This window comes from Sorghum bicolor, chromosome 5 (assembly GCF_000003195.3).
Source record: "Sorghum bicolor cultivar BTx623 chromosome 5, Sorghum_bicolor_NCBIv3, whole genome shotgun sequence".
NCBI classification, from domain to species: Eukaryota; Viridiplantae; Streptophyta; class Magnoliopsida; order Poales; family Poaceae; genus Sorghum; species Sorghum bicolor.
In genome coordinates, this window is record NC_012874.2 from 3188402 (window position 1) to 3331909 (window position 143508).

At 44.8% G+C, this 143508-nt stretch overlaps 12 protein-coding genes and 1 non-coding gene across 14 annotated transcripts; 8 read left to right on the forward strand and 5 right to left on the reverse strand.

Moving 5' to 3' along the window:
• On the reverse strand, window positions 1219-4099 carry LOC110435282. Its single transcript, XM_021460706.1, has 5 exons — window positions 3774-4099; window positions 2757-2858; window positions 2642-2675; window positions 2293-2361; window positions 1219-1458 (listed from the first exon to the last, which is right to left on the reverse strand). The coding sequence occupies exons 1-5, from the start codon at window positions 4005-4007 to the stop codon at window positions 1376-1378; spliced, it is 522 nt and encodes a 173-aa protein (XP_021316381.1). The 5' UTR covers window positions 4008-4099; the 3' UTR covers window positions 1219-1375.
• Window positions 15455-27765, reverse strand: LOC110435818. The gene is made up of 7 exons (XM_021461871.1): window positions 27624-27765; window positions 20378-20520; window positions 19971-20123; window positions 16997-17098; window positions 16860-16893; window positions 16482-16550; window positions 15455-15740 (listed from the first exon to the last, which is right to left on the reverse strand). The coding sequence occupies exons 2-7, from the start codon at window positions 20441-20443 to the stop codon at window positions 15658-15660; spliced, it is 507 nt and encodes a 168-aa protein (XP_021317546.1). The 5' UTR covers window positions 20444-20520; window positions 27624-27765; the 3' UTR covers window positions 15455-15657.
• Window positions 39955-41163, forward strand: LOC110435636 (uncharacterized mitochondrial protein AtMg00810-like; the record flags this gene model as incomplete). Its single annotated transcript, XM_021461403.1, has 1 exon — window positions 39955-41163. A coding segment is annotated over one exon (1209 nt), but the record flags the coding sequence as incomplete, so codon positions are not given.
• On the forward strand, window positions 41657-42541 carry LOC8069319. The gene has a single exon (XM_002448947.1). The coding sequence runs from the start codon at window positions 41657-41659 to the stop codon at window positions 42539-42541; it is 885 nt and encodes a 294-aa protein (XP_002448992.1).
• On the forward strand, window positions 72715-73350 carry LOC110435637 (E3 ubiquitin-protein ligase ZNRF3-like). Its single transcript, XM_021461404.1, has one exon. The coding sequence runs from the start codon at window positions 72715-72717 to the stop codon at window positions 73348-73350; it is 636 nt and encodes a 211-aa protein (XP_021317079.1).
• LOC8069322 (PAN domain-containing protein At5g03700) lies at window positions 76611-78507 on the forward strand. Its single transcript, XM_002448950.2, has one exon. The coding sequence runs from the start codon at window positions 76649-76651 to the stop codon at window positions 78182-78184; it is 1536 nt and encodes a 511-aa protein (XP_002448995.1). The 5' UTR covers window positions 76611-76648; the 3' UTR covers window positions 78185-78507.
• On the reverse strand, window positions 84295-85566 carry LOC8069323 (proline-rich protein 2). Its single transcript, XM_002450228.2, has 2 exons — window positions 85189-85566; window positions 84295-85088 (listed from the first exon to the last, which is right to left on the reverse strand). The coding sequence occupies exons 1-2, from the start codon at window positions 85394-85396 to the stop codon at window positions 84436-84438; spliced, it is 861 nt and encodes a 286-aa protein (XP_002450273.1). The 5' UTR covers window positions 85397-85566; the 3' UTR covers window positions 84295-84435.
• On the forward strand, window positions 88415-91167 carry LOC8058534 (2-carboxy-D-arabinitol-1-phosphatase). The gene is made up of 8 exons (XM_002448951.2): window positions 88415-88896; window positions 89084-89300; window positions 89388-89506; window positions 89779-89877; window positions 90074-90127; window positions 90204-90302; window positions 90400-90507; window positions 90670-91167. The coding sequence occupies exons 1-8, from the start codon at window positions 88459-88461 to the stop codon at window positions 91033-91035; spliced, it is 1500 nt and encodes a 499-aa protein (XP_002448996.1). The 5' UTR covers window positions 88415-88458; the 3' UTR covers window positions 91036-91167.
• LOC8069324 (seipin-1) lies at window positions 90903-93002 on the forward strand. 2 transcript variants are annotated; one of them, XM_002448952.2, is made up of 3 exons: window positions 90903-91039; window positions 91528-92070; window positions 92170-93002. In XM_002448952.2, exons 1-3 carry the CDS (start codon window positions 91022-91024, stop codon window positions 92839-92841), a joined length of 1233 nt encoding a protein of 410 aa, XP_002448997.2. In that variant the 5' UTR covers window positions 90903-91021; the 3' UTR covers window positions 92842-93002. The 2 variants fall into 2 exon arrangements, with proteins under 2 accessions (XP_002448997.2, XP_021317312.1); XM_021461637.1 differs by lacking the exon at window positions 90903-91039 and adding an exon at window positions 91177-91355.
• LOC8070394 lies at window positions 110557-112447 on the forward strand. The gene has a single exon (XM_021460966.1). It carries the CDS (start codon window positions 110938-110940, stop codon window positions 111925-111927), a length of 990 nt encoding a protein of 329 aa, XP_021316641.1. The 5' UTR covers window positions 110557-110937; the 3' UTR covers window positions 111928-112447.
• Window positions 117049-120256, reverse strand: LOC8070627 (RING-H2 finger protein ATL8). The gene is made up of 2 exons (XM_002450229.2): window positions 119498-120256; window positions 117049-117832 (listed from the first exon to the last, which is right to left on the reverse strand). Exons 1-2 carry the CDS (start codon window positions 119797-119799, stop codon window positions 117403-117405), a joined length of 732 nt encoding a protein of 243 aa, XP_002450274.2. The 5' UTR covers window positions 119800-120256; the 3' UTR covers window positions 117049-117402.
• TRNAA-AGC lies at window positions 122332-122404 on the reverse strand. The gene has a single exon. It is a non-coding gene; the product is annotated as a tRNA-Ala (tRNA).
• LOC8058535 (serine/threonine-protein kinase D6PKL2) lies at window positions 126622-131582 on the forward strand. The gene is made up of 2 exons (XM_002448954.2): window positions 126622-127417; window positions 130130-131582. Exons 1-2 carry the CDS (start codon window positions 126762-126764, stop codon window positions 131034-131036), a joined length of 1563 nt encoding a protein of 520 aa, XP_002448999.1. The 5' UTR covers window positions 126622-126761; the 3' UTR covers window positions 131037-131582.

Consider the following 143508-nt stretch of genomic DNA (forward strand, 5'->3'; position numbering starts at 1 on the left):
ATTTTTGTTTTATTGACAATAGTGTCTAATTATAGACTAATCAGGTTGAAAAGATTCGTCTGGCAAATTACATGCAAACTGTATAATCAGTTAATTTTTATCTAAATTGCTCTATACATTCGTTCAAAGATTTGATATGATGTGATGAAAAGAAAAATTTTGGAAACTAAATAGGGCCTAATGACCTGTGGTGGTGGGATCATGGATGATGTGGCTTCACGAAATCGTAGGAAAAAAAGGCTAGTGGGATTATCCTATTTAGGTATAGTAGATATCTCATTTGTATTGATGGCTCTAAAAAAATATCATAACCATGTTTTCTTTCCATAGAAACACAATGGTATATAGTGGGCTGACTTTGAACAAAGCCTTACGCAATGCCCCCTCTAGCATGGCTCGCCCTAAGAGTCGTAACTGCCCTCGCCACCACCGCTGGTCCCCCTCCTTTCCCCTCTAATATCTTGCCGGAGCCTGAAAGGAGTGGGGATCCATCGTTTTTATTAAGTTTTCTAGTAGATCGAGTCCTTAGGGCTTGGATCTCTCCATGCAAAATTTCTGGGTACTAGGGATTTATCTCCTCTCCGGCGACACCAAAGTGGAAGGGTGGAATTGTTTTCCCCATGATAGCTCTGCTAAAGATGAGGGCGACAACTACATGTCAGCAACTTCAGCAACCCGACTGTGTTTGTCCCATTAACACAAAGAAAAAAGTCTACTTAACCCCTTAGCTATTAGAGATTATCTGCTTCAGCCCCTCTTTAAAAAACTAAAAACGACTAAACTAACCCCTTTTGGCGATTTTGAAGCCTATTTCACTAACATGGCATATTACGTGGGTGCTGACATGGTATAGTGAGTCAACAAATAGTAGAAAAAAGTATCTACACATAACTCCCTTAACTATAAAACTCGATAATATAACCTTAAAACATATAATAATACTCAAATGATGCCCAGATGCTTTTTGACACCATATCCCAACCACGGGCTTGAGTGCCCAAGAATGCATTGCATGCGAGCCCATCTATTTCCTCCCGCCTCTCCTTACTCTTTCTAGTCTACCCATTGACAATCAGCACATGACCTCTTGTCTCTTGCACTATCTGCCACATGTCGTAGCTAGTTGTACATCACAACAAGCTAAGCAAGAATAAAATTTGCCATAGAAGCTCCACCCATTAACATATAAATAACCAAAGATTTAACTTCGTTGTCAAGGAAAGCAATCCTTTTATTATTAATTGCATGCATAGAGCATACCAGAAGGAGATAAAACTAGTACTTGAAGCATTCTCACCAGCACAAAGAGTTACATGCCATCTGATTATTTGTGCCCTGAATAGAACAAGTTACCAAATGTATCTTCCATCTAGGATTACAAAAAGCCAGGCGGACCGTCCTCATTTGAATAACGGAAAATTCCACCAACATTGGTTCTTCTTAAATAATCTGCATATGCTGTAAGTGGATTGAATCAGAGAGAATGCTACTGGAAAAGCGTATCATATTATTTATAAGAAGGAAAATTTGTGAATAAGGTTCATTTAAAACTCGAGAACGCCGAAAGATTCCAACTGGAATCTATAGAACTATGGACACTTAACCACTAGTAGAACTTTTATGCTCAAATGGGATTGGTGTAAGAAGACGAAATACCAACAACAGTTCGGTTAAATTTTTTTGATTTCTTCCAGTAAAATATGTATATATTATAGATATTATTAATCATATACAAATTAGTGGTGGAAAACATGGGCAATAAATAGATTTCTGACAACCTTTGGTTTGCTCATCTTTCCGCATGAAGCTATCCTCAAATATTCAATGTGACATTTACGAAATACATACCATTTTGATATTAGGTTCGGCCTATCTAATCTTCATATACTGCTGGGGTTCACAAGAGAAAGAATGGTTTGCTTCCTCCATATGCCAAAATCTTTCAGGCACAATCCCAAAGGGTATGGTGATTTGAGGGCTTCCTCAAGACAGATAAAATCTGGTCTCAGACGTTTGGTGGATATCTGAGGGAGAAAATAGGCCTATCGCTTTACTGCTAGTCTGGTACATTAAGGCAGTCAGCTTATTTGCTGTTATCTTGGTGCACTTTATATTTACTACTGTTTGAACGAGACAGAGTGCCGAGGCATCGTCCGCTCGCTTGCGCACTTGTAAATCTTTCGTAACTACTTACACGCTTAATAAAGATATCAATCAATGTTACTAAAAAAAGGAATGTAATTTGAGGCAGATTGTTAACATGAAGCTAAAGACTATTTGTTAGAAATAAACCTGTTGGCCTTTTAGGAGGATCATTGTTTGCAGGCTGTAACATGGTTCTTTTGGTTGAACGCCTTGAACCTGCACATGATGAAATGATGATTCACTGGCATCTTTTCTGCTATATTAACAAGTTCAAATAATACTTAATAATGCGATGTAAAGTTTAACTCAACCTTGGCATTATTGACTTTACTGCTATGCTCCTCTAAAAAAAGACTTTACTGCTATATGCTATATATAAAAGATTGAAACTAGTTCAAATTAATGTAGTACGCCCACCCCACCCATACACATTCCACCCAGGCTAGTGTAATAACAATGGACACAAAATGTTCAGTAACAACTGTTTCAAAATTACCTGAACTCTGTCCACTAGGATCATCATCCAACTTCTGCAGGAAATGAGAACATAAATTGATTACATAAAGATCAAGATATCAATATACTGGGTTTACAAATGTGGATATAGACACCTTCTGCAGAAGCCCTTTCCCTTTAACTTCTCCAGTGTCTAGAATGTGTTGAACTTCCTTTTTGGAGCGGAAGGTATGTGTGTAATCCCTGTGAGTGTAATACTGGATAGAGGAAAAGTTAATCCATTTAGAAAAACTCAATTTAACATATGTATATCAAGCGCAACATGTATATGAGAACATATCAATTATTGTGACCCTTAAAAGGGCGACTGCACTAGTAGGTCACTTAAATAAAAAAATTATTGGCACATGAATCATGAATGTTACCATTAAAGTACTATATAACTAAACAAAACATGAAGGTAAAGTAACATTTAGTCACACCAGCAATGAATAAATAATTCTTTATGAGCACAGCATAACATTGTAGTATAGAATCCCAATGAAAGCACCCCCTTAACCATTTACCTAAATGAAGCAATACTAGGTAACCGAAGAGAAGGGAACAATTGTGGAGTAGATGATCGATAACTCATAAGAACAGAGGTTTCATAAATAACTGAAAATCATCACCCTTATACATATGATAGATTGATTTCATTGTGGTTTTAATACTAAAATGCAGGAGAATTTTTAGTTGTATATTATTATTTATTACCTATTTCTATATTGTTCATATACCCACTAACTATAGTTACTTCCTCTAAAGCACATCTCAGAGACCTCCATGTCACTACAATTTCTCACTCGTCTGATCCCCTTTTTGCCATTAAAGGAAACTTCTTGAGAACAGCATGACACCCATGTGCACACCTAGAAAGCTTCACAAAGTTCATACCACTCCAATCATAGGCATACACAACATCATGGACTGAAATGTCACTATATATTATCCTATTGTGAAAACGAAAAATCTCAAGTCGGTCAAATCTACCTTAATACCAAGCAAATAAGCACCAAATAAGTGTTCCATTTTGCATGTAGTAGTCAATCTGAGCGGTCTTTGACAGAAAAAAGGGGATCTGGAGGTATCAATTGAAACCCTAGGGGATGACGGGCAGGGAGTAATCTTGCCTGGGATTCGGAGATCTGCTGGCTCGCACTATGGTCGGCGGAGTCGCATGAGTCAACGCCATCTTCCTGCACCGTTTGGCTCCTCAATTTCTGGTCAACACTCGGGTCCCTAGCGGGTGGAGAACGCGGCGGCGACTCCGTCTCAGAGACGTAGGGGTACCCTGTGCCTCCATTGAGACATCGAAGAGACCGGCGCAAGGTGTTGGAGCTATCGGTAGGAGCTTGGTTGGCCATCGGAGTGGGCACGGTGGAACAACAGCACGGCGACCACGGAGGAGAGGGCGGCAGACGAGAGGGAGACGAATGGTGGTGAGAGAGGTGAGGGAATGGTCTGGTGTCGGCGCAAAGTACTGGTAAGTAGTACGGGTGAGGGTGGTAAGCTTACCGATGCAGGAAAAACGGTGATGGCACCCAATGATTTGCAATCAACCAAACATATGCTTGTAGGCTTATCGGGCTCAGCTATGCAAGCCGGCCAAACACGATCTCGCCCAGGCCATCCTAACCAGCCCACTCAACCAAATAAGGGCATGTTGGCCTGTTGGAACCAGGCTTGAGCTGCCTAGGCTAGGATTGCTGGCTGGGCTCCACGAGCCCAACAAACAAATAGACTCTACATCTATAATTCAACAAAACTAATTTGATGATATAGATGCATTTTATATGGAAAGTTGGGCCAAAATTGTAGCGGTTAGGCTTATTTGTACCAAAGAAGTGAAGGGGGTATAATATTGAGGCAGCCAACTTCTGCAATTCGATTGAAGTGGAGATGTGAAAAAAATGGGTGTGGCTAGCGCATAGATGTCCAGACGGAGGCGCGCATCCGGACGCCAGTGCAGCCCACCTTTGTCCACCTCGCACGTGCACCCCGCCCTCGATGTTGTGCCCGCTGATGGCGGCGCAGCCTATCCCCGTCCGCCTTGCCCCCGTGTTCATCAAGAAGCAGAACATGATCTCCTAATATTGTGACTAGGCCAATCAATAAGGGGGTGTTTATTTGTATTTTATCTTAAAAAATTCTGAGTTTTGGTCCATCATTTTGCATAATAGAATTAAACACTATACAATTTTTTTTGGTAAAATAGTTGTTATTCTCCATTTTAGATTTTGGCCTTAAGAGGCCAAAAAACCAAAAGAGCCTCAAGAGGCCATAATGAGAGCAATAGATTCTACATTTTGGTTGAAACTAAATATAACTTTGAAAATTTTAACATTTTGTCCTTCATCATTTTAAAGTAGTTGACATTTTATATTTTGCATTCCCCATGAAGAACTGAACAAGCCGCACCTTCTCTGAAGTTTGGATTCTCTCGCTCAAGGTCGTTGGGCTGCTATACAACCCATTGTCTGATTGCACGAAAAAAAAAATAATTAAAGCTCCTCTTTTTCTCGCACGCTAAACGAGTCCGAATGCATGCAATATTCGCACACTCGACTCTCTAGTCTCTACCTGGGCCCGGACCGTCGCCCGCCGGGCACAGGGCAGCAGGATATATAACAATCCAACGCCTCCATCCATGCATGAATATTAATCCATCCGTCCGTCTGTCCTAGGGTTCTGGCTGTTCTCCACCGGCGCTGCTGGCCGCTCACGAAGCCATGGAGCGCTCCTGACCTTCACCATCGACACTGGCATGACGCAGTGCGCAGATGGCTCTTAATTTGCTCTGGAATCTTCAGCCTCCATCCCCATCCGGGCAGCGCCACATGCAAGAACAGGCAGAAGAAGTACAAGAAGCAGAGTTTCTCGACGACGACCTAAGGCCCTTATTTAGTTCACCCCGAAATCTAAAAACTTTTTAAGATTCCTCATCACATCGAATCTTAGGACATATGCATGAAGCATTATATATAGATGAAAACAAAAACTAATTACCAGTTTGTCTGTAAATCGCGAGATGAATCTTTTAAGCCTAGTTAGTCTATGATTGGATAATATTTGCCACAAACAAACGAAAGTGCTACAGTACCGAATTCCGAAATCTTTTCAGAACTAAACAAACAAGGCCTAAGCATAGGCGGCGAGGAGATCTCTCCTCAGAGCAAGATTTGTTTTTGTTATTAGCTGGTGTCCGACGAGGAGCGCATAGCGGCGGTGGCGCGAGGAAGGCACCGTCTTCGTCCCCGCGACCGGCGCGCGTGGCGGTCTCCGGCCTGGAGAAGCAAGCCTTTCACGCAGTGTTTTAAATAGGGGATTAAGGTGTTTAACGGTATATGTTTAAAATAGTTAATAGCGGAGCTAAATCAGACTATAGCAAGATATAACGACTAAATTATATATAAACACAAATAACGACATCATGCCTCGAAAGGCTATAGCGGGCTATATAACGACAGAACAGATTTAAAACTAACACGCCATGGCGCGCGGAAGGGTGTGCGGCGGCGTCACAGGCCGGGTGCGCAATCTGCTTGGAAAACTTCGAGGACAGCGAGCAGGTCACCGTCATGCCGTCCTGCCGCGGGCACGAGTTCCATCCGGACTGCACCACAAAGTGGTTGGGGAAGAGCAATACGTGCCGTCTCTCTCTCTGCCGCCACGCTTTGCCACAGACGACGTCATGGACGATAATGGCCTGTAAATCCTTATCCAAGGCGGCTTTGCATTATTCATTTCGTGCTCATATTATTTTAACTTGAGAATAAATTGATTGTTTAAGGCTCAAAATAAATTCAAATGAAAAAGTTATCAACTACAAATTTTTATAATTTTTCAAGATCTACAAATTTTATTTTGGCAATTTCTCCATCCGAGGTCGTTTACAAAATTTAAATTTCAATTTTGAGAAATTTTATTGTAGTTTCCTTAACAAGCTGATTTCAAATTAAAAAGTTTTCTACTGCAAAGTTACATAACTTTTTGAGATCTACAACTTTCGTTTTTGCTTTTTCTCCATCCTAGGCCATTGAAAAATTTCAAATTTCAAAATTTTAAAAATTCAAACATAGTTTTAGTATATAAGACGATTTTAAATGAAAAGGTTGTCTTTTACAAAGTTTCATACTCTTTGAGATTTACAACTTTCATTTTAGTAGTTTCTCCATCCGAGGTCGTTTATAAAATTTAAGTTTAAAATTTGAAAAATTCAAAGATAGTTTCCCTTGACAAGATGATTTCAAATGAAAAAGTTATCAACTGTAAAACTTTCCAAGATCTACAAATTTTTATTTTGGTCATTTATTCATCATCCGACATGGTGGTAGTAACATAACCAGAGAGATGACCAAAACTAAAGTTGTAGATTTTGATGAGTTCTACAACTTTATGGTTCATGACTTTTTCAGCTAAAATCATTTAGTATTCCAAAATAATATTTAAATTTATTATTTTTTGAAATTCAAATATATAAAACAAAGTCACATGAAAAGATGGATAAAATAATAGCTGTAAGAACACAACAATCTGATAGAGAATAATTTTTGAAGTTTTTAGAAAAAAAATAATTAAATCTGAAGTTAGCACGAGGGAGAAAAACAAGTTACAAGTTTTAGTGATATATTAAAAAAGAAATCAGAGTTCTTCAATAATTTCAAATTTTAATTTTAAATAGTATTTTTAAGCAGTATATGATTTCAAATCAAAAAAGTTGTAAACATTAAAGTTTCATATTTTTTCGAGATCTATAACTTTTATTTTGATTATTATTCCATCCATGGTCATTTAGAAAAAATCTGATTATAGTGCCTAACTTTTATTATTCGATATCTATTTGTAGGGGCCGCTGGATATCGAGTCATTCCTACAAATTAAGCCATTTGCAGAGATGATTGGTAACACCAGCAGCCCTACAAATAGATTTGTAGCGGCAGCTGGTTTGATCATAATTTGTATAGTAGGGGCGCCGCCTCTAAAAAGAGAGGGCGTTGCTAAAAAATCCTTTTTGTATTAGTGGAAGTACTGAGATAGCAATAATTATTTTTTAATAAAGTGGAGAAGTTTCTGGAATACCCAAATCATTTTTTACTAGTTTTGGTCAGTTGCTACGGGTTCTCAAATTCACACCATCCTATATTTTCCTAGCTAATACATATATGAAAGAAATGTCTTATGTGCACTATGTTTTCAATCCGAGTACATGCAAAAGTAATCAGAACACTTTGTATGGTCAAACGTCTTGCAAGAATAGCTTGTAGTTTACTTCAATGATTGTCCACCATCAATCCTTAAGTTGTGTTTAGTTTGCGGTGGAGACATGATCGATATGACCTTTGTGAATTGCAACACCTTTTAGATCCTCATCAAACTAATATAATACAATATATGGGGCAATCACTACACCACAACCCTTAATAGCTATTGAACCTAGCATTTTCAAACTTTAGAGAGAGCCATTGGGCGCACGCACCTGACGTGTCTGGTGTGGCATCTGGTGCACCTGTAGTCAGCCACCTTGTGCATAACAGTTGTATTCTTTGGTTGATCTATAAATAGACCTTGTGTAGCGCTTGTTTGCTTGCTTGTGTAGCTAGTAGATTAGCTTTGTGTAACTAGTTGTAATTAGTTTTCTTGCTTGCTCTCTAGTCTAGAATTAGTTGCCAGATTGTTTGTTTGTGTGGAGGAAGCTTGCTTGTGGTGCTTTGGAGCTAGAGCAATACTTGCTAACCATCGTCTTATTTGCTAATTAATTTTGCTCTAGTGCCCTTGCAAGAAATTTTTATAGGCTATTCACCACCCTCTAGCCAGTTAGATATATCCTATCACTTGCCCAAAATTGTTGAAGCTGATTTTCATGAGCTTTCTGGTGGTTGATTTGTTTTGTGATATCAGCGCTGAGCTCCTTTAGTATGGAAATGGGACTTTTAATGTGTCAATGGAGATATACATAAAGAGACAAGTATCACATAACATGTACTGTTCAATACCAACTTCTTAGTAGTTAAATTAAACATTGGGTACAATTGCCCCCAGATGTTTTTTAATTTCATCTTTGGTATGATCATCACATATTGTTTGTTTTTATGGTTTATTATAATCTAGTAGGAGGCCAATAACTATATAGCATATTCTTGCATGTTAGTTCTGCCCCTGCACGTCTTTAATTTGCAGATCTATTGCTAAAACAGTCCACAAGATTTTTCATGTATCATTATAAATGCTAGGGTTATACAGATGACCATCTGTTTCGTGCTATTTCCATCAGAATGCTGTTGGCGCCGGGTGCCGGAATGGCTGCCCCGATGGCAATCTATGATGGCCGGCGATCTCTCACAACTCGCTCTGCGCACGACGTCGCCCATGAACACACACACAACGAGAGAGATGTTTTCACCGCTCGCGGCCCCTTACGAGTTTCTTTCTGGCTAATATTCGTTGCACACGGTCTACTATCCGAGATCCCCGCCATGCCCGCCAACGCTGCGCCGTGCCCGCCTTATGCACGGGAACGTTCCTTTTTGTATGGCGTGGCGAGATGACCGCTAAGCCGCACCGTGAACGCAGCAAGGTTCTGGCGTTTACAACTGAACATAATGCATGCAGCAAACAAATAGCTAAGCTAAACAACTTGCTAAACATGGAATGTAAACATGATGTGCAGCTATGCCTATTCACTACCGGAATCTAGCTCTTTGCCGAGTGTGTAGTAGTTTGCCGAGTGTTTTTTTTGGGCACTCGGCAAAGAGCTTCTTTGCCGAGTGCTAAAAATAAAACACTCGGCAAAGAAAAACACTCGGCAAAGAGGGTTCTTTGCCGAGTGTTTTTTTGACACTCGGCAAATAACCCTCTTTGCCGAGTGTTTTTTTGACACTCGGCAAAGACCATCTTTGTCGAGTGACAAAAAAAAACACGTGGCAAAGAAAATTTTAAATCAAAATTTGAAGCCTTAAACAAATTCAAATCAAAAAGTTTTGAACTACAAAGTGGTATAACTTCTCAAGATCTACAATCTTTATTTTGGCCATTTCTTCATTTGGCAAAGTGAAAATAAATTTGTTCACAAATTTTACATCTCTCTTATAGTTCCTAGAACTACAAAAGACATATATAAGATTTGTGAAAAATATTAGAATTACCGTGTCAGATGAGCAAATGATCAAACAACCAAAATAAACTTTATAGATTTTGACAAGTTATGAAATTTTATGGTTGACAATTTTTTCATTTGAGTTTATCTTGTCATTCAAAACTGCGTCTTTATTTGAAAACTTTTAAATTTGATTTTTTGAAATTACCTCGGATGAAAAAATTGACTAAATAAACTTTGTAGGTCTCGAAAAGTTATGAAACCTTGTAGATAACTTTTTGATTTGAAACCATGTTGTCATGCAAAAACTACATTTAAATTTCTCAAATTTGAAATTCAAATTTTATAAATGGCCTCAGATGGAGAGACTTCCTAAATAAAAATTATAGATCTCAAAAAGTTATGAAACTTTACTAGTTGATTACTTTTTAATTTGAAATCGTTTAGAGGCTCAAATAATCAATTTACATGTAATTTAGTATGATATATGAAAAATCAAAACAGAATATAATCACAAATGATCGTTTAGTGCAGTGGTAAAAGAGTGAGGTGCTTGAGCTTGAGCTCGCATGTTCGAATCCTGCTGCTGGCGCATATGCGAATTTTGTGGAAAACTGCTAAAAAAGGTGGAGGGTGCAGTGGCCGATGCTGGCTGATGGCTGCCCTCCCGCTAAAAAATTTTTTTCGGATTTTTTTTATTTTTATCTTTGCCGAGTGCCCGATAAAAAACACTCGGCAAAGACCCCTTTGCCGGCCAGAATTTTACCGTGTGCTCTTTGCCGAGTGTGGCACTCGGCAAAGGCTTTGCTGAGTGTATTTAGGCCTTTGCCTAGTGCTAGAGACACTCGGCAAGGAGTCTGTCTTCCGTAGTGATTTACATAATGAGATAAGACATGCACAAGATTAAAATCAACATTTCACCCCCTAATCCCGCTACACCTTGGTTACTCCCAGCTGTTGCCTCAGTTCTGCAAACCTCATACGACCAAGTGCCTTGGTCAGTATATTTGCCAACTCATCAGTGGTGCGCACATGGTCGATCTCCACTTCTCCTTTTTCAACACAATCACGGATGAAATGGAACCGAGTGTCTATGTGCTTACTTCTGTCATGGTGAACTGGGTTCTTGCTCAATGCAATTGCTGACTTGTTATCCACTAGAAGCCTCACCCTCGGTGTCTGAATTCCCAGCAGCTCTCCCAGAAGTCTATTGAGCCATATACCTTGGCATGCTGCACATGATGATAGGGCCACTACCCTTTGCTTCTGAGATGTCCATGTAACTAAGCTTGAACCCAACAGGAACACTGATCCACTAGTACTCTTCCTGTCATCAATGTCACCGGTCAAATCACTGTCACTGTAGCCAGTAAGGACTGTGTTACTTGTGTTCAATTTCTTATATACGCAGCCATAGCCAACAGTACCAGCCAGGTACCTGAGAATCTGCTTCACAACAGCCCAATGGCTTGCTTTTGGTAGGCAATATCTGGCCTGGTATTGACTAAGTATCTTAGGCTCCCAATGACACTTCTATACTTTGTTTTATCAACAGGTGGTGTCTTGTAATTCTTGCTGAGCTTCAGTCTGTTCTCCATAGGAACATGACAGGGATTACAACCTTTCATACCTGCCTGCTCCAGGATCTTCAGAGTATAGGAGCTCTGACACAACATAATCATCCCTCTCTCCTGTGTCACCTGAATACCCAGATAATAGCTCAATAAGCCCAGATCACTCATACTAAAACTCTTCATCATCTCCTGCTTAAAAGCATCAATATTTGCTCTGTTTGGACCAGTGATTATCAGGTCGTCTACATATACACCCACCAGCAAGCACCCATCACTGTGTGACCTCCTGTATACTGCATGCTCTAGTGGGTTTCTATCAAAACCAAGCTTGATCAATTCACTGTCCAGCCTTGCATTCCAAGCTCTTGGAGCCTGACGCAATCCATAGAAAGCTTTCTTGAGTTTCAGTACTTTGCCACTGCCTCCCTCAACAACAAATCCAGGAGGTTGCTGAACATATACCTCCTCCACCAAATCACCATTCAGAAACGCCGACTTCACATCCATGTGATGCACTTGCCATCCTTTCTGTGCAGCTAAAGCAATTAGCAGTCTGACTGTTTCAATCCTTGCCACTGGGGCAAATACTTCATCAAAGTCCACCCCCTCACGCTGTGCATACCCTTTAGCAACCAGCCATGCTTTGTACTTAATGATGTTGCCATCGGGATCTTTCTTTACTTTGAAAACCCATTTAAGCCCAATTGCTCGGTGTCCTGCAGGTAAAGCTGACAGCTCCTAGGTTTTGTTTGCCTGAATTGAACTCATCTCAGCTGCCATGGCTTCTCTCCAACACTTCTCAGACAAGGCCTTCTCCACACTCCTAGGTTCTTCTGTAGCAAAGAAACACATACCACTATACTCGAAGTCATGGACTTCATCAGATGTACCACAGATATTCTCAAGTGTTCTAAACCTCCTCGGCACACCTTCTGAATCCACTGTATTTCTAGTTTGTGGTGTTGCAAACTCTACTCCTTGTGTAGGACTCCCAGGTGGTGTGAGTTGTTCTAGACCAGCATCAGTGTTATCATCAATTTGCCATGCTCCCTGGACTAGGGATCCTTCATCTGCTGCTACTGCTTCTTCACTCCCTGCATCTTCTTCAGTTACTGTTCCCTGTCCGGCAACAGTATAGTATTCCACATCAAACACAGATGCCACTGGATCAGCTCGAGCATCTTGCTTCCACTGCCATGCTCGACCCTCCTCAAATATGACATCACGAGATATGTGCAATTTCTTGGCCACATGGTCATAGACTCTATAGCCCTTTGTCCCTGTCTCATAGCCTAAGAACACCATTGGTGTTGATCTGTCTGACAACTTGTTCACACCAGGCCCTGCCCTTGACATGCACAACACATCCAAATGTGCAAAGATAATGAACCTTGGGCTTCTTGTTGTACCATGCCTCATATGGGGTTCTGCCTTGCAGACTTCTTGTTGGAGCTCGGTTCAGTAAGAATACTGCAGTTGACACTGCCTCACCCCAAAACTCTCGTGGAATATTCTTGCTCTTCAGTAAGCATCTAGCCATTTCTACCACAGTACGATTTCTCCTCTCAACCACACCATTTTGCTGTGGTGTATATGGGGTTGTAGTGAAGTGCTTGACTCCATGCTCATCTCAGTACTCCTTGAACTCAATGGAGTTGAACTCCCCTCCTCGGTCACTACGAAAAGCATGCAGTTTGCTGCCACTTTTAGTTTCAGCCATCGCCTTCACCTTCTTGAAACTACTGAAAGCCTCATCTTTTGTTGCCAAGAGCTATACCCACATATATCGGCTGTAATAATCAACAATCAACAGAAAATAACTCTTGCCTACTGGTGTTTTTGGCCTGATCTGTCCACATAGATCTGCATGCACCAGATCAAGTTGCTTGTCAGCCCTGAATTTTGCCACTTGTAGGAATGGCTGACGGTGTTGCTACCCAAGTGCACATCCATCACTGAATTCTTCTACCCTTTCAATCATGGGCATGCCATCTACCATTTCTTTCAGCCCAAGCTCCTTGAGTGCTCGGAAGTTCAGATGACCATAACGCCCATGCCACAACCAAGCTACATCATCAGTCTTTGCCACCATACACACAGGTGCAGCAAGCCTTGTTTTCAACAAATACAGACGGTTTTTAACCCTTGGTGCTCGTGCCAGAAGTGACCTCTCGACATCAAACACATCACAGTAACCATCCTCAATCACAACCTTGCAACCCCCTTCTTCTAATTGACCAATACTAATGATGTTACTCTTTAGCTTAGGAATGAAATATACTTCTGTGAGTACCTTGTGCCCTTCTTTGGCCTGAAGCATGACCGAGCCCATGTCTTCAATCTCAACGAGTGACCCGTCGCCGAAGCGCACCGTGTCGCCCACCGACGTGTCCAGCAATGCGAGAGCTTCACGCTGCCTTATCATGTGGTTGTTGGCCCCTGTATCGAGGACTCACACATCTTCATCTGCATCGCCATCAGCGGGATGCACCTTCTTCTCGTTCAGGTGTACGACCTGACGAGTGGTCTTCAACGAGGGAGGCTTGACGTCGCGTGACGCGACGTGCACGGCGTTCACCGTCGCCAACAGCAGCGATGCCTGCATGGCGTCGGCTTCAACATGATGTGCCTCCTCTTTGCACTCCTTCTTGGTCTTCTTGCAGTCCTCTGCCCAGTGGCCATAGATGCCATAGTTCCTACACCGCCCTTTCCTCCTTGGGGTGCCCATCGTGGTCAGCTTGACAACGGGCTCCTTCTTCTCGCCGTGGTCCGCGCGCCCGCCGCTGCCGCCGCATTTCGCCTTCCACGCCTTCTTCTCACCCCCGCTTGATGGAGAGGACTCCGGGATCAGGCGATGACGGTTCCTCGACACCTAGTACTCCTCCGTCATTAGGAGTTTCTCGGTCTTGTCGGTAATGGAGTTGATCTCCATTCGGTCCTCCGCCATCCTCAGCCTCCCCACCAGCTCCTCAAGGTTCAGCGTCTTCAGATCAAGCATAGTCTCGATCAAACATGCGATTTGACCAAACCGCTTGGGCAGCACACGCAACATCTTCCTGACGACCTTGGACTCGCTGATCTCCTCGCCTAACGTGCGCAGATCTGCAGCTAGTGCGTTGATCCGCATGGCGAACACGTCGACATCCTCCCCGTCCTTGAACTTTATGTTCTCGAACTCCTCGAGCAGACGCTGCGCATTGGCTTCCTTCACGCGCTCAGCATCGACGCACATGCTTTTCACCGCCACCCACGCCTCCTTGACCGTCTTCTTCGCCCCCAACATCTGCCACATCTCCTGTGGCACGAAAACAGCAGCGCCGCCATGGCCTACCGATCCCGGGATCTCTTCATGCCTTCGCCGCGAGGCTCCACCACATCCCAAATCTCCAGGGTCTCGTAGTTGCATTGCATCAACATTGCCCACTCCGTGTAGTTAGATCTTGTGAGCATCGGCCACATGAAGGAACTCTCCTTGATCCGCTCGCCGGTGCCCGGCTCGCTCGGAGATGCTCCGCCAGTCATCTTCCGCAGATCGACTGAGCAAACTCTCTTCGGCCAAGGGGGATGGTTCCACCCGGTGTCCTCCACCGCAGCGAACTTCTACCTCCCTCTGATCACCTCCTACGGCTCCGATACCAAATGTTGGCATCGGGTGCCGGAATGGCTGCCCCGATTGCGATCTACGACGGCCGGCGATCTCTCACAACTCGCTCTGCGCACGACGTCACCCACGAACACACACACAACGAGAGAGATGTTTTCACCGCAATTTGCGGCCCCTTACGAGTTTCTTTCTGGCTAATATTCGTTGCACATGGTCTACGATCTGAGATCCTCGCCACACCCGCCCACGCTGTGCCGTGCCCGCCTTATGCGCGGGAACGTTCCTTTTTGCGTGGCGTGGCGAGATGACCGCTAAGCCGCACCGTGAACGCAGCACGGTTCTGGCGTTTACAACTGAACAATGCATGCAGCAAACAAATAGCTAAGCTAAACAACTTGCTAAACTTGGAATGTAAACATGATGTGCAGCTATGCCTATTTACATAATGAGATAAGACATGCACGGGACTAAAATCAACAAATGCCACACGTAGGTAGTTGTACATCACAACAAGCTAAGAAAGAATAAAATTTGCCATAGAAGTCCACCCATTATACTTGTTTGTCATAAACCAGACATGAAACATTGTTGCCAAGGAAAGCAAACTTTTTAGTAGAGTATGCATAGAGCATACCAGAAGGAGATAAAACTAGTACTCAGCAACACCAGCACAAAGAGTTACATGTCATCTGATTATTGTGCCCTGAATAGAACAAGTTACCAAATGTATCTTCCAACTAGGATTACAAAAAGCCAGGCGGGCCGTCCTCATTTGAATAACGGAAAATTCCTCCAACATTGGGTCTTCTTAAATAATCTGCATATGCTGTAAATGGATTGAATCAGAGAGAATGCTACTGGAAAAGCATATCAAATTGTTTATAAGGAGAATTTGTGAATAAGGTAGATGTAAAACTTGAGAACTCCAAAAGATTCCCACTGGAATCTATAAAACTATGGACACTTAACCACTAGTATAATTTTTATGCTCAAATGGCATTTATGTAAGAAGATAAAATACCAACAACAGTTAGGTTAAAGTTTTTTTATTTCTTCCACTAAAATATGTATTATAGATATTATTAACATACAAATTAGTGGTGGAAAACATGGGATATAAATAGTTTTTTTTTTGCGATGGCTATAAATAGGTTTGTGACAACCTTTGGTTTGCTCATCCTTCCTCATGAAGTTATCTGCACATATTCAATGTGTCATTTTCAAAATACCATTTTGATATTTGGTTCCACCTATATCTAATCATCATACTGCTGGGGTTCACATGAGAATGGTTTGCTTCCTCCATGCGAAATTTGGTATGGTGATTTCAGTTAGGGCTTCCTCCCAATAAGACAAGTAAAATCTGGTCTCAGATATTTGGTGGATGTCTGAGGGAGAAAATAGGCATATTTCTTTACTGCTAGTCTGCTACACGAAAGCAGTCAGCTTATTTGCTGCTATCTTGGTGCACCATATATTTACAGTACTACCGTTTGAACTACGATAGAGTACCGATGCATCGGCAGCTTTTTAACATGAAGCTAAAGAATAATTGTTAGAAATAAACCTGTTGGCCTTTTAGGAGGATCATTGTTTGCAGGCAGTAACATGGTTCTTTTGGTTGAACGCCTTGAACCTGCACATGATGAAATGATGATTCACTGACATCTTTTTGCTATATAAACAAAGTTCAAATAATACTTAATTAATACAGCAATGTAAATTTTAACTCTTTTTGCTATATGAACAAAGTTCAAATAATACTTAATTAATACAGCAATGTAAAGTTTAACTCAACCTTGGCATTATTGACTTTACTGCTATGCTATAAAAGATCAAAAATAGTTCAAATTAATGTAGCGCCCGACCCCACCCACACACATTCCACACAGGCTAGTGTATAATAACAACCATGTTCAGTAACTAACAACTGTTTCAAAATTACCAGAACTCTGTCCACTAGGATCATCAGCCAATTTCTGCAGGAAATGAGAACATAAAATGATTACATGAGGATCAAGATATCGATATAGTACTGGGTACAAATGATTTAAATAGGTTTACAAATGTGGATATAGACACCTTCTGCAGAAGCCCTTTCCCTTTAACTTCTCCAGTGTCTAGAAAGTGTTGAACTTCTTTCTTGGAGCGGAAGGTATGTGCATAATCCCTGTGAGTGTAATACTGGATAAAGGAAAAAAATAATCCATTTAGATAAGGTAATCCATTTAACATATGTATATCAAGCGCAACATATAGTGAGCTCATATCAATTCTTGTGACCCCTAAAAAATGGACTGTCATTGCTAGGTCAATTAAATAAAAAATAATTAGTAGGTGAATCATGAATATTATGTTATTAAAGTACCATATAACTAAACAAATCGTGAAACTAAATTATCATTTATTCGATCACACCAGCGTTGAGGAAATAATTATTTACAAGCACAACATAACATTGTACGTATAGAATCCCAATGAAAGCGCCCCCTTAATCATTTACTTAAATGGAAGCATACTCGGTAATAGAAGAGAAGGGAACAATTGTGGAATAGAATATCGACAACCCATAACAACAGAGATTTCATAAATAACTAAAACTGATGGCCCATAAATATGATGGATTGATTTCAATTGTGATGATGTCAATACTAAAGTGCATGAGGACTTTTAGTTATCTATTACCTATTACCTATTATCTATTATTTCTATATACCCACTAGCTAACTGCAGTTACTTCCTCTAAAGCTGAACTCTCAAACCTCGATGTCACTCCAATTTCTCATTGTCTGATCCAAAGGAAACTATAATTTCTAGCCATTCATTCATCGCTAGCTTTGCCTTGCCTCTGGCTTTCCCGCTCCCCTTTCCCACCCACCAATCTAACGTAGCACTATCCTCATCAAGCCGAATCCTCTCCAGCCCACAGAATTCAACTATAGGCGTATTGATTCCAAATTAGATCCCAAACACAAGTGCAAGAAATATGGATACTAATGCAGCCTTCCTTCCTCCACTCATATATGGCATGCATATATCTTAATGGCTTCATGCCTCTATTCCTTTCCCACCACACCATCTAGAGCCTTCCTCTGCCCATACTTTGTTTATTTGGGATGGTTCTGTGCATTTGCTATGCTTTTATTCATTCCTCATGCATAGTTTGCACAACTACTGATTCAAGTTGAATATGTTACAAATAATAAATCATAAAACCAGCACCATTACTATCCTTTATATCTCTTATTTTGTTTCACCTTTTTAATGAATGAGGATGCATATAAGTTTCTCTCCCTCCATCCTACAATTTCCCATTCTCCTCATCGTCACAAAAAACCATGGAACATCACCAAAGAAAACAAACAGGCCAGTTCTCCGATCCTTTGGTGCCAACATACAACATACTACTTCCTTCTTAAGCAAATATTGTTATCATATTATATTTTTTTTTATCTTGTTACATCCATATCATCTTTGCTAACAACAATGGTAACACTTCAACTCCAGTATAGTTCCAAAAACCTCTTATCATCAGTTGCATCACTGTTCCATCAGTTGGCCCAAGGAGGTATATATACAACAGATACATGGATGAAATGCATGAACTCAAGGATACTACAAATTCGAAGGTTTTGTAACCCTCACAACAAACTCTCAGGGTGAAGACAGCAACAAAACTGCCACCTGATCATCACATTACCACAGTCATCATCTGCATCAAAACGGGAGAAGAGGACTTGACCTAAAACTTTAATAAAAATACCTCTTTTATTTTTAATACATAACTTCCATTTAGAAAAAAATCTTTCTACAACTAACATCATTTCTATGTACAGTACAAAGTGCTTCCATTCATCTTAATTTTCTCCTTTCCATCACTCAACCTCCAATTAAATTGCACTAATCCACTCAGGCTAGGATTGGATACTATTTTAAAGTTCACCTCTTTCATCCTAAGCTTTTCCAAAATTGGTTTTCTCAAACTCTCACAACACCACATAGGGTATTCACCTAATTTGTATAAATTATTAATCAAAACAGTTTGGCACAAAATGAAGCAGACACCTTAGGGAAACATGTTATGCAACTGTCAGCATGTGGTACATATTGGAGGAGAAAGGGACTGCGAGTCTATAACAAAGAATGGTCGTCCACCCAACAGTTACACTAAGAAAAATTACCAGTGGCCAAGCAGTTTACTCTTTTGATATATTAATGCTTTACATTCTACTACACTAGTGAAGAGGACCACTAAAAGCCTTGAGACATAGGGAAATCAGTCTAATCAGTACAGGAAATCCCCTTCTTTGAATAAAGACTTCCAGAGTGACTGGTGTTCATTATTGCTACATCATAATAAACAAACCTTCAACATGACAGTCACTCTAGAAGTCTTTATTCGAAACCATTTATAATTTTAATAGTTGGAAGCGAACATGACTTGCATTAATGCATGTAGTAGTGCAGGGAATGATATTTTTATAAGGTACTCATGTTCTCATTTTGCAGAGAAGAGTCGTCCAACTTTGTCTTCACATGTCTATTGAAAAAAATGCATTGTGCGCTATCATCCATTCACAAGGTGAAACCTTTAGTATCAAATTAATTCCACTTTACTACAAAGCTTACAAAGAAACAAGGTGAAACCTTTGTGAAAAATATTACCATGATTCACCAAATTTTAGTAAACATGGTCCCTTTATTTGTATATGTATGTGTGTAACCATGAACGGAAGTAATAACACAAGAAATAGCTGCTGAGACTAGATAAGCTTCAAAACAACACATTCCAATAATTGGTAGATTATGCACTAAGAAAGTTTTGCAAACTGTTTACATATATAAATGAATGTAAAATAAATCCATCATCTAACTCGAACACTTTGATACAAGCAAAAAATCACTTCTATATATGTGTTCTCTGACATAAACTGAATAGTATCTAGACATGCATAAAAAATAATCATCTCGTTTGGTCATAAACATGGAAGATAAAATTTCACTGGAACATGGTTACCTCTATTTTTTAAACTTAAAAAACAACAATAGTACTGACCTTGTCCTTTCTTCCACTACCATCAGCACGAGCTATTTCCATGCACTTCCACCCTTCGAGATCAGCTATGTTTGACTTATAGTCATCGTTCAGCCATTTGGGGAGAGGCAGGTATTCCTTACGTTCCACGAGTGGGGGTAGATCAGTTGTCATCTTGATACAAAAGGTGAATTTATTGTTAATTTGTGCATGGAAAATTCATCATTCCAAGAATCAGTGATAGATAGAATTGAAGATGCAGTCTTATTGAGTAGATAACCATGCAATGGAAACTAGCTAGAGAAACAAGATTAAATATGATAAAAACTAAATTCAGTTATAATTTGCAATAATGTATCTCATGAATACCCATTATATAATGAGCATGTCACTTAGTCAGAACACGAGATAGTTTCTACCGTGTGCACCTTTGCATTTATGGGCAGAATTTTTCCATCACCGTTCTCCCCGTCCATCTCAGTGTTTCTTGACATAATGTTGGCCGCCCTGTTTTTCTTTGTTGTAGGATTGTCTTTAAAACTCAGCCTTTTCCTTGTATTGTTATGGCCTCCTGGTAGCCAAGGATTAACAGATTTGCCCATGTCAGTCTACAGCATGTTTTTTTTTGCATGCTATTGAAGAAGATTAATGAAGAACCAGAATATAAATTGCAAACAAAAGTCTAGCCAACATCAATGAAGGACTGAAATAGGTGACCTAGGGGTTGAATGGGAGCCTGAAATATTTTTCTTCTCAAAGAATAAGAAAGCAGCCTATATGTCCCGAGACAACCCACAGGGGCGGATCTAGACTATTTTGGTGCTGTCACCTGACATCATCAATAAATTTCTAAAGTTTTTTTTGAGCTTAACAGGAGGGGTTGCCCCTTACTGAACTTTTATTAATTTAAAACTAGAAATTACAAAAGTCCAAGACTAATGTATTATTGGTCTAAGGGAAAACAAGAGCAATAACCATGATTTTGAACACCATTGACATGATCAAAGTTTCTTTGTCGGGGGTCTGCCTTTGAACCCACAAACCTCTCGAGTAGCGCTACCCAAGATCTTTTTGTCACAAAGGAACTACAGAGCCTAGGAAGTAAACCAAAAGGATGTGTAAGCATTCAGAAATGAACATGGAATGAGTTTCACATTCTTAAATACCCAACCAGACAAACTCCATAACCTTTTATCTGCTCCATTACTTCATAAGGATCAGTCCCATAAAGGATGTCATTGTGAAGGTAATCCCAAAGAATATTTACAAAAGATATTAGAGATTCACTATGAATTGAAGAATTTCTCTATTAAATCGTGGTTATATATATATATATATATATATATATATATATATATATATATATATATGAAAATATTTTTCTACACGTCCGTGTAGTTACTCTCATCTTCAATAAACCCACATTGTATATATTTCCAAGGACCTCATCATGGCATGAAGAAACCACTCAAGAAGAGCCCAAGAAGTCCAGCTAAATGATTTTCACGAAATCCACCAAAAGGTTCAAGAGAAATGAGGATTCTCGCAGGGAGTAACTTAGAAGGTAGGACCTGGGCTTGAAGCCATCATATGAACAACCAAGGGTACCAAAACACTCCAAAAACATTTCTACAACTCATGCAAAGTAGCAGATAAAAAATCACCAAAAATTGTCTCCGAAAATCTAAAAAACATAAATTTCAGATTTAAACAGGGGAACAAACTTGCACATGTTTGATACCTGGGTTACTACAAGATGTTGGATTGCAAGCTTCTCCTAGCCTAGTACAGATCTAGAATGTCACAATGATCAAGAATAAAGAGCCCCTTCCTAATTTGCTCCCTCCAACCCTAGACTTCTCTCACACACAAAATAACTGAGTCACACCTCCAAGGGAGGAACTTAGAAGGTAGGACCTGGGCTTCAAGCCATCATATGAACAAGTTCAAAGGGTACCAGAACACTCGAAAAACATTTCTACAACTCATCCCGTGTAGCAGATAAAAGATCCCCAAAAACTGGCTCGAAAATCTAAAAAAGAAAAAAGTTCAGATTTAAACAGAGCGGAACAAATTGCACAAGTTTGATAGCAGGGTTACCTCAAGTTTTTTTTTGTTACAAGCTTCTCTTCTAGTCTTATACAGATCTAGAATGTCAAAATGCTCAAGAACAAAGAGCCCTTCCTCCTTCTTCACTCACACACAATATAAGAGAGACACCTCCAAGGGAAGAACTTAGAAGATAGGGCTTCAAGCCATCACATGAACAAGTTTCAAGGGTACCAAAACAGTCCAAAAACATTTTTACAACTCATCCCAAACAGCAGAGAAAAAATCCCCATAAATTGGCTCCGAAAATCTTAAAAAAAGATAAATTTCAGATTTAAACAGAGGGGACACAAACTTGCACAAGATTGATACCAGGATTACCTCAAGATGTTCGATTACAAGATTCTCCTAGTCTAATATAGATCTAGAATGCCCTCAAGAAGAAAGAGCCCTTCCTCCTTTCTCCCTCTAACCCTAGACTTCTCTCACACACAAAATAAGCAAGACACCACCATGGGAGGAAGATAGGACCTGGGCTTCAAGCTGTCACATGAACAAGTTCCAAGGATACACAAACAATCCAAAAACATTTTTACAACACATCCCATGCAGTCCATAAAATTTGGCTCCGAAATCTTAAGACAATAAATTTCAGAAAATAAACAGAAGGGAACAAACTTGCACAAGATTTACCTCAAGATGTTCGATTAAGAACTTCTCCTAGTTTAACATAGATCTAGAATGTCAAGTTGCTCATGAACAAAGAGTCACTCCTCCCTTTCTACCTCTAATCCGAGGAGACCTCCAAGGGATGTTTGTTTCAACTAGCCTTCTCCACTATATATATATTTATGAACTTCAGTATTTCCAAATTTGTCCTTACATAAAACACTCAACCTAAATACCCCTAGGGGTAGAAAGGCCAATTTTTTGTCGATTCATCGGGTGGACCTGGTTTGCTTAAAAAGTTAACTGTGTGAGCTAGCTCTGAGCTATCCATACTATGCAAGTATAACATTTATGGTAGCTATTATTGGAGTAAGTTAACTTCATCCAAGCTTATGCATTACAGTTACTGCATTGTATTATTACTTAACTTAAGTGTGAGTTTTCCTAATTAGCTGTAGGTTGCACAACAATGTGGTACGGTGATCCAGCTAGCATGCTATTTTGAATTTTGATTTTACAAGAACAAAATCCCAAGTACTTTACATGAGAAAGCAAGGTTCTTTTTCATCCCTCTATATCACATATTTCAATTATTTAGATATCTGGGGTCCCTAAAATAAATTATTCACAATTATGGGAATGTTAGCAAGGAATAAAGTGTGTGCAAGATCAATCGAACGATAGCATGCTGATTGGACAACATTTTGTCTTTAGTATTACATTTTTAGTTAGTTTTATTTTAATATTTATGAAAGGTAGGGAGTGAGGATGCTCAAACTAGACTTGAAGTTGTGCGTGATCTTTTGTGCATCATTTTGGGGGAAGTTATTTTAAATGCTCGTGTAGATCTTCTTCCCCTCAATGTTTTTGTCGCTTCATCGGATGGACCCGGTGTCTTCACAACTTAGTTTCGCAATTGATGCAAACTTCGCAATGATGCCACACGTCCTTGAACTTTTATGGTGAAGCAAACGTACCATATTCCTCTCAGCACTACCATCTTCCTCTTCTCTAGAAACAAGCATACCAGAATTCATTTCCGCTAGTTGGTATATTGGTGACATTTGGGTTTAGAAAACTTTCATTGACTGTTTGATCTTTGTCTTGTGAACTATCACTTGGATTTAGGGAGTACAAGTACATACCCATAATCTTTTTTTGAAGGGCAGCAAAAGATTCTGCCATATTTTTATTAGATGGGAAAAACAAAAACAAAAACAAACAAAATTACAAAAGAAGAATGCCGACTCTACTCTTGCCTACACCTTTGAACACAAGGCCAAGAGAACCCAACTCTGAACACTGCCTAGTAAACGCAACACTGCGGATCCCCTTTGCAGGATAACAGCAAAAAGAACACCTGAAATACAAACTACTCACACCTAGATGCCACACAGGAAGACCAAACTCTATTACTGTGACTAAACCGTTTATGCATTAGATCTCGTGGCCAACTCTAGTATTGCTCGATCTCTTGCATAGAAATGCCACTTGTCTCATTTGCAGCGAGTTTTTCTGGAAAGTTCTACGATTTCTCTCCTTCCATATGTTCCACCAGTAATAGATAAAGATGCCATCAAAAACTTTCCTCTCCTTGCTTTCAATCTTTGAACGACATCTACGCCAATAGTTGTGGAGCGAACCTTCCATTCGCACAGTGTCAATGCTAGCGAGCCCAAAGCCACTGCTTCAGTGTCTCCCAGACTTGCTTTGAAAAAACACAATCTTTACATAAGTGCATTGGCGTTCTGGATCACTTCCACAGAGCTTGCATATTGGATCATGTGGCCATTGCTATTCATCAAATTGTTTGCAGTTAGAATCATTTTATGCAGCAAGATCCAAGCAAAAAATTTGCATTTTTGTTCCCCCTTAGCTTTCCATATCAGCGTCATTTTCAGTTTATTAAAAGTACCCTGAAATTGTATTGCATAGGCACTCTTGGTTGTGTGTATTCTTCATCCTCTGTCCATCGCCAAATGATGCTATCCTCTATATTTTCATCCAAATGAATTTGCTCGATGGCTTCCTAGAGTATCACATATTCTTGCAATTCCTTTACTGTATCTATTTAAGTGACATGAGCAATCCATTTATTTCCTTGCAATGCCTTGTACCGTCAGCCCACGATGATGTCCAGAACTTGGCCACCTTCCCATTGCCGATCTTCACCACTGTTGATGCTGCGAATAATTCTCTATCCCGGCTGTCATAGAGAAGGTCGAGTTTGTTCCACGCTCGCACCTTTGCTTCCATTGGAACCATAGCCAGCGCAGTCTTAGTGCTCTTGCAAAGTGTTCCAAATCCAAGATACCAAGCGCTCCTTTAATTTTTGGACGACAAGTCATTGGCCAATTGACAATAAAGTCTCCCCCATAGACTTTGTTCAGGGTTTCACCCCTCCAAAGGAAGCTCCATCCTAATCTGTCAATCCTCTTGATTAACCATTTTTGCTCTGGAAAAGCGGTTAGGTGATAGAGTGGCTGAGAAGATAGTACCATTTTTACTAAAGTCTCCCTCCCTGCAGTGGACAGAAATCTGCCCTTCCAGCCTGGCAATCTGGCTCCGATCATGTCTATGAGTGGCTGAACCTCAACCTTGCAGAGCTTCCTAATATGCAGCAGGAGGCCAAGATATTTCCTCAGGAAATTGCAAATTTTTCCGGGGATAGTTTTGGATCAATTGCCACCATGGCATTATTAGTCCTAATGGGGAAGAGTTCAGTCTTGGAGATCTATCGATTTTTAGTGCCGAGCATTCACCAAAAAAAGGTTAAGATCTTATATAAATACTCCAATTCTCTGCTGCTTGGATCTGCAAAAATCGCTGCGTTGGCCGCATACAATGAACACCTTAAATTTGCCGCTTTTAGAAGTACTGGGTTTAAAACTCCTCTCTGCACGGCTGCTTCGATGATGCGTTGCAGGGGATCAATGGCTAAGATGAATAAAAGTGGTGACAGTGGATCCCCCTATCTTAACCCTCATGCGTGTCTAATTTCTTTTGTTGGTAGGCCATTGACTAAGACCTTGGACGATGTCGTGCCCAAAAGTGCAGTGATCCAATCTCTCCATTTTCTACTAAAACTGAGATTTTCAAGAACCTCCAGTAGGAAGCTCCATCCTATGGAGTCAAAGGCCTTTGAGTTGTCTAATTTGATAAAGAAGGTCGGCTTCTTCTTTTTATGTAGGAGTTGGATGACCCTCTGTACATAGATGAAATTGTCGTGGATGCATCTTTTCTTAATAAAGGCATTTTGGGCATTGGAGACGAGTGAGTTCATGTGGGGTGCCAGTCTATTAGCTAAGATCTTTGTGATGATTTTGACAAATTTATTTATTAGGCTTATCGGCCTGTAGTCTGATACTGAACGCGCATCTTGGATTGTTGGCAGCAGCGCAATATTTGCCTCATTAATTAGGCCTAGTCTTGTTGTGCGATGGTTATAGAAACTCATGATCGCCTGGAGTATATCCCCCTTAATAATCATCCAGCATCTTTTGTAGAAGGATCCAATGAAACCATCTGGACTGGGCGCCTTTTCCACACACATGTAATCTGATTAAGGGATTTTTTCCATATCTCTCTTTCGAGGATCTTATATTTAGCTCAGTTCTCATTTACATGACACAGTTAAACAATTAATTTGGTAAATATTTAATTTGCTAAATTTAGTAGTCCAGAAAGAGATTACTTGAGTACCAACAATTAATTTGCTTAATTTGGTAAATATTTAATTGTCTTTTGGCCGATTACTTGAGTGTGGTATTATAGTTAGTCAAGCATCAGGTGAAGGCAAGGACAGATCATCAATACAGGCTGCAGATTTGTATAAGGTTGTAAAGCCCCTGTACTGGCCATACATGCGTATTTGCCTTTTCACAAGAATTTTGTCTAGGTCTGCAAAGCCTTTATTATGTGACCTTTTTTGGGGTCTGCACTCTGCAGCCGCTGGACCTTGGTTGTCCGTGGTTGTGCATCACATAGTAGTCGTGCATGCAAGATTTCCAGAGGAAGGCAAAGGAAAGCTAAATTCCAATGCGCTAGAAAAACCGTAAATATTTAATCCTTTCTGTTACGGAGAAGAAGAACAGAGCAGCCTCTCTAGCTGAATTGAACATACCCCTCTGATCTCACTCTCCACTGAGGCTGGCAGCAGCAGCAGGGAAGAAGATGAACACTAGACTTCACAGTTAACAACAGGCCAGGCCCTCGCTTGTTAACAGTTAACACGAGCACGAGCACTAGACTTAACTAACAACAGGCCAGACCCTCGCTTGTTAGAGTCCATGTCTGCGGAAAACCAAGACCAAACCAAGAGGAAGGGCTAGCTGTTAATAAGCGAGCCCCTGCAGTCAATCGGCACTCGGCAGCGTGGTCCAGGACCAGGAGACCCAAAAAAAAAGATGCGAGGTAGACCAGGAGAGTAGGAGACCCCCAAAAAAATATGCGATGTAGTAGTAGGAGGAAGAGAGACTCGGCCGACTTCTCACGCTCTGCCGCACGTGCGCTCGAGGCTTTCAGATCTGCTGGTATATGTGAGAGGAGAGCACTGAAATCAGGGAGGGAGGAGAAGAACAGTGACGGCGGCATGCGAAGGGAGCATTTCTTGGTCGGTCTCGTCTGCCTCTCTCTGAGAGTGAAGCACAAGATGGACCAAAAAAAACAGCAGGCTAGCCCCTTGCCCCTTGCTTGTTAGAGCCCGTGCCTTGCAGAAAACCAAGAACAAACCAAGAGCCAGGCCCTGCAGTCAGCCGGGCAGCCGGCAGCTGCGTGGTCCAGGACCAGGAAAAACCTAAAAAAAGAAAAGAAAAAAAGAGAGGAGGAAGAGAGACTCTCATCTCCTGGCTCCTCATGACTAATCCCACCACCTATCTCTCTCTATTCACGGATCTACTATAGAAGAAAACTAAGCACCTAGAGAAAATGACTGGAGTGGAGTTCATGCGTGCGTACCTTCTTTTACTCCGCTCCTAGAGGTTGGTCGCCTTGGAAGGCCTTTTGGCTTTCTTCTTCTTCTTGAGAAGGAGAAGGCTCTTCTTCTCTTTTTTTTTTGAGGGGAAGAGAAGGCTCTTCTTCTGTTATGAGATGGTGTTGTCTTGTGTGAAAAATCACTGCCCAAAGTGTGGTTTAAATAGTCTATGATATGGTGGTTTTCCTATATTTTATTTCCAGAATTCTAATTTTAGAAATAGGTCCCTAGGTTAATTCCACCTTGCTGGTAATTATTTTATAAGTTTTTGAAGAAAACAACTGTTCAACTGGAGAATTGTGGGAACAGGGAGTGGATGTGTGAAATAAAGGGAAAATATAGTGTTTATAGCGTCGTTAAATCAATGTGTACAACCCAAGCTATGGAAGAAAATGATCTTTTTTACCGGGAGAAACCGCGGAATGGAGGAGGCCTCACCTCTGCAGTTTAAAAATGACTCAAGTGCTCACAGGACCTTCACTCGACAAGTCGTCTTTGACTTTCTGTAGAGATCCACCAAGAGTCGTAGCGGAACCAGAACTAGAGCTATTAAAAAAACTCCCATCAAAGAGCCTCTATCATAACAACATGTGTTCCACACGAAACGTTACATTTTGCATGGGAAACCATGCAACATACCAACATCGTGGTAGGCAAAGTTGCTCGGACTAACGTAGTAACACATTTCTTTTGCTACATTTAATTACTATTACTACTCCGATGTGACGAGAGCACGTGACAGGGATGATCCGTTAGTTGTCGTTATGAAGTACTTCGAGCATAGGTTTTTCGTGATCGAAGCAAACAGTCTTCGTAATAACAACGTCCACCATGTTAGCTCTACCCGCGAAGTCTCCGAAATTAGCAGAGCATACATTAGATGCTCTCATTATAGGATGTGGTATACGACAAAGACTGCTCATGGATTTGAAGGCATAAGCGTTTGCCTCGTGGGAGTCATGTTCGTAATACGTCAGGCATATGTAAGCTCTATGTTCCACAACATTTCCAAAATTGGCAGAACATATGTTAGATGTGCTCGTTATAGATTCAACAGCATAGACAGTTTCCCTTTGGGGACATAGCCGTTACCCTCAATCACCAAGAAGAATTAAGTTTCTCGTATATACGACAATAAGCGGTCAATGCCATTAGACATGTCATTTCTTTTAACAGAAAACATACATAAAAATGGCATAGAATACACGAACACCCATTCTAACACTTAGGTTATTTTTTAAAACACTAGAAATAATTAATATCTCAAAAAAGTAGACTAACAAGTAGGGTAAACTCTTCATATATGGATTTTTTTAATATCCAACTTTTTAATTTGGTGGTGAGGATGGACAGGTTAACCACTAAAGTACTTGATTAGGAATAGTCCTGTAAGATGAGGACTTGGATGCAAAAAAATATTGGAGAACGATGGATCCGGCTGCAGCACACAGTAACACACGATGACTCAAGCCGCACCAAACCATGGTAGCTCTAACCATCTTTGTCGTCCTCTTGTAGCGTGCCAGCAGGAGACGTGGTGGCGTTACTCCCCTTTCTGCATGGCTGCATGCGACAATGTGCATATGTTGCGCTAGAGACGTGACATCTCTACGTCTCTATCTCTATATGTATCTCTATCTCTATCTCCCTGGCTCACTGTGCAGGCAGCGCAGCCCCGGTGGCTTGCTGCTAGCGGACGCAATGCAGCGTCCATTTTTGTGTCAGTTTGTTGAAGTGGACGGTGGCCAACAAATCAACTATCGGTGATCATCATTGTGTCCACGCCATCAGCTAGCCTAAGATTCTTTTTCTTCTTCTTTCTGTTAGTCTGTTACTGTCCTCTAGTGGTATCAGTAGTAACTCTTCTTTAAGTACTTCCAAAAATTTTGGTTCGTCTTCTGTTAGTGCATTAGTGTCTTCTAGCAGTAACTTTTAAATTTCTTCTATAATTTGGACCCAGTTCACTATATATTTTGGGCATAGCAGCCTCACACAAGAAAGCAGGCGAAATGCATGAAAAATCCAGACCATTGAACTACTGGCAGTTGCCATGGTTGCTGTCCTATCCCGCCTCCCGGACTACTCAAGGTTGTTCTCATGCCAGTGCATACATGCAGCATCATCAAGCGCAGGCACATGCACAAGGAGCACGGCGAGTTAGCACTCAGTAGATATCGACGATAGAATTAACAGATACATGCATGTGTTGATATATCGTCGATCGTATCACAAGAGATATTCTGCAGGATGTACAATAATTAGTAATTTCCATCTATAAAAATAAAGGTTTTATTAGTAGTGCTGCTTGTATAAGATATGGCCATCTGCAAGCATATCTTCGAGAAAAGATTTATAAACTAATATATAAAATCTACTACATTTATTATTTTGGCTACTAGCTAAGTCATTGCCAGTAGAGCTAGACATGCATGCATGGTCTGCGGCTATAGCTAGATGTAGTGATGTCATAATGCCTCCAAGTTCTATGTAAAAATGTCTGGATATAATGATGCCATAATGTCTCCAAGTTCTATCTATATAAAACTGGCAATGAAAAATGGAGTCTTTAAATAAGTAGGACTCCTAATATGTTTTTATATGCTAGCGACCTAGTATATTCACAAGCCTATGGAGACTTCACAAGCCAAACCAATCACTAGCGATAGAACTGCATGGTCTATAGCTAAATTAATAATGCCATATATGCCTTTATAAAAAGCTACAAATATATAGTCCAAAAAACAATATGCTTATTTTTTAACAGAAAAACATATGCTTAGAACTAAACCAACACATTTGTATTAACTACAAATTATTTATTGCTAATGCTAAATATACATGTGGTCTGCTATATAGCTAGATTGAGATCAATGCAAAAACCATGCCTCTTGGTCGCCCCTCCATGGAATTCAGGTATAACACGCTAAAGTTGAAATACAAAGGAGAAAAACAAAGGACAAGATGGGAAGAAGGAATCGGCCATGGCTACAACTTGAATAAAAAAGAATTCCAAATCAAATCAAACAAAGCACTAAGATTTTCCTCTGACTCACCTCTTTCGATTCCTTTTTTTTTTTTGAGTGAAACCTCTTTTGATACTTACCGCACATTCATTTGGGAGGTGTTCTTGTGGGCCACTCACTTCAATTTTGATTAATGTGCAGTCCAACTCGTTGGTTATGCCCAGACGTCAACAGTCTATTAAACTGATCTTGGGCTACTGACCATCCTTTTCCTCATGAGCGGGCCTGATTCTTTCCAAAGTTTGGCTACAGTTTTGCAAGTCATTTGGTACAACTTAAGTCCGATCCAAGATACGACTATCGTTTAGCTGAGCAAAAGTATGGCTAAGTCAGAGTCTATTTTTTAATAAAAACATGGATTTTGGTTTATATTATTGGGCATGGAATGCATAGATTTTTTTCTCCTTCATGCCATGTATTAATTATATTGATAACTAGACCTACCTAATACTAAAAGGAGAAAAAATATTCCCTCATTTTTCTCTGTCAACTAATCTCATGGTACCTCTCTCTCTCTCTCTCCATTCGGAACTTATTCTTGCCATGCATACATTTTTCAATCAAAATCCAACATGAGACCACATTTTCAATCCAAACCGATACAATCAAATGCAACATGAGATAACATGTTGTGCATGCCTTGCCATGGTAAAGATGACATGATCATTTCATAAATCTTTAAATCACAACTCGTTCAAGTAACTGTGCAATAAACTGTACACTCCATTACAGCGCATGAAAATGCTTGCTAAATATAAATTACATACACTATTTCTACATCTATGTATACACCTTATCTCTACCTAATGTTAAAGAGTGAAGCGTTTCTTCCAACTCGCTTGTTTACTTCCCAAACTGCCCTCTTTTGTCGCACTTTTTTACTTCCCAAACTAACAGGAGCAGAGCATGGTGAACAGACAGCGGCACACAGGGACAACTAGTCGAGCACTGCAATGAAGCTCCGGAGTTCAGAACGAACTGGTCAAGCAAAATCAAAAATGAAACACCCACAAAGTTATTGACTTACATGTCTTTTTGTGAACAATTGTAAACCTCTTTCGCAAAATTAAAGAATATCCCATGAGGCCACGGTTGTTTCGCTTTGTTCCTGAGATAAAAAGTAGGAGCTGAACTGTTCAAAGTACAACACCAAGGGACTCCTTTCACCTCCTTGGTAAAAGAAGTGAGCGGAAGATGCTTCCAAGATGAAAAATATTGAGGGGCTCCTTTCACCTCAGTCCGCTCCCATGCTAAAATAAGAAAGGGGGAGGCATTTCCATGGCAAATAACTTTGAGGGTTCATTTCGCTCCGCTCGCTTGCTAAAACAAATGATGGGGAGGCTTTCCAAACTGAATAACTGAGGGGATCCTTTCACCTCAGTTTGCTCGCTCACTAAAAGAAGTAAGGCGGAGACGTTTCCAAGGCAAATAACACCAAGGGGCTCATTTCACCTCAATCTATTCCATTGATAACAAAAACAAGGGATGGTATTTCTGAAGCGAATGGTGCCAAGTGGCTGCTTTCGCCTTAATCTGCTCTATCGCCAAATGAAGTGAGGGGAGGCATATCCAAAGTGACTGATGACAAGGGGCTCTTTTTGCCTCTTTAATACACTTGGTAGTATAACGCTTTTAAAATAATGTAACCTAAGGGGTCTCTTTTTCGCTTCATCTGGCCTTAGTGCCAAAAGAATTCAGTAGTCAAAATGCTTTTTCTAATCAATACACCATCGAGACCTCAAATCTTATATTCCGCGTGGGGGACGAAGAATGAAAATGTTCACTTCTAACAGCCGGACGACATGCATGTTCCTATCCAAGTACTACATCAAAAATAAAAAAAAGATGCAACTGAATAAAAAACTATTATTTCTATTTGACTACATGGATTAAAATTTCAGAAACCTTATACAAGCTATTTCAGAAACCTTATACAAGCTCCGAGTCGGAACCTTCAACAGTGCAACCATCATGAGTGCATTGCATAAAGCAATATGTTCGGTATCATGATTGGCGACAACGCTTGATGAACCAGTTCTATTTTCAGCTCAATAATCTCAGGAATCTCCACCACGTATCACTTGGCAGCATGCAACTTATGCCGTTAGACAAGAACTGAGTGATCAAACGACATAAAAATTGCTTTGTGACCCAGTTTACAATCTTCGTAGAGGTGTAAGTGTGAATCCAACAAATCATAGAGGCTACAGTGAGGATTTTGCAAGTGATATTTAATTTTTCATCAACGAACCACCCGAAATGTACAAGTTACGACTTCTGATAAGTTTTGAAACCAAGTCATAAACTAGGGTAGGCTCGATTACAAAAATTCCTTCGAAATCTCACACCAGCAGACACTTTACCCAAATTGAGGATTTCATTCTTCAACACCAGGAACTTCGGCTCCAGAATGTGAACCATTTCTAGCTGCTTCAGTTTTCGAACCATTTACGCTCACCCTATGGTCTCAGTCTATTTGGTTTCTTCTCTGTGAAATAGGTCATCCTGCAATCTAAATCATAGGAAACATAAAAAAATATCAGCATATTAAATAGCATGAGGGGGCAAAGCTTGCCTTCCCACAAGTTCAGGCAGCCTTGCAAACAGCTATCTCATTTCCTCATCAAAGGCAAAAGTTCTCATAAAACGAATGAGACATTGTGTGTTTGCCACGCCCGTCACCCGGTCATAGACGTCAACCTCATGAGGAACCAAACTTTGCACATGGTCACGCTTAGCACCAACTAGAGCTTGACTGGCTCATGTGCTCCTCTAGGTCAACAATTGTGCCTTGCAACACCAATAATATGCATGTTTTCACGACAAAGATCAACATTCTTTCTAGCCTCAGCAGAAAAGAGAAATTTCACTATTTCACGAGTCATGCTCAGTGTCGTAGGTTCAGATCCGTGGCAAACCATTGGGTTTTGTTTGTCATAGGTCGATGTGGGGGTTTCAGTGGCTCAAACACTCAGACACACACCCCACCACCAGCCTCATGCATCCCTCCCCATCCCTGAATTCCCCATGACCGCAACGAGCCCATTCCTATCTCCCGCACCAGCACAACTCGAATACCTAACCCTGCATGAGTGGAGATGCGGCTACTGTGGTGACATCGAGAGCGGTTGTCGGCTGCTGTGGGGTTAGGGCCTTGCGATGGTGGCAGTGATGGCTATCACACAAGCGGCGGCGATGGTGGTGAAGGCGGCAGCGGTGCAAGTAGGGGCACGAGTGTTGCATCGACAGGCGGTGCCAGCTCAGGTAGGGGCGTGGGCCTCGCACAGCGATGGCTCGAGCCTCACAGTGGTGGCAGTGTGAGCAGGGGCGCAGGCCTCACGCAGCCACGCCTCACAACCATCTCTGTTAGCTCAGTTTCTTTAGTTTAAAACCAAAAACCAAAGTAGAAAACCAACATCAAATTTGTTGGTTCTTTATTCTGTAATGAGTCGATCGGTTCTCTATTCTTGAAAACCAAAGTTTTGTAAAACTGAACAAATTAAACCAAACCAAATTTTTGATTTGGACCAAATGCCCACCTTAGGGAGGGGTTGAGAATTTCACGACCACTCCCTAAAGCTCTTGTATAGTCATCCAGTGCTTGACTATTTGGTGCTATTTGCCGCTTTGCGGCCTTCCCCGGATAAGTCTTCTTGAGGCTTCCTTGGTACTCAAGGAGCCTTCCTTACCTAGAGGGGTTGATGAGAGGGCCCGAAGCCCTCTAACCCTCAGGCTTAGGGAGTCACTTTTCTTGACGCATCACGCCTACTGCATGACCCTACCAAGGGAGTGGCTGACAGTGACAGACAGTGCAGTGCCTCTATGTCTGTTAGGTTCGGGTGCCTAACAGATTCCTAAGCTAGCTTCTAGTCTTGGCTCCGGACGTCATTTGGTACCCAAGCGAAGGCCCAAGTGGTTTCTAGGACGCAGGCCTAGCCCTGGCGCCTCCCCATCGTTCGAGGTCCCTGGGTCATGGATGAGCCCCAAGCATTGGTTGCTAACGTGCTTAGGCTCATCTTGACTCCACCATAGGGTACGCGCAAGCGTACACAATGAGTATAGCCATCGAGTGATTTGAAGAGTCGGTTAGGGATTTACTCGAACTACTATCTCTTTCTCGGGAATTTAACATACCTCTATATTCAACTCTCTTCAAGAGCCTCATTGCCCTTCATGGACTCCTGGGTCCCTTTCTAGGGTGGCGATGAGGGGCTATTGCCGACCTTGTCGAATGAATCGATCCGGGGGGGGGGGGGCGTCAGGTGGTTGTTTCACGTGGCCTCTGGTTTGGGTGAAGCTATGGATGAGCATATTTTTCTCGTAACCAGGGTCCAAAGTTTTCTCTATGTTTCTTTGCAAGCCAAATGTCTGATCTGCCACTATTTTTAACTAGTTCTTGCTTATGCATCTCGATATATTGAGAAACTACAGTTGCTTGTTGGAGGAAGTTGAAATGCGCACTTGTCTAAAATTATCATGGTCATTAACATGTACTGACTTTTCGTCAATCATCCCCTTTCCATTTAGCCTTCCCTCATGCCAAGATACAAGAACACAAATTCGATTTAGATCCAAATAGTATATGCCTTTCACCATTTCCTTTTTTCCCTTTCACGGTTCTAAAAGCTGTGATGCCATAAAGAATTTCTTATTGTTGTTAATATGACTAACTAATTAATGGATAAGGATTGTCTCTTATTAATGAGTAGGGATGGTCTTCGACTATCATCCACATATGTATTTATAGTAGAGTCCTATAAGAGCAAGGTTAATAATACAGCCGGCCGGCTGCTGTCTATAAGGTTTCTTTATAGTCTTCTTTTTCACTCATATAGTAGTTGGCTCGTCACTATTAATACATAGCCCACATATCTCTCTTACAAAATTTCTCGATTCTTGTGTGTAAGTCGGCTATAAACTTAAAGACCGCTTCTGCTCTTTCTCCTCTCATATCTTCTCCACCTTATTTAGCCGGCTTAAATAAACTCACCTGAAACCCAAACATTCATTGGAGTGACCAGTCAAGTAATTAAAATACCGGTGGAGGAGGTCGTTATGGTTTAACATTGTTCACCAAGAACATGGTCATTTGCCCAGTGTAAACAACATTTTAACGCTACATAGTTACTCGAGTAGAGAGCTTGCCTGACCTATAGAGCGTCGGTTTCGAGCACGATGTTGCCTATCCCTAATCTAAACAGCTTCCTGGACTCCCTGCAAGCACCTATAGCAGGCGGTGCTCCACCTTGCCTCTTCCTGCTGAAACTACATCTCCGTCACTGTCTGCGATGACCAACCCCCAGCAACCCATGGCTGCTCTTGGGATGAGTGATGCATCACAGTTCAGCTTCAGCTTCCCAAACGGTGGTTTGGACATCTTCCTTCGCATCTTGGTGTCATTGCTATCATCGATGTAGGCTTGCTCAGAGATTCAGCAACATGCAGTCTTATATACTGTGAGAGATGACTGAAGCCAACCCCTGCCTGCCACCTTCCCTGGCTGGTATATATTGTTGCGCTCCGACCACCAGGCCCATAGGATGAAGATCATTGTCGCTCTTTTCTCTTCCTGTGCTTGGAGGATGAATTCAACTACACTCCTTGCCGAGTCCTTCGATGCCAACGTGACTCTTTAAGTTTCCAGCTGTAATTGATTCCAAAAAATGTCTGACTGTTTTGCACTTGAAAAAAGATGGCCTCTCCATCGTCATCGAACCGATCGCAGACCGGCACTTTGATAGCATGCCCCTGCGGATCAGGTTTGATCTCAATGGGTGACTGTTCTGTGCAAGACGCCAAATAAAATGCTTCATCTTGCTTGGGAAATTCAGTTTCCAAATCTTTCGCCATAGAGGGTCTTCACTTCCGATGCTATTACTCTGTGCACTGCCTTGCTTCCTTCTCCTCAGTTTATCTTCCCTGCACACCTTATAAGCGCTTTTGACGCTGAAAAGGCCCTTAGGATCGTAGTACCATTACCATGCCAACTGATTTGGCCGAACATTAAGTGGTAGTGCTAATATGATCTTTTGATCCTCTTCCCAGAAACTGTCTCTCACAAGCTGCTGGCCCCAAACCCCGGTCATCGGGTTATTTAAGTCCGATACCTCAGAGATGATATTTGAACACCTTTTTTTAAAGCGAAAGGAGTACAAATTAATTTCCGTTATCAAACACTTCTCGAGAAGTAAGAAGATGATGTCATAATTAAGGTGAGGACGGCGGAGAGGAGGAGAGAACACGAGAAGAGACTGTTAGATAATAGGATATCCTCTGGATGAGAAATACCAAGCTCAGTCAGAAGCCGCTGAATCCACATCATCTCTGCCGTAGCATTAGCAAGAGCTTTATATTCGGCCTCCGTGCTGGAGCGTGACACGGTCGGTTGCTTCCTAGCACTCCATGATATGAGATTAGGACCAAAAAATACGGCAAAACCACCAGTGGACCTCCGGTCATCAACACAACCGGCCCAATCCGCATCAGAGAAGGCACTGACAAGTGTAGAGGACGATTTTCTAATCTTGAGACCCATAGTCAGAGTGCCTTTAACATATCGAAGTATGCGTTTGACAGCTGTCCAGTGTGTAGTAGTCGGAGCGTGGAGAAACTGGCAAACCTTGTTAACAGCAAAAGACAAGTCAGGCCGAGTGAGAGTGAGATACTGAAGGGCCCCAACAATACTCCTATACCGTGTAGAATCTTCTTCATCAAGACTAGTGCCATCAGTAATGCTAAGCTTTTCAGAAGAAGAGATGGGTAATCAATCTTAAGGCTAAATTGTCGCTCAACCATGTTTTGGAAATCACGGAAGCACTGAAAAACTTCAGATTTATGACGCAACAAATAGATCCACGTGAATTTACTGAAATCATCGATAAAACTGACATAATAGGAACGACAACCCACTGATGATGGTGCCGGTCCCCAAACATCTGAGAACACAAGCTCAAACGGTTTTGATGAAACACTAATCGACTTAGGATAAGGTAATTGATGGCTCTTGCCCATCTGACAAGCATCACAAATCACACCACTGTTTGACTGATCACTAGAAACAGAAAGCTTATGACGACTAAGAATCTTCTGAACCACAGGCGATGAGGCATGACCTAAACGACTATGCCATAAGGAGGTAGATGGCTTGACGACACCGAAAACTTGTTTATTTGGTGGAGACTGACTGTGCAGATGAGACTTCAAGGGATAAAGTCCCCTTTCACATCGCCCTTCGAGGAGTGTCTTCCTCGTCACCTGTTCCTTGAGAGAAAAATGATGTGGATGAAGTTCAAGGAATGCATTGTTATCTTTAACAAGACGATTAGCTGAAACAAGGCTTTTATTTGCACTAGGAACATGAAGGACGTTATGCAGATGAATATCACGAACTGGGGATTGCAAAATGCTATGACCAACATGATTAATTTCCATACCTGCACCATTGGCTGTGAGCACCTAGTATGGTTATGATAGTTGTATATGTATTCCATGTATAGGACACGTGATCTGTTAGATTGAGTTGTATCCTGTATGGAAATCTTTGTACATTGGCTATGTATAAATATATGACGAGGGGAGCCCTTGAGGTTCACCCCAATTCAATCTTATATTCTTATATGGTATCAGCCTTCTACTCTTCCTCCCGGAATTAGATCCAATCCACGACTTCCATGGCGTCTGCGTCGTCCACCAGCGCGCCCCTTGCCTTTGGCCTCCTCCCAGTCGTCTCAGAGAAGCTCACCCGGGGCAAGTTCAATCTGATTGGGGGGGTGAATATCAGTCCCTCAACTCCTTTTTTCAGCGCCTAGGCATAGCTCACCATGTATCTTGCCCTCATGCACATCAACAAAATGGATCTGCCGAGAGAAAACATCGCCATATTGTAGAAGTTGGTCTTTCTCTCCTTGCACATGCGTCTATGCCACTCAAATATTGGGATGAAGCATTTTTGACTGCTGTCTTTATTATAAATCGTCTTCCGTCTAAGGTCATTAATTATGATACTCCACATGATCGTCTTCTTGGCTCTCCTCCAGATTATTCATTCTTTCGCACCTTTGGATGTGCAGTATGGCCTAACTCGAGGCCATACAATACTAAGAAGATGGCATTCCGATCCAAAAGATGCGTTTTTCTTGGGTATAGCAATTTGCATAAAGGTTTCAAATGTCTTGAACCTTCCACTGGTCGCATATATATTTCTCGTGATGTGGTTTTTGATGAGACAGTTTATCCTTTTTCTCAGCTTCATCCCAATGCCGGAGCTCGTCTTCGGGCTGCTCTTGATCTCCTTCCCGATATCCTTAAAAATCCATCACAGGACTTTGGGAGCGCAATTTTGCATGATCATTACATGACTAATTCTAATCCTGCTAATACCGTGGCTAGCTCCTCTACTGCTGTGGATGATACAGGTACAAAATTGGAGCAACTTCCTGAAGAAAAGACGGATTCTGGGGGTCATTTTATGTACCCCACGGAGGCACATCACGACAACATGGGCACAAGATCCGAAGCCGATCTTCCTCATAATGACAACACCGGCGCACCGGCTTCGGGATCCGCAGCTGTCGGATCGTCTTCGGGATCCGCAGCTGCCGAGGATTCGGCGCCGCTCGGTTCCGGCGTGCCAGGCTCTGGATCTTCTGCATCAGTGCCCGGGTACACACCTGCTGGGGAGACGTCCCTGGCCGCACCAGATCCTAGCGCTGCACCGCTGTCTTCTAAAGCCGATTCACTCCCGCCACCTGCTGCTGATTTGTCTCAGCCGCCACCTGAGAATCTAGCCCCGGTATCTTCCGCAGCACATGCTCCTGTGTCCTCTCCTGCAATGCCCGTGCAGTCACCATCACCGCCACCCAATCCACCGCATCGGTATGGTACTCGTCTTCAACATGGGATTGTTAAGCCCAAGCAGCGTCACGATGGTACTGTCCGTTGGGCTATGCTCAGTTCGGTTGAGCCAGCGGAACCACAATCCACACGTGAAGCTTTGCGTGATGCCCGATGGGTTTCTGCTATGGACACGGAGTATGCTGCCTTGTTGAATAATGGGACTTGGCGCTTGGTTCCAGCACCCAAAGGTAAAAATATCATTGGCTGCAAATGGGTCTATAAAGTTAAGCGCAAAGCTGATGGCACTATTGATCGATATAAGGCTCGTCTTGTTGCAAAAGGATACAGGCAGCGTTATGGTATTGACTATGAAGATACCTTCAGTCCTGTTGTTAAGGCTGCAACTATTCGTCTTATATTGTCTGTTGCAGTCTCTAGAGGTTGGTCTTTGTGACAACTTGATGTTCAGAATGCCTTCCTTCATGGTGTTCTTGAAGAAGATGTTTATTTGAGGCAACCTCCAGGATATGAAGATTCACAGCATCCTACCTATGTTTGCAAGTTGGATAAGGCACTCTACGGTCTTAAGCAAGCACCTCGTGCTTGGTATGCACAGCTTTGCAGCAAGTTGATTCGGCTTGGTTTTACTCCATCACGAGGTGATACTTCTCTATTTTATTATCAGAAAGGTCAAGTTCAGATGTTTGTTTTGGTTTATGTGGATGACATCATTGTTGCGAGTTCTTCTCCTGCTGCTACAAGAGCGTTGCTTCTTGATCTTGAAAAAGATTTTGCCTTGAAAGATCTTGGTGATCTTCATTATTTTCTTGGCATTGAAGTCAAGAGGGGTGATGATGGGCTGGTGTTGTCACAACATCGTTATGCTGCTGATGTGGTTAAACGTGCTAATATGGGTAATTGTCGACCAGTTGATACACCCATCTCTTCTTCTGAAAAGCTTAGCATTACTGATGGCACTAGTCTTGATGAAGAAGATTCTACACGGTATAGGAGTATTGTTGGGGCCCTTCAGTATCTCACTCTCACTCGGCCTGACTTGTCTTTTGCTGTTAACAAGGTTTGCCAGTTTCTCCACGCTCCGACTACTACACACTGGACAGCTATCAAACGCATACTTCGATATGTTAAAGGCACTCTGACTATGGGTCTCAAGATTAGAAAATCGTCCTCTACACTTGTCAGTGCCTTCTCTGATGCGGATTGGGCCGGTTGTGTTGATGACCGGAGGTCCACTGGTGGTTTTGCCGTATTTTTTGGTCCTAATCTCATATCATGGAGTGCTAGGAAGCAACCGACCGTGTCACGCTCCAGCACGGAGGCCGAATATAAAGCTCTTGCTAATGCTACGGCAGAGATGATGTGGATTCAGCGGCTTCTGACTGAGCTTGGTATTTCTCATGTTCCTGTTGCTCGGTTGTGGTGTGACAACATTGGTGCTACATACTTGTCGGCTAATCCAGTATTTCACGCCAGAACGAAACATATTGAGATTGACTTTCATTTTGTGCGTGAAAGGGTGGCACAGAAGCTATTAGATATAAGGTTTATTGCTACTGGTGATCAGTTAGCTGATGGCTTCACCAAACCTATCACGGCGTCCAAATTGAATCAGTTTAGAGCCAATCTCAACCTTGTCAGTGGCTGAGATTGAAGGAGGGTGTTAGATAATAGGATATCCTCTGGAGATACGTATGGTTATGATAGTTGTATATGTATTCCATGTATAGGACACGTGATCTGTTAGATTGAATTGTATCCTGTATGGAAATCTTTGTACATTGGCTATGTATAAATATATGACGAGGGGAGCCCTTGAGGTTCACCCCAATTCAATCTTATATTCTTATAGAGACCAGCGTAACCGAAGCTGAGTTCACGTTTGTCCGACTGGTAGTATTGAAATTCATGTGTGATCAGAACTATTTCGAATCAGTTTCAGAAAAAAAAGAACTGTTTCGAATCCGTGTCCGATTTGTACTCATATTAATATATTATTAGGCGAGGAACGAAGCACATAAATTTGGGCATTGCCGGCCCAATGCAGTGACCAATATCGTAGACGAAGAAGGCGTATGCAGCGTACTAATTAACTAAAACACGCGCATTGGATTATTGGAGCAAATAACGATCAGGCAGGCATGGACGACGACGTGGACATGACCCAACGGCTCCAAGGTTTACTGCAACGGCTGACAGCACGGTTGAGTACGAGAGAAGCAAGCGCCGCCCAAGACCATGGCCATGCAACTCAGCCATCGGCTGTGGGTGGCGGCCGTCGTCCGCTCGCCGGCGCCGTCGTCGGCAGTGCTGATGATCATGACGCGCCACGCGACAACGGTGGCACCCTGCTGCCCGGCGGTGGTCACCTCCAGCTCTTGGAGCCGTTTGAGCAGGAAGCAACAAGCCTCGCGGAAGTCACGGAGATGTTGCGGCGTGGATTGTCAAGAAGTGACGAGTTCTTTGATCAGAATCAGATAATGGAGTTTGCTATGAGGCTCCGAGACGACGACGACATCGGCGACATCCTGGAGCGGATTTATGATCATGCTGTGGCCGCTGGAGTGCTGCCTCCCCTACCGGCGGCGGAGGATTCAGATCAACGCCACCATAACAACAACGACGACGACGACGACGACATGCTGGAGGAGCAGATTTTCTATCAGGCTTTAGCAGCTGAAGTCCTGATTCCCCTACCGGAGTGGTTAGATCAACGCGGCAACGACGGCGTCGACAACCGTGGCTTTGTTGGAGGAGGCGTCCCGGCTTCTTCTGCTGGGGTGGTCGCCGGTCTCGAGAAGCGAAAGTACCAGAGATCATCAGCTGGCCAGGATGATGGCGACAAGCAGTGCCCTATTTGCTTGATGGACTACGTGGTAGACGACGACCTGTGCGTGATGCCCTGCAAGCATGGGTTCCATCACGAGTGCCTCGCCGGATGGCTGGCGCGTAGCTGTTTGTGCCCTCTTTGCCGCCATGTGTTGATGCCCTCGGAGGAGGAGCAGGACGTGCGCCATAGCCCATAGGTAGCTTTAATTACGCTTCAACTGGCGCATCAACCCGTGCATGCATATTTGGCTGGATATATAAGAGAGCATGCTAATAAGAAGAAAAAACGAATTTGCTCAAAAAGCGCTAGAAGAAAAGTACTGGATCTCGAAATGTTTGCTTTTATACCCAATATATTATGCCCATTAGGCGCTAGAAAAAAATATATGTAGAAAATTCTCACAAAAATCATAAAATCTGGTCGTCAATTGACTATACTCTGGACAAGGATAAAATGGTCACTGTATCTATACTTTTTTAGTAAAAGAGGTGCCCACAAGGCCACAACTGGTCATTACGAGAAACAACACCCTTTAAATCTGCAATCTAAATTAGCCGCATATATGGCACTACTCAACACAATGTCTACCTAAAAATTTGCATCTAAATTACATAGATGTCATTCTGTCATTACCATAGATATATATAATTACTCAAATTTTACACCTAAAATGACAAATTCTGCCACTATATATAAGGAAAAAACTAAATAAAATACCCCTAGATCTATTTCTGTTCCAGTAATAATATATAGGGGGTGTTTTGTTCCACTAGAATTCCAAAAAATTTTGGGTTTTGGTTCATCATTTTGCAAAATGGAACTAAACACCATGCAAAAATTTTAGCAAAAAGGTGGTTATTTTCCATTTTGGATTTTGGTCTCAAGAAGCCAAAAAAACAAAATGAGCCTCAAGAGTCCCTCATGAGGGCAATAAATTCTGCATTTTGGATGAAACTAAACATGATCCTAAAAATTTTAACATTTTACATTCCATCATTCCAAAGTTGGCATTTTATATTTTGCATTTTTTGGAACTAAACACGCAACCATGGCAACAGGAACGTGGGTTATGTTCCTGTTCCTAGGCTGCTATGAACACCCATATACTAGAACAACGGTAATGGCATCTTGATTGCGTTTGTTAAACTTTGTCTATATAGGACAACGGTAATGTGTCCCCTTATGGCTGGTGGTCTACTTCACTCCCCAATCTATGGAATCAGACATTGTTCACCTGAAAGTATGCAATACCATTCGAATAATCACCAAGGCCGTTTGCTCATGTGACGATCCTAGCTAGAATCTAGCGACACTATGCCATGATGAAGGGCTGAGGGGCCCAAAACAGTCACCGAGGTCGTGGTACGGTGCCACGTTCTACGTACCGGGATCGTGTATCAGTTTCGTTCTGACAGTGGAAAATCCTTTCTCCAGGAGCGTTCCTCGTTCCACGACCCCAACATTTCAGGAACTTTGTGACTGTGGGCCCAACCACCAGAACTTCTTAAAACCGCTCATCACATCCCTCACACCTTACCAGTTACCACCGACCAGTGACATCTTTCCCCTTAGAACTCGCAGCTGATCTCCAAGTTTATCGAGTTGCTAGCACACCTAAACTCCTTGGCAGCTTCGTGTGCGCACTCAGAGGCCACAACTTGATGCTCCCCTTCGTCATGGCCATGAGCTGCGTGGTGGCTTGGTGTCTTGCTGTCATTCTACACCATTGAAGAAGAAAAGTGAAGAAGCTGAGGAAAAGTTGACGAAGACAACAACAGAGCTGGAGGAGTACAAGAAGCTAACAGAAAAGAACACCAAAGAGATGGAGGAGACCAATATGCTCCTAAAGAAGCTATTGTCCTTCCATGGTAACGCTTCTTCTTCGACATGAGGGCTGTTGGTCGGTGCTGTTGTCACTAACAAAAGTTGCTCGTGGGTGGCAACTTCTTATTATATGTTATGTTTGTGCAAACAAAACTGTAGTGATGCCAAGTGGTGATGGTGTGAACTTGTTTTATTCATATTTGGAATTGATCGCTTAGTTAAATCAGAACTGGAATACTTGTTTTATTCATCTATGGAATTATGTGGTCATTCTAGTATCATTTGCAAATTCCAATTCAAATACTATATGCACTTTTGTGACCAAAGTGTTCGTGTATCTGTGATGATCAAAGCGTGTTCTGTGTTGACTTGAAAATATGTTGTATCGATTTCAAAGTGCATTCTGTGTCGATTTCAAAATGTATTGTGTCGATTTCAAGATGTATCTATGTCGATTTGAAAATGTATTGTGTCGATTTCAAAATGTATCTGTGACGATTTCGAAGGCTGCCACGTCAGCGATGACGTCATCTGCCACGTGGCATACGCCGTCGGGCGATTCCAAACAGCCAATAATGTCGATAAAGCGGGTCTATCTGTGACGAAATGGAGACGTCACACAACACTAACGCCATTAGTGATGGCGTTAGGACGACCGACGGACAACGAATTATGACCAAAACCAGCCTTCATCCGTGACCAAAACCAATCGTCATCGATTGAATTCAATAACATGACGATGTTTATTTCGTCACGGAAGTCCCATCCGTGACGAAAATGTCCAATTGGTCACAACAGAACATGTGTGACGCGCCATTAGTGACCAAGTCATTTTCGTCACCAAATTGTCACAAATTATCCTCTATGACCATTCTGGCATCTTCAGTGACCAATGGTGAAGGTCATCGATGAGAACTTCCCTACTAGTGGTAGTCGAGACGGTGGTCGCGTCGGGGTCGAGGCAGTGGCGGCGGCGGACTTCGTGTCGCTATCAGTGTACCCTCTCGATCGGTCTGGGGTTAGGGTGGGGAACTCACGGCACTGTAGCGATGAACCACATCTTTTGTGCCCTAGCCCCCACCCTCTCTTTATACACTGTGCGACGGGGGCCCACCAGCCCATAGAGGACTGAACGTCCCCGATCAGGACGTGGTCAAGGGTCCGGCCCAGTCTTTGGACTTGGGCCGGTAGAGATCAACCTAACATTCTCCCCTTTGATCTCAACTCTTACTTTAACTTTTAAACTTTGACTTTAACACTTTTTCTTTTACTCGTTCCATCACAGATGAGTGCATAGAGCATGTTTCATCATCACGGTCTTTCACCGATAGACTTGACAGCTACAATGCATATCTCTGATCTGAAACAGTAACTTTAACTTTGGGCCCTTTGTTGTCCGGAAATCATAGGCTTTACCATAAACCCATGTCGACTATGCGTTCTTTGAACACACTGGGTGGTAAGCCTTTGGTAAGTGGATCCGTGAGCACTCGCTCAATACTTTTAATATGATTCCAGACTGCTTCCATTACAACGTGTAACTTTGTGTCAATGTGTTTGGCAGCACACTTGACTCGTTGTCATAGGAGTGAAATACTTGAATGGTTATTGTTGTTGACAACCATTATCGATTCCGGGTACAGGTTTTCTTAACCATTTCGCCTGCCTTTTAAGCCTCACAATGAACTATACTATAGGTATGCATTCGTGATGACACCATAACTGTTTCTTTGGAGCTTTTCCACAATAAAACTCCAATTGTAAGCGTTAGCTACTATGTGGGTTTCACCAAACATCTCGCCTAAATTTAAACATTTGTACTCACAACTATTTGAGAGTACTTGTTCTTTGTTAGTCACCATCAGGCCTATAGGTCCTTGCGTCATTGCAAGACATTCTCAATTCCATTCCGGTGATCTATGTCTGGATTGGACTTTTGCCCAAACATCCCGGATATATATACTATGTCAGGGTAAGATTTTATCCATACACTTATAAAGCTTCCAACAGCTGAAGCACATTGGACGTCCATCTGTTCTTTCTTACACTTTTCAAAACTCTTACCCTTGACCATAGGATCAGGCGTACGTTTATATATATATATATATATATATATATGCATGCTATATTTCTTTAGAACCTTTTCCAAGCATGCATTGCAACATCTTTAATACCCCTTTCTTTTATCTCAGCAAGTTCCAGTTTCTAGAATGGAAGACACTCTACCAAGATTATACTTATTGAAACTTGAGGACAATGACTTCTTCTTTACTTTAGACCAACATTACTACTAGTAAGTAAGATGTCGTCCACAGATGGGATCAGGAAAATTTCCATTCTTAGACTTTGCATAACTGCTATTGTCCTTCTCATTATCTTTAAAACCCAAACTTTTCTCATTGACTTTTTAACTTTCAATACTATTATCTAGAGCCTTGCTCTAATTCATAAATAGATTACTTTAGGTGGCATCTCTTATGTTCTTTACATCCATGACAAAACCAATAGTTTGTGCCATGTATGCTTTTCGTATAAATCCCCATTAAGGAATGCCATCTTTACATTCATCTATGGTAACTCTGAATCGTAGTGTGCCACTAATACTCATTGTAACCTGTTCATTTCTTTTGCCATAAGTCATGCTATATGTTTCTATATTCCCTTTGGAGTCACGCTTTATCTTGTAGACCCATTACAGTCTACTGTTTTGGCTCCATTAGGAACTTCTAAGTCCCAAAACACCGTTGGTACTTATTTCTTTCATCTCATCCTCCAGAGCTTTTTGCTATTTGGATGAGTGAGTGCTTCTCATGACTTGTTCAAATGAGATGGGATCATTCTCTATTTGAGTTTCTTTACTAGCGTATACTTTATAGTCAATACTGACTTTTCTAACGGGCACTTCTTTCATGTGGGACTGTTGTTGCTCTTTTATTGCCAAGAGGCAATTGATTCTACAGGCTCCTGTATCACAAGATCCTTGTTTACATTGTACATCTTTGAAGAGCCAACAACAGTGTTGTACAAGTCATACAACATCAACATGGTATTAAGCAATTTATCGATCTTGAATCATTGGAGTGAATACGTAGTCTCACTTCTCTTCAAGTCTAAGATCTATACATACCATGCTCCCCTAGATTACACCATCTTTAACTTTCTTATTTGGGTTTAATCTGTTGAAACTTCATATGGTCACTTTAAGCACCATCTTTGTACTTTGTGTACTTAGGGGTATCGTTATTATGACCGTTGTACTCCCTCAACGATCATATTCATCATTTATAGATCACCTTTATCACTTTTACCCTTAATGCATACCATACATTAGGGAATGGGGAGTATCTTTCAATCCTCCCCCTCAAAATGTGGCATGAACTTTATTGCCATAATTTCGAAACCATCAGTTACTCTTGAGAATGAGGAAACTTTGAATGGTTACTCATTCACATGATTGTGCCATGTCAAACTGAGTTATTCTTAAATCTTTTGGGAGTATACTTTCCTCATTTCACTTCAAGAACTCAACAGAGTCCTTCAGTACTTTTGCAAGTCATACTTGCATGTTATTCTTATCTTTTGGTTCATATGTAACTTTCTTTTTCCCGCGAGCAGGATGAGTACTATGCCAAAACTTTTCCCGCCATGCGGGATAATCCCTATAAGGGACATAAATGGCAGAACTGGCTTTCAACATTTTCAATCAGAAATAAATCCGAGAACTTTTTTAACACACATGTTTAATCCAACTTTGGTCAAAATTAAACATGCATATAACTTTTTCAACTTTCATCAGTGAAACTGAAGTCAAAACTCTTTTACATAGAGGGTACATAAAAGTTAAACTAAACTTTTATTACTCTATCCACTTTCCTGGACCAATGTCCCTGAATTCCTTTCTTTTCAAGCCATTCTTTAAGGAGAACACTGTCCCTTATATAATGGCCTTCTTTCATGCAAACTTGCATTTTTCACCTTTGAGTCACAAGTACCGAGTTCTTTGCTACCTTCAAGAATGAAAGCATGAAGATCCTTTTCTGAAACACGTTCAAGAAATGATCAATAATGATGAGCATGAAAATAACCCTACATTGGTCTGGTTAAAGACATGCACATTAAAATTTTAAACCTTTCCTTTTATATTCTAAATCACCTTTGGGCAGAAATAGAATACATCATCATTCTACATCAATTCTAAATCACCTTTGTGTAGAAATAGAATTAATGCATATAAGTGATAAGCAATGTCATGATTCTTCTACATCAATTCTAAATCACCTTTGGGCAGAAACAGAATTAATGCATATAATTGATAAACATTGTCATGACATTACTGTTGAAAACTTTGCTCAGAAAAGGACAATATCATAATCATCTTTACAGCGGAAACGTGAAATACTATTTTCTATTTTCAGGAATATTTCTAGATTTTTATGCATTCTCCGACAAATTGGTTACTTTGATGCAAAATTCATCAGAGATTTAAACTTTAAACATAACTTATAATATTGTTATCATCAACTTCGGTCAGAAAATAACAATATTATAATTTATTGAATGTCTGTAACTGTCGACGAAAGCTGGTCGGCAGTCTACCTTGGGGTATACCCACGGTAGTAGTTTATCGGTAGACGGTGCGCAAACTACGAACTCGATGGTGACGCAAGACACGGACAAGCTTTTTATCCAGGTTCGGCCGCCGAGTTGGCGTAATACCTACGTCCTGCGTCTGGTTGTATTGATTTGTGTTGAGAGAATCGTATGTCCTAGGGGGGTCCCTTGCCCCTCCTTATATAGTCTGGAGGGCAAGGTTACAGATCTGGAAACTAATCCTAGTCGGTTACAATTGCCATGGATAATTCGATGTCAATTCCTATTCTAACCGACTAGAATCCTGCTTGATCTCCACATCTTGTTTCCTTGCGCGAAACTCCAGGTTGTCGGATCAAGCCTTGAACTCGTCTCGTAATGGACCAAGCCTCCTGGCCGAAGTCTAGCCGTAAGGGTATAGGGGTTTATACCCCCACAGCTAGTCCCCGAGCACCATGTATTGTGATGTAACACGCCGTCTTGAGCTTCTTCGATCAGTGTGGCTTGACGTCTTCAATAAGCAGGAAAGTCGCCCGAACAGTTGCAACGGTATTTTGACCAACTCAAAAGACAGTTGATCAACATTGACATCGAAGAAGCAGGTTGTTCAAAGAATGCATGGTGCTCTTAATTAAAAAATATTTCTTTCCTGGTGAAGTGTGCCCACTTTACCTTTTTGAAAGGTATAAACATCAAAAAAGCAAGCAAATTCACCGCTAGGTGAAGTGTGCCCACTTAGTCCCCGAGCCTGGTAGTAGGTGACGTAGGCACGTGGTGCCAGGGTCAAAAGAAAATTCCCCAAAGTAGTTTTGAGACTGAGATGCATCGCTAGATGCATCGTACCGATGTAGTCCCCGAGCTTGCTGGAAGGCGAAGTATGAGCCTTGTAGCAAGGTCAAAAGTGAATTTACCAGTCCCCGAGCATGTCATGCTCGTCTGCAATTGAAGAGACCAATCGACCAGTCCCCAAGCACTAAGTGTGCTCCTTGGAATTATATGTTGCTATACCGTACGACCAGTCCCCGAGCGTCGAGTGCTCGGTGGTCGGTGCATGCTTTAAAGCCTTGAGCTGATAGACTGGGTGACCAGTCCTCGAGCGTCGAGTGCTCGGTGGTCGGTGCAGTCCTTGAAGTTCCGAGCTGATAGACTGGGCGACCAGTCCCCGAGCGTCGAGTGCTCGGTGGTCGGTGCAGTCCTTGAAGTTCCGAGCTGATAGACTGGGCGACCAGTCCCCGAGCGTCGAGTGCTCGGTGGTCGGTGCAGTCCCCGGATTGTTGACTCACTGGCGTATGTGTCTTCTTATTTTTGAAAAGATCTTTCCAGTTAAAGTTGACGTGACAAGGCCTCCTGACGGGGTGTCAGACGGATGCATGAAAAGTTGCGCCTGACAACTGTACAGCCGCCCTTTGCATGGTTTGAGAAAAGGAAACCATCAATTGGTACGAAAACTCCGCCGCATTAATTGTCTATAATCATTGTAAACAGAAACGCCGCGTCCGCCGCATGGCCTGCCCACTTCCCGAGAATACAGGAAGTGGGAGAGGTGGAGTTGCGGGCTATAAGAGCCTAATAGTTCCGCCTGTACTGCTTACCCTGCCATTGCCTTCAAACCTTCCGCTCTCATCTCCTCCAATCTCCTGCATCTTCCTAACTCAAGCCCACATTCGCACCTCTAATGGCGAAGAGCGACTCCAGGAAGAGGGCCGAACTGATGGCCAAGGAGTGGAAGAAGTCTCGCAGCACCACAAAATCTCTTGGTGACCTCGTCGATATGGGGCTTCTGCACGGCCCGGAGCTCGGCGGCTGGAGGGCACCGGAGGGGGAGAGCTACCCCGACCCTCGCGCCGGTGAGATCGTCGTATTTGAAGATTTCATTAAGAGGGGTTTTGGTGTTCCTGTTCATCCTTTTCTTCAATGTCTTCTTTTGTATTATGAGATCGGGATTTGCAATCTGCACCCGAACTCAATTCTCCTCATTTCCACCTTTATCCACCTGTGCGAGGCCTATGTTGGCATAGAGCCGCACTTCGATCTTTTTCGGTATCTTTTCTGCTTGAGGAAGAAGGGAGCAGTTGGAGGCTCCAAGGTTGCAGGTGGAGTATACCTCAACCTTCGTGATGGAATGAAGAATCGCTACCTGCACTGCCCATGGAACACTTCCTTGACCGAATGGTACAGGAAGTGGTTCTACATCAGGGAGGAACCGGGCAGCTCCACGTTCTGCGACGTGGGATACATTCCTGAGAAGAGGACGAGCTGGACCGACCGCCCGGAGTTCGACGGTCCAGTGGCGGATCTCATGAAGCTGATCGACTGGTCACGCCTGGACGGGCTTGGCGTGGTCGGCAACTTCATTTGCCGCCGGGTGATGCCCTGCCAGAAGAGGGTGCACTCGGCGTACGAGTATGCCGGAAGCGCGGACCCGACCAGGATGCGGCCGGAGATCTTGGAGAAAGCGGAGGTACAACAGCTGTTGAACGAGCTGTTTAACTTCGCGGATGGGGGCTTCATCCGTGGCAGTGATCGGGTGCAAGCCTTCAAGTTAGGACGACCAGCACCAAAGGTATGTAGCAGATTCTGTTTTAGCATTCGTATATCGTCTGCAGTTGACTCATCTCTGTTGCTTTTGCAGATCGGCGATGTCGACCGGTGCACAGTGTATGTATCACTGGCACCGGGGATGGAAAATCCTGCGGGAGAAGTCCCGCCAGAGGAGGACGCTGCTCGGTGTACTCATTACACCAGCAGTGAGGAAGACCAAGCCCGCCCCGTCCCGACCTCCGAGGAGAGGGTAGCGGGGAAAAGGCCATTGCCGGCAGATCCCTTGCCGACACCGGAACTGCCGGCAGATCTACCGCCGGAGAGCAGCCAAGCACCGAAGCGTCGTCGGCTCGTGCGGATCGTCGACGACGACGACGACGAGGAGGCTGCGCCGTCGTTGGTCCGACGGCCTCGGAGCCGCCCAGACAATGTGCCGGTCGCCACTGATCGAGTGGCCAGCGGCGCCGCTGCCCCGCAAGCTGTCGAGATGGGGGCACAGGTGCCGACCGGCCGGGCGAGGAGGAGGTTCACCGCGACCCACCGTCGGTCAGACCTGTAAGTGTTCGACTTACGTATTTTGGACTCCTCTTTGACTTTTTTTTTTGAAATTTAACTTTTGTTCCTGTAGTGCGGCATCGGATGTCGACCCCGGCCAAACTGCCAGCCAGGGAACGGGCGAGCCTGCCCGCGGTTCTGGGGATGCGGCCCCCCAGACCACAGAGCAGCCAACAGCTGCAGTCGCGCCTGGGAGCACCGAGGGGCTCCCGAGCGCGGCACCGACTACGACAAGCAGCCCGACCAGGGCTGGAGAGGCTCCCCCAACTGACTCCTCAGAGAAGGGAAGATCTCCGACCGCTCCTCCTGCCGGGGGGAGTGAAGTCCCCACACCGCCCCGAGCAGGAGCCTCTTCGGCTGCGGGCTCCCCAGGTCTGGTCCAAGGGCCAGTAATACCTGGGACCACCACCGGGGGTGACGCAGCACAGGAGGAGGAAACCCGGGCGGCCTCCGATGATGAGGTGGAAGAGATTGAGGGTCGTCCCCGTGATGGCCGCCAACACGTGTATGTGTGGCGCCAACGCGGGGATCACTTTATCGGGCATGAGGAGCTCGCCGAGACCGAAGAGGCCGCCAGGGTGGAGCGCGCGGCCATGCGCCTCGTCGACGAAGTCAAGGTAAGCGGCTTTTTGTACTGCTGTACATTATATGCCTTGTCTTGCATGGTCGTTATATGCTTGCTTTGTAGGGCGCAATGAAAACGGCGAAGTACCGGAAACGGTGCTTTGACCAGATAGAAGGCGTCATGGCCGAGAACAAGGCCCTTGCCGCGGAGGTAGACCGGTTGCGGTCGGAGGTCGGGGAGAAGGTGGCCGAGATGAGTGCCGAAAAGGAGCGTCGTCTCGACCTCACTCGTTGTTTGGCCGACCAGTACCGGCTGCAAGAAGGTTAGTCACACGCTCCGAGCAGCTTTGCGTACTTGTATAGTTTGCTTTGCTGACCAGTTTATGATTCACGCAAACTTGGAGGAGGAGGTGGCGCGCCTCCGACAAGAGAAGGAGCAGCTCAGCCAACAGCTCGCCGGTGCGCTGGAGTCCGGGCGGCGAGCAGGAGAGGAATTGGGTCGAAAAGACCGGGAGCTATCTGGTAATGGGTGCCGCCTTGTTGGTTGCTGCCTGCCCCTTTGTTTGTTTGGTATGCCGAAAATAACGCTTCGTTTCATTTGCAGTGCTCAAGGTGAACGCCAAAAAGCACCTGTATGATCTGATCAAGGACCGGGACTCCTGGAAGGTCAACTGTTGCAGGATCTGGAAAGGAGTGTCCCCGGTCCTAGACCTGATCAGTCCCGAGCTCCCGGAGAGCCAGCCCCGCGCGCCGCAGTTGACCCCGGTCGAGAAGGCGCAACGGGCGTGGGACTGGCTCCAGCAGTTTGTGAAGGACGCCGGGGAGTTTGCCGGCGCGCACGTCCTCAGCATGGTGCGCGCCCACTACCCCCTGGTCGACTTGAGCAGGCTGGAGAAGGGGTACCCGAAGGAAGTCGGCCCACAGGAAGCGGACGAGCTTCGGGGTAGTCTGCTGGACTTGTCGTCGACAGTGATCGGCGACATCAATCTGTGCGGAACGGTCACTCCTCCAGACCAGCCGAGTTCAGATAGGTCGGCCAGGGAGTTTTCGGGCGCGTCCGTTGCGGGAGATGGGCGGTCGACGCCTGCGGTCTCGACCAGCCAGGCGCCGGTGGCCCCGACCCCTTCGTCCGGGCAGCAGGGCCAGGCGGGTGATCAGCCCGAGCAGCTAGGCCAATAAAGTAGTCTGTAGGAATAGACTAGTGTCTGCCCGTCAGGGTATTTATTGTAAACTTTGTATGTAAAGTTTGTAATAAAGTTTGCTTTTTGTCATGACCGTTGTTTTGAGCGCTGTAAGAATATCTGAGTGACGTGTCACCGTATTTGTCTTGGTTGTCGCTAAGAGCATCCATTGCAGGAGTTTTGCCGAGTGCTGTGTGTGACAAGGTATAGGCAAAAAATAGAGAATTTCATTATCAAAAATTATAAGATACTTACAAAAGAAAGTCATTAAAACTTTATGGATAGAAACGTTGCAGTTTGTCGATGTGCCAAGAGTTAGGCACTCGTGTTCCGTCTGGGTATGCCAATCTGTAGGACGTAGGTCGTGTGACCTCGGTCACCACGAAGGGTCCTTCCCAGGGAGTGGATAGCTTGTGCATTCCCTCCTGGCTTGTTTTCCATCGAAGCACCAGATCGCCGACCACGAAGGAACGGTCCTTGACGTTCCTGTTGTAGTATCGCCTGACTGCCGCGAGATATTTTGCTGTTCGGAGACATGAAACTAAACACTTTTCCTCCATGCAATTGATTTCGAGTTCTCTGGCGTTGTCGGCGGTCGCCTGGTCGAAGTGCTCGATTCTAGGAGATCCGAAGTGTATGTCAGACGGCAGGACCGCCTCTGCACCGTACACCATGAAGTAAGGAGACACCCCTGTGTTTCGACTGGTCTGAGTTCGGAGGCCCCAGACCACTGCCGGCAATTCTTTCATCCATCGACCGGGTGCTCTGTCGTTTTCGGTGTACAACCTTTTCTTTAGGGCGTCAACGATCATTCCGTTAGCACGTTCGACTTGACCGTTGGCACGTGGATGTGCCACTGACACATATTTTATGACTATGCCTCTGTCATCGCAGAAATCCCAAAAAGTGGTGCCAGTAAACTGAGTGCCCAGGTCGGTGATTATGCTGTTCGGGATGCCGAATCTGTGTATGATTTGATTGAGGAACTCCACAGCCTTCTCGGAGGTTGCCTTGACCAGGGGCATGTATTCAATCCACTTGGAGAACTTGTCGATTAACACGAAGACAAACTTGAAATTGCCCGGGGCTGGTTTAAATGGTCCGATCATGTCAAGCCCCCAGCAAGCAAAGGGCCAAGACGACGGGATGGTTTGAATTTCATGGGCAGGTACGTGGGTCCTCTTAGCGAAAAACTGACATCCTTCGCAATGCCGAACCAGTTTTTCTGCGTCGCCGACCGCGGTTGGCCAATAAAAACCTGCTCGGAAAGCCTTTCCGACCAGCGTTCTAGATGCGGCGTGATTGCCGCAGGATCCAGCGTGTATGTCCTCCAAGAGCTTGATACCATCATCTTGGGGTATGCACTTGAGCAGTACTTCGGAGCTTGCGTTTTTCCGCATGAGTTTTCCGTCGACCAGGATGTAGTTCTTTGATCGTCGGATGAGGCGCTCGTTCTCTGTTTTGTCCTGAAAGCCTGTCCCGTCTGATATGTATTTGATGAACGGGGTACGCCAGTCACGCCCACCGGTTGTCGGAGTGGCGTCATCTATGAGCATTGCCTCGGTGGGTTGCTTGTCGACCAGGGGGGAGCTTACGCTCGGCTCATGGATGTCCTGGACGAAAATACCCCGCGGGATTTGGGCCCGAGATGAGCCTAACTTTGACAACGCATCTGCTGCTTGGTTCTTATCCCGGACCACGTGGATGTACTCTATGCCATAGAAGTTAGTTTCCCATTTGCGAATTTCTTTGCAGTAGAGATCCATCTTCTCGTGGGTTGCGTCCCACTCCTTGTTGAGCTGGTTGATGACCAAAGCGGAGTCGCCATAGACATAAAGGCGCTTGACCCCCAGTTCAACGGCTAGTCGTATGCCATGCAAGCATGCTTCGTATTCGGCGACGTTGTTTGACGCCGGAAAAAGGATCCGAAGGACGTAACGGAGTTTGTCCTTGTTGGGTGATACGAACAATATCCCAGCGCCTGCACCGTTGATGTTCAAGGACCCGTCAAAGAACATTGACCAGTGGTCTGAGACATCGGGAACGGAAGGCTCGTTGAGATCCGTCCATTCGGCAATGAAATCGACCAGGGCTTGAGACTTGACAGTGGTGCGACTCTGGAACTCCAGGAAAAATGGACATAATTCCATTGCCCATTTCACGATTCTGCCATTGGCGTCTTTATTGCGCAGGATGTCCCTGAGAGGGAAGCTGGTTGTCACCAGGACTCGATGGCCGTCGAAGTAGTGCTTCAGCTTTCTTGACGTTATCAGGATGGCGTATATAAGCTTCTGTATTTGTGGGTACCTGGCCTTGGACTCGTTTAAGACTTCGCTTATGAAGTAAACGGGTCTCTGGACCTTGAAGACGTGACCTGGTTCATCTCGCTCGACCACTATTGCCGTGGAAACAACCCTGTCGGTTGCAGCAATGTAAAGGAGTAGGTCTTCATTGGGCTGAGGCGCTGTGAGGACAGGTGGTGAAGTGAGGAAGGTCTTAAGCTGAGTGAACGCAGCGTCGGCTTCCTCTGTCCAAGAAAATTTTTCTGACGCTTTCAATAGTTTGAAGAAAGGGAGGCCTTTTTCTCCCAGCCTTGAGATGAAACGACTGAGGGCGGCCATGCATCCGGTTAGCTTCTGAATATCCTTGACGTTCTTCGGTGGTCGCATGTCGAGTACGGCTTTGACTTTTGAAGGGTTTGGTCGTATGCCGTCGCGACTGACGACGTTGCCGAGCAGTAGACCGGAAGGAACGCCGAAAATGCATTTCTTGGGGTTGAGCTTCCACTTGTACCTATTGAGTGCCTTGAAGGTTCGGTCTAAGTTGTCGATTAGGGTGCTCGCGTCCCTTGTTTTTACGACCACGTCGTCCACATAGGCCTCGACGAGGTCATCGCGAATCTCGTCGTGGAGGCATTGCTGGATGGCCCTTTGATAAGTGGCACCGGCGTTTTTAAGTCCGAAAGACATGGTAGTGTAGCAGTATGCGCCGAAGGGTGTGATGAAGGATGTTTTGATCTGATCTTCTTCCTTTAGCGAGATCTGGTGATAACCAGAGTAGCAATCTAGAAAGGAGAGGAGTTCGCATCCGGCCGTTGAGTCGACCACCTCGTCGATGCGAGGAAGACCAAAAGGATCTTTAGGACAGTGTTTGTTGAGATCGGTGTAATCAACGCACATTCTCCATTCATTATTCTTTTTGCGTACAAGAACCGGATTGGCGAGCCAATCGGGGTGATACACTTCTTTTATGAATCCGGCAGCTAGAAGCCGTGTTATTTCTGTCCTAATAGCCTCCTTTTTGTCACGAGCGAACCGTCGCAGTTTTTGCTTGATTGGTCTTGCGGTCTTCGAGACATTTAAGGAGTGCTCGATCAGGTTTCGTGGGACACCGGGCATGTCTGCGGGTTTCCATGCGAAAACGCTCACGTTGTCCCTTAGAAACGTGACGAGCGCGTCTTCCTATTTTGGATCCAGGTTAGCCCCGATGAGGGCTGTCTTCTCAGGGTTGCCTTCGACCAGCTGCACTTCTTTGTACTCCTTGGATTTCGAGTTCTTTCTGGCTGTCTCCTGCTCAGGTAATCGGAGCTGGTCGGGAGGCAGCTGTGCGGCTTGGTTTGCTGTTTCCGCCATGCGGATTGAGAGGTCGATTGCCTCGGTGATCTTGAAGCTTTCTTCTTCGCAGGTGTACGCAGTGTAGACGTTGCCTCTGACGGTTAGGACACCCTTCTCCGTGGGCATCTTAAGGACTAGGTATGAGTAGTGCGGGACTGCCATGAACTTTGTCAGCGATGGGCGGCCCAGTATGGCGTGATAGGTCCCGTCGAAATCCGCGACTACGAAGTTGATGAACTCCGTCCGGAAGTGATCGGGTGTGCCGAATTGGACAGGCAATGTTATCTGTCCGAGGGGCACCGAACTTTGACCTGGCAAAACCCCCCAGAATTGGGCGTCGTAAGGTTTTAGTTGTGCCGGTGATATCTTGAGGGCGGGCAGGCTGTTGCGGAAGAGGATGTCGATGGAGCTTCCCCCGTCCACGAGCACGCGCTCGAATCTGATGCTGTTGATGCAGGGGTCAAGAATCAGTGGGAAACGACCCGGCTCTGGGATAGCAGCCCACTGGTCCTTCCTGCTGAACGAGATCTCCCTGTGGGACCACGTGGGAAATTTCGGATCTGCGATCAGCCCGTCCGTGCTGTCTATGTTGAGGCAGGCTCTCTTTAACAGCTTTCTTTCTCGCTTGGACTCAGTGGAGACCTTGCCTCCGAAAATGGAGTGGACCACGTCAGTGGGGCTGACGTATTGGTGTCGGGGGTCCCTATCTTGGTCCTCATCCTCATCTTCGTGGTCGTGCCCGTCGCGCTTGTTATTTTTCTTGGCGGAGTCGTCTTGGGCGGCCCGCCGTGTATAGATACTTTTGAGGACGCGGCACTCTTCCATGGTATGATTGGACTTTGGGTGTAGTTGGCATGGTCCCTTCAACGTTTTGTTGTAGTCTTCTTGGTAGTCCCGTCGTCCATTGGGACGTTTGACCGTATTTACTTCGTGGTCGTAGTCGCGGGGGCGTTTTCCTCTGAAGTCGTCGCGCCGCCGATCCCAACCCTCTCGATGATCACGGTTGTCGGAGCGGCGGTGATTTCTGCTGTCGTAGCGACCACGACCGTCATCTCGCCGGGGAGGCTGGTCGGGACCTCTCGCATCGTCTCGGATTAGTTTTTCTGCGTCGTCGGCATCGGCGTAATTTTTAGCCGTGGCGAGGAGCTCTGCTACCGTTGTTGGACGTTTACGCAACAGCTTGTTCCTCAGCGCTTCGTGGAATCGCAGGCCCTTGATGAAGGCTGAGATGGCCTCGTCATGAGAAATCTTCGGGATTTTGAGGCGCATATCCGAGAATCGTCGGATGTAATCGCGCAGAGGTTCGTTCCTCCTGTCCCTTATCCTTTCAAGGTCATACTTGTTTCCAGGCTGCTCGCATGTGGCGATGAAGTTGTCGATAAAAGCCTGGCGCAGCTCTTCCCAAGAGTCGAAGGCGTCCTCGGGCAAGCCGAGAAGCCACTGATGACCAGCCTGGTCGAGGACTACGGGGAAGTAGTTGGCCATGACGTGCTCATCCCCTGCCGCTGATCGGACGGCGATTTCATAGAGGGTGATCCAGTTCTCTGGATTTTCCTTGCCGTCGTATTTTTTAAGTTTTTCGAGCTTGAAATTGCGGGGCCACACGACCTGGCGGAGGTGTGAGGAGAACTGTCTTAGGCCCGGAGGACCGTGCGTTGCATCGTACTCGATGCGGCGCAGGTTTTCGTGGACTGCTCTCTCTGCGGCGTGCCTGTTGATGCGGTCCCGGGCATCTTTGGGAGGGATGTTGTGGCGGAGATCCCTGTGTTGATCTTCTTCTTGGCCGCGTGCGCGGTTCTGCTGGCGGCGGCCATCGGCGTCCCGACCACCATCGTCGCGCCGTGAGTCCCCTCGACGGTTGTCGGGGGAGCGGCTGCGGTGACGCCTGCTGGGTGAGGCCCGGCTACGATTAGTCTGGTCGGAGGCGGCTCCCGTATAAGAGACGTCCTGGACTCTCTTGAGCAGAGTGGCTGTCTGTCCCATTGCGGCGATCAGGTGTGCTCGGATGCTGGTCCGGACTCCCTGGCATTCGGGGGTATCAGGAAGCCGATCTAGGTTAGCCATGGCAACAGCCACGTTGGCGCTTGGCGTTTTGTAGACTGGCTGGTCCCCGACCATGTCAAAGGCATCGTTGAGATTATTTGGTGGCATTTGTTGTTGCTCGTCCGCACGTCGTCGGGCGCGCTCGGCGTTACGCTGTTCGCGGAGTTGCCTCTGGTCATCTGTTTCTCCATCAACGTCCGGTTCGTCGGCGCTGACATTAAACACAATATCCCCTCGCCGGGGGGGAAATATCGGGAATCGGTCGAAACCCGGAGGGTGTGAAGGAAAATCCAGGTCGTAGTCCTCGTCTTCGGTGTTTATAACCTCGGTGGGAACGGAGCCGGTGCTTGAGTTGGTGCTGGAGACCTGGCCGTCCCGTATTTCTCGGATTGTCACCATGTTGACGTGGTGACGATTGTTCCTTGTCGGCGACCAACCCGCCTTGCTGAAAACGGATTGGGTGTGCCGTGAGTAAACAGAGGCCGAGTTGTTCAGGCCGCAAGGATAGTCTTCCTTCCTGAGCTCGACGGATCGTCCTGAGGGGGTTGAGGTTATCGTCAAAGACGTTCCCAGCCGTTCGTGTGTGGCGACACGAGTTGGCCGGCGGGATTTGAAAAAATCCGGTGGAGCAGCTTGGTCGGGCCGACGCAGAACCCCATCTATGAGTTGGGAAACTTCGAGTAGCTTGGAGTCAACGCGATCGAGTGCTCGGAGAAGGTCCGAGCAGTCGATCGCCTTTCCCTTGTAGGGTGGGATCGGTAGTCGGGTGCTTGGTGCCGTCGTGCGCGTGGTCGGAGACAGCGTGATCTCAGATTGGATCTGGGTCTCTTTCGAAACCGTGGTCGCGAAGCCGCCGCTGCACGTCGTCCACGTGATCTGGCCGACGGTGAACGTGAGGCCTTCGGGCACGGTCGCGGAAGCTGGGATCGTGACCATCTTGTTCGCCGGAAAAGTTGCACGCACACCCCCTACCTGGCGCGCCACTGTCGACGAAAGCTGGTCGGCAGTCTACCTTGGGGTATACCCACGGTAGTAGTTTATCGGTAGACGGTGCGCAAACTACGAACTCGATGGTGACGCAAGACACGGACAAGCTTTTTATCCAGGTTCGGCCGCCGAGTTGGCGTAATACCTACGTCCTGCGTCTGGTTGTATTGATTTGTGTTGAGAGAATCGTATGTCCTAGGGGGGTCCCTTGCCCCTCCTTATATAGTCTGGAGGGCAAGGTTACAGATCTGGAAACTAATCCTAGTCGGTTACAATTGCCATGGATAATTCGATGTCAATTCCTATTCTAACCGACTAGAATCCTGCTTGATCTCCACAGCTTGTTTCCTTGCGCGAAACTCCAGGTTGTCGGATCAAGCCTTGAACTCGTCTCGTAATGGACCAAGCCTCCTGGCCGAAGTCTAGCCGTAAGGGTATAGGGGTTTATACCCCCACAGTAACTGCCCTTCAAATTAAATTATGGCATACAATTAATTCTTTTACACTAATTCTACATCACCTTTGGGCAGAAATAGAATTAATGCATGACAAAAAAACATAATAATATTATAATATTGCTATTAATCAACTTTGGTCAGAATAATAACAATATTGTAATAATATGTGATTTTATCCATTTTTCAAAATTAAACTCTCCCTTTGGTTCGAATTTAACAATGAAAAATAAATAAATAACTGTAAGCACGCAGCGGAAACTTTAATGAACTTTTAATTCTATTTTATAGAAACATTTTAAATACTTTATTGTTCTCTGAATGAAATTATTTTGGACAAAAAATATACACAGTATAGGATCAAAACTAATGCAGAATTATCAAGACTGCATTCAAATAAAAGCTTCTGGAAAAAAGGAAAAAAACGAAAACCTGTGTGCGAATGGCCATTTCGGCCCACTGATCGCTCGGCCGAGCAGGCCCAACACGCACAGGCGCGCGCAGCGGCCCTCGACCAGCAGCGGCTCGCGCGCTTGCTCTCCCGGTCCCAGGCCGCAACCTGGGCCTGGGCCGGGAAATGCCGAACCCGCCTGGGCCGGATTCGGCCCGCGTGATCGTGGCCGCTCATCTTGATCTAACGGCAGAGCTTCATTTTCGGGGAACAAAACAGGCAGCCGGCCTCCTCCCCTGAAACCCTAACTTCATTCTTTCTTTCCCTTTCTCTCAATCGCAGCCGCAGCCGCCGAAGTGGGAGGTCGCCGGCGGCGGTGCTCGTCGGAGCGACTTGCGCCGCGCGGCTCCCCTTCGACCTCCTCCACTTCCTTTTCTCTTCTCTAACCCTAATCACAATTCCTTTCTGCCTTCTCTCTCTTCCATCTCCACGGCGCACCAAGCTCGGCGGCCGGCCATGGCGACTCGGAGGGAGAAGAAAACCGGCGCCGCCACGGGGCTCCTCGCCGGTGCGCGCGCTCACCCTAGGGCCGAACGCGCCGCCGTCGAGTGGCCATGGGGCGGTGCCCTGTTCCGGTGCGCGCACGCAACACACAGGCGGCGGCGTGGCCCTTTCTATCCGCGCGCCGGCCATGGAGAAGGCTGGCGGCGACGACAGAATGGCCGGGCCCCAGATAGGCAGCACCAGCCCGTCCCCGATCTATGTTAGGGCTAGGGTTCTTATTCTCTTTCTCGATCTGCTTTGACTGATCTCAGTTAGGGTTAGGGTTTCTGTCCGAATCGAAATTCGTCTTCATTCATTCTTTATTCTTTACTTTCCCGACTGGATCTACACAACTAGATGTAAGGAACCTGGCTCCGATACCATTGTTAGACTCTTTGGATCGTTCTAGGTGTAAATCAGTGGGTATTTACTTTATATTTAGGATAAACAACTTGGAATCGCACAGATCCGGGGAGGAAAAGAGAATGGGACAGTGATCCATACCTTCGTGGTTGTCACTGCAGCACGTAGTCGAGACGGTGGTCGCGTCGGGGTCGAGGCAGTGGCGGCGGCGGACTTCCTGTCGCTATCAGTGTACCCTCTCGATCGGTCTGGGGTTAGGGTGGGGAACTCACGGCACTGTAGCGATGAACCTCATCTTTTGTGCCCTAGCCCCCACCCTCTCTTTATACACTCCGCGACGGGGGCCCACCAGCCCATAGAGGACTGAACGTCCCCGATCAGAACGTGGTCAAGGGTCCGGCCCAGTCTTTGGACTTGGGCCGGTAGAGATCAACCTAACAATATTAACAATTAATTGACCTGTTGTGCCTAGATGGCACCTGATCCCTATACCCCGTCATGAGCAGTGACTTAGCGCTCTTCCCACATGGCTCGAGAATGATTATAAATTGACGGCAGCTGACTTAGAACGGTGGCAAGATGTACAAATAGCTTCAGCAGATTGCAGCGGAAGAAAAGACAAAGGTCAATATACTATAACTGTTTCCAAATTTCAATGGACCTAACCATGTTTAAGTGATGTTCAACTTTATCTCCCATATTTATGATCATGATCATTTTTTATGTTTGGCTAAATGGTACTCCCTCCATTCCAAACTATAAGTCATTCTAAGAATTTTGGAGAGTCAAAGTATGTCAAGTTTGATCAAATTTATATGATAAAATAATAACTATTATGATACCACTAAGTATCATTAGTTTCTTTCTTAGTTATATTTTCATAGTATACTCACTTTATATTACAAATTTTAGTATTTCTCTCTATAATTTTGGTCAAACTCAAATATTCTTGGAATGACTTATAATTTAGAATAGAGAGAGTAGTAATGCTATCTGACATGAACTTACTACTATCTAGCCACACATAAAAACTAGTGATCTGTTTAATTTGGTCATAAACATGGGAGATAAATTTCAAGGGCACTAAAACATGGTCAGCTGCATTTAAACATGCAAACAATGATAGTATATATGACCATGTGTTTTCTCCCGCAGCAATCTGCCCAAGCTATTAGCAAATGCTTCCATGCTTCTAAGTGAGCTACTGTCAATTTTTAATCATTCATGAGCCATGGAAGCAAGTCTAAGTATTTCTTTCGTGGCTTAAGCCAAGGTAGTGGTGCCATATAGGTATACAAAAGGTCAATTAGTTGTTAATATATGTATGGATAATTCATCATTACAACAAAGAATCAAAGAGTGCCATGTTCATTCTTTCGCTAGTGTTGTCCTTCTTACATGACTCTGCCGAAACCAAAGTTTTTTTTTTTAGGAAAAAAAACCAAAGAATATTTGATGCAAAACTAACATCATCTAGCATTTTCTAACTAAAAAGGCCAACCTAAACTTTAAGCGAATATCAAGAGTTATTACTTTATACAACAAACTACCAGTAACCTAATAACTTGAGCATCGGATCTTGCATATCTTTGATCTCTAGGTTTACCCTAGGCAAATCTTCGTATCAGAAAAATTGGCACTCAATATTTCCTCTCTATTTTCTGAGCTATCACTTTGATTTGTGGAGCAGAAGTATGGAGGACCTGATGCTGGGGTTTTCCCCATATCTCTTTCATTCTGGCCTGGATCTTTTTTTTTCTGAGACCACGCATCAGCGTGTTTTTCATTAAGTGGAAAGTTCAGAAAGGTACAAGCGTTAGGTAACTACAAGAGGTTACCCAGGGGAACACACGAGAGCTCTTGTGTATGTGAGGTCGAGGTAATGGGATATTGACGAAACAACTGTGGCTAGATACATGCAATGCCAGTTGATAGAAACTATAAATGGTTTTGGAACTTTGCTTGGATGGATGTCAAACCAGGCACAACCACCTATATGATTTCTCTTCAATAAACTATTGCTCCCCAAACTAGCGGTTTCCATTTTTGGGGAAAATAACCTCCTATTATTTATTGGTCATTTGAGATATATAGGAGAGAAGGGGTCCTCATCATTAATATAGAGACTTTTTTGGTAATACATATATTTGTGAAATCATGCTAATACATGTAGGCATATACTGACTTATTACAGCCAAAGTCACAAATGAAGGACCGGTATTCACACGTTTATTATTAGCCTTTTAATTAACAAAATTGGATATATGTATTAATTCATGAGATTTCAAAGTTTCTATATAGCTACAAGCAACCAACTCCGGTCAATTCATGTTGATATTGCTCTATAGCTATATATCTATCTGCCCAAACTTTATACTAGAATAAGGGGGCGCCAAGCACCCTTCAAGTGATCAAGGCATAAACCTTAGAGCTACAAATCAGGTCGAGGAGGGGTACAATTAATCGTACACACAAAAAAACGTGAGGAAACGCTACTCCCGCAACCAATCTACAAATAAGGCAGGGTTTCAAATCCAATGAGAAAAGTTTGCCATTGTTCATGGTTTGATGATCGACAATCTACAGGCAACTGCTCATCTTTGAGATGAGTTCGACAAATGATTACCATGGTTTGCATCACCTTTGGGACATTGATCCAGTAGGTGCTGGGACATTGTCCCTGTTTGGGAGAGCTCGATTATGCCCTATTTGGATCTCTCTAATTTTTGCCAATTTATAAGAATCTGACTTTTGAAAAGTGAGTAGGATCCAAACAGGCCAGTTTTTGTCACCGATTTTTGCCAGATTCTAAAAAAACAAGAAGCTATTGATACCTAGCTTTTGCTAGTTTTTTGTGACCAGTAGAGCAATAAATGAAGTTAGATTCTTAAAAATTTGGAGATCCAAACACCCTCACCAGTTTTTTTCTAATAATCCAAATTTAGAAACTAGAGGCAAAAACTGGTTCTTCAAAATCTAAAACTGATCCAAATAGGGCCTTAAATTTCCCAGGGTTCAATTCAAAACTCATTTCCTCCAATAGCTAGCTTTGATTAGAAGCAAACCATGTAAATGCTTGGCATTTTGGGAGTCTGCCTTTGAAAAAACTTTGGCACGCACCAAGGGAACCAAACACCATCATGCCTCAACCTGGAAACGCTCTGCACCCGCCACCACACCTATCTCGCAAGCATCACCAACACCTGCCAGCACCAGAGAAGAAGGATGCAGATCCACTGCTACCCCGGCCAGTCTCATAGCCATCACCCACCCCCACCACCCGCTGAAGAAGGAGGTGGATCCTCCCCGACCGTCACCGAATGAGGGATGGTGCTTTCACATTTTGCTTTGGCTTGTTTACCTCATGGACCGCTAGCAATGCTGTGGCTCTGGATCAAACTAGCAAGTTATCTTAACTAGCTAAAATGATGTTAGCTCAGCTCTTCACTCTTCAGCTAATAATTAACAACACTAAGAAAATTGAACTCCAGTCTCCAGGCTTGAGATTCTGACATCCTACATTAAGAATAATATATTATCATGTTACTTCTCATGTGTAATAACAAATGTGGACTATCCTCTTCCTGTTCGTGTTCCTGATCCTTTTGTTGGACTAAAGACTAAACAATATAATCTCGTGCCACCACAATTTTTATCTTTTCGGATTTATCTACTATAGCACTTTCGTTTGTATTTAGTAATTATTATCGAACTATGGACTAACTAGGCTTAAAAGATTCGTCTCGTAAATTATAGGCAAACTATACAATTAGTTATTTTTTATCTATATTTAATATTTTATGCATATTATGTCGTAAGATTTGATATGCTAGAGAATCTTAAAAGTTTTTAGATTTTGGGTGTAACTTGAACAATCTGTTAGCCTATTAGCTACATGATGAGGCAATGTTAAAATTCTGAGACGCAAACAGTATATAGTTCAAAAAAATTTACAAAATTTTTTAGATTCTCTGTCACATCGAATCTTTAGACGTATGCATGGAGTATTAAATATAGATGAAAATAAAAACTAGTTGCACAGTTTAATCAGAACTCGGAATTGACGAGACCATAGGCGGATCCACCACTAGGGCGAGCCAGGGCGGCCGCCCTAGGTCCTCTTAGAACTGATCTGAACTCTATGGAAATTTTAGAGATTAGTGCAAAATAAAAATAGGCTCCTCGAGTATCCGGTTTTGAAGACAAACTTAGACGTCTTGGACTATCATGTGTGGTTCAGCCCATATAGAAAAGCACAACCCACAAAGTGCAATAAAAATACGATCGGCCTTTCTCATGTTTCTCGCTATTCTCGACTTCTGACTTTCTGGTCGTCTTTCTCGCTAATTCACAAACTTGCGGAACCTAAGAACCTGCGCCGGGTTGCAGGTATCTTCATTTTTTATTTGCCCTTTTCATATAGTTAATTGTTTAAAAATTGATTAAGGATGAATCATCAAATGATTTGGTGAAGTCAGTTTAGAACTATTAGTATTAGTATGTATGGCTTCTCTTAATTTAAGGAACAAACTTCTCTAATTTTGGTGTGGAAAATATATGCTAAAAACTTTAATATTGGTCAAATTATTATGTTGCCAAAGCAACTTATGGAATTTATTAGTTTATATTGCCATTGGTTTGCCAAAATTTTATAGTATAAGTTCGTCCGAGGTCATTTCTCGAGCTGGATTAGCCAGTGGACGAGACGAATCTTTTGGACATAGTTATTAACCAAATACTAAAACGTAGCTAAATTCAACTTCCACGTACATACGGTGGAGCCCAGGAAGCATACCGCTTATTACCGCGCGCCGACCACCATCAGATGTATGCCGCCCGCCGGCGTTCACCTCGAGCAGGACGTTCCTCGCCGCCACAGGTCCCCGTCGGAGTCCACAACACCGTGCCCGGCTCCTATCCGATCGACGCCGAAACCGACTAGCCGCGGACGCCGCGCGCGTCTAATCTCTAATCTTTTTTTTAAAGATCCGGTTTTAGCCGGCTTTGATTAAATAAGAGGAGCAGAAACTTCAAATTTACAAGCGTGAGGTGCGCTCCCCAGCACAGCCTAGGATGCCTGGGGGGTGGTTTTACAAAGTCGATTACTCGCTAGAGTTATACACGACAAAAAGCGGCTTTAGAGCCACGCAACCCGCTAGCGACCATTGTTGTGTCATGTCTTGGATTTCCATGAAGACCGCTTGTACTGATGTTCGGCGCTCTCTGAAGATGATAGCGTTTCACCAATTCCAGATAGTCCACAAGGTCAGAATCAGCATAGTGTGTCCTTTCTTCCCGCCGTCCCCTAAAGCTTGGCTGAATGACTCTTCCAAGTCAAGATCGAGTCTCCAGCCTCTCGGATCAAGGCTGCCACAGGAACTCCAGGAGGCCGTGAGCTGCCATACTGATATGGCGAAGGGACACTCAAAGAAGAGGTGGTGCGCCGTCTCTAAGTTCCTTACACAAAGAGCACAAAAATAATTATTTTCCCACCCGCGTGCCTGCAAGCGTGCAGCTGTCCACAGCCTATTTTGCAGTAGCAGCCAGGCGAAAAACTTGCATTTCGGTGGCGCCCAAGCCTTCCAAATCAAAACCCGGTTGTTGGACAGAATTTGGCCTGCAAACTGGATAGCATATGCCGATCTCGCCGAGTATTCTCCTCGCTGGTGTCCTCCAGATTAAGTCCGACCATCTCAATTGCTGTCCACAGTCTAAAAAATTCGTTTAGGAGATCATGGTTCAGGTTACGTGCAATGTCTCTAATCCAGTTGCCATTCAAGACTGCATCTCTTACAGTCCTATTTTTTCGCCTACTGTGCTGGAACAACATGGGGCACAGGCTTGCTGGAGGCCTTCCTTCAATCCAACTGGAATGCCAAAAGGAGGCTTTGAGTCCGTTCCTTACTATGACCACCGTAGCCGCGTTGAAGAGGGCTAAGTCTATTGCATCAATTGGCAGTTCCATGCCATTTCAAGGGCGTTCAGGGTTGGACCATTGGAACCAAAGCCATCTGACCCGCAACGCTCTACTGAAAGCCTGTAGTTCGATGATTCCTAAACCCCCGTACTCTATTGGTTTGGCCACGGTACTCCATACCACTTTGCATTTCTCTCCTGTTAACTCATTTGTGCCCGCCCACAGGAAGCGTCTAATCTCTAATCGACACCAGCCAAGCCGGTCGCCGACAGAGAGTCCTAAGTCGGCACGCATTTGCCGGCCTACTACTAATGCAGCGAATTTTCCGCTATACGACCAGGAGTCGGAGACAGTCCGGATGTCGGTTGGTCCGTCGGTTATGCCTGTGTATAAATACGTCGCACCAGCCCCATGAATCATATCGTAGCTCCACACCAACAAGCAGGCGAAGGCAACAACTGATGATAATAATATATATCATATAAATATATATCTATATATATATAACGCGTTCATCATGTCGGACAATGCAATGCGTAGTGTCGCAGAGTACCCTGCTGCTGGAGCCTGGAGCATGGACTGGAGTGCGGAAATCCAGCGTAAACGTGATGCGCTACGCTCGTATTTGGCGGTCCTTGAAGAGGCACGTAGACGGCTGGACGAGATACAACACGACGCCGCCGGCGGCCAGCTCGTCCCAGGCGGTGCCGACGCCGGCGGCGCTGCCGCAGTAGATGAGTCCTCTGACACTGCTGGCGACGACGATTTCTATCCGCTAGACGACGACGAGCCCGAAGAAGAACGCCGCCCAATGCAGCAGTGGCAGGACCAAGTGTGCCGCCAGATGGTTCACAACCGCTCCCGCCAGCAGGACGACGACCACGTCGGCCACCGTGCTGACTATGACGACGACCTCGACCTCGACGACGGCGACGAGATATCTCGAGACATAGTTGCTCTAGGGCTGCACGTCCCACACATCGAGACCGGCACCGCCACACCACCTCCCTTGGTGCCCGGCGGCGAACACGGTGGCGACGGCAGCGGCTTTGGGGCTGTCCCGGCCTCCGCCGCGGCCATTGCAGGTCTCAGGAAGCACAGGTACGCCGGACCTGACAATGACAGCATGTGCGTCATCTGCATGCGGGACTACAAGAAGGGCGAGAGGCTCCGTGTGATGCCGTGCACGCACAAGCATCGGTTCCACGGCAGGTGCATCAGGGAGTGGCTGTCGCAGAGCAACATGTGCCCGCTCTGCCGCCATGCGCTGCCCACGGCGGCGGACGCCGAGCGACGAGGAGGAGGCGGCGGCGTCCACAGGCGCCGCGTGCTACTGCGCGTGAATGTGAATCCGTACTAGTGTACCCAGTGCAGTGTATATACAGTTGCTACTATACATTTACCAATATACGTATTAGGATTAGATAAAGTTTATCTTTCTTCCAGCTAGGATACTCGAAGGCCTTGTTTAGTTCGTGAAAAATTTTGACTTTAGCTACTATAGCATTTTCGTTTGTATTTAACAATTATTATTCAATCATGGATTAATTAACTAGATTCAACAGATTCATCTCGCAAATTATAAACAAATTGTACAATTAGTTTTTTATTTTACCTATATTTAATGTTCCATACATATATCTAAAGATTCAATATGACAAAATCTTAAAAGATTTTAGGAACTAAACGAGGCCCCAGTCAACGGTGTATTGTAAGGGTTCAGGATTTCGTCTGGTCTTCACTGAAAACCAGCCATTTTCATTCCTATTGGTGACCTGTGGTAAATATTTCCCGTTAAGTTTGGTCTTATTTCATTAATATTTTTCAAATTTTAGCTAAAATTACATGAAGTTTGAAAAAAAAACAAAATTTCAACTGATTTTCGTGTTTTCGTTTCTATCGGTCCCCTCCGATATTTTTGTCTCAACCGATAGGCTGAACTTTAATATTATAATGTGACATATAACACCAATCCTATATTTACAGCAAGTGGGCAGGTATCTTGACTTACCTGTTACCTCTATAGATATAATAAATACTACTACAGTACAACAATCAAGACATAAGAGGATCAAATTTGGCATGTTAGCATCTCTAGCAGACTACCTAAACAGACTACATATACTATATTTAGGTAGTAGAGGCCAAAGATTGTATTCCAACAGGCTACCTATTAGGCTACCTAAATTTGTTGGCCCAACAAATTTTCCCTCCTACTACCTAGATCTGTTGGGCCAACAAAAGTGCCTACCTATCTATCCCTTCATCTCTCTCACCCGCACCTACGTCGCGCCCTCCCCGAGCGGCGGCCCTCCCCGGCGGTGCTCCTCCCCAGCAGCACTCCTTTCTTCCTCTCTCTCCATGGTGGCAGTCAATCTTCCAGCCGGCGGGCGGCCCTCCCCGGCGGTACTCCTCCCTAGCACCACTCCTTTCTTCCTCTCTCTCCATGGTGGCAGTCAATCCTCAGCCGGAGGAAGAGATGGCGCTCTAACCGGCCGATGAACAGGAGGCAGTGTCGCCCCATCTGACGTTCTCATCGGCGCCCCGTTGAATCCCATCCCCTCACGCGCTGCGCTACTGCTTTGCTCTGTCGGTGCCCCATCCCTTCCACGCTACTGTCCGAGTTCATCGATGGCAACAGAAATAAGGAAAGAGATGATATGTGGGCTCCATATGTCATTGGCTGTTAAACTGAAATTGGTAGCCATGAAATTGGTAGCCATGATTTAGGTAGTACTGCTGGAGTTAGAAGCAAAATTTAGATAGTATAAAAATAGGTGGGTACCTAAATAGATATTTAGGTAGTCTGTTTTAGGTATTATTGCTGGAGATGCTCTCAGCGCAGGGGAAGGATTTAGTTCGTTGTAATCTTTGTTCACAAGAGCTCCTTTTAGTTCTCGCAAAAAAAAGAGCTCGTTTTAGTTGTGTTCCTAGTTCAAATTTCTACGAAGTTTACGTGAATAAAATATATGTTAACATTTCCTTAACAAATAAACACACTATTGAGACAAATTTCGTATGCGTGGATTTGGAGAAACTAATAATTTGATACTATAGACTATACACGTTGCGTGTTTATGTAGAATTGACCAAAGTTAGAGATATTTGACTTAGGACGACAAAACTAAAATACCGGCCTATATTTTGCAACTGGAGTATATGCTTTCTCATTATTATGATTTCAGACTTTAGATATAATGTAACACATGTCAAAACTTTGGTACTCAACTACTGAAGTGGTGTATTTTCAATAAATGAATAGAATATATTGGCTTTTTCTCTTTTGTCGGATCTTTTCCTATGTTTGTTATTTTCATTCAAACTCTCATCTTAACCATATTTCGCGTTCCAAAATTGTAGAGACCAAAATATAATTTGAATTTTCAACTTTTGGATCTCATTTTGTTCCGAGGTTAGCATGAAGATGCTATATTTTTTCGTTAAAACTCTCATATTGGACAATGTTTAATTTTCTACTTAAAAATTGATATAAAATATATATTAGGTGTTAAAGTCTTGAATGCATTGGGGTGGGGTGCAATGAATTTTTTTATAATTATGTAGGTAAACATTATAGAAAAATAGATATAATATAACCATTTTGTTTATTAACTTTTATGTAGCGACAATGGCCGGTAATTATTCTGTAATAATAGAATGTGTAGGTACTAAATGTAGAAGTATAATGGTACTTTTGGGTAAATTTTGTGTAATTTGCACTTGTGAGAGCATCTCCAACCGTTTTGCAAATAAGCTTTGCATTCATGTATTTGCAAAAAAGTCTTAAAAACACTTATCCAACGGTTTGGCATTTAGACTTTGCAATTTTGTTAACTTGGCAAAAAGAGAGGAAGGATTGGCATATATGCCAAACCTGTTCACACTTGGCATTGAGAAATTGGCGCGAAGTGATTAATGCCAAACCATTGGAGATTGCCTCTTTTCACCTTTGCCATATTTTTTTGAGACTTGGCAAACTCCCTCATTTGCTAAACCAATTATGCAAAACGGTTGGGGATGCTCTGAGTAATTTATCTATGCAACATATGTAGAGTGGTGCTTTTATTTTATTTTCTCTGATTAACGTTGTAATTTCCAAACCTTGAAAAGTAAAGTGATGTTTTTTTAGCCAAATACTAAGATAATAAACACATTATGTGTGAGTTTTAGTTTAAAGTTGTCTTGGATGTTTCAAAGTTGTCTTCACATCTGAATCATAGCACAAGCAATACGAATGAGAAAATTTCATCTAATTTTGCAATTATTTTTTTTAAAAAAAATAGACATGTCTAGAAAGCTATACCTTCGTTTTGGCAGGTGTGCCCCTTCTCTCTGCATCTATGTACTCGTGTTTGGTAAGGATATGGGCACGTGAACTTAGCATAAGATAACTCTAGAAAATTGATTTACTAGGTACGAGAGTATATATAGAGAGAGGGGTAAATACAAGACGGAGCAACGTACTTTCAAGAGCTCTATTTTGTGATTTTGTCTTTGCAATAATAGATCGATAGAGCTGAACTCCAATGCTGCAACAACAATACGCAAGTAAAAGTTTACAAGTGGCTGCAGTGTAATTTGGTACTACAGTATATGGACTCCAAGTCCGAGTAGTAAATACAAACAGAGTCGTCCGCCCGAAGCCGAATCTAATCCGAACTTTCACCCAGACTAATAATTAATTAATAAGAGGCCAGGCCAGGCCTATAAATATACGTATGCAAATCGATCCTAAACATCAAATCAGACGTTGTACAAGGCACACATTATTTCGCTACCACCTCCTCTCCTCGACTTCGATATGTCGTCGGATCTGCTGCCAGGTCCAGGTGTTGAATGGAGGATCACACCTTTACCCAACGGCGGCCACACCCGCACCGTAACCACAATTTCGCCCGCCGGCGGCTACCACCGCACCGTAACCACATTTTTGCCCAAGCGCCGCGGCGGCGGCGGCTACACCACCGTAGTAGCCGCAGTCGAAGCTATCAATGTGCCTGCCGCCGGGCTCAAGCGGCAGAAGCACGGCGACGACGACGATGCCGTGTCGGGACACGCCAAGAGGCGCCGGCGCCGGCGCCGGCGTGGCACCGGCGACAAGTCGACGACCGACGAGCAACAAGCTGCGGCGACGGCGGCGGCGCAGGCGGCGTGCGCCATCTGCCTCGAGGTGTTCCAGGACGGCGACGACCTTGCCGTGATGCCTTGCGCGCACCGGTTCCACGAGGGGTGCCTCATCGAGTGGCTGGCGCTCAGCCTCCGGTGCCCCTGCTGCCGCCACGCGCTGCCCAGCGACGGCGACGGCGAGGGCAAGGGCGTGGCACCGCATGCTGTTAGCAGCCTTGCTGCTGGCGCCACCGGAGGATTCCAAGATAGGACCAGGCGAGCAGCGACGACGAGAAGCAGACGGGCCCGCCAAGCGAACTCGCGTCTGTAAATCTCCGAGCAAGATCATCGATGTCAGACAACAAAGTTGGTCCTTGTTTATTTCAAAAAAATTTTGCAAAATTTTTCAGATTCCCATCACATCGAATCTTTAGACGCATGCATTGAGTATTAAATATAGACGAAAATAAAAACTAATTGCACAGTTTGGTCGAAATTGACGAGATGAATCTTTTGAGCCTAGTTAGTCCATGATTGGACAATATTTGTCAAATACAAACGAAAGTGCTACAGTGTCGATTTTGCAAAATTTTTTGGAACTAAACAAGGCCTTAGGAGATGGTGACTACTGCCTTCAGTGCAGAAGCCAGAAGATGGCCATGACGTAGATGTGCCGGTTTGACTTATGTTTATAGCCTTGATAAGGCACCGTATGTCTAATCTTTTTCTTCCATCGTACTACGGTTGATGCCACCCTTGTTGTTTGTATCGATGTAAATTGTCTGCAAAATTTCAATTGTTTCAGAAAGGAACACGTCGTACGTACCATTGATGTGAATTGTGATCGTATGAAAAAAAAATAGAGAACTATTTCATTCTGATTATTAGCGCACGCCACACCAAACACCATTGAGAGCGATTGTTAATCAACAGTCATCACTTTCGCTTTGCTAGAAGATTTAACAAACACATATATGGCAAAAGAAGCTATTTGGAGCTTTCCTTACTATTAATATTAACCTAACAGAGGTAAAAGAATACTCCCTTCTTTTCAAAAATACAATAACAACTGTTATTATCTTTTATACGAATCCCTGAGGCAGCACCAATGCACCATCGATGGCGGAAGCTATAAAGCAATGGCCATATGATATTTTCTTATTAGTAGATTAATTGTACGTACATCGCTATATTACTAAACGTCACCGCTGCTCAGTTGTATCAGGCTAGGCCTTGTTTAGTTCCTGAAGCAATAAATTTCGCGACAATATAGCACTTTCGTTTGTTTGTGTGGACTAACGAGGCTCAAAAAATTTGTCTCGTCAATTTCGATCAAACTGTACAATTAGTTTTTATTTTTGTTTATATTTAATACTTCAGGCATACGTATAAAGATTCGATGTGACGGAAAATTTTAAAAAATTTTGGGTTTTTGGGTGAAAGTAAACAAGGCTCTAATTGTTGTTGCATGGTTTATCACCAGAATGTGTGCTATCCATCCTGCATAGCATCTTTTTTTCGCAATCGGGTGATTAGCCCGTTTTTCATTAAGAGGAAAGTAACCACATGTTACAACGGGTAGACGGAGGTGAGACACCAACACCAGCAACGGGTCTAAAGAGCTGGACCCTGAAACAAAACTTTGAGACACTGCATAGCATCTTCGTAGCGACTGACCTAAAATAGGAGATTTGTCGTGTCAGATCCCCGCTCCCCCACCAGATCGGCATGCATGTCGCAATGCTAGGAGTGGAGATGCTACGGATCAGTCGACCACTACCCCGGCGATGAGGCAGTTTCTGCTCCTGCATCAACGAGGGCACGAGTCACCAGGCCGACGGCTAGATAAACGCTGCCCTCGGCATGAGCCGCAGCACCGACGGTTGGATCAACACCACCCTCAACATGGTTTGTTTTAAGACGTCGATTTTGATGAAGACAATATTCTATGTGCGTTTTTCTGAGTACACAATGACTGAGGCCCTTAGCGGAAGTGTTTTTTTTTGGTGGACCAAATATAATTCTGTTGGGTGAATTATAGTATAGATATACAATGTTGAGGCCCTCAGCGGGGGTGTTTTTTTTTGGACCAAATATAATTATGTTTGGTGAATTATAGTATAGGTACACAATGGTTGAGGCTCTCAGCGAGGGTGTTTTTTTGGTGGACCAAATATAATTATGTTGGGTGAATTATAGTATAGATACACAATAATTGAGGCCCTGAGCGGGGGTGTTTTTTTGGGTGGACCAAACATAATTATGTTGGATGAATTATAGTATAGAAGAAGATGAAATATTATATGCGAATTCACTCAGCCTATTCATCTATTAATGCTCTCGGACTCAATCATATGCATCCCTATCATTTAAAAATTATTAGAGCATTCCCAATACAGAAACCATTATAGTTTCTATGGATATTAATTGCACTTTTAATTAAGTGTTTTGCTGATGTGGTAAGATAGTTATTAAAAAGAGAGCAAAAATCATAGAAATCAGATTTAAGTTAGAAACCATGTCTACATGAAAACTAAAATATGAAGGAATGTGATTGGTAGAGAATGTATATGATTGGATAAAAAATTATTCTATAGAAACTATTTGTTGGGATCATGACCTCAGTAGTGTCCATAGATATTAATAGGTATAGAAACTATATGGAGTTTTTAGCGTTGGGACCGCGTGGGCATCTTAAGTAACGTACTGTCTGTAGAAACGGTCATTATTTCTAGTTGAGGTTGCTTATCAAGGCTAGCCCCAACGCGGGTGGAAGAAACGGTGGGAGGTTAAAAAAACAGAGGGTGCCAGTAAAAAAAACATAGTGGCTGACTGTGTGGGCTCGTTTGTGGGCTGAGCGCCTGAGCCCGAGTGTGTGTCCGACCTAATAAGTGGCTCTGTAATTTCCACTCAAAAAAAGTGGTTCTGTAATGAGACGGTCAGCTTCTTCTTCTTATTATTATTATTCGACTGTTCAAGTTGGTCGGTATACAGATTTCGACTGAGAAATAGATAAGCACGCCATAATAGCATTATCCTTCTCAGAAGCCAAAATGGGACAGGCTGACACTACAAGAGGCCTTTAGACGACTGCCAAAATCGTCAATAGTCTCGGCAGTTTTGGTCCCCGGGACTAAAGGTAGTCCCAGCCTGTAACATGGCCCGTCAGCCTGAGACTAAAGAGCTCCGCTCAACAACTACTGCGCAGAGCTGTTGGGGTAACATCATATCTTATCAGCTCACACGAACTCAAGGATTGTGACACCTGAAAATCCTTAACAATTGCCGCTTCTCTCAAAAGTCAGAAACCAGCACAAATCCTCAGAGATCCACAAAGATAACAATACTACTTCAGGATTCAAGAAAAAAAAATAGTACTTAGAAGTTAATTAGAAGAAAAACAGTCAATTGACTTTTGCAAGGAAACTGTTAGTTGACCTTTTGCCAGATCATAATCATACCACCACTACGCACTTTGTTGCCAGTAGTTGCAACTTGCAGACATTGCAAAGTTTTTGCTCATCATTCAAGCATCTGAATCCTTTTATATTGAAATTGGACGTGCAGGGATCCATTGCCTACGTGCTCACAGTTGACCTTCTCCATCACGTCCTTTGTTCTGCACTACAATGAGGCGAGGCAAGGGCGACGATCCGGCGATCGCCGCCGCCGCTGCCATCGCCGTGCTCTGCGTCACATCAGCGGTGCTCCTGGTCAACGGCGCCACCGAGGGAGAAGAGCTCACGACGCAGCTGTCCAACGGCTTCACCGCGGCACACGCGGCGGGCGCGCCGGTGCCGTTCGAGCCGGTGCTGTACGCGGCCAGCGGCGCCTTCGCGTTCGGCTTCCTCCGCGTCGGCGCGGCGTCGCTGGACCTCGCCGTGGTCCACCTCCCGTCCTCCTTCCCCGTCTGGCGCGCCACGCCGGCCCGCCTCGGGAACTGGTCGCGCCCGGCCACGCTCACGTTCGACGACGGCAGCCTGGTCCTCCTCACCGACCACGACGACAACGACGACGTGCTGTGGCGGACGGTCGACGCCGTCGGCGACGTCGTGGTGCTGCTCGAGTCGTCCAACCTCGTCGTGCGGCGGTACGAGAGGACGGTGCCGGAGTGGGAGAGCTTCGACCACCCGTCCGACACGCTGGTCCTGGGCCAGAACTTCACGGGCTCCTCGCCGCCGCTCGTCTCCGCGAACCGCCGCTTCGCGCTGCGGCTCGGGAAGACGTACATGGCGCTGCACATGGAGTTCTACGGCGGCGGCCGCACGAAGATGACGCCGACGTACTGGCGGCACACGGCGCTGATGGCCAACCCGGAGAACGCCACGGAGCCGCCGGTGTACGGCCGCCTCGACGCCCGCGGGTTCTTCGGCCTGTACCTCGACGGCGGGCGCGGTGACGAGAGGGTAGACGTGCTCTCGTTCGACACGTTCGTGCAGAACCTCACCGGCGTGTTCCGGCGGATGACGCTGGACGACGACGGCAACCTCCGAGCGTACTACTGGGCCAGCGGCTCCAAGGCGTGGACGTCGGACTACAGGGCCATCTCGGAGCGGTGCGAGCTGCCGACGCCGTGCGGCGCGTACGGCCTGTGCGTCCCCGGGAAGGCCGAGTGCCAGTGCCTCCTCGACAACAGCACGAGGGCCGCCGCGCCGTCGTGCCACGCCGAGGAGACCGCCGACCTGTGCGCCGGCAGCGGACAGCAGCTGGGATTCGAGGTGGTGCGGCGGAAGCGGGTGTCGGTGGCGTACAAGGAGGAGCTGCCGTTCGAGACGAACAGGACGGCGGCAGAGTGCGAGGCGGCGTGCGCGGCCAACTGCAGCTGCTGGGCCGCGCTGCACAGCGGCGCCAGCGGGTACTGCTACCTCATCGACTTCCCCGTGGAGACGCTGGTGTACGAGGCCGACGACCGGAAGGTGGGCTACTTCAAGGTCAGGAAGTCGCCGCCGGCGTCGACGACGACGGGTATGTCGCCGGACGTCGCCGCAGTGACGGCAGCGCTGTCGCTGGTCCTGGTCGGCCTGGCCATGGCCGGAGTTTGCATCGGGTACCAGATTCGGGAGAGGAGGGAGCGGAGGCGAGCGGGGATGGAGCACGAGCTGGTGCCGGTGACGTACAAGGATCTCAGGTCCATGGACAGCTCCAACAATTCGTTCAGGGCATGAATCGACGACAGGATTGTCGAGTGGGGGCTGACGAATCTTTGGAGCCTAATTAGTTTATAATTAGATAATAATCGTCAAATACAAATAAAAGTATTACAGTAGCCATGCATTTTGTAAAACTTCTAACAACTAAACATGACTTAGGTGCTTCGCGCACTTTAGTTGTTTACCTACCTTTGATCCATTCCTAGTTTGTTGGAACATTTCTTGAGTAGGTTCTTGATCTATGTACAGATTTTTTTTCCCCTTTCTTTTAACTTTTTCTGTATGTCTAAAATATATGTAAGTACAAGTGTAAGTTTTTTTTTTTTGGAAAAAGAGAGTTCAAGTGCAAGTTGGGTTTGGCAGAAACAAAGTGCATTTATCCGTATATATGGTGTCATGGTCATGTATATCATCATGTCTCTCTTGATTTTATTGGTTAAGGGGAGCATATGGATTTTTTTTTTTGGTAAAATTTCCTTTATTTTGCTTATATGTATGGGAAGAGTTATTCTTGATTTGAATATTTCTTATTCTTTGAGACAATGGTCAATTTGAAGGGGAGTTTGTGTTCTTGTAAAGCGGTTTTTGTTTTCTTTTAAAGTGGTCCTCTCTTATAAGAAAAATAATAAGAAGAAAACTTTGTGAAACAGATGTGCATTATTATACGTTCATATATGACATTTGAGGTTATGTTCATACTACAAGATAACTGCAACTTCATATCTTGCAAGTGAGGTGTAGTTTTTTGTCATCACTATTTAAATGGAATGAAAACTTGAATTAAATCTTGACATGGTTTAAGTTTCTTGGTTACTTTGGTCCTGTTTAAGAAAGTGTTGAAAATATCAATGCTAAGTAGTGCAAAAAGAAATAGATCAGATAGATGTGTTGTGTTATATTGAGCTTTATATCCAGCCAACTATTATATTACTAGTAGCGTGCCCGTGCTAACGCTACGGAAAATTCCAGACATGCAAATTAGAACCACCGAAAGATCTCGCAAACCAGTACTCGCTAATTACATTCCAATATTTTTCCTCATGAATGATTACACTGTAATTCCACTAATTACCATACAACCACATATAAACTGAATATATATATATATACTAACCTCATTAATTTGACTAAATTGATCTGTAGTAAACACTATAATACCCCTCTAGCCATCATGCATAATCCACATAAATCAAAGAAAGTTTGTTCCCTGCTTGATTGATTCAGTTAGTTGAATGCTGAATACAAGCACGTGACAACCAAATGTTGGATCAAGAAAACGAAGAAAAATTATACAAGATGCATCATTATATATCTAACAAAAGAGCTTACAATTTTATAAATCGACACATCTCTGCATAATGCCCATATTTTTTTTGACTGAGGAAAGATCCAACATTTATAGAAAGCTCAGAGTGGGAACAATTGGTTAAAGCAAAAGAACAGGAAAAAGAAAATAGGAGAAACTGAAAGTAAAGACCGGCGATCCCAATTTATGAAGTGGCGCCTAAAAAAAGTGAAACAGGTCTTCAGCAAACTTCCATCGTGAGAGACTCTGAAGCTACAGCAAACCATCAAGAAACGCCTCAAATGACACACAAGCTAAAGATATATATGCTTCAGTAAAGCACGCCTTCAATTTCCATTTTGTTGGTTCGCTCCAGAACATCTCCAGCCACTGCTTCATGATAGTAATCATGTCTTCTAGGTACTTTACATCCCCTCTTCTTAGCAGCACTTTCCATTTCTGTAAAAAATGAAAAAGTTTTATGAAAGACTTCGTTCTATGATCTCGGAAACCTCTTCTCTATCCCCATTTTATTTCTGGCATTCTATATAGACCATAAAACCATAGCAAAACAAAAAAAAACTTGACATGATACTGTTACAGTTCAGAGGCAACCATTCATCAAAGAAATCTTGTAAATTGTATGGGACTCTGCCCCCCCCCCCCCCCCCGGTTCTCCTGGAAGCAAGATTGATCTAGCCATGGTACAACCAAAAAAGCTGTGATCTTCATTTTCCAAATCTCCAGATTTTTCCGAGATCTTGGAGAAGGAATCATCCCCCTCCGAGATAGTAGCCTTGTCTAACAGATCCATAAGTCTTTCCCATTCAATCCTCCATCCATCCCCTACCCAAAAATCACTTACCAGACCTTGTTTTTTATAGAGATTAAACAGAGTAGGAAACTCTAACCTTAGTGGAACAGCTAACACCCAAACCTCTTCCCAGAAGAGCACATTAGTTCCACTACAAACCTTTGCAGTCAACCCCATTTCACATATTCTCTAGATTTGAAGATCCCCTTCCAAATTAAAATTTCAAGCTATATCTACCATCAGCTTGGGTAAAGGATTTGTTCTTGAAATACTTGTTTTTGAACAAAATGAAACAATGATCTTCTTCTCTAGCTTTTAAAAGCCTCCAAACCCATTTGCCTAAAAGAGCTTCATTCATAACCCTAATATTAATCATCACCCCGGGTGCCCCATAATCCTTTGCTAGGGTCATATTCTTCCATTTCATCATGTGATTACTTAAATTTGTCATTTGCACCTTGCCAAAAGAATTTAGACCTCACAGAATCTAACTGTTGATGCCCATCTTATTTTAGTTACTGAATCAATGGATGCACATAGTACCAATAACTTAATCCACAAAATGAATCAAGCTAAATTGGAAAAATAAAAAGAAACAGAATCATGACTTAAAGACTATACGCACGTCACTCACGATCGCTAGATTGGGAATGCCTATTGCCTTCATCTCCAGCTGCGCCTTTTCCTATCTCTGTGCGAAAATGCATGCAACAGTAATGCAAGGAATACTTTTCAGTTTGATGTTTAATCAGTCTGAAAAAAAGATGATGCATGTTTAATCAGTCAAAAAATATAATATATTTAGCATAGAAAATGGAAAGCAACGCATATTGAAAGACAAGATGTCATGAAATATTTTCAGATCACAAGATAGTTTTAAATTTATGTAAACAATTAACATGTCTGATTGACTGAAGCTTGAGAAGAGAGTGATTGCAGAACATAAACCAGATGACCAACCTTGATAAAGGTTCCTTTGCCATTTGATGACAGGGACTACTCGCATACCATATTTTGCCCAAAGTACCTCTAATCTGAAATCCATTAAGTTAGCAAGTCCGAAGCAAATAGGTTAAATTCGGGCAGATTTTAAGCTACTAAAGTACAAATTCACTATGTCTGTTAAGCAACTGAAGAAAGAATAACAAATTTGTGGCAAAAAAATGCATGCCTTCAAATATGAAGAAAAATAACTATCTTTTTCCCATGGCCTGTGGGCATGAAGCTGGCCTACTACAATCTGCTATCTCAATATCATTTCCAACTGTGCAGGACCTGGTGAAATAGAAATAGAATAATTATATCTTCACGATGAACCTTCCCTATCAGAGCAGGAATGGTAGCACAGTTTGTCATGGACTATGCCAAAAAAAAAGTAGCTGCAGGCTTACCAACAAATTTTGAAACCAGCTTGTAATTGCGGTGATGCACAAATATCTGTGTTGCAAAATAGGAACAGTCAACATCAAGTTATTATATGGGGAATCACCCAAACTATATAGAGCAGAATAAATGCCGCTGGAATACTCAACATCAAGTTCTTATATGGGGAATCATCCAAACTATATAGAGCAGAATAAATGCCGCTGGAATTCCCTGCTTGCATTTATGCAATTGATAAAGCAAAAAATAAGACCCTAAGCTCATTACTCATTAGATGGGATTGCGACCAAATGCATCATAATTAGATGGATTTGTCACCTTCAAGGAGCGCATTCCTGCCGTACTGACGGTCGGCATCGAAGCTGCCGAGGCCTACCAGCAATGTCTAGGGTTTGTGCGTCGTGGCTTGCTGACGCAAGTCTTGCCGAGCATCTCGCAGCATGGCACCGCCGGGCATCCGCGCATGAGGTGGGCTAGCAGTTGTGCTGCGCCGGCGGAGCTAGGATGTCGGTGAGCAGGAGGTCACGTGGTCATGGATCTCAAGCGGCAGGAACTGATTGTCATCCTCGTCTCCGGCAAAATCAAAGGTGAAATCTTTGCGCCTGACATTTGCAGCCATGAGGGAGCGGAAGAAGAAGATGACCTTGTGGACGTCAAACACCCAAGTGGTCGCGCCCTCATCCCCAGTGGCCCCTACCACCACGAATGCATCGTGCACCTCGCGGCGGCCGCAGTGGAGCACAAGCGGACTGGGGGTGTTGCAGACGCTCGATGTACCAAGGCCTAACCGTGCCGTCGTTGATGCAGCTGCCATGTCCAACGGCGCGAATCCACTCGTGACATTGACGCAGATCTGGATGGGAGAGAGATAGAGGAGGGCGATGGGAAGAAGAGAGGCTCGCGATGGAGAGAAGAAATCATTTTATTTTATTTTTCTCGGAGACCTACAGAGTAAGACCGTGAGTCTGAGAGGAGGCGTTTTTATTTTTTTGCCGGACAAATATAATCTGAGACAGGGTTCGAACTCTGCATGCCGCGCGTGCGGCGTGTGAGTGAGCGGGGGTGGGAAGGCCGGGTGAGAAGCTTGGCTTCCCACTTCCGATCGTGGCCATCAGTTTTGGTGTAGGTGTTTTATTAGCCATTGATTTTAATGGTGTATAATTTTTGTGTGTATTTTTCTGGGTACACAATGGTTAGAGGCTCTTAGCGGGGGACGTTTTACTGAGTGGACCAAGTATAATTTAAGGGTTCTATTATAGTAGAGATTATGTCGTGCAACCACACGGCCAAGTAATTGAATAAAAATCATGCTACCTAACAGTGCCTCAGGTGCTCGAGCTAGAAATACATCTTTTCTACAAATTCCAAACCTTTTTTTAAGTATTCCTGGCAAATTTTTCTGCTCTGTTTCATAGTGCTGTCCTCTAATGCAGTGTGCCATTGTTGGCTTCGATTTTCACAAACCTGAGCCAGCCCAAGATCTTACTATAGCCGTTGTGTTTTCTACTCTGCCAGAGGCTACCAGACTACCATAGTAGTTTCATAGATGTAGGATCGATTCACATTTAGATAGGCAATCAGAGGGGGTGAATGATTGTGGAAGTTCAAAAACTAATTTTAAAACTTTCCCCTAAACTCAAAACCAAAATACACCTCGTTTTGAGTTCTCGGCAGAAAATAATCTCGACCAAACACCATTGATCCAATTGATCTCAAACTTTTACAGGTTGAAGTATATGAAATTCTTGAACTAACCCAACTTGAATCAAGTCAATTGTATGTCTAAAACTCGAGATATAAAAATAACAAGCACGTTGTGTCCGATGGTGCCGAGAATTGATCAAAGCTTAATTTCGTGATTATTCAAAATCATTAAAAATATTAATCAATAAAACTTTTCAGATCAACGGCTTGATTCCCTAGCACAATTTTAGATAGATCAAAACATATATCTTTCATGACAATAAGAAATCGTTCTTAAATAAAATGCTAGGCATGCAGATCAAAGAGCAAGATAGTTATTTAAATGTTTGGCCCGTATATATGCATAGGGAGAGAGAGAGCAGGGCAGATACATGACTAGTGTTGCTGCCTCTAGAACCTCATGTATCGATAAACAGAATAATAAGATAACAATCAAAATTCAATTTATTTCTGGGATGTTTAGCAACTCTTTTCTAATCTAGCATCTTCTTTGTAGCTTTTCTAGTTCCACTGCTAAGACTACTCTTTTCTCCATTGTAAATTTGATCATTTGTCTTATTCAAAGAATTACGTAAAATATCAGTTCTTTTATAGTGACTTGGTTTATTAATAAAAATTCTTTAAAAATAACTTAAATTTGACTATGTTTACAAAAAAATTTTGAATAAGACGAGTAATCAAACTTAAAATCAAAAAAGTCGAACATTTATTCTATAAAAAAATTAATTAATAAAGAACGTAATGATATTTAGTTGGTATCATAAATATTATTATCCTACCATATAAATTTGGTTAAACTTGAGATTCCCTATATAAATATATAGGGAGTAGTTTGGGATGTGCTATTTTTAAAATATTAATTTTTTGCTAAAATAAAAGAAACTATATGGTGGGCTCCGTCCCACCCATCAGTGATAAAGAAAGTTACCGTGCGTGAGCTGGACTAGAGAGAATTCATCACTGAACATGATACCAAACCAGGGGTAAATACAGTAAGGTTGAGGAACAAGAAAATTACAGTCGACGGCAGTACGTAGGTGCGTGTAAATGTAAAAAGGCAAGACAACCCGATGTTTTCCCTCACGGATTCCCCGTGCGGCGGTTCTTGGAAGAAGCGGAGGCCGGCGGTACGCCAGGAACCACCGGAGGGAGAAGCGGCACGGGGGGAAGAAGCTGGGGCGGCGGCGGCGGCGGAGGCGGGTTAACCAACGGCGGCAACAACGGCGGTACTATCGACGACGGCGGCGGCTGTGGGACAAGCGGTGGCAGGACGGACGGCGGAGACGGAGTAGGCAGGAGCGGCGGCACGAGAGACGGCGGGGCCGGCGTGACCGGGTTCGGCGGGATTGGCACGCCGCCGATGTTGGGCGGCTCGGGTACCAGCGGGACCGGCGGGAAGAAGATGCCCTTCTGGCTGCATAGCTCCGGGCGGACGGCGAACGCGCCGGCGGAGAAGATGCGCGCGCCGCCGCCGCCGTGGTGGTGGTGCTTGTTGTGGTTGGTGTGGGAGATGAGATGGAGCCCGCGAGCGGAGGTGGTGGCGACGCATGGCGGCGCCTGAGGGAGGTGCACCGCCACCGAGCAGGACGTGATGGACTGGAGCTTCTGGCTGCTGCTGCTGGGCTCGTGCCGCTCGAGGTGGACATGGAACTTGCCGCTCCGGTCGGTGACGACGTCCTTATGGATGACCGGCCGGCCGTTCCCGTCGTGGCAGCGGACTCCGACCAGGGTGCCTGCATGCACGCGGCGGTGTGTTAGAAGAAGCAGGCATAGCAAGCACAAGGCGCCTTAACATTCATCATGCGTCCGGTGAAAGCAAGCTGCACGCGCCACCTGAAACGGCGGTGGTAGCCTCGGAGCTGCTGGAGTGGACGACGACGACGACGGAGCCGACGACGGTGGCGGTGGCGACGGCGGCGGGGGTAGGGGCGGTTAGTAGTGGACGAGCGTGCTTCCGGCCATGGTGATGAGTGGCGGAGTAGCAGCAGTGGAAGCAATCGAGCTGCACCAAAACAAGGAGCAACCAAGAAGTGGTGTTCATTGCAGCGGCTGTGCGTGGTGGTACCTTAGCTAGCTGGCTGCTATAGGAGGCACGCCGTTGTATTTATGCAAGCATGATGCTGTTGGATAGGAGCAGTAGAGATGTCGATTTCTTGTGTAAATGGACGTAGGCGAAGAAGACACGTACGTTGTCGTCGTCGGATTCCATTGGACATGAACAAATGCGCGCGCGGCAACTTGAAAGGAATTTACGCAGGTATATATACTCCCTTTGTCTTGAAAGGTTCAGTATATAGAGTTGTTCTAAATTAAATTTTTAAAACTTTGATCATTATAGTATCAAGTTAATATTAATTTATCATAGAATATATTTTTATAAGCTCATTTTATATCATAGATATTGATGCACTTTTCTATATAAAGTTGGTCAAACCTAAAAAAGTTTGACTGACACAGATTCTAAGATTTAAAATTTTCAGAGACGGAAGTAGTATATACTAGTAGTACAGTTAAGTAAATCCACACGCCGCACAATGGATAAAATTAGCTGATATGTATGGAACTTTAATGCCCGTAGTACCTTCGATCTGAATTCACCTCACAAAAACTATTTTAGTTAAGTTTACCTAAACTTAAAGAACTGGGTATTAGCAATTATGATATCAAAATTATATGAAAAATATTTTGTAACTTATCATGCTCATTTAAGATTGTATAAAAATTACCATGGTTCCTATACAATCTTGGGAGAGTTATGATAATCGGACTTAAGATAACTTATATTAAAGTTCACTATATTTTACTTGTGAATGGTGCACTTATGTAGAATGGTAACGTTTTGTAGGCTAGTATGAACGCCGCAATAGAACGCATGGCCGGCCGGAACGAACGTAGCCACCTTTTGCGTCGTCCTTGATACTGCCAAAAGACACGCGTAGACGAATGGGACGACGCAGATGTTTTTTGGGAGGTTCTGAGCCTTTGTTTATCTCTCTGCCTGTGCATTCTGCGGCCTATATCGTTTCATGGCCTGGTTTCTGGCGTTTTCTGCCCTCACGGTCACGGGCTCTTGTTGCAACGTACTATCACTATCCTAGATACGACTATATAGCCATATAAGTCTCGGCCTTGTTTAGTTTACTTCGAAATTCAAAAACTTTTTAAGATTTTCTGTCACATCAAATCTTATGGCACATGTATAAAATACTAAATATAGAATAAAACAAAAACTAATTGCACAGTTTAATTTATCTGTAATTTACGAGACAAATCTTTTGAGCCTAGTTAGTTTATGATTGGACAATATTTGCCACAAACAAACGAAAATACTACAGTACCAAATTCCGAAAAGGAACTAAACAAGGCCCTAGTATAGCAGTCGGCAGGAAAATTTCATTCTTTTTTGGCAAAAAGAGGAGTTGGCAAAAAGATAGAGACACTTTTTTTTATTTTGGATCGACGCCTGATCCATCTCATATACGTATAACAACAGAGTTCATATCATTGTTAACACAACAGAGTCCATAATTATGCGAGCGAGATCGAGCGATGCTCGTTTCTATGTATGGTGGCTCTTGTAGATCATTATCTTTTTAATCAATTTTCACAACTATATTCTCAAAAATATAAGCATAGATAGTCAAATGGATGGTGTTTAACAAATTGTGTTGTGTCATGCATGTCATCCATGGGCTCTGCCTTCTGCCCAAGCACTGCTCGCCGCAATAAGCCTACCGAGCTTTGTGTCTTGTCACGTTGAGATAGGCCTGAATTGAATGTGTTGCCGGAAGAGAGAATCAGGGAAAGGGAGAGGTCATGGAAGAAGCTCATGTGGTGCTTGATTACTCAGAGGAGAAGCCTTAGGGGGTGCATGCAGGCTCCTTGACTAGTTGGGGGAGCATTATTCGACACAAGAAGGCGATGTCGGAGGAGAGTTCTCTCAGGGGAGTCGATGTGACATCAGGGGAGGGAAGAAGATCAAGGTCCGAGAAGGAAAGAGGAGCGTAGGAGTCAATGTGGGGGAGGAGGGGGAGAGGAGCAGAGGAGCTAAGGCGGGATCAAGGTTGTGGGAGGGTAGAAGAGTAGGGAGATGATACACATCGGGGAGAATGGGAGGTGCTGTGCGAAGAGTCACGCGGAGGAGACGGAAAGAAGAAAGCCAGGATTCATAGTGAGTAGTTATTTATACATTAAAAAGGTAGCAAGTCATATCAAGCCAATAAGTGATCAGATCATTCTAGGCTAACATGTCATAATGAGGTAGCAGCTCACTCATAGCCCACCCATCGAGCTAGGCCAGCACGGTCCTAACGCTCATCGGGCCATGAGTCGTGCCTATATGCCTTGAGCCTTATAGCCATCTATACACGAAAGAGTCTATATACCTCGATGGTTATAAGTATTTAGTATCATCTTCAGGTTCTGGGTTAGGTGATTTTCTCAGCCAGTAAAGCTGAGTCAAACCATGTCATCGTGGTAGCCATTCCCGTTGTTTTTAGAGGACTGAGTTGTAGCTCAGTTGGCTTGGATCGCTAGTGTGTGTCCAACCCGCCCGCGTGCGAAGCCTGGCTTCGACGTCGGTGCCTTACCTGAGAACAATGGTTTCCTAAATATCTTCTGTTGCCTAACATGGATCTCTCAGCCGTGTTTCATAACCTACTAGGTATAAGATGTAGGTCTAGCACTCTAGCTTGCGCACTAGGGGTGTGTGAGTGAGTGAGTGGATAGCGTGTGTGTGGTGTGTGTTGGTGCGTGAGTTCAGACATGGCTTGTACTAGGAGGTTGAGGTAATAAAAAAAGTCTACATCTTATACATGTAAGATCATAGATGACGGAGTGCTCATATAGTATAACGTATAGATCGAATGGTCATTATGAAGGGATAACCTCCTATAAATTTCTCGCTCGATGATAAAAAAAAAAGAGAGGCTGGGCCAGTTAAACAAAGTTGGGGCAGGTTCGAAGCCTGGCCCAAATAAGCCCACCCAGCCCATCATAGTTCCTGATTGCACGATGAGGACGAAAATCTTGTCGTGAAGCGGGTGTCGCAAACCACACGTTCCAGAGTCCTCACACAACACGATCGCTCCCACTCGAGTGGCCATGCTCCAACTCGCCCCCACCCCGCGGCCGCCGTCGCCGGCGGCCGCTGGCCGGCGTAGGCCCCGTCACTCCACCTCCATCGCATGCATCTGCTGCTCGAGCGTGCACGAGCTGGAGCGGTCCCCGAGCCCGCGCCCGGGCGCGTCGTCGCTGCCGCCGCTGCAGGAGGCGAAGCGGGTGGTGCTGGTGCGGCACGGCCAGAGCACGTGGAACGCCGAGGGCCGCATCCAGGGGAGCTCCGACCTCTCCGTGCTCACGCCCAAGGGGGAGTCCCAGGCCGAGACCTCCCGCCAGATGCTCCTCTCCGACTCCTTCGACGCCTGCTTCACCAGCCCGCTGGCGCGCTCCCGCCGCACCGCCGAGATCATCTGGGAGGGGCGTCACGACCACCTCATCCCGGACTCCGACCTCCGAGAGATCGATCTCTACTCGTTCCAGGTTTCCATTTTTGTTCTTTTTTTTTCTCATCACTGTTTAATCTGTGACTCTGTGAGTCCGTGTAGTGTTGTGCTGGCAGGGTGCTTGTGGGAATGCCTGGCCAATTCTGTCTGCTTGTTAATGCTTTGATGGATGCTTGCCAGGTGCTTGTGAAAATTCCTGACGATCTGGCGATTCTGGTTTCCAGGGACTGCTCAAGCATGAAGGGAAGGAGAGGTACGGGGTTCTGTACCGGCAGTGGCAGAAGAATGCAGCCAACTTCAGCATTGACGGCCACTACCCGGTGCAGGAGTTGTGGGGCCGCGCACAGAACTGCTGGGAGAGGATTTTAGCACACCAGGGCAAGTCAGTGCTTGTGGTTGCGCACAATGCAGTGAATCAGGCACTTGTTGCCACCTCTTTGGGTGGGTGTACTCCTACATTTGAGCATGGATCGCAGTTTGTTAAGTGTGATTGAAACTCATTTGTGTTTTTCTCACGATTATGTTTAGGACTTGGTGCGGAGTACTTTCGGGTTTTGCTCCAGAGTAATTGTGGTGTCAGTGTGCTGGACTTCACCCCACAGACTGCTGGAGGTCCTCCTAGTGTTTGTCTTAACCGCTTAAATCAGGTGAGGGTAACTTTGTTCTCATCACTGACTCGTATGGTCATACCTAGCAACGCCAACAGAACATGTAAGGACTAAGTAGTACTAGATTCATTTTTTTGTTCAAAAAGATAATATTCTTGTAAGGAGCAACATGTACTACTTACCAGTTCTGTTAGCATGTCCACTTCGTATCAACTTAGAGATCAAATAAATTCACAAGACAATACATGAAAATGGAAGGGTCAAACAATTAAAACATGGATTAATCTTGCCCCCAAATGTATCTTGTACAGACCCCAAATTCTCCTGTTGCTGGGGGAAGTTCTGCTGGAAGAAAGACAAGCAAGAGGATCATTCTGGCCTGTCAAGGGGCTACACAAAGCAGTTCTGAGGTATGGGGTTTTGCACTTTTACTTGTTCATGCCTGTGTTCTATCATGAGGAAGCACCGACAATTTGTTTGGCAAACCACATTGTAATTCCTGAAACTGCATTCAGAAAGTTGTGCACACGGACCAACTTGGTCTTAATTGGCATGAAAACTTGGTCTTAATCGACACCATTAATTGTTCATTGCTTTGGATTCCAGATTAGCTTAGGTGGAATGGGATATGCACCGCTGAACATGCTTGGGACTATACAGGTACTTTGTTTGTTTCTTGCATCATAATTTGTTTCCAACACAAAAGTTGAGCTCTTTTCGGGACAAATACTTTCAGTCTCAGAAGACTGCAGAACTACTACTGGATTTGAAGGTCAACGGCATTATCTGTAGCCCACAAGTTGCAGCTGTTGATACTGCAACTGTTATATGTGAGGTGACCATAATCTGAACTAAACATGAAGTTCTTTAAATTCTGTTCCCTTCAGCCTATTTTCGGCCTGCTTTATCTGATCCTGTTGAGTCAATTGCAGGTCCAAGAGGCTGCAGATTGCTTAGGTGCTGATTGTGTACCTCGTTACGTAGAAATGAAAAGGTTGATAGAACTTGAAATTGAAGATGCCTTTCAAGCAAAGCAGAAGGTTAGACTGTTGCCAATTCCTATGATTTTTCTAAGTGTCACTTATTTTTGCTACCGATTTGATTATTTGAAGATCTTTAACTTAGCTTTGACATCTCCATGAGCTTATCCCATGGAAAACTGTAACAAGAGTAATCGACAATTCTTTGTTTTTGTTCTTCAGAGCTTTGGGGAAATAGTTCGATCTGGTTGGTTGAGCGGCATGGAATACAAATTACTGGAGCGACTATGGGCTCAGTCCAAGAATGCATGGCAGGCACTGCTAAATGAATTACCAGATGATACATCAGAACATGTCCTTGTGGCCGTAGGTCATCCTGCCATTCACCTAGCTCTAATCTGCCGGTGTCTTGATTTGCCAATGGAGTACGTGTCGTCTTTTCACCTGGACGATGGCAGCATCAGTGTGATGGATTTCCCAGATGGGCCGAAAGGAAGAGGTATCATCAGATGCATAAACTACACAGCCCATCTGGGAAGATGGTCAATACCCATTACAAGGCCAATGGAGAACGATGAAGAATTCTAACATGGTAATTAACCCTCTGTATAGCATCCTTCAGAAACACATCTCATGAGTAAATACCTCATACTGCTGTACATATAATTTTGATCTCAACATCGCAATATTTATGTACATAAAAAGTATATTTATTATCCATTTGTTCAGTTCAAAAAACAAAAGAACTCCATGTCCTGCTGCGCGCTCATCAGAGTCTGAGATACTGACAGCAGTCTGAGATACTGACGGTTGTGTCAACAAGCAAATGATGAATACATGGATTCATCGGACAAGAAGAGATTTCTGACAAAGGCAGGTGTCTTTTCTGCATGGGCGAAGGTTCACAGGTTGAGCATGAGCATGCCACATGTCCTTTCTGCTGCCACGTGTAGCCCTTCATCTTCCAGCAGCACTGCACTCTACAGGCTACTGCAACACCTCGAGCTTTCGGCTAGTATGCTCCATTCCATATGTTGCTACAGCTGTAAGCCTCTAATGGAGTACTCAACGCCGCACCAGGTGTCCAGGTACCAGCACGGTTACTCCGGCGATGGCCACTACACGGGCCGGCCAAGAAGCACAGCCGGCGGTGAATCCGACGACGCCCTCCTCTTCCTTGCCGTCCCGGCAGGCTGGCTCATCCGCCTGCTCGCCTTCCTCGGGGAGCTCGTCGCGTCTGCCATCCTCAGCCTCGTCTTCCCCGTCGCCGCTCTCGTCGGCGCATTGCGCGCCCTCCCTGCGGCGGTCGCGTCCAACCTCCGGCGCACGGCGCGAGGCCTGCTCGCCGCGGCGTGCACCTTCGTTGCCCTTGTGGCCGCGCTGCTCATGTCCGTGCTCCTCGGCTTCGTTCTTGTCCGGCACTGGGTCGAGGACCCGGTCACCTTGCGCCAGCAGCTCTTCTTCGACTACACGGAGGCGCAGCCCAGCGCCGCGGTAGTCCTTGGTGGTGGAGCTCGAGGCGCCGCTGCTGGCGCCGTGCTGCCGGCGGGTCACTCCGTCAGGGTGTCCATGGCGTTGCTGCTTCCTGATTCCTACCACAACCGTGAGGTTGGCATGTTCCAGGTACATGCACTGCGCATGCTTGTTAATTACCAAATCTCTGATCCGGTAAACTCGTTTGCTGATGTGTGCATCTCATGGCGAACTCGCCTTGTTCTGCAGATAAAAGCAGAGGCGGTCTCTGTAAGTGGAATCACCATGGCCTCAGCTACACAGCCATACATGCTGAGGTACAAGAGCACCCCTGTCCGGCTGGCGCAGTCTGCGCTGCTGTGCGTGCCACTCACTCTGGGCATACGCAGCGAGACCCAGGCCGCAAATCTCAAGGTGTTGCAGTACAGGGAAGGCCGCGGCCGGGATAAGAGGACAGGGGCCATCAGAGTCTTGCTGCAGCCAAGAGCTGCGACTGTGCAGCTGCCCCAGGTGTACAGAGCAGAGGTGGTTGTGCAGACAGCTCTTCCGTGGGCAAAGAGCCTGGCACGCGGCTTGAAGTGGACACTCTGCGTGTGGGTGTCTTCCTCTGTGTACTTCGCTCTCATTGTTCTTGCCGTTTGTTGGGCCCGGCCTCTTGCGGTGTCCGCGAGGAATAGGAGGCTGTCTGAGCTTCAGGTCGATGGAAAGATACCATCTGATTTGGGTTCAGGAGATATTGGTGAAAGCTCAAGCAAGGAGGTGTCTGAAGATTTTGCAGTGAAGTGGAGGGAGAGAAGAAGCAGGTGGAAATCACAGTTTCGAACGCGATTACACGGAGGCAGCATGGAGCTCGAGTCCACTGAGGGTTCAACTTCTAATATTGCAGTGGTGGAGACAAGTGAGGCCATGAATGATCCTTGAGAATCTGAATGTATTTGTATACAATCGTCAGTATCTGATGATATCAACTAATTTTAATCAAGGGTGTTGCTGTGAAATTTGTGTTTGTTGTTACCACTAGACCTCTCTGTGTACTGTTGATGTGACCCAAAGGCTTCTATACTACTCTAATTTCAGACCAACGCATATAATAACAAAAACATGCATGGATGAATCAAAACTGCATGAACTTCATGGAAGATGGAACCTTGGGTCTCCTTGCTCATGTGGCTCCAACACTTTAGTTGTTTGGGCGACCTATAGTTTCAGGAAAATTGTGGAGTGTCCCTTTCATGGTTGCAGAAACTGCACATAGGAGCATATTTCTACTTCTATGTGCCAGTATTTTGTAAGTTCAGTCGCTCTCTCAGTAATCTGTGCATTTTTTCCACTCTCTGGACAATAAGTTATCTGATTCAAATCATTTGCTTTCCTGCAAATATGTTTTTTTTTTCTGATGGTCACCGGGGGGGGAAACGATCCCCACCTGAATTTTATTAGCCCATGTTGGCTCAAAGGTATAAGAAGTACACATAGAAACACATCGCACAGGTTATATTGCCAATCCCAGGATCTAGTCCTGGCACGGCATGGAAAAAACTAACGCTAGCCTTGGCCTTGTCTTGCCATATTGAAGATGGTGCACCAGGTTGCAGCTAAGTGCCGCTTCTTTCTTGGGAGCCTAGCTTGCCATTGTTCAGCCGTCCGCTCGCAGGACAGGAGGACTTGATCGACTGACTGCAGCTCTGATCTGAAGACGGCGCTATTCCTTGCCTTCCAGAGCTGCCAACACACTAGGGCCATGAAGGTGGGGAATTCCTGGGCCGGCACCTGGGCAGCCGGTGATACAGTGTGCAAGGAGTTCATGTCCAAGGATATCACCGACGAGAGACCTAGCTTCCGCCAAACTTCGTTGCCGAGTCTGCAACCCCAGATGATGTGTTCGGCCGTCTCGTCTTGTTGGTGGCAGACCTCACAAGTAGTGTCAGTGACCACATGCTTCTTGAAGAGCACAACACGAGACTGTATCCGACCTTGTAGAAGTAGCCACATGAAAAGTTGGACCCTTGGTGGCGCAGCATTATTCCAGATGAAAGAGGCTTTGTCGTCCACAGCATTTCCCCTAGCTTTGAGCATTCGGTAGATGGCTCCGCTGTCCAAGTTCTCGTCTTCTTTGCAGAAAATTGAGACACGCCTGTCCATTTCGTCGGTGAGAGTAACAGAGGCCAATTGAGCTCTCAGCGCCTGTAGTTCGGAGGCCGCCTGGTTAGACAACCTTGGCACCATGGAACGCTCAAGTTGCAGTTGTAACATCTGATGGACCGAGGCATTCTTGAGGGTGCAGTGTGAGTACAAAGCCGGGTAAGTGTCTTCCAGGGCTTCGTCTTGCAGCCAAACATCTGCCCAGAACGAGCAGAACTTTCCGTTGCCGATGGCGACCGAAGTGAGGGCTCTATATAGTGGCAGGAGGGAACGAAGGGTCCTCCAATGGTCACCATGGATGTCTCCTGAGAGGGTGACTATGGAGGCACGTCCTTGAACCCACGTTGCCCAGGCAGAAGATCGGTTGCTGTGTAACCGGTGCAGGAGCTTCAGCAGCAAGCAGACGTTTTGAATGCCCAAGTCTCGGATCCCCAGGCCGCCATTGTCTTTTGGCTGACTGACATTGCTCCAGGCCACTAAGCAAGAGGCTGGCGAAGCGCTGCCATTGACGGACCCAGACCACAGGAAGGCCCTCCTTCTCTTGTCCATTAGTGTGATCACCGACGGTGGTAACTGCAGCGAGCACATGCAGTAGACTAGGATTGAGTCGAGGACAGAGTTTACCATCACAGCTCGGCCCATTGTATTGAGGAATGAAGCTTGCCAAGAGCTTAGGTATTTATCTGCTTTATGGATCAGCGGCGTAAAAGCCGAAACTGGCAGCTTGTTGACTGAAAGTGGCAAACCCAGGTAGTTTTGTGGGAACCCTTCACGCCTGCAGCCCAGGATGTTGACCGCAGCTGTGATTGTAGACTCGGGGACATGGATGGGAACCAAAGTGCTCTTGTGATAGTTGATGTTGAGACCGGAAAAGCTCCCGAAATGGTCGAGGATGTCCTTCAGCTTGGCAGCCCCTTGTGACGAAGCCTCAAACACAATTAAGGTGTCATCCGCATATTGCAGAACTGCTGGAGGTAGAGTGTTATCTGTCGGATGCTTGATGTCATTGCATTCCTTTATCATCCTTTGAAGCGTTTCTGCTACTAGGAGAAATAGGTACGGTGAGAGTGGGTCTCCCTGCCTTAAGCCCCGTTTGCAGGAGATCCAAGGTCCTGGACAGCCATTGACGAGAATTGCGGACTTGGAAGTTGTGAGAATACAACGCAGCCAGCCGCACCACCGTTCCCCGAAGCCTCTTGCCTCTAACACTTTAAACAAACCTTCCCAATTTACAGTGTCGAAAGCCTTTGCAAAGTCAAGTTTCAGAGCAATAGTCGGTCTTTTCCTTTTTTTGGCAGACCTGGATAAGTTCTAGCGCATAGATAAAAGTATCAGTGATCGATCTGCCTCTGATGAAGCCCGTCTGGTGAATATCAATCAGATGTGGGATCTCTTTCTGCAGTCTTGTGGTGAGCACCTTAGATAGGATTTTTAGTGCACAGTTCTGTAGGCAGATTGGCCTGAAGGCATCTACGTCGACTGCATCTGGCTTCTTAGGTAACAAAACCATGTGAGATCTGTTGATACATTCTAACTGAGTCTGACCCCGGTGGAAGGCATCCATGAAGCTCATGAAGGAGTCCTTGACAGATGGCCAGGCCGCAGAGTAGAAGGCCGTACCAAAACCATCCGGACCGGACGCACTGTTCTTGTTCATTGCCTCAATGACCGCCTTTGTTTCAGACACTGTGAAGCCACCGACCAGCTGAACATTAGGCCTGTAGTCATTCTGGAACAGACGTTGCAGGTTGCAGGGTGCTGATTGTCCAGGGACACCGATGATTGATTTGAAGTAGTCTGAAAGAGCAGCCGTCTTCCCAGCATGACTGACAACCTCAGCGTCCTGGACTCGTATCATTCGGATGTAGTTGCGCCTGAGTCTCTGGGTTGCATGTGCATGGTGGAACCTTGTGTTGGCGTCGGCTTCCCTGATTGCTTTGTGCTTGCTTCGCTACCTCCAGTAAGCTGCCTTGTCTCTCAGGAGCTCTGTCAGTGTTTGTTGAGCCAGCCGTCTGACATGAAATTCCTGAGGTGACAGGTTTCTTGTTTCTTCGAAATAATCGAAAAGTTGTATAAGAAATTGGCAATTTTGGGTGAGTTCAGTTGGTGCCCTGTTACACCGTGACCAAACCTTAGCCGCCGCCCTGGCCGCCTTGATGCACGCGACCAGACCGCCCGCAGCGTCAGAGCGTGCCGGCGCCTGCTGCCATGCCTGAATAACATTTGGAAGGAAGGATTGCTTGCGGAGCCAACCGTTCTCAAGCCGGAAGTGGGAAGCTTTAGGGAGGTCGGTTGAGAGAGAAAGGAGAAGAGGAGTATGATCTGATGTAGGTTGGGGTAAGGAGGTAAGACCGGTCATAGGGAAAATTTGGTTGAGTTCATTGTTGGTGAGAGCACGATCAAGCTTGGCGAGAACAGGGAAGGGTTGTTTGTTGGACCAGGTGTACAGCCGATCTGAGAGCATGACCTCACCAACTCTGAGATCGTGGATGGTGTCGTTGAAAGCGGTGGCAAGGGAGGAGTTGATTCGCCCATTGTTCTTTTCCGATGGGCAGCGCACAAGGTTGAAATCGCCTAGAAGGATCCAGGGCCCATTTACAATAGCTGGAAGATCACGAAGGTGTTGGAGGAAAGGGATGGACTCGATATGATCGGAAGGTCCATAAGTGTTCGTAACCGTGAAGTCAAGATTAGAAGCATTGCAAGTGAATTTGGTTGTTAAGGTGAACGGTTTGAGGAAGTGGCTGTGAATGGTGAAAAGAGCGGGGTCCCAGGCTGTGACCAGACCACCACGAGTGCCATCAGCCGGAGCAAAGACGAAAGAGTTAGAGAATGTTGGCGGAAGGAAAGTTTTTGCTTTGAAGGCGTCAATGTTATCCAGTTTGGATTCCTGGATGCAGATAACAGCCGGTCTAGCATTTGAGAACACACCGCGAACCAAGTTGCATTTGTCCGAGTCGCCTAAACCACGCACGTTCCAGAAAACCACGTGAAAACAACGATTGTTCGAGTTCATCTAGTACAAGCAGAACACCAGGAACATACAAAGGTGGAAGAAACAACAAAGATTACAACAAAACGAAAAGATAAACAGGTAGGTGCAATCCCAAGGTTGTAGCCCCAGCGACCGTTGGGGTGGGAGTGCAAGCCGCCGTTGAAGCAAAGCTTTGTCATGGGGAACTCAGGGCGCCGGGCCGTCAACGTCGACGTTCTTGCAGTCCAGCTTTGCCGCGCTGACCAGCTTCCTCAGATCAGCAGCACCGATAGGCAGGTGGTTGCAAGAGAGGATGTTCTTGGAGGAGACATGCTTTTTGAGCGCTTTGGAGCAGGTGGAAAGGGAGTTTAGCAGAGCTTTGCGCTGCACAGCTTGGGTGGTCATGTCCACAAACTTAGCCGGAGCCTTCGCGGCTAAGCGGGAGCTGGAACGGCGCACAGCCGGGACCTTAACCCCCGGGCGCGAGCGGCGACGACTGTAAGTGATGACAGGTGTGCTGAGGACGCGCTCTGGCGAGTTCGCGGCCACAGGGGAGTCAACCAGCGAGAGAATCGGGCTGGATGGGGAAGAGTTAGCATGTATTTCAGCTGCTGGGGCAGAAGCAGGCAACAGGAGTAGCCTGGCGAGCAGCAAGGCAAGACCCAACACCTGAGAGGAGGTCCGCCCAGCTTGGAGCAAGGCTGAAGTATGAGGTGCTCCAGCAGTAGGAGGAGCTCCTACAGCCAAGGTGGCCGCGCAAAGAGGATCGAAAGCAAGGTGCCTAGCCGGAAAGGCGGCCGTACGCTGGGGGTGGTACATTGCGTTTAGGTGGTGCGGCGACGGGCGCAACTGACGTTGGCCCGAGAGGGGACCAATAGGACCGAGATTCGGCCCCGGGGAAGGAGGGGCTGGAGGGCCAAAGAAACTTGCCAAGTTCCCGCGCCCGTCGAGTTGGAGTTCACGGGGCCAGACTCTGATCGGCATGATCTTGGCCACCGCCCCGAACCTGCCAACCCCCCGAGCACTGGAGATTCTGAGCTCCCGTGGGAGGTCGAGACGGTCGTTGATCTCCAGAAGCAAGCGCAGCGGCCCAAAGTTTTCCCCGGAAAGACTCTCGGGGTCAACCTCAACCACGTTGCAGAAAGAGGAGAAGCACTCCTGGATCTTGCCATCGTACCAATGCTCGATTGGAAAGTCCACGACGGCGACAAAGGCAAGCCAAGTAGGAATGCGGAAGAAACGGTCGGAGGTCTCTTCCGGCCTTTCGAAGTAGAGCACGTGTCCATCAAAGGTTAAGGGAGACAGACGGTGCAAGGACTCACGGTCCGAGAAATTGGCGCAACGAAGGAGCATGGCTCCCCTGGACGAAGGAAGGAGGTCCACGGGGAGTAGAGGGCGGACATAGCTAAGGGCATTGCGGATGAGGGCACTGACCTCGAGCATCTGCACCGGCGGCTCAATGAACGCAAACAGCATGCGCTCACTGAGTTCTGGGCGGCCAGGGGACACCCAAGCTTCCGCGAAAGCTGGGCGCCCCAGCTGCCAGGAGTCGCCATCAAACCCGGAGTCGGAGCTTTGAAGATCCCCGCTTTCCACCTCTTCCTCGGAAGAGCCGAACGTGTCGGTCCCCGCCTGGGAACCACGGTTAGCCTGGCCAGGCAACAGTCGGCGTAGATCCTGGCCAGGCGACCGCGCGGACGGCAGAGGTCCCTCCGAGGGCTCTCCGTTCGCCGGCCTGGTACCACGGTTGGCCTGGTCAGGCAGTAGGTGACGTAGATCCTGACAGGTCCATCCAAGGGCCCCCCGCTCGCTGCCCCCCCGGAGCCGGCTTTCGCGGCACCCTCAGAGCCGAAGCACGCCCCAGTGACAAATTTGTCGATGCAGGGCTGTAGCCCGAGAGCTTCGACGGAGGGAAGAGCAGCTGAGCTTGAGGCCACCATGTTCTCCGGCAGGAAGGCGGCAGAAGACTGGAAAGTGAACTCTTCAGGGTCCACTCCGGCGTTGTCGGAAGGAGTGGACGGCGGTGACCGCGGCGCCGGCGCCGAACGAGCGCGCGCCGCCCGAGCAGTCCCTGGGGAGCAGAGGCGGTTGGCCGCTGCGCGGAGAAGACGGCGAAAAGGCATCTTGCAGTTTGGACTGCGGTGCCCGAACGCGAGGCACCGACGGCAGCGAACCGGATCACGGCAGTCGTCGACTACGTGATCGGAGGAGAGGCAGCGAAAACACCCCTTGTTGGGCGGGCGGGGCTTTAGGGTTTTGACAACCATAGGTAAGGGCTGGGGGGGAGAGCGCGCGACCTCGAGGTAAGATCGTGGCCCCAGCGCATTGAAGGTGCACGTCTTGGGCACACCTGCTTCCTGACCAGGGACAAGACCTGACGCCGCGCCCCTAGCAGGGGACATAGTGGAGGAGCAGGGGAAGGGGATGGGAAGCTGAACCAAAAGATTTGCCGGTACAGAGCCCAGCTGTGGCGCAACGAAGGCCTGAGTGGCACGGTTTTTGGCGATTTCACGTTGAGCAGAAGTTATTGCAGTGGTTGGGCCCGTACGGGTTGCAATAAGTGCTGTAGCTGTTGGGGGCAGGCGCTGGAACGCCCGCGCCGCCGCGTCGAGAGAGGGGTGGAGGAAGAGTTCAACGTCGGCGATGCGTAGAACGCCGAGGACCAGCAGTACATTCGCAATATTCTGGCAAGACACGAGGAACTCGAACACGCCGTCTACGACCCCGCGAACGTCTAGGCGACTCGGACAAGGAACCAACAGGAAACGCAGCGAGTTCTTGATGAAGCAAGTATTGAAACGAGGATGGCGAGAGGGAGGAGTTACCCAGATAGGCACCGGAGAAGGAGACGGAGCGAGCAGATTCGGAACCACGGTAGCGAAGTGGTCGGCAAGGATCTTGTTCTGGAGCTCGAGGCGGGCAGGTGCAGGCCGCACGACGACGATTCGACGACGGCCGGCGGTGAGGTCGTGGGCGTCAAGACGACGCAGGCGGGGCACGGCCTCCGAGGGAAACCGAGGGAGAGGGGGGCGGTAGAGTTAACGGCGGTGGAGGTGGCGGCGGTGGAGGAGGAGGCTGCGGTGGTGGAGGCGGTGGTGGTGGAGGTGGTGGTGGTGGTGGCGGCGGTGTCAGCGGCGGCGCGGAGTCGCCCACCGGGCCACCGTCGCTAGGGCTCTCGAGGTCACTCATCCGCAGGAAAGCTACCCCTGCAAATATGTTATCATATCTGTTCTATTGTTGGGTAGGATGTAGGCACAAAAATACATCAGATTTGTTGGATAGGTCCTACTGATTACAGGTGCTGAAAATTGTATAAGTTGGGACCATTATGTGCTCTAGGAGACTGGGCTGTTAGATAAACTCCGTAGGTCCTATACTTTTACTGATCTACAGCTATTGAAAACTTTCTAAGATAGGGTCCTTGTGTGCCACAGGCAACTGATTCTTTGTATGTACGCCAATACTTTGTGGGAACAATGTAGGGACAGAATAATACATTGAGCACTGTACAATCATGTTACCGTAAAAGGATTGCTAAGCTTAGGGCCAAGTGGGCCCATGATTTAATGGAGGCTTCTCATGCTAATCAGAAGATTGTACTATTTTGAGCTGTTTCAACTTACAAGTAGCTCTGGTTGTCCCAGCTACACCAGTACAGAGGTAGGGAAGCTCATCATTTCCAGTTGGAAGCTAGTACCTGTTACTTCCTAGTGAGAGCATAGCACTTCTATTTGGATTTCTGAATTTGCATGCATGTTGATTTTTCTCTACCTTTTCGTTTGGCAAGACTAAAAAAGTCTATGTGCCATCTCCTCAACTGCCTTGCTGCTGTCAGTTAGGACCTAGGAGTAATATATCTTCTCCCCTTGTAGGCAGCTGACCCAATAGTAGGTTGACGATGGAGTGGCCTCTTTTGTCAATCTATGCATTTATAAACCATCTGTTGTCAAGTTTTTCTAGTTCAACATGAACAAAGAAAGGATATATGCCTCATGTACATATAGTTCATCTATCTGTCATTCTATCATACACGTATAGTTGAACTTCAGTATAATATTTGTTTCTCACACAATTGACAGAAAAGAATTGTTCCTACTAACTGGATTACGTTATGTGGTTCCTACCCTTATGCAAGAAGATCCACATCATCTGAATTGCCATAAAAAAGAAGAAACTAATTCGAAGCATTCCATTTATTTCTGTTTCTACCTGTTGTTGAAACCTAAAAGGTTAAAGAATGGTTGTCTATTGCTCTCATGGATCCTGCCTTATGTTTTGATGTGCATCCCATTTAACCACTCTGCCCTTCCATCATTTCTCGAATCTGAAAACAAAGTCAACAGACCATGCACTGAGTTTTTAATGGTTTGGGATCAGTGACTGGTTTAGCCAATGCATGTATCACATTTTCATATCTGCACTTTGCTCCATAATTCTAATTTAGTATGTCGATTTGTTAAACAATATTTGACATTCTCATTTCTCAGATCAGATGGCTTATGATTCATGGACCAATGGACCAGGACTTTGTGCAGACTGCAGATCCTGCATCAGCAGTAGGTGAGTCCCAGTCTGATAATAAATATCGGACCGGCAAGAAGGGGGCAAAATTATGAGATTAAGGTTGCATTCCATGTGAATTTTTTATTCGCCATATAGTTTTTGGACGTTGCAATTTAAGAGCTGTTAGTACGTAGTTGGTACCTAACAAAAATGTGTTCTAAGCCTATGAACAAAAATGGAGACACTAGCCATGTGACAGGGGAGCAAGGTTTTGCTTCGTTTAGAATCGCCATTAGTCGATCTCTCAATCATTAGGAGGTGAATCCATTTGTTTTCGTACTTAATTCTGTAGGTAATAAAGTCACAAACTTTCCACTGTGTTCCATTGGAGTGTGAGATCTCGGTAGTTGTTGGCACTGGTGTGTGCTTTGTTGTAGGACCGTACTATTTTTATTTTTATTTTTGCTCATCATCCATTTCACATGTCAGGGGACCATGGGCATGATTCTCTGATCCCTCCACACATTTGTTTATCCAGTTATCACTCTGAACTCTGAACCAACATTTAATCATTTATTTTTTGCAAGAAGACTATTCTTTGCCATTGAACTATTGCCAAAGTCCGATTTTTGCCATCATCAAACTCTAAATTTCTGTTCATTGAACATTTGAAATCGGGCAACTTTTTGTCCTCGACTGGTTTTGAAGATGGTTTTTGCCTACATATGTGTGCATTTTTCTAAAAATAATAAAACTATGATTAAACCTCTTAAAAACATAAATAATTTATTTTAAATCATAAAAAACCTGCTGCCCCCTCCATGTCATCATACCCAGTAGCAGGTTCTGAAAACTGTTGAAGATCAGGAGATCTGGTTCTCCAACAGTTTGCCAAAAATTACTTGGCAAATCTTATGATTTGGCAAGTGGCTAAAACATATAGCAAGTGAAAAAAGATTGTATCTCCAACAGTTTGTCATTTGAGTTTGGTAAAAACAAAACACTCATACAATAAACTGTACGAAAGGAATTCGACGCTCTATAGGCAGAGAGAGAGAAGAGATGAAGACGGCAAGAGAAGCACTACCTGCACCTTGCCACTACTCACTATATTCACTGTAGCTACGTGTGTGTTTGTGTTGCGTGCTGCAGTGCATCCACTCCTTTGACATTTGACATGCATGCTCACTACTGTTCCTACTCAATTCATGTGAAATCCTGCGCCACCTGTTGAACAACAGTATAACTTTACTGGAGAAAAGGTGTGTGTTGAAGACAAAATAGTACCAGCAGCGCAATGTTCATCGGTCACACTCGAGGCTCCCTGTACACTGACGTATTGTACTGCAATAGCATGCATGCTACGGCATGGGAACAAAAAAAAGTAGAGGACACGCCTTGCGCCTGCTCTGCACGCCTGCGGACCAACTTCTGCGGATGGCAAACCGGAACCGACGCGCATATATACGCGCGTTGAGGTAGGAAATAGCAAGTTACTAAATTTTAGCAAGTCATTTGCCAAACTGTTGGAGGGGTAGTTTCTTTAGTTTTGCTAAAAAATGAGGATAGCAAGTGGGTTTGGCAAACTGTTGGAGATGCTCTTTTACGCAACGAATGTGAAGTTTTAAAGCATTCCAGTTAGTATTAGTTCCAGCATATCTAATTTTGTCGGTCTCAATTCCGCTCCATAGATCTATATACAAGGTAGTACGGAATCATGTGCTGGAATGGTTCTCCATTGCCTCGCTGCTGCCTATCTAAACTAGGACCAACTGGCTCTTGATTGAATGGAAGCTTCCCATGCTGATCAAGATCTACAGTATTACAGTACTCCAGCAATCAGCAGGTAGCACGAGGAGCCATTCTGACTGGAGCATGCAAGACGACAAATGCACCTGAAATTTGCAGCCAAGTACGTTCTCCAGCATCTGAAATATGATTTTTTTTTTCCTAATTGTTTTTTTAACGCAGTTCTTGTCCTGTTTCTGATTGGGGAATTGAACATATGAAAGGCGCTTTTGCTCCTCAACCACTCAACTGGCTTGCTGCTGTCAGCTAGAGTAATAATCTAATCTCTCTCCCATTGCATGACACCATCTCAGTCAGCTGGTTCTGTTGTAGGTCAGAAACAGACAGGCCTGTTTTACCAACATGTTCTCGCTGCATTTCCAGAACTTCTTGTCAATTTCTAGTCTAGCAAGAAAAGAAATTGTGCCTACCGCACAACAACAATTATTCTACATTTACCTGGTGCTGAAACATACTGGTACGAGATCAAAACAAAAATGAGCAGAATACTAGTTTGCCTCCTTCACTTTTCTGGGAAAACGAATTTCATTTTTGCTCACAGGATTAACTGAAGATCACTGTGCACGAATACCAGATTTTTCTGGTCTTTCCTGGAAATAAAGGAACAGGGGTTAATAACTGGTCTCAGATTTTGCCTGTTGTTGAGAGCGCAGAAACCTGAAGAGCAGTATACTGTTTTCAGGGATCCTCTTTTCCTTGTTTTCAGTTGGGTGTCACATTTCCTATCAAAATAAGAAAAAAAAAGTTGGCTGTCCCATTTCAGCTTTAATTAACAAGTGTATATTCAGCATGGGACACAACTATCTTCTTTTTCATTCCCCTGCTTGATTATCTTCTTTATAAGAAGCAAAGTCAACAAACCACCATGCATATAGTATTATTATTTAATATTTGTTAATGCTCCTGGGATCAAGCACCTGGTGGTGCCTGCCGGCATTCTCGGTCATCGAAGCAGATCGTCACTCCTTTTGAATGCCAAAGCTATCTATACATCTTTAGTATACTCTCCAACTGAGCCTTTTTTAGCCATGATTTCACATGGTTGCTTGTCAGATCAGACTGGACATGCAATTGCTCTTGCTCATGGAATCATGGACCAATGGTGAATGGTCCATGCTTGCACCTGTGCGCGGTTCTTAAATTTCAAACAGACGGGCTAGTCCCGTCAGTGTTGGCTTAATTAGCTGATCTAGCAACAAAGACCCTATCAATAACTTAACGCAATGATCGATCTGTCAAGATGGGATCAAATTTATGAGCTCCGTGCAATGCAAACGCGACCACATTTTGTGTGGCACGTGTGTGCTAATCAATAGGGTTTTGCAGATTTTTTTAGAATAATAGGGTTTTGCAGTTGAAGCTGTAGAGATGTATATATACAATACAACTACCTTAAATTATTGATGAGTGATTATCTCGTGATGATAGCGATTGCATATGTGCGTATGCAGCTGCATTGATGGAACACTGAAGACATAAGCTAAGAGACAAAGATCAATCGAAGTTGAAAAGGCTTTGCTTCGCTTCTAATTCATCATCGTTTGATATGCCTGACACGCATGTGTAGTAAGTGCCTGATATTAGCTCTCATTTATGGGGAGGCTGGACACATGTGTAGTATATATAGTGCCTGATATTTACGGGTAACTTTATATGTAGGTAATAATGTGACAAGATTGCCCTTTGTTGCAGTCCCTAATATAAACCGAGGTCATGTGTTTGGATGCAAAGTATTTTGGGGGGTTTTATAACAATACTATGATTTTATAAAATATTTTGGTTTTGGAGCGTCACGAAATGTTAGATAGAACAGACTTTATAGTTTTGAAAGCATAGTATATTATTAACATTGTTTGTCTTTTTGGAGCTCAAAAAACTTCACCTATAAACCTCTTTTTTCTAAATTGCAAAATTTTTCAGATTCTCCATCACATCGAATTTTTAGACGCATGCATGGAGTATCAAATATATACGAAAATAAAAACTAATTGCACAGTTTGGTCGAAATTGACGAGACGAATCTTTTAAGCCTAGTTGGTTCATGATTGGATAATATTTGTCAAATACAAACGAAAGTGCTACAGTGTCGATTTTGTAAAAAAATTTAGAACTAAACAAGGCTTAAAACCAAAGTTTCTTGAAACTGAGTTTCTCGAAACCGCAACATCCACACATGGCCTGAGTATACACAATGCACACGCTTGACCCATAGCTGACTCGATCGAATTTTCATTTCATATTTTGTACTCAGTTTAGAGGAAGTGGATTCCGAGCCCCCGGTCTCGTTAGTCAACAGTATTATGGCTTGTTAGGCTGCACTCTAATCTGTCTTAATTTAGAGAATCTCTCGCGTGTTGAAAAAGAAATATAAATAGGTTAATTAGAATGTGTATTGTTTAATTGGACAGCTTGTATGTTTATAGAAATAGGGGACTTGTTGACGTGGACATTATAATTGGATGAGCTAGTGAATTTTAATTATGCGTGATAGTAGATTTTCTAGTTGGATAGCTTACATGTTGATAGAAATAGGTAGTGAGGGTTTTGCTTTATAAGAACATAAGATTAGAGTGAATCCCCGTAAAGCATTATTCGGCTTTCTAACAACCATAGTCCTGATAAAACCAATTCCTACCAGAAATACTTGACTAATTTATATCAATTTTTTTTATCAGCGGAAGCGATTGGAAACCCCTTCCAACTGAACTTCATTGGTCCGTAACGGCAATCCTCCATCTTTTGCTTCCCTTGGTAGGATCTATCGATAGTAGTGTAGTATTGTTTATCCGTTTCTCAATCCGGCCTCAATTACTGTGAGTCGTAGCAACCGTTATTAATTTTCACGAGTTGCATTGTGGCAGTACGTATTGCATTTTCCGTTCCACCGGCGCAAGCGGGGATGTGCGTGCATGCCCATCGTGGTGGCAGTTACTAATAAAGGCTTCCGGAGGAAAAAATTTTATTAGCACTTTCGTTTTGTTATAATTATTGTCCAATTGCTTTCGTTTGTTTGTTATAACTATTGTCCAATTATAGACTAACTAGGCTCAAAAGACTCGTCTCATAAATTCCGACAAAACTATACAATTAATTTTTTTTTAATTTTTGTCTATATTTAATACTCTATATATGCGTTTAAAGATTTGATGTGATGAGAAATCTTGAAAAATTTTAGGTTTTGGGTGGAAGTAAAAAAGCCTAATTGCATATGGTAGTAGTTGGGCCTTGACGTGTGCGCGGTTGATGGGATGGGATGGGATGATGAGGTGAGCCGTGAGCGTGGACTGCTCCCTCCTCGTCTCGCGCCTTCATCGCCCTGCGTCCGCAATTTGCCATCATTCATCTGCCGTCCTGTCCATCCAGCCGACACTTCTCCCCTGCTAACCGCTAACTGCTGCCTACTATATTATTTATCTATTGCTACTAATCTATTGAGGTGAGCCCTCTCTATTCCCTTAGCTAAAAATACTATTTACTAATTTATTTATTATAAGAAAAAAAATATACTGTTAAATAAATGGTTGTTAGATTCAACAAACAAAAAGGCTGATATTTTAGTGTTAAAACTTGGTTGATCGAATGATTACTGTAACTACAACAGGACCAGAGTAGTAGTAGATAAGAGTTTACCATCAGATGCAACGGATCATAGAAAAGGATCAGGAGGAGGAGATGCGAGGCAGCAAGAATTAGTGTCTTCCTTTGTCGCCAACTGAAACTATCTGACACATTAGATCGATGGGGACCTGGAAATTATTTCAGTTGGAAGACATCGTGAGATTGTGATGGTTCTGTTTCAGTTTTTCAGGGACGGGATCATGTCTAGCGTTTGGTTTAGGAAGGACACGACTATCTCTCTCCTTTCTTCGTTTTCTGGTCTCACCCTTCCTTGACTACGCACACATCCATGAAACCAGCCTCATGGAAACCATAGCTAAATCTATACTCCCTCGGTCCATTGAAATAAAATGTTGTTTTTAACTTTCAATTTTCTTATCTGTCCGTTCATCTTATTCAGTTTTTTTTATATAAATAGGAAAATAAATAAATCATTCTTAAAGTATTTTTATTGATAAAACAAGTCATATATATGACAAAGACTCAAAGAGAGTAGTTGTACAGATCCGGGGGCTTGGCAGCCTCCTATACCCCATGGAGCCCATAGAGCCCCCTTTAATTCTACATCCATGGATGAAGAAGATAATAAAGGAGAAAGAACATAATTAAAGAGAAGAGTGGAGGAGAAAGGGAAGATGAGCCCCTTCCACAGGGCCTCGGCTCCGTCCCTTAGTTTAGTTATATAATTTTATTGCTTTACAATTTATAAATTAAAGAGTCTGGTTTTATGATCCTAACCAGTAGAGTTCACACGTGCCCATGTTTTTCTTTGTTTGTTTATATGATTTTACCTAAATTCTTTAAATTCAATTTACTTCCTCCGTCTTAAACGCTGTTTGATTTGATGTGGTATTGAAGATGATACTTTTGACTGTTAGGGCTTGTTTAGTTTCCTCTAAAAACCCAAAACTTTTCAAGATTCCTTATCACATCATATCTTACGACACATGCATGAATCATTAAATATAAATAAAAACAAAAACTAATTGCACAGTTTATCTGTAAATCGCGGGATAAATCTTCTGAGCCTAGTTACTCCATGGTTGGACAATGTTTGTCAAATAAAAACGAAAATGCTATGGTACTCTAACCAAAAAAATTTGGAAACTAAACAAAGCCTTAATCTTCTTATAATACATATATAATTTATGACAATAAAAATATCATTATCTAAACACAAATATAATGGTCAGGCACTCGGACGGACAAAGCCTACTGACAGTGCCACTCGTGAGGGACAGCCGGACACCGACAGCATGCATGCTTCTGCGCGCGGAAACATGCGTTCTGCGTTCCTGCTGCCCATGCGGCTACTGCGATCCCCCCTTCTGCAACTACTCGGGTAGTCGGGTGTCACTGGACTGACACCCACTCTGCAGCCTGATGGCGACAACGGCCCCTTACATTTTTTTATATGGGATCCCACTTTATATGACCATGAAAACCACTATTTTGTTATGTTACTCTTTATATGAAATAGAGATACTTTTATTTTTATTATATATAAATCAAGATATTAGATCACTCTATTCGCTTCAACTTATCGGCCGTTGTTTTTCTCTCACAACAAATCAACGAATAGTATTAATATAAACTAAATTTCAGTGAAGCGTTCCAACAAATGAACATTAGGTTTTCGCGATGAAACTCTAGAACCAAAACTTTTTACCATCAAAACTATTGATATGAGACAGATTTTGCCATCAAGTTGGGTTCAAAGATAGTTTTATATTTTTGAAAATAATGAGATATGTTATTTCTAAAAAGCAGAAATAATTCATTTCAATAAAAAAATATGAAACCAATACAAAAAGAATTTGCAAAGGATAAGTTATCTATTAGTGCTAGATTCAGATCTTGTTTTTTTACTTGTCCTTAGTGTTTTATTGCCCATAGTTTTCCCTTCTATTGTTTAAATCATCATATTATTTATGCTATATTGAATTTAAAGATGAACAAAGAGAATTCATACTTTGAATAGAGTACCAAATAAGTGGATAGAATTAACCAAGGGGTCAAAAGATATGTAGTCTCGTTGATAGATATGCGCCAAGTCCTAATAGAGTGATTGCACGCAAAGATGAGTTCTCTGGGGTGCCTCAACATTAAGGGTCTGGCTATTTCCAGAACATGCTGAGACTGAGTTGCCCCCCCCAGCACAATCAGGAGGCAAAGGGCTTAGCCACATTCTGGGCATGTATCATGTTGCCGAGTCCCTGTATGACTCGGTAAGAGGTGCTGATCCTTGCCCGCCATCTTAAAGGGCTCACCAAGGCCATCTTACAAGCAAGTGGATTCACCCTAAGGGTTTGCCTTCTTCCCAAAGGCTAAGGGTTTGCCTTCTTTCCAAAGGCTTAGAGGACGAACATGCAGAACCATCTTTTCACCTATATCAGGTGTTATCTTACCTTCCCTCGAGTCCGATCTCAGGAAGGCGCAGGGCATAGGGGACGACATGCTTAAAGCAGAAGGTGTCAAACACAACATCAAAACACACCACACTATTGATGTCACGATAATAGGACAACGCCACCTCGAAAAAGGACAAAGCACATTGCACGTTCCTCTCACTATTGACACCCTCTACCTCAGAAAAGCTATATAAGGAAGGCCTAAGCTCTCTCTAAGGATGAACCCTCGTAGCATTCTCACCCATTTATAACATTTAGTCATTTACTACAAAACTTCGAGCACTCATGCTCAAGAACACAAACAGTAGAACTAGAGGTAGGGCTTGTTGGTTAAACCCTCTCAGCGCTATATACCATACACACAACTACTGATTTACCGGTCGGCGCTACAAATCGTTGACAAATGGGTTCATTTTTTCTAAAATAAATCAATTCTTAATTATTATTTTTTCTAATTTGAAACGAGTTAGTTCGTTTTTTTCCATAGTTTATAAAATGATGAATCTAGGCTTTGTTTAGCTCCTAAAAAAATTTACAAAAAATTTTAGATTCTTCTTCACACCGAATCTTACAGCGCATGTATAGAGCATTAAATATAAATAAAAATAATAACTAATTTCACAATTTACATGTAATTTATGAGACGAATCTTTTGAGCCTAATTAGTTTATAATTAGGCAATATTTGTCAAATACAAACGAAAGTGTTACGGTATCTATTTTGCAAAAAAAATTAGAACTAAACAAAGTCTTTTAAGCCTTGTTTAGTTCGCAAAAATTTTCGTTTTTGGCTACTGTAGCACTTTCGTTTTTATTTAACAAACATTATCCAATCACGAAGTAACTAGACTCAAAAGATTCATCTAACAAATTAGAGGTAAATTGTGCAATTAGTTTTTATTTTTATCTATATTTAATATTTTATATTTAATATTTCGTGGATACACCAAAGATTCGATGTGACGGCAGCTTTTGCAAAGCGAGGTACAGGCTGTAAATCCCAAGGACCCGACAAGGTTTGCTCTCAAAGTTGGGAGCTCGCGTGGAAGACAAGAATCGCCATGACCGTGAATGAATGAACGAACGAACAAACAAACAAAACAGAGGTGCACGCCCACGCCATCACACCACACCACAGCAACGGCCTGCCTTTAAAGCGTGTGCGTGGGATCCGGGCGGCACCGGAACGGACGGTTGGTGTCCGCCCCAGCCCGTGATCCGACGGCCAGCACGGCCTCCTCCACCCTTAAAGCCCAAGCATCCTCCTCCTCCTCCTCCTCCTCCTCCTCCGGCGGCAGTTACCCCTCTGCTCTCTCGTCGTGCTCTGCCTGCGGGCTGCCGTGCCGTGCCGCCCCGCCCGCCACCCTCGCCCGCCGTCGGGTCGCCTTCCCACGCCGCCGCCCGCCTGCGCCCACCACCTGAGGCCGGCCGGTCGGTCGCCCATCCATAACGCCCACCCCCGCAGTCCAGTCCAGTCCAGTCCCCACCTCTTCTCTTCACACACTCGCACGCCTCCTCACCCGCCACGCCGCCACAGCGCGCGCAGATCGGAGGAAGAGGAATGGTGAGCGCGTCGAGCCTGCTGCTCCCGTCCTCGGTGCGGGACCTGGCGTCCTGCGTCTCCGACGGCGCCGTCCGCGTCGCCTGCACCACCCCGGCGTCCACGCTCACCGTCTCCTCCACCACCACCTCCTCCTCGCCGCCAGCGCCGCCGTCCACGCTCTCCGTCGCCGTCACCTACCGGACCACCCCGCAGGCGCCGTCGTCGCCGCCGCTGCTCCTGCGGCTCACCTGGTCGTCGCGCTCCTCGCACGGGGCCCCTCCGACGCTCTCCTTCGCGGGCCCCACCGCGTCGTCCCCCGCCGTCCAACTCCGCCGCCGCAAGGGCACCTGCTGCCTCCCCTCTTCCTCCTCCTCCTCCACTCACAGCCCCCCGCTCGCGCTCTTCTGGGACCTCACCGCCGCCAGGTACGACGGCGCGGCCTCGTCCCCGGAGCCGGTCTCCGGGTTCTACGTCGTCGCCGTGGCCGGCGCCGAGGTGGTGCTGGCCGTGGGCGACCTGGCGGCGGAGTTCGTCAAGGCCAAGTTCGAGGGCCAGATCCCCCGGGCGCGCTCCATTCTCCCGGTCTCCCGGACCGACCGCGTCGTCGTGGCGGCGGCGGCGCCGGGGCAGACGCCGGGGGCCGCGGTGCACACCGCGCGGGTCCGGTTCGCCGAGGGCGCGCCGGAGCACGAGGTCGCCGTGGGCTGCTGCCGCGCCGCCTCCGGCAGGCCCGGGGAGGAGGAGCTCTGGGTCAGCGTCGACGGCAAGCGCGCCGTGCACGCGCGCCGCCTGCGCTGGAACTTCCGGGGCAACCAGACCGTGTTCGTCGACGGCGCGCCCGTCGACGTGCTCTGGGACCTCCACGGCTGGTGGTTCCAGGACCCACCTGGCTGCGCCGTCGTCATGCTCCGCGCCAGGAGCGCGCTCGAGAGCAGGCTCTGGCTCGAGGAGGAGGCCAAGGCGCCTGGATTCGCGCTCCTCGTGCAGGCCTTCAAGACGCCACCTTGATCTTCATCTCGGTGATGCCATGGCTAGTTCGTCGTGAATCCTGAATTGCTGATGATTGATGAGGTCAACCAAATGCTCTGTTGCTCACTGCCTGCTGGTTCATATTTCCTCTGCATTTTGACTTGGGAATTTGGTGGGTGGTATTTAGCAAACCAAACCAAATCCAACCAGGAAAATGCATGGTTGCGTTGACAATTTAGAAGTTTGTAGATTCCGGTGTGTCGAATGAGTTTGGGAAGACACCATGAATTTCGTGTGGTATGGTATACAAAGAGAAGAGATTGATTTGTGCTGTTGGGTCATCTTCTTTCTTTCTTTCTTTTAATAATTTGCTTCTTCTTATTTTCCGAATAATCTTAGCTCTGTGTGCTGGTACAGTTAACAAAGGATTATACAGTATAATCATCATAGAGTGTGTCTTCATTCAGAATTGCTGTGATTAGCCATGAAATGAAATCATGCTGTGCAGGTTGCTTCCTGCTTGGAGTACACTTCGAATTTTGAAAGAATTGATCCTCCATATCTGTATCCTGTTGCTCTTCACATATATGTTTATGGAATGCTGCAGTAACAGTGACACGAGTGATTCTAGCACCATTCCTAGTACAGAGGCACAGGGCAACAACCTGTGCCTCAATGGATTCCTGCACCATCTCCACCAAATATCCTGTACTGATTCCACTACTCCAGAGATCCACTACATGTTTACCAATGTTTGGAGCCTATCATATCATGCACATGCATTCTTCCAACAAACCACCATTTGGTTCTTGATCATGTAATTTCTGCAGGTACACAGTGATGTCCCTGTCATAATTTATGGCCACATGACTGTCTCCCTCTTCTGTTTACAATAAACAGAGCATGAGAGGGGGGGGTGTCAATGGAAGGAAATGATGCATGCACTTGGGGTGTTGGTTGGTCCCAAGCTGACCCCCGGCATACAAAACAAAACAAAAACAAAAACAAGTTGAGGATGGTGAGGAGTGCAGGCTACTGCTTTCTCCTTCCCTTGCAGTTCCACACTCGTGAGAGCTTGCCTTCCCAGATTCTGCTGCGTGCTTTGTGCTTTTGGGTTTTGTTTTCTTCTCTGGAGTTTATCTGATGCTCCACGCCAATTTGGCAATAGGAATACGTAGAGTATATCAGGCGAAAGAGACTGATGGCGCTGTCACCTATCATGTGAGCATCATCATATCTTGTTACTCTATCTGCCAAGCAACCATGTTGACACACCAGGACAATAATCGCCACTTCTTTGTTTGTGTCGTTTTCCTTATTGTAGGGTCTGTTTGATATGGCTCTGGCTCCTTGTTACGCTACATGGTAGTTGGAATTGTTGAAGCTAAAAATAGTGACTTCATCGACTCATATTTATATTTATTGAGAAAAAAGAGAGAAAAGCCGATCCTTGCTTGACATGAAAGAGTCAGGATCAATCAAAAGCTTCATCAAACGGCGCCTACGTACTGCACCTGCTACGTAGTACACTGTGCCACTATACATGTGGGTAAGGCAAAACATGCATCTGATTACACATCAGTGTCTTTTAATCTGTCTCTGGATTTTAGCTGGGCCTTGTCCTCAAGAACAGGCTCCATCCAGAATCCAGGGACGACGGTTCTCGGGCTCGGCACGGCACGGCACGTCGGCAGCCATGGAATCTGGCCAACTTCATCGTGGTTTCCGAGCTGTATGGCTTTGGTTTGGAGTTGGGGGTTAGCCAACAAATGCAGTGTTGCTTTCACGATTCATGTTCAGGATTCATGACACATTGCTTTCAAGCTATGCAACGTATACAGACTGATGCAATGTTGAATGGCGACCGACCTGCTGGTCTGTCTGTACTCTGTAGAGTGTATGTAGATGACTAGGATGTGTATGATGCTGTACTGAGTTGCTGCCAATGGAGGAGTACTTCACACTATTTCAGGTATGACAGCAGCCTCCAAGTTCAGATAGCAGGCCTGTCATCAGTTTCTCCACTGCAGCACGTCTGGAAAATTTGGAACTATGTTTGCAAGGTTAAGCCTTGCAAGTCTGGTGAACCTCCCAGTTTATATGGACTATGATTGTGACTACCAGTGAGTGATTCTTCAGAAGCTGTAGGCGACGAGTTCAGTCTTCCATCTGATCGCTCTGTTTCTAGTCTCTGCACATTCTTGCTTGGGTCTATTCCAATTCTACAAGTAGCTAATCTTACTGGCCAGCTGCGCATGTCTATCGTCGCAAGAATTCACACCATCGCCCATGATATGCAATGATGCATAGTGTGAAGCATAGTACGTGACCTCACTGTATCTGTGTGAATTTCATGAATGGCGATTGCGAAAGCGGCTGCCGTCATGGTACAGAAAGAAAGCTGGTAGTGATCGATGATGGCAGGATTACTTATCTCTTGCCATCCTTGTTTAGAGAGATGATGAACCTCAAACGATATTTTCATCGTTTTGGCACACAAAAAGAAAGCTATTGGTGCCATTCTGGTCTTTTACTCCCTTCTGAAACCACAAAGAGACAAAGACCACTGACATTTGCTAGATTATATTCCAAACATAAATCATATGTTTTATAGGCACGATTTCAAAACTAATTAAATAAAACATGCTGTTATCATAAATTAGCATGCACATAACAGGAAGTATTGTTGGAATGAATAAAATGAACAATAATAGGAGGGTCAGAAAATTGTAACCTTGAGTGAGATTGGTGGCGAGGCACTAACCATGTAAATGATGGGAAAACTAGCTCTTGGAGGTGCGGTGACAAGAACGAGGACTGGGTGACAAGTGCCACCGAGATGCGTATTTCCCCATATCAGAGACTGGTTTGGGGATTTCAACCCGTGGGAGGATTAAGGGCCTGTTTGGCATGGCTCCACTAGATCTTTCGAGTCTTGTTGATGAGGCACTAACGACTATTAGTGATTCAGGGCTCCACTAGAAAGCTATTAGTGATTCAGGCTCTGTCTTTGTTGATGTATTCGACTTTAGCTGATTAGGCACAACAACTAGACAACCTTGTTTGCCCTCAAAAACCTTACTCGCTCTCTTTTAGCCACAGGATGGTTGAGATGAAATGAAATAGACTATAGTACTGATAGCACAACAGATATAGATAGAAATAGAAATAGAAATCTATTTTGAGTACCTTATAAGGATTTTCCTCAGGACTTCTATAATACTTCTGGTGTGCTCTAATCAAGAGGGATTGTGCATATATAGAAAGGAGAACATTCACATTCACATTAACTAGTAATACGGTACTAATTGATATCACACATTTCACCTATATTCATGAGCTTAAACATTAAAGCCCATTATAATATATAGGTAAATAGGCCTTTGAGATTTATTAGAATTTACAACCAGCTGTTACCAAAAAAAAATCTCAAAATTTATTTCAAAGATAAACTAATAATAAACAAACTAAATAGGGATACGGTGTCGTGTAGACACATGTCGCCTTACACAGAGTGCATGTACTAGCCGGGATGGGTGTTTACTTCCAAATTTTTTTGCAAAATAGGAATAGTAGCACTTTCGTTTGTATTTGACAAATATTGTCCAATTATAGACTAGCTAGGCTCAAAAGATTCATCTCGTCAATTCCGTCCAAACTGGGCAATTAGTTTTTATTTTCATCTATATTTAATGCTCTATGCATACGGCTAAAGATTTGAAGTGACGGAAAATTTTGCAAAATTTTTGGGAACTAAACAACGCCATAGTAGCAGAGAACAAGCGGTAGTAATGAGGAGCCTTATACGTACTACGTATACATACATATACATCACGGTCACGGCATCACCGCTGCAAATACATTATACATACATGTGCCATAAGACTCAATGTGACAAAGAATTTTAAAAAAATTATGGATTTTGAGTTGAACTAAACAAGGCCTTAATCATTTCATCACGGTGATCTGATCCTCTCTGCCCGTGGTTCATGGACAGAGGGAGCAGAATCGTTCAGCACGAGTGCAGAACGCAGGCCGTGCAGGACTAGATCGTCTCTCACAGGGTTCGCTGGTCAGCTGGGCCTTGGGATCGACTTGGGAGTCATGGGCCTTGTTTAGTTCTAAAAAGATTTCGGATTTTGGTACCGTAGTATTTTTTTATTTAATAAATATTATCCAATTATAAACTAATTAGGCTTAAAAGAATCATTACGTGATTTACAGGCAAACTGTATAATTAATTTTTATTTTTATCTATATCTAATGCTTCATGCATGTGCCCTAAGATTCGATGTGACGGGGAATATTGAAAAGTTTTTGATTTTTGGATGAACTAACAAGGCCATAGTATGTCTTTGAAAAAAAAACACTTTCCCACATTGGATCCAGACCACACCGTTTTCACTTTCGACATTAGATTTTCTTTTCGATCACCCCGAAATTCAGCGGAAAGTTCACCAATTTTTTTTTAACCCTCGCTACAACAAACGTTTCAACATAACTGCGATAGGTTTCCTAGCAACTCGCCGTCCCCAAAGAACTTCAAATTTAGATTTGAACCAAATATTTTTTTTAACTTCAACTAAATTTATAGAAAACTATACTCCCTTCGTTTCAAATTATAGTCATTCTGACTTTTTAATTACATAAATTTAACTAAATATCTAGATATAATGTATTTCTAGTTGAGCAGAAAAGACACAACGCTTACAATTTAGAATGAATGGAGTATTAACATTTATGTCTCCTCCGAATAGGATTGCTATGAATTCCATGATTAATTTGATAGCACTTATGCAATATAAGTCTAGTGATTTTGTCAAATTTCTTTAACTCCTAAGGATGAGAGTGACCCTCTAAATGGATACCCGTGGTTCTTAACTAAATGAACTAAATGAAAAAAAATGTCTATTTAGTTCATTTAGTTACACTAGAGAAGAATCACAGATATCTATTTAGAGCGCCGTCTCCATCCTTATTAACTCCTTAAAATAATTCTAATTTCTTGGGAGGGATGGAGTAGCTATTAATACATGCTCTGATAATTCATTTATGAGTGAGGCAGTTAAAACTTCCCCCTCCCACAAACCAAAAAATAAAAAATAAATAAAAATGTTCATTTCAAATTGCTCGTTAGTTAATCTCCGCTGCAAAAAATCCTGTTAGTTTCAAATGCTTTCCTGAAATGGTACCATTTAAGAGCATCCTGTTTGCTGATGCCAGTTGCCAACAGGTAATAATAACAACAACTAGCCTTTGGTGAAATCACCGATGCTTTAATCTCCCTTTGGTATCCATATACCACGGTTTGCTGTGTTTCAGCATGAATACTGAACAAATGAGAGTGTTTCCATTCCAACAACAAACCTGAATGATTTCTCATATTTACCGCGCCCCCCCCCCCCCCCCCCCCCCCCTCTCATCAAATCCAACCTACAAGCAGTCATCCGCCACTGTACAGGTGCTTGTTCGCCCTGCAGACTGCAGGACGCCGACTCCAGGCAGCTGCTATTGCTATTTGCAGGGCCCTATCTGCTGCTTCCTTACTGTTTGGCTGTTATTCTCAGGAGTGGGGTTACCTTCGGACAGCGGCATGCTGTCCACTGATGACCTAGATGCCACCTGATTCTCCTGGTCGGGCTCATTCCTGGTAGCCTCTGATGCCCTTGACGAGTGCCCGGTGCCGGCAAACAGGCAGCGGCATGGATCTGATGCTGATGGTTCAGGAGAGCTTGGAGGGCTGATCACTACCACACTGGGTAGCGGTGGAGGAGGAGCAGTGTGCTCGCTGTCAGGGTTATGGAGCAATGAGACTCTACAGACGGGGCAGGTCGAGTTCTGCTCCAGCCATAAATCTATACAGGCCATGTGAAAATCATGGCCGCAGTGAGGAAGAACGCGTAGAACATCCCCCTCTTCGTATTCTGCGAGACAAATGACGCACCTGCCAAAAAAAAAACGATGTGAACAGTTCAGTGACTAGTGCCATCAAATGAAAGACGATTGCTAAAGAATTATCAATAGGAAACAGAAATGGAAATCAGCAGTTTTCACTTTCTTAAACCTCTCTTTGTTTAAGAAAGGAACGCTCTATGCCTCAGACTGAAACTGTTTTTTTTTCTTCATGCTTTACAATCAGATGGTTTGTGTTCACATGTAGACTCAGTGAAGCTATAGAAAACCGAAGGCACGTAAATATGATAGAAACCAACTTGTGCAGAGTAATACAGGCAATAAGCTGAGAACTCTTGGGGTGGAATATCTAGTTCTGACTAAGAAAATTTTCAAATTAGTGGTTCATGTTCATGGACACAAAGAATCCATGCAATTAGGTTGAAGCAATCAAGCACAGTTCAATGTTCAGCCAGAGGACCTGTAATCCAATCCTTGTTTCCCTTCATCAGGCACCACAGGTGAGGTTAACCTACTCAATAACAAATGCCTAATAATGACCCACCTTCTTCAGGAACAGTTAAACACCCATACCCCCATTTTGATGTCATATGATTGATCAAGTGATCTTAGCTGTTCAGTAACAATGCAAGCGGAGGGACATCATGATTCGATTGTCAATCTCCAGCAAAGCACAACAATCAGTACACTCGTACTAAAAGAAAATGCACCGCCACTGTATTTAGACACCAAAGTCCTCAAGGACAAGGCATGTACTGAAAACGCAATCAACATCCTCACTGACAACCCTTTCGGTGCCAAAAGGCTGTCTCCTATCGTGGCCGTGGCACCCCCTCATGATTCCAGCAGCATTAAGCAAAGCACAGACGACGCACAGTTTTTTCTTTAGGGTCAAAAATTGAAAAAAAAAAATATTGTCTGAACCCACAGGATTGGAAAAATGTTGGGAAAACACCAAATAATACAGTAAAAACACTAATTAACAGCACCTAAGTTTATTCATGAATCATGATTTCCCATAAGTTTGTTTCGGTTGTTGACATCAGTCAAAACATTTTTTTCCACATACGGATGAGGATGCAGTACAACTTGTGTTGACTTATATACTAGAACTAGAACTAGAACTCTATGGTCAGACTAGCATTCAGATTCAACAACTAGGATCAGAGCCAAACATTTCACATTCCAGTCCCACCCACAGTCCCCAGAACAGTCAACGGTACAATCTATGGCCGACAAACATAACAATATACAGGCCGACAAACATAACAATATACAGCCTGATCTCATTGCTGCAAGCACTGACAGTGACACTGATAGAGATCAGCCAGAACACCTGAGAATTCCCAATCAGCCAATGTTATTCTGAGAAAGGGGAGGGGGGGAGAAGGGATGGAGATCCCGTTCCCCACCCACCCGAGGAGGGCTCCCTCACAACTACAAGGAGCAGCAGCGCCACAAATGTGATTTGGTACAGGACCGACGAACGAACGAACGAACGCGGGGCGCGGCGCGGCGCGTAACCGACTGGACCCCCGCCGACGCGAGCCGAACCCGCCCCACCGGCCACCGCACGCGAGATTGCACGGGACGGCGACGCTACAGCTACAGGAGCGGGGAGGTGGCGTCGTACGGGCGCAGGCTGGAGCCGCCGATCGCCAGGCAGAGGAGGGGAGGGGGGGGGGGGGGTACTTACTGGGAGTCGGCGTCGGAGCCGCCGGGGCGCGCGGCGAAGGCGCGGGTGGGGAGGGCGGCGACCGCGGCGGGACCGAGCCCGCCGGCGGCGGCGTCGGCCGCGGGGTGGTGGACCTGGACGACGGTGAAGGTGTAGTCGGCCGCGTACCGCGGGAGGACGGCGGCGAGGCGTGAGCGGGCGCGGCGGCGGTGGCGGCGGAGGAGCGCGCAGGCCAGGCGGGAGCAGACGAAGGCGATGAAGATTAGGCTGAAGCAGAACCCCGCCAGCGCCAGCGCCATGCTCGGCGACACGCCCGACGCCATCCCGCCCCGCGCGCGGGGAGGCTTTCGTTTCGCCCCTTCCCCTCCCTCGGCGGCGGTCGGGGCCGGCCTCCGCGAGTCCCGCCTCCTCCCTCCCCTCCCTCCCTGCCGCCTGCTAGTGCTGCCGCAGCAGCATCTGCGGGGGGGGTTTGTGGGGACTTTGTGGTGGACCGGACTGGACTGGTCGGCTGGTGGAGGGCCGCCGCCGCCGTGTCGATGCGGTGCGCACTGGATACGATAGCTGCTGCTGCTAGTCTACGAGTGAGTAGTACGCGACCTTGATGCCTGTTGCCTTTGCGTCCGCGCCGCCCGTTTGTGTGGCCTGCGCGTCTCGCTGCCGTGCCGGTGCCCACTTGCCGAGTTCCGCTTCCCCCTCCCCTCCTTCCTTTCAGGGCGGCGGCGAGGCGAGCAGTCGGCAACGGACGCGCACTAGCGGGAAAGAAACAGAGAACGGGCGCCCGGCGGCGCCGGCGGCTGCGGACACGGAAACGACGACGCAACGTGCACGACATTTGTTCCACGGAACAAAATAATAAAACGTCCATACATTTGAAAAAAAAAAGAAGCAGGAGAATAGATCAAAAGATGATGTGTTCATAGCACCATATTAGCCGCAGAGTCTGTCTCAATCTGAGGGGTCCCCATCGAATGCAAAATGTAAAATGCCAGTGATAAACGTAAAATGCTAAAATTTTCAAAATCATGTTTAGTTTTATTCAAAATACAGAATTTATTGTTCTCATAAAGCCTATTGAGGCTCATTTTAGAGTTTTCTAGCCTCTTATGCCAAAGTTCAAAATGAAGAATAACTATTTTTGTCAAAATTTTTACATATTGTTTAATTCTATTTTGCAAAATAATAAACCAAAACCTAAAATTTTTTGAAAAAAAAGAAACTAAACACCCCAAAATATGTCGACGCAACATGCATTGATTCGAGCAAGCATTGAGAGCCAAGCACACGCATACGCATGTGTTTCCGCACAAAGAGCATCATGTACAGTATCCAATTTTCATGCACCCACGACCATAAAAAAAGCATCAGCAAGGACAGGATATGTTCTACCACTTGGCTAGATGAGAATCCAAAAACTCATGAGTCTTATAAATTTTTCGATTCCCATTATCATCCTCCAAGAACGTTTGTTTGACTCGCTTGCATTTCAAAGAACAATGTCCCCCATCCTCATATCTAATCTCCAACACACTGGACATCGCCTGTGCACTTGTATATTCTCTTCTTCAAATGACATGAGCAACTCCAACAGTTTGGCAAATTGCACTTGGCAAATCTCTATTTTTGCCAAGTCTAAATCCCAAATGCCAAGTGGAAAAAAGAGGCCTCTCCAACAGTGAGCTATTTGGAGTTGGCAAATTAAAATTTCGTGGCCCACAAATTAAACTGCACTTCTTCGACGTCTTCATGTTGTGTTTCTTGGGTCATCGGAATGGAGAGGTCACCGATGCCAGCAACACCACCTTCTGCTCCATTGCCACATCCATTGAGAAGAATGTCACTGAGAAATCCATCCCCTTCCATTTGATCTGAATGGCAGAAACATCAATTTTAGAAACTGCACCAGCATGAATCGAGAACAAGAACATATATGCAATCAAGAACAACAGATGTACAGCAACATTCATAGAGAAGAAGGGCGCCAACAGAATACTGTATGTTGATCTAGGCGCCAACAGAATACTCTGGTGAAAGGGCGCCAACATATGTACAATCAAACCTAAGCTACAGATCGATCTATGGTGATAGCTCGAGATATACCTAGACACAAACAGATTGCATAGAGATCAATCTAGCATCATCAGACCTAGACCTAGACACCGCCTCCATCGATGCTCCTTGATGGGATCCAAGCATATACAGACCTAGCTGATCGGATCCAAGCATATACAATCAGAGATGAAACGGGATCGAGGGTACCTTCTGTGCTCGCGCCGTCGATGGTCCTCGCAACGAAGAAGAGGGGTGTCGTCTCCGTCGCGTCGAGGAAGCTGACTCGCTCGTCCTTCTCCGCGCGTAGCCTGGCAGACGAGAAGGAACGGGACCGATCGGTCGCGATATATATTTGCGCGATCTATATTCATTTGACGGCCGCGGGAAAAAGTTTCACAGTTCGCGCGCGCGGGAGAACATGCCACGGGCCGAAAACCGCGATTTGCCAAGTCCACCGAAGCGCGCATATATGCGCCGGTTGGGAGAGAATTTGCCAACCTTGGATTTTTGCCAAGTGATTTTGCCAACTTGTTGGAGAAGCTTTTTCGTGGTTTTGCCAAAAATCTCAATTTGCCAAGTGCATTTGCCAAACTGTTGGAGTTGCTCAGCAAGTATATGTCCGCAAAAAAAAAAAAGGTAAGTCTATATATGTAAGAAAACGTTCAACCAGTTCACAGGTTGCCGCGCCATTAGTAGCAGTGGTGCAGTGAAAAGGAAGAATAGCGTATAAAAAAGTTTCGATAGGATTTTAGGCCCAGCCATAATAAGAAAGATAAAAAAAATAAAAAAAAAAGTCAAATTTTTTTTGGAGATGCGGGGTATCGATCCCCGTGCCTCTCGCATGCTAAGCGAGCGCTCTACCATTTGAGCTACACCCCCTGATGTTGATTAGCTTCTAGATTTTCCTAAATTTATGAGAATATGGTGTTGTGAGTTGTGACCATACCGCATGGGCCGAACTGGATAAATTTGTTGATGCTACGATTTGGCCCACGGGATTCACTCAAGCTTTCATTAGATCGTTGGGCTGGGCCTCCTTTCGCCGTATATTATCTTTAAAAAAAAACAAGCACTGGCCCATCCATAGCGACCCTGGCAAAGACTGTGAGAGACGGACAGTCCAGGATGCGATGCCTTTGGCATGGCAGCAAACACAGACCATCCATATGTGTACTCTTGACCTCTTTGTCGACAGAGCACATGGATTTCTGCTGCTACTAACAAACCTGTGATGCAGCAGCCCGGATTGGTTAGCAAGCAAGCAAGTGGGGTTCCTCTAAATAATGTGCACACACAACACAACATATGGGGTCCTTTGAAGAACGAATGTTCGGCCAGGGCTGCCTGCACCCTGCATGCATCCCCTGCAAAACTGTGGATACTAACTGTACACATGTCTTAGGCCTTATTTAGTTCCCAAAAAATTTTGTAAAAAATTTCAAATTTCCCGTCATATCGAATCTTGCAGCGCATGCATAGAACATTAAATATAGATAAAAATAATAATTAATTGTACAGTTTATCTGTAACATGTGAGATAAATTTTTTGAGTCTTGTTAGTCTATAAATAAACAATATTTATCAAATATAAATAAAATTATTACAGTGTCAATTTTATAAAAAAATTTAGAACTAGGCCCTGTTTAGTTTCCCACCTAAAATTTTTTCATCCATCCCATCGAATCTTTGGACACATGCATGGAACATTAAATGTACATAAAAAAATAAACTAATTACACAGTTTGGTTGAAAATCGGGAGACGAATCTTTTAAGCCTAGTTACTCCATGATTAGCCTTAAGTGCTACAGTAACCCACATGTGCTAATGACAGATTAATTATGCTTAATAGATTTGTCTTGCAGTTTCCTGACGAGCTATGTAATTTGTTTTTTTATTAGTTTCTAAAACCTCTTCCGACATCGTTCCGACACATTCAATGTGACATATAAAAAATTTTCATCAGCAATTTAAACAGGGCCTAAACAAGCCCTTACCTAAAAACGGCCCCTGCCATGTAAGACCCGACAGCCGACCACACATCCATCATCCTGGCTCAGCTGGACCCCGTTCGGATTCCGTTGAAGATACCCAGCAGGCAGCCATCGAAAAGGAAACACATACACCATTCTAACCGGTGGAACCGTGCATGTAGGCATCCGAAACACATACTCACTTCGTTCTAAATTAAATGTCGTTTTAGATTTTCGTACTACAAATTTAAATCGATTTATAAAATATATATACAATATTTATATCTCTAAATAAATTTATTGAAAAGCTAAATTTAAAAATCTTTTTAATAATATTAATTATGTAATATAGATATTAATATTTTTACTATATATTTAGTTCAAGTTATTTCTCGAAAAACGTAAACGACACTTATTTTATTTTAGACGGAGGGAGTACACATGATGGCTAGCAATTTGTGGTTGCCTGTCGAGTGGATACAGTCTGCATAAACGGATGCAGAGCCTGGCTCGATGATTTACGGTTAATAGTTCGCGAAAAGAATTAGTGTTTGGGCCGGGTACCATATCACATTTATAATTATATTATATAGTGTCTAATTATAAATTAATTAGGTTTAAAAAATTTATCTCATAAACAAACATGTAAATTGTATAATTAGTTATTTTTTAATTTATATTTAATACTTTATGTATGTATTTTAAATATTAAATGTGATGAGCAGAAACACTTTATTTTGTCATTCCGCATGGCGTCTGATACTGGTCCACGCGTCACTGTCGCTTCGAGAATGTCCGTACATGCAAGCAAACATCTCTCTTCTAATATGGTTACTGCATTCGTAGATGTTGTAGAGGGGTCACCGCATTCGCCCATCATATAAACACTCGAGGTTTTTTCTTTTTTTTTTAAAAAAAAAGTCACGCCACTGTATTCACACAGCGTTTTTTCACTCAAACAATTAATAGATATATACATACATATGATGTGGCCACGTGAGAGCAATCCAAACACTAATGATCCACTGACCGGCCGGGAGAAATGAAGATAATTGAGAAAAAAAGAGGTGTTAAAGTTAGTTCTTTTGTTTTATTTGGTAATTAGTGTCTAATTATAGACTAATTAGACTCGAAAAATTATTTTTAGTTTCATAAATACTCTGTATTTAGTACTCCATGCGTGTATCCAAACATTTGATATGACGAAAGTTAAACTTTACCAATCTAAACCAAATGGAAAGCATCTCCAAGAGTTTGCCAAATAAACTTAACATCTATATTTTTTTTTTGGCAAAATAAAAAAAAAATCAAATTATAAGAAGTTGTCAAATCATGATATTTGTCAAGTGACTCTTGGAGATGCTGAGAGAAGCAGAAAGATGAGCATGGGAGAGGAGGGAGCACAACACAACACAAGCTGCTCTCACTCTCACCTACGGGCTACGGGCCCGGGGCTACGACGGCCTACGGACGGAAGGAAACCCAGCTGGCCTGGCCCATCATCGGCCGATCGGTTCGGCTGTGCTGTGCTGTGCTGGCTGGTCCACTCGCTTCTTCTTGTCTCGCTCGGCTCTTTCCGCTTGGACCCGGACAAATCCCATCAAGTCCGCGTCACAGTAGTAGGCCCAACAGGGCCTTGTTTACATGTGATTTTTTTTTTTGAATTTGTTACTATAGCATCTTCGTTTGTTTGTGATACATATTGTCCAATCATATATTAACTAGGATCAAAAGATTCGTCTCGCAATTTATAGGCAAGTTATATAATTAATTTTTGTTTTCATCTATATTTAATGCTTTATACATGTGGCGTAAGATTCGATGTGACACGAAATTTTGAAAATATTGGTTTTGGGTGAACTAATCAAGGGGAAAATCTGGGCTCCATCCGCCTCTGCCCATTCGTCTCGTCGTCGTCGTGCAATACTGCTACTACTACGCCGTAGAATAGACACGCGGTAGCTAGCGCGCGGCTCTAGTCTAGCTAGGTGTGGACTCGTGCCACTGCGTTCGATGGACGACGGCGCGAGGGTTTTCTTCGTGCGCCGTTACGTTACGTGGCGCCAAACGCAAAAACCGTCCCGACCGGCCTGGAGTTAAACACCCTAGTACGTACTGTACCTGGTTGTTGTTAGGCTAGCTTAGGCGGCCTGATTGATTTATTATTTTGATGATTGAGTTGATGCGACGACCATCTGATTGAGAGTCGTTTGCCTCACATCTCACGAGACGGAGATGTTGAGATGAGAGATCATCGACCACGCTTTGCTTTGACAGACAACACCAAATAAATGGGTCAAGCGGCCCTGATGCATGCACGGGCGGACGGCAAATATAAACCGTAGGCTTTCCCGGCCGTAAGCTACATAAACACACTACTGATGTTTGATGATAAACTAGTGCAATGCAGAAAAGGCGAGCCATTAGCTTAGGTCAAAGTCACTGACGCAAGTAAATTAATTAAGCAACGGAAAGCTGCATATAGCAGGCACATCCATCTCTAGCTTGATCGTAAAGCTGAATCTATCTAATCACATCCACTTTTAATTTTAATCGGAATGGCAATCACGGTGGAATGTTCCTCCGCGTGCACCCATCCATTGTGCAACAACCAAGGAAACAAACGAGATCTCATCTCGCCTGCCCGGCCCCGTAGAACAGGGCCTCCATGTTCCCCGGAACTCTCCCAATTCCAAGCTTCTACTAATAATATAATAATAACATTATTATTAAAAAAAGAAAAAAAAACTAGCGGAAACCAGAAACCGATTACTAGGGCCTTGTTTAGTTCGCAAAAGTTTTTTGTTTTTAGGTACTGTAGCATTTCGTTTTTATTTGACAAACATTGTCCAATCACGGAGTAACTAGGCTCAAAAGATTCATCTCACAAATTACAAGTAAATTGTATAATTAGTTTTTATTTTTGTCTATATTTAATGTTCCATGCATGCGTCCAAAGATTCAATGTGATGGAGAATCTTGAAAATTTTTGCGAACTAAACAAGTCCTAGAATTAAAACGGGTCTCACGGAATCCCGGCCCGGCCCATCACCATCCAATCACCGCCCCTTCACCAGTCACCAGGCACCACCTCCTCCCTCGTGTCCCCTTCAAATTAAAATCACTCTCCTCTGCCCTGCCCTGCGCTTCTTCACTTCTTCGTCTCCTTCCACCTCCACCCTCCCCTGTCCCTCCCTCACTCCCTCCCTCCTCCCAGGCTCTCCGTCCACCCCGAACCAGCACACTGCCACCGCGCCCAACCGCGATGCCACCGGACGGCGACAGCGCCGCGGCCACGGGCGCGGACATCGCGGCGGACGAGCTGCAGAGCCTCAGCTTCGGCTCATCCTCGGACCGCTCGCGCTCCCGCTCCGCCTCCACGGTCTCCACCGCCACCGCGTCCTGCTCCACCTCCTCGTCAGGCCCACTCCACCACCACCTCTCCCTCCCGGCCCCTCCTTCTCGCCGCACCCCCACCTCCACCACCACCTCCACCACCGCGCTCCCCACGACGCAGATCCCGCGCCTCGGCGCCGTATCCCTCTCCGACATCCGGTTCCTGCGCCGCCTCGGCGCGGGGGACATTGGCAGCGTGTACCTGGCCGAGGTCAGGCCACCCACCGCCGGCAACAAGGCGGACACGGAGAAGGAGAAGCACCCGCCTACGCCGCCGACACCGCCGATGGTGGTGGCGGCCAAGGTGATGGACCGGAAGGAGCTGGAGGGGCGGAACAAGGAAGGCCGCGCCCGCACGGAGCGGGAGATCCTGGAGGCCGTCGACCACCCGTTCCTGCCCCGCCTCTACGGCGTCGCGGAAGGGGACCGCTGGTCCTGCCTCCTCACCGAGTTCTGCCCCGGCGGCGACCTCCACGTCCTCCGCCAGCGCCAGCCCCACCGACGCTTCTCCGAGTCCGCCGTCAGGTGCGCCGTCGCTCACTCTCGCCTCCCCCCCTGCTGCCATCTCAAACCTCCGTCCGTCCGCCGCCGCCGCCACCGCCGCCCGTGCTCATTTCTTCTCACTCGTGCAACAAGGAAATTCATTCACCATTGCATTTCAAATCCTTACTATTACTAGTTAATGAATTTCAAGATCGTGTGAACACCTTTTTTTTAAAAAAAAAACAAATAGATGTGTTTTGGGCTCGATCCGTGGCTAGCGATTCTAGGCTTTTTTTTTGGAGAAGAATCAGGCAGGTTTCCTGCGGGGTCGTGAATTGTGATTGCCGCGGCGCTCTGTCTGTTTCCTACTACTACTTCCTTGCATAATAAAATTAAAAATTTTCCTACTATTCTACTACTTGATTTTTGTTTCCTTTGTGTACGGTGTTGCTGGTGATGTAGTTTAAGGATCCAAGTGGATGCAGTCGGGGCCCCATGTGTCTTCGGTTGGGCACGCATCCGCCTGGTTTCCTCCCTTCCCTCTGAAAACCTGATGATGAATGCGGTTCATCATGACCAACACACAGAGAGAGAGAGAGAGAGAGGAACACTACAGCGTAGCATCAGATGGCTGCCTTTTGGACGCGTTTGCAATTTTGCACCACCCATGACCCATCCCTGATGAAATAATGGTCCTGGAACATTCACAAGACCACAATCATCAGGGAACTACACCGTTGTTGTACGTAGGTGTGATGTGACATGTGGACAACGAGACCTTTGTTTTTTTTCTGAGGGAAAATTGGATACTACCTGACTTTTTTTAGAAATAAAGGCAGCGGAAATAACGAGGGAAAAAAAATCAAAAAAAAGATGGTTTGGAGACCAGATCAGGAAACACTTGTCCACCATGGTCACCACCACGTTTGTTAGAGCTCAGTGTCACAGGCTTGTTGTTCGTTAGAGCTCAGTGTCACAGGCTCACAGCAGCACAGTCTATCGCATTGCTTTTGTTGCCGTGCAAGCTGCCTCTGCAAGCCTCCGTCGGTACGTACACAGTAACAAGCCGCTAGACGGTGTGCATGCACGTGCGTACTATACTCCAGTATACATCCTGTAGCGTACGTACATTCACGGGTGCAGGATTTTACTCCGGCTCAGCCAAAAGACACGTACAGTACGACTGTACGAGCACCTACGAAGGAAGCTAAAGACTGGACGTAGTAGACACGTGTAGTGGTTGGCTGGTTGCAAACAGTGGCACTTGCTTGTTGTTTGCTACAGTGCTACTACGGCGGGCTCGATCGATTGCGGCATCATGGCGCGCGTGCGTGCGTGCGTGTGTGTACAGGATGTCCACGGAGTACTACGTTCGTGCTCGCCCCGCCACGCCTTGTCAGGCACGGTACTGGACTCTCAATGCATTGCTAGTACACTACAGTTGACGCGCAGACCTGTACGAGTACATATGGGTCGTCCTGCAACGGCAACCGCAACCAGAGCGTTGGCGTACGTACGTCGTCGTCGTCGTCGCGTTCGCACGGGTGACGAATCCATGCGCAGCGCCGTGAGACGCGGCAACGGGTTCCAGGACACGCACACGTACTACCTGCCTGCCACCAGTAATGGCAGTAACCGTAGCCGTAGCGTTGGTAGGCGTCGTCATCGGCGCATCATGGCACGCACATGATGGTTCCGGCGGCCCGCGCTGACTGATGGCGACGGGCACGAGCGCACGAGCGGCGGCGCAGGAGGAGGCACGCTGGCAGTTCCGGCCGGCAGTCCCGCCAGGGAACGTGACAACGTTCACTACCCTATGCAATGCAATCAGTACGCTAGTTACTGATGCTCTCTGTTTTAATGGGCTATAGCCTATAGGTGATGATGCTTGCTTGCTTGCTTGTTAACCTAGTTTGCATTGGTCAAGGAGGCCTTTTATTAACCCCCCATGTGATCCTCGAGAATGACAGCTCTCAAACACATACTACTACTACACGTACGCCTAGGTCTGACTGAGTAATTAGCTACTGTAGGATGGGTTCTACTAGGGCTTTTCTTGTAGTAGGCACTAATCTACTGATCTCACCTCACCCAGTGAAGGAGGGAGGGAGGGAGGGATTAATTAAGTTAACAATTGATGCACACATGCAACTGGCCGGCCATGCTCATGCACACATGGGGGGTATGACAAGTGCATTCCTTTGCTGCAATGATAAACTAGACCCGTGCAACTTCCAACAGCCATGATGCGCCAATTCGAGCACTGTCCCCGTGCCTTTTCCGCCGTCTGCTGGGCCTGCTAAGCACTTACTACCTGTGACCCTTGTGCTTGCATGCTGCACTAGTAGAGCTGGAGCAGAGCACAGTCGTATCCAACATGCCGGCACTTGATTCAGACACAGTGTCGTTAGTCGTTGCACAGGTGCGGCGTGCCCGTCTACCGGTCTGGAGACTGGAGTGGGCTCTTTTTTGGTTACATCACAGACGGGCCATGCGAACCGCGCTTGCATGTAACTTTTCTAGCTTATAAAAAAAAGTAGCTTTTCTAGTACAGTAGACAGTACTGTACATACGTGAGTAGTATGCAGCAATTGCTTTTCAAATGGAACTTTTTTCGATAGATTGTGAGCAAGCAGCTAGTAGTAGTACTTTGCATGATGGCATTGCCAAGTGACGAAATGTTTATAGCAAATCTAGCACTATATACTATAGCTAAAAACGCATGACTTGCTGACGACACACGCATGCATGCAGGTTCTACGCGGCGGAGGTGGTGGCGGCGATGGAGTACATCCACATGATGGACATCGTGTACCGCGACCTCAAGCCGGAGAACGTCCTGGTCCGCGCCGACGGCCACATCATGCTCACCGACTTCGACCTCTCGCTGAAATGCGACCCGACGGCTCCAACCCCGGCGCACGTCATCTCCGACCCGCTCTCCTTCGCCGCCCGTCCGGCCACCTCCACCACCTCCTGCGCCATCTCCTCCTGCATCGTCCCCGCCGCCTCCTGCTTCCACCTCTTCCCTGGCCGCCGGCATCGACGACGACGCTGGCGCGCAGCCAAGAAACCGTCGTCGTCGTCGTCGAACGGCGGCAACAGCAGCGGCGGTAACGGCGGGCTGGAGCTGGAGTTCGTGGCGGAGCCGGTGGAGCTACGGTCCATGTCGTTCGTGGGCACGCACGAGTACCTGGCGCCCGAGATCGTGTCCGGGGAAGGGCACGGCAGCTCCGTGGACTGGTGGACGCTGGGCGTCTTCGTCTTCGAGCTCCTCTACGGTGTCACCCCGTTCAAGGGCTACGACAACGAGATGACGCTGGCCAACATCGTGGCGCGCGCGCTCGAGTTCCCCCGGGACCCCGCCGTGTCGTCCGCCGCCAGGGACCTCGTCACCGCGCTCCTCGCCAAGGACCCCGCCCGCCGCCTCGGCGCCACCGTCGGCGCCGCGGCGATCAAGCGCCACCCGTTCTTTGGCGGCGTCAACTGGGCCCTGCTCCGCTGCGCCACCCCGCCCTACGTGCCGCCGCCGTTCAGCGTCGCTAATAACAAGGCTGGTGGTGGTGGTGGTGGGAGCAATGGCAAGGGCGGCGACGGCGGCGACGATGACGGCGACGTGTCGGAGGATAGTTGTCCTGGCACGCCCGTGGAGTACTACTAAAAGAAGAAGAAGAAGCAGCAGCAGCAGCAGCCAAGGAGAAAGAAGCCGCGGCGGGCCTGCTGGTCGGTCGGTGGGTTCCCGTCGTCTCGCCGGGTTGGGTGGGCCCCAAAGAGGCACGTCTTCTTGTCCGAGTCCGGCGGGGGGGGGGCACGTGGTGGGGGACGGATGGACCACGGCGCATGGCGCGCACGAGGCGGGCGGCCGGACGGACGGAGGAGGCAGGGCGCGCTGTCGCCGCGCGCCCCAAGTGGCTGCCGGCCGGCCGGCCGGGTGCGTGTCTCCGAGGGAGCTCGAGCTCGCGTATACCGCCCCGGCCGCCGGGCCTTCTTATCAATAATAATAACATAATGCCGTTTCTTGTTGCTTCATGGCTGCAGAGTATGTTGGGGGTGGGGTGCTGCTTGGAACGCAGGAAATGTCAGTCAGAAGGTGAACGTCTTGTGTTCCAAGCAGGACCTCGATCAGAATCAGTATCATGTTGGAATCGTACTATCATTTGTTGTATTATGTTTATCTACTAGTAGTAGTAGTACAAGGCCTTGTTTAGTTCACCCTAAAAACTAAAAACTTTTTAAAATTTTCTGTCACATCAAATCTTACGGCACATGTATGGAGTATTAAATATAGGCAAAAACAAAAACAAACTATAGTTTGCCTGTAAATCATGAAATAAATCTTTTGAGCCTAGTTAGTCTATGATTAGATAATATTTATCAAATAAAAATAAAAATACTACGCTACCAGAATCCAAAATTTTTTCGTACTATAAACAAGGCCGGCTGTTGTTGGTGATACTACGCCAGAATGGTGGTGGGGGAGGGAGACATGAGAGTAAGTAGGGGTGCTGGGCTGCCGGCCGTGGTAAGGGCAACAAATGAGTCCGGCCGGGCGCGTGGACTGGGCCAGGGCTCAGGCGTTTGGGCTCCAACTCCAACCGAGGCGATGAGGAGAGCGGTGGTGGTGGGGATGGGGGCCCCGGACATTCCGGCGCGCCGCGCTCGTGCGCGTTGCCGGCGACCGGCGTCGTGCTGAAACACCAGACACCGGTGGGCCGTGGGCAGCAGGTGTGCGCGTTCCAGCGGTGGTGAGGTGGCGCATCGCCGACCGGCCGGCCGAGAGCTGCCTTTGCCTGTGCTGCTACGTATATACAGTACTTATAAAAGGTAAAAGATGGGGAGCATGGGATCGGAATGGATTATTGATTCACCAAAGAGGTAAAAGAGCTGGTACACACGGCAAAAGCAGGTGCATATACCAGCGTCTGCGTGGGTGGATAATAAAGGGATAAAGTGCTGGCTGACAAAAGGGTGCAGGAACTGCAGTTACAATGATCATGCTAGTATGTGAGGTGTTGTTCAGTTTCCAATTTTTTTTTTTTATTTTCATAGCACTTTTGTTTTTATTTGGCAAACATTATCCAATCAATGAACTAACTAAGCTCAAAAAATTCATCTCATGATTTACAGTCTAATTGTGCAATTAGTTTTTATTTTTATCTATATTTAATGTTCTATGCATATATCGCAAGATTTGATATGACAGAGAATTTTAAAAAATTTTGGATAGTTCTTTGGACTAAGGCCCTGTTTAGTTTCCCACCCAAAATTTTTTCATCCATCCCATCGAATCTTTAGACACATGCATGGAACATTAAATGTAGATAAAAAAATAAACTAATTACACAGTTTAGTTGAGAATCGCGAGACGAATCTTTTAAGCCTAGTTACTCCATGATTAGCCTTAAGTGCTACATTAACCTACATATGCTAATGATAGATTAATTATGCTTAATAAATTTGTCTTGAAGTTTCCTGAAGAGCTATGTAATTTGTTTTTTTATTAGTTTTTAAAAAACCCTCCCGACATCCTTCCGACACATTCAATGTGACACTTAAAAAAATTTTCATTGCCAATCTAAACAGGCCCTAAACAAAGCCTGAGTATGTGACGTGACATAAATAAAATGCATGCAATTCGGTCTTCCGTTGACGCGGACGAAAGTCACTAACCCAAAAGCAGGCACCTTCCCTCCATCCCGAAAAAGAAAAAGAAAAAGAAAAAGAAAAAGAAAAAGAGCAGGGACTCCACCGTGGGATGTACTCATGCGAGAACGACGTGATCAACCTCAGGTGTGTACAGTAAACATGACAGAGACATGGAGCCGGGTCCCACTGGCCATTTAAACATGATCCAAACAGCGAATCTTTTCTTTTTTGGTGTCGATTAATGAATATTAATATTTTTGAAGAAAATACAGCCACTGAAGAATCCACCGTAATATTGGACCTTTTTTTTTTTGAGTGGACACCGTATTGTTGGATGCTTTGACTCCACAGGGATGAATCCAAAGAATGAGCCCAGCAACGCAAGTGTAGGCCTCATCCATGTTGGGCTGGTTTCAGCCCGAAATATACCAGCCTTTTGGTGGGCTATTACCGCGTCCTAGATTTTGGCAGACCGCATGGAAAAAAAAAACAAATTCTTAATTCTGTTTCAAGAACGCCGGGCCTTGTTTAGTTCGCCATTTTGTATTTCGCTAACGTAGTACTTTTATTTTTATTTAACAAATATTATTCAATCATGGACTAACTAGGCTTAAAAGATTCGTTTCACAAATTACAGGTAAACTATGTAATTAGTTATCTTTTTTATTTATATTTAATACTTCATGTGCCGTAAGATTTGATGTGACGAGGAATCTTGAAAATTTTTGGGAACTAAATAAGGCCTGACAATCTCCTTGATACTGTGATCTTCTGGTTATGAAGCATACACTACTCTAGAATTTTCATCACCGCCGATTCGGGTGGTTCTATTATTGTCGGTTTTTAGTTTCCGCCCTCGGTGGTGATAATTAGGCTACAACCAGAATCACCATCGGGTTCAGCAATCATGCCACAATGATATGCTAATATCACCACAGGCTTCAATAATCACCCGACGGTGAACATCAATTCTTAAAAGAAACTGCTACCATGGAGGCCACTAATGCCTTACATGATGATGTTGATTGTGCGTCCAAGAACGCAAGAGAGGCACGCGAGATCGAGGAGCGCCACATCGAGGCTAGGCACATGTGTGAGCACTAGTTGTTACGACAACAAACGGAGAAACATATAGTGTGATCTCTGATCTTGAACTCGATGATGAACTAGACACATCCTACGAGCGTGGAGATAATGGCTTGGCACTTGTGTGATGTGCTTCCAGCTAGTGTCTAATAACTCACTGGTGGAACATGCACTGCCACACGTTCGGGCATTAGCACCGGTCGGGAAGGGCCTGTTGCCCCGTTTTCCGAGCCGGTGCTGCCCTTCCGGGACTAAAGGCCCACCCTTTAGTCCCGGTTCGGGCAATCGGGGCTAAAGCCCCCCTTTAACACCGGTTGGTAACACCAACCGGTGTTAAAGGGTCCTGCCAGGGCTGCCACGTTGCAGGACCCTATAACACCGGTTGTTATTACCAACCGGTGTTAAAGGGTTTCTTTTTCTTTTTTTTTTGGTTCACTTCTTCGGTTCTGTTTATTGTTTATATATAATATATAATAATAGGTTTTTCAATACATGTTTTGCTGATACAATAATATATTTATATTACACGCATATTAAGCATATATAAATGAAAATTATAGGCTTAGCTTAATAATTAAGCTTTGCCTATAATAAAATGAATAGACCACATAAAAAATTAAATAGATATGTAAAAAGCTTTATATATATATATAGTTTTATATGTACAAAATTCGTAACACATATATACATAGAGTTTTTTCTCCCAATGTCTACAAACGATACAAATGATCATCGTTGTTTGGAATAAGAGTTTCGTTGCCATTGAAGTGAAACTCGCCGTTTGGATTGATCACTTGGTCGCGGAGAAATCCTGCTATCGTCTCTTGGATAGCTTTGATTCGGTCTTGTTGTAGGACCTTTTCCCTCAGCCATTCCGTCTTTAATTTGAAATAAATAAAAAAAGGTATTAGTTATCTAAGTTATTCAATATAATTCAGGAGATAATGAAAAGAGACATGTAACATACTTTGAGCGTCTCTGTGGGTGTTTGATTGACTTGTGCCATCATGAATTTGCACACGTAATATGCACATAGATTGTTCCCCCTTCTTGTCTTAAACACCACTGTACGATATATATATATAAATATTCACGACCACGACAATAAGAAGGCTAAAAGTTAGCGAAATTTTGTTAGCTAGTAGAACTTACTTGTGGATGTATTATGTTAAGCGGCGCTTTACATCCACTGAGATGTTCACGGTCAATGAATCTTTCCCAAACCATATACACAGCCATTGTATATCGTGAACTAATAATTACAGAGTCATATTATGATATTTTTGTAGCTGAGATCGACATTACGTACCTTTGAATAATGTTTACCATTTGTTGATAATTTTCTTGTGGTTTTCTCATTGAGTCAAAGATTATCAACCAGTTCTTGGGAATTTCAATGACCATGAGTATCCAGTGAAAACTGTTTACACACACATATATATATAGTCAGTCCTATAATATAAAATAAAATATGCATGCACTTAATAACTATATAACTCACTCGAAGTTAAAGGGGAAGAGTATTTTTTGTTTTTCTTTTTGGTTCACAAAGAACCTCATAAGATTGGTGCAGACTTCTGTCTCATGATCTGCTGTCCACACTGCCTGCGGAGCCTTGAAAACAATATAAGGGTCAACGAACCCAATACTATTGTCATTTCTCATTCTGAGCTCTCTCATTTGGTGTCTGCATATATACATACAAATCCTAAGTGTGTAAGGATTATATACATGTAATTAAAGAAGTTAGAAGTATAATAAAAAGAAAAAAATACTTACAGACAAAAGCAGCTGACAAGAGATTTGTCAAGAGCGTCGAGGTGGCATAATTGGTGCAATTCTTCGAACTGCACGTATATGAGGTCATCTCCACGGAAGTAGTGATGTTGTCTAATACGAACAGAAATCCAATTATCTCCCCTTTTAGACGCCTCAATGCACCATTTGTTTATTGCAAACATTTGTGTGCCGAGCTCGTGTAAACGCTTAGGATCGAATAAACTCCTGCCCGGTTCATATCTTGCCCTCCATTGATCAACTACCTCGGCTTTTTCAAATGTTTGGCATCCAAGAATGGCGGCAATTTCTTCCATATTTAAACCGCTCTGTCCAAAGTAACGCTCAAGCGAGTCTAGCTCAGACGACGCTAAGGGTTTCTTTGGCATCAAGTTTTCATTTGAGCCGTATTGATTTGGCACAATCAAAGGGGGCACCGGTTTTGATACTTCTCCGAGCTGTGGAACCCCTTTCCTACTCTCTTCTTAGTAGGCTGTGAAGACTTGACCAGAGACCGCTCATAGTCCGAAAGTGCTGGCTTTTTTTGAGCTTCGCGTTGCTTCTTTTGATGGTCCGCCACCTTCTGCCTCAGTTCGGATGGCTTCACATAAAAGTACGGCTTTTCTGGGTTAAGCCGTTTTTTCCTATCCTCCTTTATTTTATAAAAAAATTGTTGGACCTCAGCTTTGGATGTAGCAATTACCTCCTCTTCACTCTTTTCGTAAGGTAATTTTTCTAGCGTCTTAGCTCTCTTTGCTGAGGCAGCCTTCTTTGGAGGTGGGACCGATGACTTCGGTCCTTCTTGGGCGGACCGCTTCTTACTACCTCGCTTTGGAGACGAGGGGACCGACCGTGCACTCTTTGGAGAGGGCGGTGCAGGCGGTGGAGGTGGTGGGGCCGATCTTTTTGGCGTTGGAGAACGCGGTGGAGGCGTTGGAGAACGCGGTGGAGGAGTTGGAGACCTCGGTGGAGGAGGTGGAGACCGTGGTGGAGGCGGTGGCGGGGTCGGTGTGGCCGCCGCAGGTGTTGGAGGAGATCCAGCATTGTCACCGTCCGCAGCACTATGATGCGCTGGGGAGAGAACTGGACTTAGGTTGGAGGAGTCCCTGCAAAGAAAATAATTACAAGTTTTGTGAGTAAACTTTTTTTTAATTTCAATACATAATATATAATATAAGAAGTAAAATCACACACAAACCTATGCTGAGGAATAATTATGAAGCGCTTGCGCCAACAAATAAATGTCTTCTCAGCTTCACCTAAGGTCTTCTCTCCGTCTCCGCCTTCTATGTCTAGTGGCACATTGCCACAACCTTTCTCAACCCTATCAACCGAGACGCTAGCATATCCACCAGATACTGGTCGATTATGGATTCTTGGAGTTCTCGTTCGGTCGATAGGGTTGACAACAGCGATAGCCACCTTTTTGGTGGCATTCCCATCTGGTACATGCAGCTCACAGGTAGTAAAAGCCTCTGTGACATCATCCACGGGGAAGTGTAGCTTCGTGTCATCCTGAATGGTTGGTACTTCCGTGGATGCGCAGCTGCTTTTCAACTGGCCTGGGGGGCTAACATTGACCTCAGGCTGTGATGTACCTTGCCCTTTCGTCATTTGACTAAGTGCTGCTTGCACTTGCCTTTGAATCTCTGCCTGCATCCATTCTTCACGAGCTTTCTCGCGCTCTTGTGACTGCAGAACAAAAGCTTCCAGGCGGCGGATCCGCTCTGCCTCCTCATCCTTCTTTCTCTGACGGCTTCTGTAGGTATCTTGATCGGCTTGGAATGATTGCAGCCACGGAACTGCCCCATAGCCTCTCGTACGCCCACCGTGCTCAGGATTTTCAAGCGCATAGGTGAGTTCATCCTTCTCCCTGTTAGGCCTGAACTCACCAGACTGAACCGCCTCTCGTGCACGGACTAGTCTCTCTGCTGCTCTAAAGATTTCTTGGCCCCAAACTAGCGCCCCGGTGTCTGGGTCCACGCTTCCCCCATGACCGTAGAACCAATGCTTGGAGCGCTCGCTCCAATTCTTTGCTATTGTCTCGGGTGTGACCCCTCTAGCAAGCATCTCCTGTTTCATTCGGTCCCACTTGGGAACAGCACTCTTATAACCACCTGATCCCATATGATGGTGGTATGCCTTTTTGCTGGCATTCTTTTTGTTTCTATTGGCTCGTTCCTCGCCCTCTTCTGATGTTTTGTACAGCACAAAATCATCCCAGAAGGCCCTCAGCTTTACATATTGCTTGAGGTTGAAATCTGGAGTCTCGTTTTTCTTGACATATTTTGTACAAAGTCTTCTTCCAATTCTAGAAGAGTACTGTCATCTTCTTCATAGTCTAGTCATAAATTCGCACCTTCAACTCTTCATCGTTGGTGTCGAAGGTGAAAACGTCTGTGACGGCTTTCCAAACTAACTTCTTGTCACGATCAGAGACAAAACTGATCTCAGGAGCACCTCGCTTCTCTCTCCATTCACGAGCACTGATCGGTATTTGATATCTCACAAGATATCCACAGTGACTAACATATTTATTTGCATGCTCACCAAGTGGTCTGTCTGTAGCTATCTCAAACTCAGAGATTACATAGCGGCTCTCCAACGGCTTCTTTGGCCCTCGTGGAGGTACGCTTCTCCCCGTAGAGGTCGATCCAGAAGGCTACACGTACATATAGAAACAAAAATACTAAATTAATAACCAAGTAATAAGTCTAAAACCTAATGTAAGAGATGCATTATTTATATATGTTTACATTTACATACCTCGCCAGTATTTTCTTCTTATTGCACGACAAGTTGTTGCTCAGGGGCATTGCCCTCTTGTTGCTCAGGGGCATTGCCCTCTTGTTGCTCAGTAGGATTGCCTTGCATGATGTCATGGTAATCAACAAAGTACTGACTACCGTCGCCGATTATATTTTGAATGGCAGCTTCCATATAATCAGGATCATCATGAGGACGGTCAGCCATTTCTATGTCTGCAACCATATATATATATATTCTATATAAGATAAGAAATACACTAATACTACTACAAATGAAAGTGTTGGAGTGCTCTAAAAATAATACTAGGATCTTTTAAGCCAAGTAATACATTAGAATAAAAAACAATACTAGAATAATATATAGTACAAACAAAAATATATACAAAACCCTACTAGAATAAATTTGGTGGCTAAACACTACTAGAACATATATTAGAGACTTATATACTACTACTAGTACTACTACAAATGAAAGTGTTGGAGTGCTCTAAAAATAATACTAGAATCTTTTAAGCCAAGTAATACACTAGAATAAAAAACAATACTAGAATAATATAGTACAAACAATAATATATACAAAACACTAGAAAATAAAATATGATACAAGAATAATATACAACAAATATATACTAAAAAAACTACTACAAATAATATGTTAAAAAAATAATACATACATACATACAAACAATTATAATTCATACATACAAACTATATATATATGTGTGTATATATGTACAAAAAATAATATACATACATACAAAAAATAATACATATATACAAAAAATAAAACATACATACATACTATATATATACTAGAATAATATATTAAAAAAATAATACATACATACAAAAAATATTACAAACAATTATAATTCATACACACAAACTATATATATGTGTGTATATATGTACAAAAAATAATATACATACATACAAAAAATATTACATATATATACATAAAAATATATACAAAAAATAATACTACAAATCAAAACACCATATATATATATATATATATATATATATATATATATATATATATATATATATTTGGTCTAGCTAGTGTATATAAATACTTAATTAATCAATGGCGTTCTCGATCTATACTTAGCGCCGGCCGGAGAGATCAGGAAGATCGACGTGGGATGATGTGTGGCCCGCGCGGATCTGGCCGTGGCCCGCTGCGGCGGCGCTGGTGGATCGCCGCGGCGGCGGCGTTGGCGGAGGGCCGCGGCGGCGCTGGTGGAGACGGTGGTCGCGGCGGCGAGGGAGTCGAGAAACGACGGCGGCGAAGACGATGAACCCAGCGGCGCTGGAACGAAGACGAAGGAACTGCGGATCCAGGGCAACTGCTTGGTTATATAGGGCTGGACCCTTTAGCACCGGTCCGTGGCTGGAACCGGTGCTAAAGGGTCTTTAACACCGGTCGGTAACAAGAGCCGGTGTTAAAGGGTGACCCTTTAGCACCGGCTCGTGTTACCCGCCGGTGCTAAAGGGACCCTTTAGCACTGGTTCCAGCCACGGACCGGTGCTAAAGGGTCCAGCGCGCGCTAGGACGGGCTCCTGAAATTTTCAGGACCCTTTAGCACCGGTTCCCACTATGGACCGGTGCTAAAGGCCCATTTTTTTAGTTTAAGGTTTTTCAATTGTTTTATATATACAGTTTATATTATAAATTATATAGTAAATTAAATATTTTGCATAATATTTTTTAAACAGTGACATATATTGTAATTTGTTTTAATGTACACATGAAAATTTTTAAACTTAAATAGCTTATTGTATTTTTATAATTTGCAATGATTTTGTAAGAAATGTTTAGTATTTTGTTAATGCAAAAATATATTATTCCAATAAATTTACAAAAACTATATCCAATGAACTGGAAATTTATTTTCACATCATATTGACGTAAAACTTTTTATTTTTGTTATTTATTACTAGGAATGCTAGTTGGGTATAATTTTCATCAAATAAAAATCATATAAAAATATATATCTTGATGAACACACCCTTTGACCGAACCCTAGATTGTCCCAAATGGAAAAGTCATGAATACAAAGTTTGCTACACTCATCAAGTTCTACATTTTGTCTAATGGTCAACTTTTCATTTGGAAAAGTTTGAACCACTGAATTTTGAATTTTCATAGAACTCATAGCCACGCAGCGGTTTCGGAACCCTAGATGGTCTCGAATGGAAAAGTCATGAATATCAATATTGTTCCACTCATCAAAATCTACATTTCATATACAGACCATTTTTGCATTTGACAAAGTTTTGGGAAGGTGTAGTTGAAAATCCACAATTGACACATATAGTTTCATATAGTTTGTGTGAGATTCAAGAATTGGTGGGTATTGTTAACTTAGTCTTTCTCAAATGGAAAAGTTGTGTATATAAAAAGTTTAGATCTTGAAGATATCTAACAACTTGGTATTCAAAATATTTTCATTTGAAGTAATTTAGTTTGTCATTTGACCAAGTTTGACCAAGTTTGACCAAAACCCGTCTTGGATTTTATAGAAATGTAATTAGGATTGGCTCAAAATTATCCAAATGGAAAAATGGACCATATATAAAATATAGATCTTGATGATCTCTAACAACTTTGTATTCAAAATTTTTTCATTTCAAGTCATCAAATGGGCTATTTGACCAAGTTTGACCAAAGTCAAAGCATCGGTTTTTACAAACACACCCTTTGACCGAACCCTAGATTGTCCCAAATGGAAAGGCCATGAATACAAAGTTTGCTACACTCATCAAGTTCTACATTTTGTCTAATGGTCAACTTTTCATTTAGAAAAGTTTGAACCACTGAATTTTGAATTTTCATAGAACTCATAGCCACGCAGCGGTTTCGGAACCCTAGATGGTCTCGAATGGAAAAGTCATGAATACCAATATTGTTCCACTCATCAAAATCTACATTTCATATATAGACCAGTTTTGGGAAGGTGTAGTTGAAAATCCACAATTGACACATATAGTCATGACAATTTTTGCATTTGATGATCTCTAACAATTGGAAAAGTCATGAATACAAAGTTTGTTACACACATCAAAATTCACAATTCTCAAATATAGTTTCATACAAAGTCAAGCCGACACAACAGTGAACTTCTTCTTGACGTATGACCCTTGGTTATGATCCTGCCGTAACCATGGAGTATCCTCATTGTTTAACAGAATGCTTGGGTCTTTGTTGACTATGAAGGGCGGAATTCGATCATCCCTTTCGTAATCGCCTGACATGTCTGACTTGTCCTCAATTCCGACAATGTTTCTTTTCCCAAAAAGGACAATGTGGCGCTTTGGCTCATTGATGATTGAGTGGTCATCATTTTTTCCTCTCTTTAGTTTCGTAGACATATCTTTGACATAGAACACGTGACTCACGTCTGCAGCAAGGACGAATGGTTCGTCTTTGAACCCACTATTGTTAAGGTCCACGGTTGTCATCTCATACTCCTTGTCGACTGTTACCCCACCTCCGGTCATCTTCACCCATTGGCACCGGAACAAAGGAACTTTAAAATTAGCTGCATAGACTAGTTCCCATATGTCTTCTATGCGTCCATAATATGTTTGTCTGTTCCCATTTGGATCCGTGGCATCCACGCGTACACCACTATTTTGGTTGGTGCTTCTTTTATCTTGGCCAACTGTGTAAAATGTGTTACCATTTATCTCGTACCCTTTGTATGTGAGGACATGCCATGATGGTTGCCTGGCGAACAAATAAAGCTGCTCATCAATGTTTTCATCACCTTGACATTTTTTGCGCAACCAATCGCCAAAAGTTTCCATGTGCTGACGCATTATCCAAGCTTCATTCTTCCCGGGCCACTGGGACCGTAGGAAATCTTTGTGTACCTCAACATATGGTTCCACCAATGAGGAGTTCTGGAGAACTGTGTAGTGTGCTTTATTGAAGTAATCGTTTCCCGTACCAATATATGTTTTCTTCCCAAGTGTTCCCTTTCCGCTGAGTCTGCCCTCGTGTCGAGATTCAGGAATGCCAATTGGGTCAAGGTCTGGAATAAAGTCAACACAGAACTCTATGACCTCCTCTGTTCCGTAGCCCTTGGCAATGCTTCCTTCTGGCCGGGAACGACTATGGACATATTTCTTTAGGACACCCATAAATCTCTCGAAGGGGAACATGTTGTGTAGGAACACAGGACCGAGAATACGAATCTCTTTGACCAGATGAACTAGGAGGTGTGTCATGATATCGAAGAAGGATGGAGGGAACACCAACTCAAAGCTGACGAGACATTGAACGACATCATTCTGCAGAGTAGCTAGTTGCTTTGGATTGATTGCCTTCTGAGAAATTGCATTGAGGAATGCACATAGCTTTACGGTGGCTAGACGTACGTGTGGAGGTAGAATTCCTCTTAAAATGACCGGCAACAATTGCGTCATTAGAACATGACAGTCATGGGACTTCAAGTTCAGGAATTTCTTCTCTGGCACATTAATTATTCTCTTGATATTGGAGGAGAATCCAGATGGGACCTTGATGCTGCTAAGACATTCCAACATGCTTTCCTTCTCTTCTTTGCTCAGAGTGTAGCTAGCAGGGCTTAAGTAATGACGTCCATCATCTGTCTTTTCTGGATGCAGGTTGTCTCGTTCTTTCATGCGCTGCAAGTCTTGTCGTGCTTCAAGTGAATCCTTAGACTTCCCGTAGACACCCATGAATCCGAGCAAGTTCACACAAAGATTCTTTGTCAGGTGCATCACGTCGATCGCGTTGCGGACCTCTAGAACATTCTAGTAAGGTAGCTCCCAAAATATGGATTTCTTCTTCCACATGGGTACGTGTCCCTTAGCATCCTTGGGAAT

Excerpts from the sequence above, each read along its gene's own strand:
- LOC110435637 (XM_021461404.1), top strand. The coding sequence starts at position 72,715 with ATGTCGTCGGATCTGCTGCCAGGTCCAGGTGTTGAATGGAGGATCACA.
- LOC8058535 (XM_002448954.2), top strand. The coding sequence starts at position 126,762 with ATGCCACCGGACGGCGACAGCGCCGCGGCCACGGGCGCGGACATCGCG. Across the intron at positions 127,418-130,129 it reads TTCTCCGAGTCCGCCGTCAG|GTTCTACGCGGCGGAGGTGG; the intron begins GTGCGCCGTCGC and ends GCATGCATGCAG.
- LOC8058534 (XM_002448951.2), top strand. The coding sequence starts at position 88,459 with ATGCTCCAACTCGCCCCCACCCCGCGGCCGCCGTCGCCGGCGGCCGCT. Across the intron at positions 89,507-89,778 it reads GTCTTAACCGCTTAAATCAG|ACCCCAAATTCTCCTGTTGC; the intron begins GTGAGGGTAACT and ends TATCTTGTACAG. Across the intron at positions 90,508-90,669 it reads CCTTTCAAGCAAAGCAGAAG|AGCTTTGGGGAAATAGTTCG; the intron begins GTTAGACTGTTG and ends TTTGTTCTTCAG.
- LOC8070627 (XM_002450229.2), bottom strand. The coding sequence starts at position 119,799 with ATGGCGTCGGGCGTGTCGCCGAGCATGGCGCTGGCGCTGGCGGGGTTC. Across the intron at positions 117,833-119,497 it reads GGCTCCGACGCCGACTCCCA|GTGCGTCATTTGTCTCGCAG; the intron begins GTAAGTACCCCC and ends TTTTTTTGGCAG.
- LOC8069319 (XM_002448947.1), top strand. The coding sequence starts at position 41,657 with ATGGACGACGACGTGGACATGACCCAACGGCTCCAAGGTTTACTGCAA.
- LOC8070394 (XM_021460966.1), top strand. The coding sequence starts at position 110,938 with ATGGTGAGCGCGTCGAGCCTGCTGCTCCCGTCCTCGGTGCGGGACCTG.
- LOC8069324 (XM_002448952.2), top strand. Across the intron at positions 92,071-92,169 it reads GTGAGGTTGGCATGTTCCAG|ATAAAAGCAGAGGCGGTCTC; the intron begins GTACATGCACTG and ends CTTGTTCTGCAG.
- LOC110435282 (XM_021460706.1), bottom strand. The coding sequence starts at position 4,007 with ATGGCCAACCAAGCTCCTACCGATAGCTCCAACACCTTGCGCCGGTCT. Across the intron at positions 2,859-3,773 it reads AGCAGATCTCCGAATCCCAG|TATTACACTCACAGGGATTA; the intron begins GCAAGATTACTC and ends TCCTCTATCCAG. Across the intron at positions 2,362-2,641 it reads TCCTAGTGGACAGAGTTCAG|GTTCAAGGCGTTCAACCAAA; the intron begins GTAATTTTGAAA and ends CATCATGTGCAG.
- LOC8069322 (XM_002448950.2), top strand. The coding sequence starts at position 76,649 with ATGAGGCGAGGCAAGGGCGACGATCCGGCGATCGCCGCCGCCGCTGCC.
- LOC110435818 (XM_021461871.1), bottom strand. The coding sequence starts at position 20,443 with ATGTCAAGAAACACTGAGATGGACGGGGAGAACGGTGATGGAAAAATT. Across the intron at positions 16,894-16,996 it reads GGAAAGGGCTTCTGCAGAAG|AAATTGGCTGATGATCCTAG; the intron begins GTGTCTATATCC and ends CATTTCCTGCAG. Across the intron at positions 15,741-16,481 it reads TCCTCCTAAAAGGCCAACAG|CATATGCAGATTATTTAAGA; the intron begins GTTTATTTCTAA and ends ATCCATTTACAG.
- LOC8069323 (XM_002450228.2), bottom strand. The coding sequence starts at position 85,396 with ATGAACACCACTTCTTGGTTGCTCCTTGTTTTGGTGCAGCTCGATTGC. Across the intron at positions 85,089-85,188 it reads GGCTACCACCGCCGTTTCAG|GCACCCTGGTCGGAGTCCGC; the intron begins GTGGCGCGTGCA and ends GCGTGCATGCAG.